This window comes from Perissodus microlepis, chromosome 17 (assembly GCF_051167445.1).
Source record: "Perissodus microlepis isolate ML-2025 ecotype Zambia chromosome 17, ASM5116744v1, whole genome shotgun sequence".
Taxonomy (NCBI): domain Eukaryota; kingdom Metazoa; phylum Chordata; class Actinopteri; order Cichliformes; family Cichlidae; genus Perissodus; species Perissodus microlepis.
This window is the reverse complement of record NC_140477.1, coordinates 19,679,203-19,814,498: the sequence shown is the minus strand read 5'-3', so window position 1 is coordinate 19,814,498 and position 135,296 is coordinate 19,679,203. Positions and strand designations below refer to the sequence as shown.

Here is a 135,296-nt window from a genome sequence, read left to right as displayed (position 1 = left end):
GTCTTTGGAGCACAGCCAGTCAGAACGTGTGTGTGTTCGTGTATGTGTGTGTGTTCGTTCGCAGGTTTAAACGTTATTCGGTCATAAACTCATGCATGTAGCCTCTGGCATTTTGTAATCCTCATCAAGCAGTGCGTCCTGTTTGAAAGGTTTCCTCCTGCAGCCTGCTGTGGTTATTTTCAGGTCTTCTCTCAGATTCCCAGAACTGAAGTCAAATCGATTCCAACTTAATTACAGCCACTCAGCGGACGTGATGTGTTTACCTAATGATGGTGGCGAGGGTGGAGCAGGCCTCTTATTTTCTGTGGAGCTCGTTTAATGCTGGTTTTCATATTGTGCTCTGCTGAGAAACAACAAAGAAAGATCCTCTCTCACCACCTATCTGCTCAAACACGACTCTGCCTTGTCCTTCAAGGAACTTTTAAGGTCTGTCTGTAAAGCACTCAGCCACAGAAACCACTGCGGACCAGCCCTCAGGAAGCATTACTGCAGCACTCAGCACCGACCAGAGGCACAGAGCCGAGTGGCATTAGTGTTGAGCTTTATCAATGTTTTATGTATTTTTCATAACTCAAACAAAGAGGACGCTTGTATACATTATTATTAAAGCAGCTGTCAGTAAACCTGCTGCTAGAACTGAACATTTCAAAGGAAATCTAATAAGCCAGCCGTGGATAATGGTGAAGTGAGGCACAGATATGGTACCACAAAATGGGTGACCACTCTCCTTTGGGGTTTTTTTCCCCCCATCTTATAGATTGAATAAGGTAAAAAATGATTAGATGATGATGAGATTCAGAACATCCTGAATGACCACAGAGATGAACTAAAGGAAGATCCAAATGCAAAACGGCCACACAGCTGCCTCTCCCCTGGGTTCTGTGTCTGTGAGGCCTGTTTTGTGTCCTTCCTCTATTATCCTTGCCACAAATCCAGCTAATTCTCTGCGAGCACTTTCTGAATCTAATTTAATTGAGTTCAGAGACCCCATTTCTACAAATCAGTCCAAGTGTCACCTTTTGTTGGGATGTTTGAACAAGTAAAAAAGAGGAACTGGACTGTGTCATTTTAACATGTTGCTTCCTTTTTATGTGAAGAGCTTCATTATTTCCTGAATAATTTGGAAAAAAAAAAAAAAAAAACCTTAAATAACTGGAAGTTTGGGTGGGTTACCGTCGGATATGACTTGACAGTCCACTTGAAGCAGTGTCTCGGAGACCTCACTGAGGGAGGCGTTTACAGTTTCGGTGGTCACATGGCATTGCAAAGCTCTGTGGTTACTAGTAGCCACACTGCTGCGTGCGTGTGTGTGTGTGTGTGTGTGTGTGTGTGTGTGTGTGTGTGTGTGTGTGTGTGTGTGTGTGTGTGTTGTGAAATGACGATGAGTCTCCAACTGTGAATCTGTGCTAAGGAATTAACCACCCTCATTCCTTGCTTTTGGGAACATGCCCGATCATGACGTACTCACTGGTTTTACTCCTGATTTAACCATCTAAATTCTTTTAGTCCGAGTCGATTAAATACCAAACGATTACTGTAGACTAAATCTAAAGTGTAGAAGTCTGTCATGTTTTTACTGATGAATTGCTCCACACGGGTTTAGTCTTCTTGTCTTTGACATTGAGAAATGTGTTCACACGTCTCTCTTCTCTTCCTCCCACGCGTTGACATTTTGTCATGCTTTTATGAGAAACAACTTCTGATTGACGGACTTCCAAATTCCTCTGGATCTTGTTTGTCTAGAATATGTACTCGTTTTTCTTCACTGACAAAAATGTCAGTACATAGATCCAGCACGTATCAATTTGATATAATACTGACGTTTGTATCAGTTTTTTCTATAATATTCCAGCACTAATACTCTGAGGCCAAGATTAACCTGTGTGCATGCGCCCTGTCACTGGGATCTCTAATCTTAATCTTTGTTGGGTTTTTCTCGTTGTGGTGGAGTAATGGTAAATAATTAACAGGCAACGTTACCCTTGAAAGGCACTTAAAGGTTAAGTTGTGCATGTCGTGAAATTACTCATAAAAAGGACAAAACTGTGTGACGACAACAACACGTGAACAGACTTCAGTGGTTTCCCATTATATTAACAGAGCTGAGAGGGCCCCACGTGTCTGCCTCTGTGGGTTGTGGATAAAAAGGTTCTAAATCAGAATCGGAATACTTTATTAATCCCTGAGGAAATCGTGTGGTAAATGTGAGAAAGAATAAGTTGGGATGAATTCCTGACGTAGTTTATAGTTCATAAAGGCTTCGGCCTTTATTTCCGCTGCTCCCTGGGGCGGGTTCGTCTCTGATAGCATGTTGCTCTGCAAGTCTCTCTGCGTGTATGTGCTGTGATGATCCCCTGCAACCGTCGCCAACGCCTCCCAAAGAAAACAATGACTTTGTTTGGGTGTGGGGTTTTTTTTTTTTTTGTTTTGTTTTGTTTTTTTGGTTCCACTGATAAAGCAGGTGAAACACTCCTGTGCTGCACGCCCACTCACCTGACAAAGGACGGTTCCCAGTTCTCGGAACTGATTTGCACACACTCTCCTGGAAGTTGTGAGACCCAGAACCAAATGTCTGACTCTGCAGGTGGGACACGTCTGTGTTTTTGGCCTCTATTCGTCCTTTATTACATGAGGGCAGATGTCTCAACAGCAAACGTAGAGTCTAAAAACTGAGTTTTGTTTTGTTTCACCTCGGGCAGTATCGCCATCAGCAGAGTTTTGTTTGTTGTTAAACCAGACTGAACGTCACTTTGCTGTCATCTGCCCAAAAGATGTCTACGACTTGTTTGTGTGTGACATCGAGGACGATTTAAAGCATGGAAAATGACACAGAGCAGGTTTTTTTTGTTTTGTTTTTTTGCACCCAAAGATTTGAGGAGCTCCGACTTGTTTTAATTCTGCATATGTTATGAGTCTGTCATTTTTGTTAATCTCATAATGATCTGTACAGCTTTCCTCTGCGCACTTGGTCAAGACTTCTCCCGTCACAGATTTTCAAACAAAATGATTTTAAAAAGGGAAAGCAGCAGCCTAAATCTGACAAAACTGTAAACCTTCTCAAGCTTTCACTGCTTCTAATCACCAGTTTTACTTTTTAAGTGAATTAACTCACTTTGTGTGTCAATATGCAGGGGTTACAGCTAAAATGCTTTATGAGCAGGAATATGACAATATTTTAAATGCTCAAACACTTTTCAGTATAGAAAATGTTTGTGCAGGAAAGGTTTCCCCATAAAGAACTTGAAGTGCGCGTCCTTCCTGCTATTATGACCTTTTAATGACTTTGTTATTAGAAATGAGCACGTCCCTACCGACTTCATCTGAAAGTCCATCTTTTGTCTTTTAAATCTAATTGTAGCCACAAGGAGAAAACAACCTCAATGTGTTTTTCAGTGTACAAAATGTACTACAGGAAACAGGCGATCTAGGAAGTCAATACTATGCTGCTGCTTAACATTCCTGTGATTGACTAGGATCATTTATGACCCCTGCTGTGTATCTGTGACCTTTTTAATCACGGAAATCTACTTTTCCCGCAGCTGGGCATGTTTTCGAGGAACTGACCCAGAACACGTGTACAGGGAAAGAGCTGACTGTAACTTTCAATCACTAATTGTGACCTTTTAAAGTTAACCAGGGTTTTACTTTTAGAGATATTTGAGCAATGTTTGTTCCAGCCGCCTAAATCCTACACACAGTCCACACAGATCAGTACCAGGGAGATAACACTACCAGCTGTTATCTCAGGTGCAGTTTGAGGTGTTGCATCCTGAAAAAAGAAAAAACTAACTGTCTGTCTGACTGTCCGTCTGTCTGTCCGTCCGTAACATGTGGTTGGCGGCGAACGTTATCAAACTAACCAGACAGATATGGCTTAATTTGGTTCACAGCTGTGACAATCTCTGCTTACTTATGCACATGTGATCAGGACCTCACAAAAAAAAAACTCTGGAAACATGAGAAGTGTCAGATTTATTTGGGGGGGCAGCTCAAAGTAAGCTGGATGTGACAAAGGATCTTATGATAACTGGTAGATGTTTTGGCAACCCTAGTCACCAAACTACCAAACTAGGTGACTAGTTTGGTAACCTGTAAGTGTTCTCTTATGATTTTTATCAAATGTATTTTAAATGTATTAATCTTATTCTAATCAGTATGATTGATGTAAATAAAGGACAATGTTGTAATTTTTACTTTAACATGATGATGGCAGTGCTGTGTCATGTCTAAATGTGATGCTGCTGCATAGCTTTGACTCTCATTACTGGAGGACATTGATAATGGCAGAATCAGAAAATCAAAATTAAAACATTAAAAGGAAGATAAAAAAATCTCCGTCATTTGCACCAAAATAAGCAATTTCAGCAACACGACACAAACAATCTTGTACTTACAAGAAAGTCACCTTTGAGTAGACGTGTACATTTTATTCCTGCTGGTAATTGTCTGCCCCATGTTAAATATTATCATGTATATACCTGGAAATATTGCCATGCATTACAAATTCTGAAAACTTTTCTTTCCCCTGACTTAGATGTTAAAGGAAAGCTTTAGAGCTTTTTCCTCCAGGGAGGATTGTAGTGCTTGTTAAATGTCACGATGTCTATTTTGTTATTGCGCTGCTGCAGAGTTTCACCACCAGATGTCGCCAGATTCTGTGTAAAATTGGCTCATTCAGTTAATCTCAGTCTTCTTCTCCCTCCAGCTGAGCGGTTGCCTCATCCTGGCCGTCTCCATCTACCTGAGAGTCAGCAAGGGTGGAAACCAGGTGAGTTAGTGATAGACTTTAAAGAGACTGCAGTATTGCATAGATGAGCACAGAAGTGCATGTTCTAAGGCTTTGGGCAGGCGATGGTGTAGTATAGTGGTGTGACAGTGGGTCTCTTCAATGGATTCCAGATGATGTGTGGACCTCTCATACAAGAATAAGTCTTTACTGTGTTTATATCATCTGTGGTAACACTCAAAAGGTGACTTTGTTTCATTCTTCAGGGAGAATATGTGGTAAATAAAACTTACTGTGATTCCAGCTTTGCCTTCAGAGCTTTATGTATCGCATCAGAGCTACTCTCATGCTCAGCAACCAGGACCAGTCATCTGAAACTTGCACTCACTTCACATTGCCTTTATCCTTGTGTGTTTTTTCCATCTGTCACTAAGACATTCATCACATTTTCTCTGATCACACGTAAACTATTCCATAAAGACAAACCTCAACATCCTCTCTAACACATATAGGTGCTTTTAAAACTTTAGATCAACCTTTGACTTTGCCTTTGACTTCCACCTCATCTGTCCACAGATCACCGATCAGTACTTCCCTGCAGTCAACCTGATGATCGCCATCGGCACGATCATCATGGTTCTCGGCTTCCTGGGCTGCTGTGGAGCCTACAGAGAGAGCCGCTGCATGTTGCTGCTGGTGAGCATCACATTTTGATTATTTTGGGAATGTTTTTGGAGGGAGGCGAAGCAAAACACATTACTTAGTTAATGAAACCTACACTGAGGGATTGTACCGACACACATACCTGATGTTCAGTAACTGAAACTTTTGCCAACTGCTGGTGGGTTTCTATCTATGTTTGAGCTAAATTGTAAGATTAAAAAACTGAAATATATTGGTTTGTTACTATGACACAAATGTTTTTGTCGATTAAAAAGATGTGTGAACTTTAGGTGGACAGAAAACACATTTTGCTTAACTTTTCACCTCAGCAAGTCTTACAAAAATTGTTGATCTATATCATGTGTGTTCCCTCAGTTCTTCATCTTCCTTCTCATCATCTTCATCCTCCTGGTGGCAGCAGGCATCGCAGGAGCTGTGAGCCAGAATAAGGTAAAATAGCGACTATGTGACTACTTAATTTTATTTTTGATGAGGCTCAAACGTCATGTTGCGTTTCTGTTTGCAGATGGAAGACTGGGTGAACAAGCAGTTGAAAGCTATGTTGCCACTTGCAAACCAACCTGACACGGTGAAAAGTGACCTGAAGAATCTGCAGAAAGATGTAACTAACACACACACACACACACAGAGTTTTTCTTCAGTAATACAGAAAGACTTTCCTAGAAGCAGTCAATCAGATACACGAGTTAACCTAAATCTTGAAACACACTTGTGGTATTTGAATGTGCTGGTATTATACAGGGTATCTCATTGTATTTACATTTCCTGAAGCCCAACATGTAACCCAAAAACGAATAACCAGTTGCCTGCTGCTCACACATGACCAGGGGGCATAAACTAAAATGCTGGGACATCAAATTTAAGATAAACTGCGCCTGAATACAGATCTACACGTTATGAGATTGACTGTGCTTACTGCACACATCCACCAGAGGGCGACTGTGCGTTCAACTGCCTGCAAGTCTGTCAGTGGTATGATGCAATGTAAATACATGGTGACAAATGTCAGTTTCCCAACCCTGAGGCATCTCTATGAGGTCTTGAACATCCCACGGAGCACTGTTCAAGCGATCATTCAGAAATGGAAGGAGTATGGCACAACTGTAAACCTACCAAGACAAGGCCGTCCACCTAAACTCACAGGCCGAACAAGGAGAACGCTGATCAGAAATGCAGCCAAGAGGCCCATGGTGACTCTGGACGAGCTGCAGAGATCTACAGCTCAGGTGGGGGAATCTGTCAATAGGACAACTATTAGTCGTGCACTGCACAAAGTTGGCCTTTATGGAAGAGTGGCAAGAAGAAAGCCATTGTTAACAGAAAACCATAAGAAGTCCCGTTTGCAGTTTGCCACAAGCCATGTGGGGGACACAGCAAACATGTGGAAGAAGGTGCTCTGGTCAGATGAGACCAATATGGAACTTTTTGGCCAAAATGCAAAACGCTATGTGTGGCGGAAAACTAACACTGCACATCACTCTGAACACACCATCCCCACTGTCAAATATGGTGGTGGCAGCATCATGCTCTGGGGGTGCTTCTCTTCAACAGGGACAGGGAAGCTGGTCAGAGTTGATGGGAAGATGGATGGAGCCAAATACAGGGCAATCTTGGAAGAAAACCTCTTGGAGTCTGCAAAAGACTTGAGACTGGGGCGGAGGTTCACCTCCCAGCAGGACAACGGCCCTAAACATAAAGCCAGGGCAACAATGGAACGGTTTAAAACAAAACATATCCATGTGTTAGAATGGCCCAGTCAAAGTCCAGATCTAAATCCAATCGAGAATCTGTGGCAAGATCTGAAAACTGCTGTTCACAAACGCTGTCCATCTAATCTGACTGAGCTGGAGCTGTTTTGCAAAGAAGAATGGGCAAAGATTTCAGTCTCTAGATGTGCAAAGCTGGTAGAGACATACCCTAAAAGACTGGCAGCTGTAATTGCAGCAAAAGGTGGTTCTAGTATTGACTCAGGGGGCTGAATAATTACGCACACCCCACTTTTCAGTTATTTATTTGTAAAAAATGTTTGGAATCATGTATGATTTTTGTTCCACTTCTCACTTGTACACCACTTTGTGTTGATCTTTCACGTGGAATTCCAATAAAATTGATTGTTGTTTGTGGCTGTAATGTGACAAAATGTGGAAAAGTTCAAGGGGGCCGAATACTTTTGGAAAGCCACTGTATTGTGACAGGCTGAACAGCAATAAGGGGTTTACTAGAACTATTACACTAGTTCCAATCCTATTTGTATTTTCTTCCCAGCTCAAGTGTTGTGGTCTTGTGAACGGAAAGACAGACTGGTCCCCAGATCCATTCCCAGAATCCTGTCGCTGCAACGTCACCAAGAGTCCCACCCCTGTCCCCGGTGCTGAGTGTAGCTCAGAAGGTTACTACAGCACGGTAAGGCTGTGACTGCTGAACACTGGATTGAGCATCCCAGCAGGAATCTGATTTCACGTTATATCTGAACAAGAAAGCCACACTCTTACTTTACTCTCATCGCTGAGACACAGTTAAATGAACCATAATAACCCACGCTGCTCTGCTCTCACCCTGCAGCCCTGCTCAACCCAAATTGTCAACCTGATGAAGGAGAATATGGTGATAGTGCTGGGAATTGCCTTCGGCATCGCTGTCCTGCTGGTGAGCTGACACATACAGTCACCACATCACTTCAGGGGACATTTGAGTTCACTAGATAAAGTCATACTCTAATTTTTAAGGTTTTTTTTTTCTCTTGATAGAAAAATTGTAGAACATGCAAAAAGCAGATTAATTAATTAATTAATTGGCATTAAGTCAATTTTATTTATATAGCGGCAAATCACAAAAACAGTTGCCTGGGGGTGCCTGATTCCTCTTGTAGAACCAGGTTTAGGGAGCGGCAGCTGTCTGCTGCGACCAGCTGGGGGTGAGGGGAAGGGGATGGGGCAAAAGACCCGCCATGTGGAAGAGACCCAAAGATTAACAATTACCATTTTTATATTTTCTTTTGTCTTATTTTATTAAAGTTTTAATAATGAGTCATTTGTTGTTCCTGCAGATTTTCGGCTTGGCTTTCTCCATGGCTCTCTACTGTCAGATCAGCAAGAAGGACGGACCTACCACCAACGCCTGAGGCACCATCATCTCTGCCCAAATGTAACCGCAATATATCCTCTGTGCTAATCTAACTCATCCTGTGCTTTCACTGTGAAGAAGCACACTGAGATTAAAGCCTCTTATACACTAGTATGGAGTCCCAATGGTTACCAAAAAATACACTCTATATAATCTGTATTTTGTGTAAAAGGCATTATGTTACCTGAAATGATAAAATAGTTTGTGTCTGAGAAGCGGGCAGCTTTAAAAATTACCCAGTAAATGCAAAGTAAATAACTGTAATATAATTAAATTGTGTTGATTTAGAATTTCCCAAACCTTTAACTGTTATGAGTATGTTGGTTATGATTTGATTGTGTATTTGACAATGTACGGAAGCCAATTTAAGCCAAAAATATTCAGTCAATAGCCAAGTTGGTGCACAAAATAAAAATTAGTTTCTCATGTTCTCTTAAAAGTGACTTTTTGCTTGCTTGTCACGTTTCCCCTTTTTTTTTTTTTTTTTTTAACTTTTGAAAATGTCAATCTGGTTTATTTTTTTTAAAAGTCTGGATTTTTTCATTTTAGTTTTTGTTTGTTGTTTTTTATAATCATATTTCTGGTTGTAACTGGCTTCCATATTATTTATATTCTTTTGTGTGTGTGTGTGTGTGTGTGTGTGTGTGTGTGTGTGTGTTGTTTTTGTTTTGGAAAATTATTGCAAAGACAATCCTCAGGAAGTTGAAATTGTTCTAACATACCTCTCAGTAAATCTCGCACTCAATCATGGTTATTATTAATATAAAAGTTGTTTCTTCTTTCTCCTGTTTAAAAAAAACTTTCACTGTGTAATAAGGCATGGTGGGATTTAGGTTTGGGGTTTTTTTTTTTGCGTGGGGGGTGTCTTGTTTGTTTTTATATAAAATGTCAAGCTTCTCAAGTGTTCCAACATTTGCTTGTTTTGCTTCATTTATTTTTTAGTCCATTTTAGGAAAGACGTTTAAAAAAACAAAAACAAAACAAAAAACAAAAATAAATTCAGCCAACTAAATAAAACTTTCACGTATCCCATAATTATTAAGAAACACTGAATCCCGAGAATTTACAAGTTTGTTTTGTTTTGTTTTCCCATGGAAGCATGAACGTCAAACAAAAAAAAATGTGATTGAAACTTCTAATTTTTTTTTTTTTTTTTTTTTCTAACCAAAGATTAATGTCCTCAGGCCTGAGGATGCTCAGTGTTTGCCTGGATGAATCTGCTTTGTTCCTGATGCTGTTTAAAGTGGTTTTAATCACTATATCACCTGTCAAACACAATTTAAAATAAATAAATAACAATTTAAACAAATCAAGAAGGGAAATTCAGATTGAAGATAAATGTTCTTCTCATGGGCCATATACACTCTAACCAAAGGTAAGTTTTTTTGTTTGTTTTTTTAATTTTTTTCTCTTTGTCATGCGTTTGAGTTTTATGGTAGTACCAGCTGATTTGCTTTAATTGTATTCAAGAAATGCAGAACATTTTACTGTGACAGGAAGTGGCCTGTTTCCGCACACTGCTCACATTTCCTTCCTTCACTTCCTTCTCATTATAATTGCAAGGAACAGAAACCTTCCTAATGTGTTTTTACTTTTACTCACTCTAATCAACTATCAGATGGGGAGATCAAAGTGAGTTAATGATGGACTTGATTTGAGAAGGAAAATTCTAATATATTAAACCATTTTTATTAATATCATTATGGAGTTGTCACATTTTTGTGTTTAAATGGATAAAAAATGTAACAATAGAAATAACATTTAGAATTCCAAGTGGATATCACACAGATTCTGGTTACTCCCAATAATTCTGAAATCGGATAAAGCAAAATCTACCTTTGTACATGGACAGAAACAGGACTTTTAAACCCAAAAGAAATTAAGTTGTGGAATGCATTTCCAAAGCTTGATGCCTTAACAATTTACCCAATAAAGACAAAATCTGACAACCTTCCCTGTGCCTTCAATGAGTTCTGACACCTCAGTATATAGAAACATTTGTTTATTTAGCTGCATGTTCCATGTGAAATGATGTGATAGCTCTGCTTAGCTTAGCAATTCAGTTATACTTGTATAGTGGCAAATCACAACAGCAGTCGCTTCAATGTGCTTTGTTGTAAGTTAAAGACTAGGAATGGGAATCGACGAGAACCGTTCCTAGTAGTCAAATTCCTTGGAATCGTTAGTCTGTTTGCCTATTGGTTCTTGTACTTGCGCTGCTATCAGCTGATTTCAGTTATCGAGGGAGGAAAATAGCAGGATAGTTTATAGCATGGATGTGGACATTACGTTTATTTTTATTGCACAAAAGGACAAGAGCATAATGTTGAACTGCAAACTGCATCCAATGACAGAAACAACTGCATTATTCTGCTAACTAACACTTTCAACTATTTTTCTCCCTGGAGTAATTAAATAGCGTAGTGCATTACTTTTAATAAATGTGTTCTGTGTAATATCTGTAACCGGAAGGTCGCCGGTTCGATCCTTGGGCTCTCTGTCCTGGTCGTTGTGTCCTTGGGCAAGACACTTTACCCTACCGCCTACTGGTGTTGGCCAGAGGGGCCGATGGCGCGATATGGCAGCCTCGCTTCTGTCAGTCTGCCCCAGGGCAGCTGTGGCTACAACTGTAGCTTGCCTCCACCAGTGTGTGAATGTGAGAGTGAAAGAATAGTGGTATTGTAAAGCGCTTTGGGTGCCTTGAAAATCGCTATATAAATCCAATCCATTATTATTATTATTATTATTACATTACTTTTTTGAGTAATGACCCAACACTGAGGAAATGCATCCAAAATGCACAAACATTTGACCAACATGCAGCTAATTTGCACAAATGTAATGTTTGATATGCTGCTTAGTAATGGTGGTAACGCTCAAAGCGGAGCTGGCAAGAACCCAATGAGAATCAATAAGAGAACTGATAAGGAATCGAATCCTTAAGTGATATCGGTAAAAAGGTATCAGAGTCGTTAAATTCATCTAAATTCCCATCCCTAGTAAAGTAATAACAATAATACTTAGAAAATCCTGACAAATATGTGATGCCCTGTGAGCAAGTGCTTTTTGAGAATTAAAGTACTATCAAGAAGAAACCTCCAGCAGAACTAGGCACCCTAAATAACTTAACTCGTACCTCGGGAAGGATGGGGTTTGTGGGTGCCTTTTTAGGTGATGAAGTTTAAAGTTAAATATTGGATTAACTTCATACAGCATTTGGTTACTGTTTAAATTACGGAACTTACTTTTCAGACAGATCTTCAGTGGGATTATGTTAACATAACTTAAAGATAACGAGTTAAAATTTTGTTTTCATGGTACTTCAGCTCATTACTGTTTTCTGGAGACCTGTGAAGGTTTTACTTTAACTTAACTGTAGAGAGCAGAGGTGATGCTCGAGTCTGTTGGAAGCTCTGGACACATCACATATAGCAGAGCTGGACACACTGGCTTTATGCTAGCTAATTTAACTAATGTTAACCTTCAAAATATATGATGCTAGTGGACCGTTTAACGCTCATGCACCTCCTGAAGCTCCATTGTTCCACTGAAGGAAAAAGCACCCCAGATTAGTGATGTGCGAATCATGAAAAGTTAAGTGATTCTCAATAATCGAGAATCACTTTACTGACTCGTGAATCATGATTCACACCCCAACTGACTCACTGACTCATCCCTTTGCTGACTAATTTCATTAGTAGAAATATATCTAGCTTACCATTAAAATTGTGGGGAAAAAACAACAGCCAGTTTCTTAACAAAAACATTTCTGCTCTGAACTGGAAGAAAAAACCCTCCTTTCCTGAGCTAAATCGTAGCATAAACAAATAACTCACTTACTCACTCACTCACTCCCTCCCTTCTGCGATGAATCGTAGCATAAACAAATCACTCAGGACTCACTCAGCCCCTCCGTCCTGGCTCACAGCTTCTTCTTCTTCTTGGTTGGCAACCAATGTTAAGGCGCATTACTGCCCCCTGGCTCACAGCTCAGTGGACATTTAAATATATATATATATTTGACACATTTGAGGAAAATACAAATAAAATAAAATAAAAATAAATAAAATAAATGTTCCCTTTAGAAATCTTTTTTTTTCTGCTCTTTTTTACTCTATAAAAATAGTTGTTTTTCTTTTTCAATCACTCATCTTAGCAGTAGGATATACATGAAAAGAGAAATAAATTAAGTTTGAGTGAAAATGTACATTTTTTGCACTCTCTGGGCAACTGACTCAGTGACTCAAATGACTCAGAAGAACCCGATTCACTTTGGTGAGTGACTCATTGAAACTCAATTCAGTAAAAAGAATCAAATTTACCACCATTACCCCAGATCATTATGGCGCCCCTGTGCAGGGTGGTGCGTAGAAAACATCTCAGGTTGGATCTGCTTGTCTTGCCATGTTGGAAACCATCAGGACCATCAAGGTTACATTTTTTCTCATCAGAGAATAAAACTTTCTTCCACCTTTCAATGTCCCATGTTTGGTGCTTTCTTGCAAAGTCCAAACGGTCAGTTCTGTGGTGTTCAAGGAGACAAGGCCTTTGGCGTGTTTTGTTTTTGAAGCCCTTCAGTCTCAGATGCCATCTGATGTTATGGGGCTGCAGTCAGCACCAGTAACAACCTTAATTTGGGTCAAGGATTGCCCAGAGTCTTGACAGACAGCCAACTGGATCCTCCGACTCAGTGCTGTGGAAACTTTTTTGTCTTCCACTTGACTCTTATGTTCCATAACCCATTTAAAAAATTCCAAATGACTGTCTTACTGCTTTCCACCTCAGCTGCGATGGCATGCTGCCAGAGACACTGCTTATGCAGTGTCTCTGGCAGGGAAAATTAAGTTCCCTTCAAAAAGGGAACTTAATTTTGTTTTTGCCATCAGAACATCATAACAGTGTGACTATCAGACAGAAAATGAAAATGAATCCATATTTTTGCACAGATTTGTCGAAATGTCCTTTGTCGAAATGACAAATCTGTAATTGATGTTATATAAAAATGCTATCATTAGTCTCATTATATATGAGCTTATTAATCAAGGCTAAACCATTTAGATCTGTATCTATAAATTACATAATAATAAGGCATAATGCTTTATAAATGAAGTATTCACCATTATCTCACTAATGCTTAATACAGTGCGGTTATGTGTATGTTTCAGTGTATAACTACCATCGGGTTAGATATTTAGCGAGGGATTGCAGATGAAAAGAAATAACAGTGTTTATTAATCTACACTGTGCCTGTTAAAAATAAACAAATAAAAATCAAAATATGTAATGTAATATAACAAAGTAAGGAATTTTTTTTAAATATTCATTTTACACTTTACAGTTTCAATCTGAGTACTTCGGGTGTTTAAGTTGACAGTGAAGTTTTTATCTATTTCTTGACATCCATAATTAAAGAAAATAAGATAGCTGACTACCAAACACAAATGACAGGACAAGCAACACCACTGTTCTTAGTGAGTCAAAGCCAAACTGTGTGATGGCGTGAAATTTGGAAACTAAACCTGGCCCCTCCCCCTTCTGCATAAAATTTAAATTCCTCAGAAAGAAAACCACCTGCATTCAGCAAAAACAATCAGGAAGATGTTGCAGAAACAGCTTGGAACAGTCAGAATAACAAAGCAGCCAATCCTTATGGTATTAATTACTCATAGAACAAGAGTTACGTCTGGTATCTCACAGCCGCAATGGATGTTTACACTGCACACGTCATTACCACTGTTTTGGCTAATGTGGCTGATTCCAGAGATATTTTTATATTTCTGCCCAAATCTGTAAATGTCTGCTGGGAAACAACCAGGGACACTGTTTATGACTGTTTCTCTAACACACATAAGTTTGGTCATAAACACACTCTGCTGGTCCATCCCCTGCAGCTATTTTTAACCTAAAGTCAACACAGCACCCAGTTTAATGACTCTGCTGGATTCCAGTCTATTTTACTCCCGTCCTGGTACAGCACTTACTACAAAATAACACTGATATGAAATTGAAATATTATTTTGATAAGTCCAAGCAAATAACTTGATCACAAATATACAAATCAAACTGAAGCCAAATTAACATCTTATTGTAGCTGACTTTGTGCATCAAGATCATGGAATCCAGTTTTCCATAGCAAAACTGCATCAATCACAGCTAGAAGATGTTCCTGGTATCAAAACATAGGTAAAAATAATGGGAAATGTCCAATTTAACTACGGCTAAAACATCCTTCCAAAAAAATCCTGGAAACAGTGATCTAAATCAGTTCAAAAAGATAATCACTTTTGGAGGTCATATGTGCAATGGCCCATAACAGTATTTCTTAAAGACACAAACAAACTGATCCACTAATATAACAACCTTCTGGTGTGTGCTGAGAGTTTGTTATGTGTGAACACATAATGACAATAAAGGATACTTCTTCTTCTTCTGGGTAAAGATAATTGCAAGAAATTTAAGTTTGCAGCTCACCTCTCCAGGTAGAACGATGATTTATGCTCAGTTGAGATGCTTTTGGCCCATCACATGCTGTTCTGAACAGTGCTGAAAGGACAGAAGGAAAAGGTGAAGGAAGGAGTTGTGGAGCAGGATTGTTGGGTCTGCAGTTGCCATGCAACAATGAAGTTGGGCTGTTGCTGCTGTGTTTGTTTATGGTGTAAAAATAAACACGTTTTCACATTAGAAATGCTATTTGTCTTCCCTGTGTCCTTTCATCACACTTGTTACTTGTTTTCCTCCCTTTCCTCCTGTCACTTTCACTTTCTTTTTCATACTTCTTTGTCATTTACCTTCCTGTTTTCTTACTGACATTCATATCTCTATTTCAATCACCCTCCACGCTTAATTAGTTGTTATTGTTACCTGGAATAACCTCTCCTCTCCTCTTCTCCCCTTCTCTCTTTTGCTCTCAGCCAATCTTCCAAACTTGGTCATGTTATTCGTTCTGCCGCCAAACACGGAGCTTTAAACAACATCCATCACACAGGAGTGGGCTCTGGACTTTACTCTGTTTCTATTTTAACTGGACTCGCTCAGACAGCAGCCATGGCTCGCTGCAGGAGCTACTTGCGAGGACTTGCTATCTGTGTCACTGTGTTGCTACTGGTAAGCACACTGCTAATTGTTAACTGCATGTTTGTGTGGGCTGTCGGAGGTGATTGGATCTTTAAAAAAATGAAAATTTTAAAAAGGTAATCTTAAAAAATTCTAATTGTCTAAAATCTTAATCTACTATTTTTGAAATACACAGTGTGTTATTCAGGTGTTGATTACATGTGCTAATTAATGCATTTCAATGTAACTACAGTCTTGTAAATAGAAGGTGAAAAGCAGAAATAGTGTGTTTGTTTTTAACTTTTTTTCTTTTACTTATAATTTTGTAGACATGTAATTATTTTGCTTTGAGCACGTACAAAATTTAGTTTCACTCTGGGTTTAAATACATATTTGTGATAATTGTGGTAACTGTTTTCTGGTAGCAGGTGCAAGATTATATTTGTCTAATTTTTGGCAACTAAGTAATTATATGTTGTGTTTAAATCCAATCAATCTTTATTTATAAAGCACTTTAAAATACCCAGCACAGGACCAAAGTGCTGTACATTAAATGCGTTAAGAACAATAAAATAAAACAAAACAATAAAAATAAAACACATAATACATAAAAATTAAAGCAGCCCTATATTTAAAACGAGAGAAAACAGCATAGAATCAACTTTTTTTCTTGTTTTTTTGGGTGAAGTATTTGTTTTCATGTATTCTTAATACTTATCTAAACATTAAAATATTTTAGGTGCTGTGTTATGTTGCCACAATCTTGCAATGGGTGGTACTCAAAAAGATTTTCTTTTATTTAAAGTAAACATTTAGTCTTGATTTAATCTTTTTACTAATAAATCTCTCTTCACTACACTAAAACACTAAAATAATCTGGAGGTCTTTTAGCAACAATTTTAGAACCTTCACTTTTTAAGTTCATAAGAGGAAGGAAGGAGGCAGGGGACTAGGGAGTGTCATAACCACGGACTAGGACGAAACAACAAAGATCCATGAGTACATCAGGAAGATGGCCTCACAACTGATAGTGTGCTTAGTGAATACCTCAGGCAGCAGAAACCAGAGAAAGGAGAGGAGCAAGAAGAGGAACCATCATGGGAGGACAAGCCCCTGCATGGTATGTACCACCAGGAGATGGAAGAAGTGGCTGATATCAAGAAATCCAACCGGTGGTTAAACAAAGCTGGACTGAAAGATAGCACAGAGCCACTAACCATGGCAGCACAGGAAAAAGCACTAAGCACGAGATCCATACAGGCTGAGGTTTACCAAACCAGGGAAGATTCCAGGTGCAGGCTGTGTAAAGATGCCCCTGAGACAATCCAGCGAATAACAGCAGGGTGCAAGATGCTAGCAAGCAGAGAAACACTGAATGCCATAACCAAGCGGGTGCCATAGTATACAGGAACATCTATGCAGAGTATAGCCTGGACATCCCAAGGTCAAAATGGGATACACCCCTAGGGTGGTTGAGAATGACCAAGCTAAGATCCTGTGTGACTTCCAGATACAGACAGACAAACCAACCGGGCATAGCAGTGGTGGACAACCAAAAGAAGAAGGCCCTCAGTGAAAGATGTAGCTATGAAGCTGTGAAGTACCAACAGCTGAGAGGAGCTTGAGAAGATGTGTAGGGTGAAGCCAACAGTGGTCCCTGTGTTCATCCGAGCACTGGCTGCAACAAATACCAGGAACAACCTCTGAGATTTTTATCCAGATGAGCGCAGTCCTAAAAACAGCAAAGGTACTGTGGAGGACCCTCAAGCTCCCAGGCCTCTGGTAGAGGACCAAGATCGAAGCAATTTTTTATATATGTGAATACATTTGTGTTATTAACAGAAATTTCATTCCACAGCTAGGCTGATGATATACTGCTATATGTGGTCTTTGCTCCTGATAACACATGACCAATTGATGCCCTCCTTTTTAGATATAGTTTTAGATTTATTTAGGGAAAACAACTGCATCTTTAAAGGAAAATATTTTCAAAATGTTTCTTATAACTTTTAAGTAGCTCAATACTTTTATTGCTTATTTTAACTGTTATTTTATTTATGTCCATTTTTTATCAGTGTCTTTGTGCTTTCTTGTGTTTCAGTGAAGCACTTTTATTCTTACAAAACATTAGATAGAAGTAAAGTTGACCAATGCAAATCAAAACTTTGTAGAACAGACGTTGTCAAAGATTATCTTTGAGGCCCCAGCGTTGTTAATATAGCTCTTATCCATCAGAGAACAGTTTCACTTTCCATGTTACATTATAACTTCTTATACAGCAAGTTCATACACTTTTAAACCTAAAAGATTTAAAAAGTAAGTTTTAAATAAAATGTGGATAGAAAACTTGTTAGAGGTTCATTTTGTCCATTTTTAAAATCTCTTTTCCTTCATTTACTGTTGTTTATTCACTCATTTGTTCTTCATATATTACCTTCGTGTTTCCCCCCTTTGCCTTGAGTCAATGATTTTATCTGCTTTTTTATTCCTCCTGTTGTACTTCCCAACTTCTCTTCAACACCTGCAATCAAATTTAATGCTTAAAATGACAATCTGTGGTATGATAACAGCAGCTTTTGTTGCCAGTTTGCAATAAATACAGATTATTTCACAAACACTCCAACATGGGAATTTCTTTCCTGTTTCCTGTTGTGGCTGCTTCGTTAAGTGTATGTATGTATATATATATATATATATATATATATATATATATGTGTGTGTGTGTGTGTGTGTGTGTGTGTGTGTATATACATATATACATTTTGCATCTCTGTGGTTGTGAATGCTGGGGCTCAAACTCGGGAGCTTACCTGGTGCTCCACTAAGTTTAAGCAACATCTAGAAATAATAGAAATAAATGTGTGAGTGTTTTTATTGTTTTGTTCTGTTCATTTAAACTGCGTAAGACAAGTTGCAGAGAGAATATTCACTAAATAAGCCAACAGAGGCTGGGAATGTGGAAGTCAAAGAATGAGACAACCATGAGTGTTTAAGGTGTAGTTGGACTGCTTTGGAAAGTTTCAACTTGCTGACTGTGAGACAGATTACATTTGTGATATAAAGCTGTCAGAGTTCCCAGTCTCTCTGGGGAAGAGAAGGCATTTCACAGGAATGTTTCTGCTGTTAAAGACTTCCTGATCTGTGAACCCAACCAACAGCCACTTTTGTGTAAACCAGTTTGAGTCATTGCCTTTTACTATTTTTATTCTTTATTCATTTTTATTATGCAGGTGTCTGGGTTTGTGATGATTGGTGCTGCTTTTTCCCCCATTGATGATATACCTGTTGCAGAGGTAAAATGGGATTTTTTTCACCACACTTTTTCATACAAGAATCAACTATGTAGTGAAACAGCTCTAATTTCACATTATATTTCCTCAGACTCACAGTTGACATTTTATAACACAACTTCTACTTTCTTGTAAGATTCTGGTGCATACATTATCCACAATGCAACTGTGAGCCTGCCACTTGTAATGTAGCTTGGACTCTAGCACTGATAGGAAGCAGATAGATAGATAGATAGATAGATAGATAGATAGATAGATAGATAGATAGATAGATAGATACATACATACATACATACATACATACATACATACATACATACTAATCAACGTGTATGATTTCCAAAGTTCTTTCTATTTTTTGCTAAAAACAGACTATGGTTAAATAAAGGCATATTTGAATATATATAATAATTATAATAATATAATTGTGTATTGCTGTGCTGTTATTAGTTACTGCATTTAGTAGTTATTTTATACATTTTCATTCTTACATATTTTATCTTTTATATTATTGCTAAATAGTACCCATCACCCGTCATTTGGTTATAGTTTGCTTCCAAGTAGCCAGACCTTCTTGAAGTCTTTAGAGTGGTCTTTAATATAGTTTTCCAGAATTTCTGAGGGTCTTTCAAAGTTTTCTTTGGACACTGGCTGCTTTATCCTCACTTTCATTCCAGCCAGTATACTTAACAATTTTAGAGGATTGATTTCTTTTTTTAGCCACAGAAAACCAACTTAAGAATAATTCAAGCACAAAAAGGCACCTAACTCAAACAATGAATCAGTGTTATGTGACAATCAACTTCACCAATAAATTAATTTTCAGTAGCATCTTCAAGCACTTCATTACCGAAAGTGTGTCACAAACATGTCACTTTTTCCTATTTCTTTTGTTGAATCTATAAAAATGCCAAAGATGGCACAGTTTTACAGACATAAAATGGTATTTTTGCACCAACAAGGTGATTCCCAGAGAGCTATCAGCTGAAAACTTGGCATATCTCAACATGGTGTGCTATGTGTCCTTAAAATATCTGAGGAACCTGGACAAGGAGTGGACAAAAGAAGTGGCAGGCCTAAAGACTAACAACAGCAGATGAATGGTATCTCAAAGTCATGTCCTAAATAGGAAAAGGACTTGCAAGGACCTGGCACAAAATCTAAAAGATGCATCTGGACCTTCTGCTCCACACTGCATCACAAGTGTGTGAATATGTGTGAATGGGTGAATGACTCTATGTCGTGTAAAGCGCTTTGGGGTCCTTAGCGACTAAGTAAAGCGCTATACAAATACAGGCTATTTACCATTTACCATTTCTGCTGATCCTGTTCATTGCCTCATTAGAAATGGTCTCAGATACTGTTCTGAATATTCAATAGATATTATTATAAATATTTGTTATTTATTCCTTTTGTTTAGGTTGAAAAAAAAATATTTCTTATCTGACGTTCTCTCTTTCAGTTGTTTGACCAGCTGTCCATTAGTAATGGCTTACTGGTCCTGCAGGTGTTTGGTCCACTCACAATGGTTTTGTCTGTTCTGGGCATATCTGCTGCCTCTTTGGACTACAAATCTTTGCTGTTGGTGGTGAGTAACACAAATTCATACATGTGTTTGTTAAGATAAGATAAGATAAAATAAACTTTATTAGTTCCACGCGTGGGAAATTTGTTTTGTTAAAGCAGTAGGCAGTACAAAGTTGCATAGAAAAAATAGAGAACAAACACTGGAATAAGATATCCATAAGATACTGTACACAATAAAATAGAATAAAATAAAATACTATATGCAATCGAATAAAATAGAATACAAATGCTATATACAATTGAGTATAATACAACGATGCCAGAAAACGAGTAATGCACTTAGTGTTGTTGCTATTGCACATGTTTGGATGTGTGTGTTTGGTCAGTTGAAGTCTTTGTTGTGGAGTCTGACAGCAGTGGTGAGGAAAGACCTGCAAAATCTCTCCGTCCCACACCGTGGGTGCCGCAGCCTGCCACTGAAGGAGCTGCTCAGTGCTGTCAGAGTCTCCTGCATGGGGTGGGAGATGTTGTCCAACAGGGATGACAGCTTAGCCACCATTCTCCTGTCACTCTCCACCTCCACTGGGTCCAGAGGGCATCCTAGAACAGAGCTGGCCCTTCTGATCAGCCTGTTCAGTCTCTTCCTGTCCCCAGCAGAGATGTTGCCGCCCCAGCAGACCACACCGTAAAAGATAGCTGAGGCCACCACAGAGTCATAGAAGGTCTTCAGGAGTGGGCTCTTCACTCCAAAAGTTCAAATGTAGCATCTTTGTGAGGATCCTAGCTGATACAAGTATTCCCAACCCCTAATCCCTAATTGCATATATATGAAAACATAATTTTAACCCAAATTCTAAACCTAAGTTTGAAGCTGCTGTCCGTAAATGAGGCTGGCCCCCAAATGCCCCTGTGTTCCAAAAATGTCCTCACTACAAAGGTTATTGGTCCAAAGTGGTCCCCCAAAAAGTACACATACAAGTACAAACACACACACTAGAGTAGTGGCATTAACCTGTAATCTTTTTTCCAGTTTTCTGCTCTGACATTTGTGGAGTTTGTGGCACTAATGATCGTTGCCTCACCCCTGGTTCAGGTTCAAGCTCAGGTAACTACCTGTTCATTTCACTTACTGTATTTTTATACAGTCCTTGCTTTCTTGTCACCAGTGCCCCCTGGAGGTATGCAATGACTATGAAATATAAAACCGTTATCTTTGGGCTGTAAACTGACTAAATAAGAAAGTAATACAGATTAAAGTTAATTACTCTTAAAACTCTGCTTGTGTTTGTTTTTGTGTGTCACTCTTCAAACGTTTATATTATTTACTGTAGATGGACTTTGCCGTGGATGAATTGTTTCTCAATGTGACACCCCTACACAAAGCAGCAGCTGACATCCAGAAAGAATTAAATAAGCTTCAGACGTCGGTAAGTGAAACAAAGAAAAAAAAATAAGGATAAAGAAATGAAAAAGTGATATAACTTTTTAGTTTTTCCTGTTGTCCTGTTGTCATAGCAACAACTATGACCTAATTTTATAGACATATATGACCTGAATGAGTAATTCAACACCAAGACTAAGGATAACCTTGAGCTTTAACTGATGATAATATTTGTGTGATTTCAAGGACTCCTGTTGTGGTTTGAGGAAATTTGAAGACTGGGATAATCATCTTCCTTTTTCCTGTATCTGCACACCTCCTACAACCACCTATACCAGTGAGTCAAGGTATGTTAAGACTGGATTTTAGATAGATTAGCTCAATATTGAATTGTAGAGTCATTTTTTATCTAATTTTTTAAAATAATTTCTATTTCATACGTTTAGAAAATGTGTAATTTGCTTGAGTTTTTAGCTGTTTTTCAGAATAAGGTAAGGTACACCCTACAATATAGGGTCACAACAACAGAGGCGACTGTTGTTGTGATTTGCCACTGTATAAATAAAATTGAAATGAACTGAATATTTAAGTTTAATACATTTTTAAATTATTTAGCTGTCGATCAACGTCCCTACCCTTACCTATGGTAATGAGCTGTGGGTAGTGACCACTCCCCCTGCGGCCCGGCCCCAGCGGAAGAAGATGGATGGATGGGTTGTCTTGGCTCTTAAATTTTGGCTTTCTGTTTTTGCCCACAGATCTCAGCCTGGTAATTCCAGCTCATATGAGCCTTGTGTGATGGTGGGAAGTAACCAGCAGTTTGTGCACTCCAAGGTAAATATTTGCTTCAGGGTTTTCTTCTTCTTCTGCTATCATTAATTTTCACACAGTTCTACTATTTCCTCAGCATCTTTCTTTCTACAATTCTCCAGTGTTTTCTCCCTTTCTCTGGTTATTTTTTCTTTTTTCTTGCTCTCCTTTACTAGTTTTCCTGATTATCCTTTTTTCTTATGTTTTGTTCTATTTTACTATTTTCTATTATACTTTTAAATTTACATTTTCCATCTTCCCACTGTACATCTTCGATCCAGTGGCAGTCTGGTTTAGTCTTTCTATTCTTTAGTTCAGTTAATGTTTTATAATGTTGTTTAGTTATAAAGACAAACAGAAGCAAATAAACGCAAAGGGAAATTTGACTTATGTACGCCAAAAACAGACGTTTTTTTAATCATGTTGATTCTTCACCTTTATATTTTTGGCAGCCCTGTGGTCCCATCCTAAAGAGCTACCTGAGTTTCCCAGTCAAGCTCAGAATAGGAATCATTTCAGCTTTCGCCACCATTGCAGTAAGAAAAAAACCACTCAGCTTTTTTTTTAATCTTACTTTAAAACCAAGATCCATATCTTTTTTTCTTCAAAATATATAAAGAGTTGAAAAGAGAACAAACTCCAGCTGCTTGAAGAAACTAACAAATGCATGAATGCAAAAATTCTAAAATCTAAAAGTTACGATGATTGTAGATATGTTTGCATGATTGAGGAAGAGGCTATATGGTTGTTCTATACCCATATAAATGTGGTTTATATGGGTATAGAAGGATTAGAGGAGAAATTTAAGTTCATAGAAGTTCCCAAGACATGAATTTTAATTTCTGGAAATGTCTAGTTTATATATGTGCTTGTCTAGAATTTCTGGAAGAGTTTCTCTGATAGTGTCCATCCATTCTAAAACACTGGAAGTTTCAAGAAAAGTTTTTACTCTATGATTTCATTGCAAAATTGATTGTTTGGAAACAGGTTGACCCTAATGGTCCACCTGTGCAATCGCCTTGCAATCAAAATCGTTTTCCCAGATTCAGGGTGTTACACAGAAATTTGATTTCAGTCTCAAACAGCCAAAAGTGCAACAAGAAAAAGTCACCAGGCAACCACTGATTTTTCCCTTTTGCAAGGCAATTGCAGTGCAATTTTTACTGTGATGAATAATGATGTATAAAATATTATACACAGTGTGTGTGTGTGTGTGTGTGTGTGTGTGTGTGTGTGTGTGTGTTGCAGATAACAGCCATTGCTCTGTGTCTTGCTTTGGGTCTGGAGAAATACTGGAAGAAGCCTCCAGTTGAAACTATAGTCGACGACTACGACAGAGTGAAATACCAACCTAAACCTTCCCTCACCTGACCTCTGACCCCCTTTCACCCAAAATTAAGACAACGATACTAATGCGCTTCCACTCTCTGGGCTTCTGGTGCTGATGAGATGGTCCAGAATGAACACATGGTGCTTTATGGAGCTGTTGCCTGAAAATGCTAATTTGGTGTATATATAAAACATTTCCTTCTTGAAATGTTCATCTTGTGTTTGATGGAAGGGGATCAAAACAATAGATACTTAAACTTTTCATTGTAGCAAAATACCTTCATGTATTCAGTAGCAGAAGCAAATTTCTAACAGCAGCATCCTGATGGCATCAGCTTTAACCACTAGAGCTGCTTCCCATATCAACATGGAAATTTCTGTTACTGTTTAAACATGCTTCTGGTATCTAGTTAGCACAAAGCAGGTGCCATCATTAATCATTAATCTTTAGCAGCTAACTTGTGTTTTTGCAGAATGACAGTCTTTTATGGGCATAATCATTGTGTTTTGGAGGAAAATCTAAAGGATGTTAGTCTGTTTTAGACATTTTTTAAAAATAAATTGGCAATCGCTCTATTTGCAAAAACTAAAATAGAAAGTCTGGGTTTTTGGGTCTAGAATCAGTTCTAAATAATTATTTTAGTCTTTTAGCTCCATTCAGAGGACTGCTTTAGGACTGTTTTCCAAATGCCTCTGGACAAATTGCCACCATTTTCAGAACAATCACAGTAACAGAGGGTGTAACGGCTCTCCTGGATCTGCTCCATATTAATTCTGATTGGTTGTAAAACTACATTTTTTGGGGTAGGCAAATGTTATTACAGGAGCATATTTAAACAGTGGCTTATTTGTCTTGTCTCACAACTATTTAATGGAACTTGTGACCAGTGTTGGTCAAGTTACTTGAAAAAAGTAATCAGTAACTAATTACTGATTACTTCCCCAAAAAAGTAATCCCGTTACTTTACTGATTACTTATTTTCAAAAGTAATTAATTACTTAGATACTTAGTTACCTTTTAAAAACACGATTTACAACCTGAATAGGTAATAAAGTGATAGATCCCTGGTGCAGGTGTGCCGCAGCGGTCAGTGGAAGAATCCGCGAGTTTCTCTGTGAATTTCCCATTACGTGGTAGCGCACTCGGTGCTTGCTTGGAAGTTTAGGGTTTTTTTCGCTGTAAAAAGAAGTTTTCTTCCCACGCACAATGGACACTAATGTTTTTGTCACTTTTTACGGAATCAAACTCAAAGTAAGGTCAGTACTTCCACACTTTAAACGCTGCATGCTCATACTCCTGCACTCGATATATTATCCATTGTTGATCTGCACACAGCTGTTGTCACGAACGTCGCACTCGCTTACGTCATTGTCATGAGACATTCTCGCAAAAAAATCACGGTTTTAGTAACGCAGTAACGCAGCGTTCCTACAGGAAAGTAACGGTAATCTAATTACCGTTTTTGCGAGAGTAATCCCTTACTTTACTCGTTACTTTAAAAAAGTAACGGGTTACTGCCCATCTCTGCTTGTGACACATTAATAAGTCTCTAACAGACTATAATATTTTTACTTTCATTTAACGGTATGCGCTAGGTGTAAGTTTCTTTTCTCTGTATTTCAGCAGATGTTGGAAAACTTTCTCCACTTGTGGTATTTATGTGATGTTTGCAAAATCAGTGCCAGTAACACCATCAGCTGTACTGAAAGACTACTGGGGCACAAACATACCTCTAAATAAGGAGGCAGATGCTAAAAACTGCTTTTTTTTCAATATTTGAAGAGTGATTATTATTATTATTATTATTATTATTATTATTATTATTATTATTATTATTACCAGTATACATGAGTTCTCTCCTACTCGCCTGATAGCCTGCATCATCTGTGTTTGTTTGGCATTTCAAGCTGCAACCTGAAGATGGCAGCGATGGACATTTTGCAGCAAGTCAATGTGTGGGTGGTGTGCTTTGTAAAATTAAATTCTTAAATCTGAACTTGTTTCTAATCATTTTCAGTGACTAAAACCCTCAAGGAAAAAAGTTTGAAAGTAAAATGTTAATTTCACATGGAAACATTTCTTTATAAAGAACATTACCACAAACAGACATTTACTATTTTATCCAACTGGAAGCCTCTCCTTTTATATACAGGGCTCAAAAAAATAGGAACACTTTTTAATCAGAGTTCAGCATTGAGCCAATTAAACTTGTGGATTATTGACCTGGTTGGTTAGGTAGTAGAGGGGTTTTTTAATCTGTTTAAGCTGCTTTGGTGCAATAGAGAGACAACAGTGAGACAACCACCAGAACAGGAATGGTTTTACAGGCGGAGGCCACTGAGTCTTTTTTCCTCCTCATCTTTTCTGACTGCTTTTTGTTTTTACTAGTTTTGCATTTGGTTAGGCTCAATGTCACTGCTGGGGTTATGAGATGATACCTGGAGTTTATATAAGTAGTCCAACTCCTCCAGGATGGCACATCAACAATACTTGCCATTGCCAGAAGGTTTGCTGTGTCTCAGCACAGTCTTAAGAGCTTAGAGGAGATTCCAGGTGACAGGCAGTTAGTCTAGGAGAGCTGGATAGGGTTGTAGAAGGCCCTTAGACCATCAGCAGGATGGTATCTACTCCTTTGTGCAAGGAAGAATGGCATGAGCACTGCAAGAGCTAGAATATGACTTCCAAATCAGATACAAACTTCATAACAAGCAGTGTAGACTGGGCACAGTGCTCACTCTGGAGCCCAATTAGCATTTGACATAGAATACCAAATTTGAAAGGTCCAACACTGGCCACCCAGCGGTCATAGGAGTCATATCCATGGAGCCACACACAGACACCCTACAGACTAGGCAACAGGACTCTACTGTTAGGTATCAGGATGGACCTATTTTTAGATTCTACTCTCATGTAGTAGGTCCCGGGTTCCCCCTGGTGCACAACAATGCCTGGCCTTGTGGCGGCCTGTAAAAGACAGTTACAGTTCATGGCGGATGAAGGAATTGATATCACTGACTAGTGATGGGTATCGTGTAGGTTTTATCCGACACCGGTGCCAAACCGGTATTTTTGAAACGGTGCCGGTGCTTAAACAGTGCTCGAACCGGTGCTTAAAGAATGGAGAACACAAACTTTGTCCAAAAGCCTCTCATGTTTAGCTGTTTTTTGTAAAAAGATAACAATGTTAGCCTTTCCTGCAGCTATAGGGCATGTATGGTATCGTTCTTGGCTGGAAGCAGTGCTTAAACAATGGAAAAAACACAAACTTTGTCCAAAAACCTCTCATGTTTAGCTGTTTCCCACTTTTTCTTTGGTCATTTTAGCCTTTTTTGGCCAGGGTGAAGGGAGTATCTGCCATCAAACAAGAAGACAGCCACATGTAACTACAACGGTGTTTGCTAGTTCACCTTACATGCATTAATTTAATAATGTGGTTAGCCTACTCAACGTAAATTACACACGAACAACATTAAGCTACTCGCCCAGAGAAGAACAGCTGCTGCTGCCATCATCATTCATCATCATTTCTGCTAAACTGGCAGGGCTAGGGGCCAGGACTCTCCTCTTCGGGTTCTCGGGGGATGTTGCTAACTCCGGGTCCGATAACAGGCACCACACCCACAGTAGATGTGTTGGTGTGAGGTCTCGCAGCAAGCTATCAAATACGGTGCATTTCTCGGCTTTTAGCAAAACGTTATACGTCGCCAGGTTCATCATCAGATTCGAGGTGTTACCTCCTTTGCACAGTATCACAGTATCACCTTAAAGCACTTGTTGCAGGCTGCTGAGTTTGCATCTTTTGCTCTGAAGTACAGCCAGACTTTGACCGCTTCGCCTTGGGCATTTTTAATCTGTAGCTCTGCTCTAAAAGAACATACGTACCTGGGCTCGCCTACTATCCTTGCAAAGGTAAAATGATTGGCTAGAATCCAAAGTGTATGACATCTCAGCAAAAAAAGCCATAATGGCACCGGATACCAGTACCCATCCCTACCACTGACTGCTCCCTCACCTGACCTACATCCAATAGAACTCCTCTGGGACGTTATGTTCCGATCCATCCGATGGCACCAGGCTGCACCTCAGTCTGTCAAGGAGCTCAGTGATTCCCTGGTCCAGCTTGGGAGAAGATCCTTACAGCACTATACATCATCTGAGTAGGAGCATGCCCTGACATTATCAGGCATCATTTTGTTGCATCACTTTGATTTCAGGGGTCTTTTTGAAATTCAGCCCACTGACGGTTGATCTTCATACATCCTTTTGTTCCTAAGACATTACCCAGTCAACACCAGTGCAGATACCCTGGATGATTTTTTTCCCATTGAAATCATTGATTTGTTGTTGTTTTTTTAAACAAAGTATATAGAACCAGCTTTCCAAAGAAATGGAAGACTAAAAGTACAAAACAGACCTCTCTGCATTGAATCATACTTGTTATCAATCTCTGGCTCTCTTCCTTTCTTTAATCCTGTCTTCCTCCTCTCGCCCTAACCAGTTGAGGCAGATGGAAGCCCCACCCTGAGACTGGTTCTTCTGGAGGCTTCTTCCTGTTATAAGAGAGTGTTTCCTTCCCACTGTTGCCAAAATGCTTGCTCACAGGGGATCATATGGTTATTGGGGCTTTCTCCATATGTATTATTGTAGGGTCTACGTTACAATATAAAGCGCCTTGAGGCGACTGTTGTTGTAGTTCGGCACTGTATAAATCAAATAAAATTGAATTAAATTGAATTATTAACATCTTTATGTTCCATCAGGTAATGACAATAAAGAATATAATGCAAGCAAGAGCTACTGAAGGGGTAGCTTCCGCCACCACGGACGAAAATGATTGTGTCAGAATGCCATTTAAGCTGTCCGTTAGTGAAGACATATAATACAATAAACTCTTAATTGTTTTTAAATCTATCTGCCTATGTTAAAATAACCAACACATTGTTGTGGTTTGAAGTGTTGTAGTATCATGATAGATTTATTTATAGCACAGAACATAAAGCAAAAGCTGAATAACATTTAAAATGAAGTTAAACTGAAAGTACTTATTTGAAAAAAAAACTAAATAAAAAGAATAATATCTAATCATATGAGTATATACTTACACCAGTATTTACATTGTCCTTCATTAAAAGCATCAGTATTCATATTTTTTCATTTATACTTATATTTGTAAAATTGATCATTGGTTGTTATAGTACTACTACTACTACTACTAATAATAATAATAATAATAACTGTGTCCCTTTCCCCCTTAATAATAACTGCGTCCCTTTCCCCCTTGATGTGTTTTTTCTTCAGTGCAGCTGTTAGAAGAATACACTTAGCATACTCTTAGAAGAGTTCACGCTCCAGCACTAACAGTCATCTAGACTTCTTCTCTTTGGATGAAGCTTAACTCTCCATTTCACCTCCCAGTAACGCACACGTTGCTGCTGCTTCAGTCTCTCGGGATGATCAGGACACAGCTCATCCACTCACATACACTGTCACCATTGCCAAGGTCATCATTCCCAGCTGTAAATAAGAGAAGAAACGGAGATTAATATTCTGTTTACTGAAACTCAGTTTATTCGCTTTGTTGATGAAGCACCTCCAGTAAAACATGCAGCAGAGGAGCAAATGTGCGGTGTAACCGCTGTCCTCTCAGCTCTCATGTTAAGATGTTGGAGTGAATATATTGAACTTCACACAGAATTTCTGCATCAAGTTTGTTTCACTCAAATTCACAGTGGAAATGAACCGATGAGAATCTTTAATACTTCATTGCACTTTAATGATGAGATTCTTGCTGTTTAAATGAAACAAAGAGTTTCTGTGCATTAATGAACATCTCATCAGCTAATAAATAAACATGCAGGCTGTCACTGAATATATCTAGATGAAGCCACTGACGGAGAAAAAATGCAAATGCAACTCTGAACTTCAAAAGAACTTCTGCTCTGTATGAAGACTAGATGCAGATACTAGATTATTAAATGTAACAGTGGTTCTCTGAACAACAGTCCGCAGTTTTATGCTCCCACAGTCTGATGAAGATGAATGAGAACCTGTTTCTTTAAATCTTATAAGACTGTCAGCTAGAATCCAAGTTTATATCCTTAGACTTGAACACAACAACAGCAATCATCTTTACAACAACTCAAACACATGCTCACAACAAAAGCTACAGTAAGCTGCAAAACCAGCAGAGGGAGATATTTAATGTCAAGCCATCATCATCATCATTTTTATTTATAAAGAACCTTAAAACAAACATAGCTGATGCAAAGTGCTATAGATTGGAACTAAATAATAACATTTACATATAAGATATAAATAAAAGCCAAATAAAGGAAAAAAGTAAAATAATTAATTAGTTAGTTAATAACTAATTTAATTCAAAGCCAACACTTGGATGATACAGATTTACAAGAAAATTTTGATTATATATGTGTTGACCTTTCATAATAACAGTGTTTAGTACAATACCAATCAACCTTTACTGATCTTGGGGTATCCCGTTTATACTGTAGACTCCTCACAAGTTTAGAGAGTTGCTTAACGTTTGAATCCTGCAGGTTGTTGTCACTCAGGTTCAGAATTCTTAGATGTGAAGGACTGGACCTCAGAGCAGAAACCAGTGCAGCACAGCTGATCACTGACAAATTGCAGCTCCTCAGACTGGATAAACAATAAAACATCTACATATAATCAGTGATAATTATATCAAATGTGTTCAGGTTACTTCCCCAATTTTTGTCAGTATGTAAACTGTACTGCACGTGGGAAATGCTACTGAATAAAGTCTACTCCAACATTAAACGATAGCACCATAACAACACCCCACCTGCGCTAGTTGGACCAAATATCCTTGTTTATGTTACCAGCCTGCCTACCAGAAGGAGTACACCACATCTGTACTCTGCTATATCTAGTACTGCACAGACACCATCACCACGGCATCTGGGTGTATGCCAACCAAAGGTTTGGATGGCAAGTGCAGTTAGGACCCTGCTGAGGAACAGAAACACTGCCTTCAGGTCTGGTCATGTGGAACTGTACAGTTCAGCCAGAGTAAATCTAAAAGAGGGCATCAGACAGGCCAGGCTGGATTATAATAATAAAATTGAGGACTACCTCCACAGCAACAACTTGAGTCGGCTGTGGCTGACTTATTAACTACAAACCCAGACCCAATGCTGTTGATAGTGACGCTGTGCTTCAGGTTGTTGTCACTCAGGTTCAGAACATGAACCACTTCTTTTGAGAAACTGGCCAAAAGTTATATCATCCAAGGACTTCCACCCACATTCGACAACACCAGTTTGCATGCAGGGATAAGAGATCAACAGACGATGCCATAGCCACAGCTCTAAACAGAACCCTGACCCATCTGGAATACAAGGACATTTATGCCAGGCTTCTTTTCATCAATGTCAGCTTGGCATTCAACAAAATCATCCTTAAGAGACTGATAACAAAACTTATCAACGTTAGCCTCCCACACTTCATTTGCCTCTGCATTAGTGGCTTTCTCAGAAACTCACCCACAGAGAGTCACAGTACGGTCTCACCTCTCCCCAACACTCAGCCTCAACGTCAACTTAAAACAGGGATGTGTGCTAAGTCCCCTACTGTATACGCTACACCCATGATTGCACTCGCACCCACCCAAACAACTCTATCAGTTGTATGTTGTTAGGGTTGTATGTCCACTTCTCAAACTTGTGCAATCAATAATCAAGCACACACACATATCTACATATGTTAATATGTACATATTAACCTCCTAGGACCTGGCGTCCACATATGTGGACATCACCTTTTGGGTTATTTAGACCAAAATACTCAATTTTGCTCTACAAGGGCCTGATATCCACTTACGAGGAGATTATACTGCTACTGTTCTATCGAAATTTAAAACGAGTATCCTCATATGTGGCGCTCATTTTTCTTAGAAACAAAAGAGAAATCAAAAATCAAAGAGAGAAATCAAAAATGCATGCCATGGAAGATTTCAGGTCTTAGGAGGTTGAATATGTACATATTTAATCATGCTTATACTGTATTTATTTATTAGAAACTTTTATTTTCTATTTCTGTATTGTTATGAATAGATTGCTTTCTTTGCTTTCCTTGTTTTTCTTTGCATTGAATAGAACAGCATATAATATCAGTGTGTTTTTTGCATAATGACAATATAAAAAAAGATTCTAACGATTCTGATTTAGCTAAACATTACTTTGTCCTTATTAAATGAGCAATCCCTAATTTCTGATTTTCTTTGTGTCTGTGTGTATCCATAATATAATTATGTATTACAGAATTACAGAAAGTGAACCGACCTCAGAGTCTCCAGTCTACAGAGAGGAATCTCCAGAAAACCACAGAGATGCTTCACGCCTGAATCCTGCAGCTTATTTACACCCAAGTCCAGATATTTCAGATTGGAGGGGTTGGCCCTTAAAGCAGAGACCAGAGTAGCACAGCTGATCTCTGACAAACTGCAGCACCACAGACTGAACAAAGAAAATTAATGTGGATAAAATCAGATACAATTCAGCCACATATGGACAGTTTTTAAATTTGCACATAAACCATACTTTCCGTCATCAGTAAGAATTTCTTATTCATTAATCGTTATCATTTTTTTTTCAGTTTTGAAGGAGGAAATTAACTATACTATACACATAAATTATACGATTTTGTGATAGCAGACAGTAAGCAAACTGACATCAGAGTCTCCAATCTACATAGAGGAATCTCCAGAAAACCACACAGCTGCTTCACTCCTGAATCCTGAATCGCGTTTCCACCCAAGTCCAGATGTTTCAGATGGGAGGGATTGGACTTAAGAGCAGAAACCAGAGAAGCACAGCCAATCTCTGAAAAACTGCAGAGCTCCAATCTAAAGAGAGAATAAAACATGCAGATAACATATATTTTGGTCATTTATACATGGAACTCATGGAAGTCTATCAAATTTAGGTTTATCAGTAGTCACAGAATAGGTTAACTGACCTCAGAGTGTCCAGTCTACAGTTTGAACTCTCCAGAAAACCATATAGTTGTTTCACGCCTGAATCCTGCAGGTCATTAAAGGCCAGGTCCAATTTTTTCGAATGGGAGGGGTTAGACTTCAGTGCTGAGACCAGAGCAACACTGCTTTTCGGTGACAAACCGCTGAGCTCCAATCTAAGTAACGAATAAAACAATAATAAACAAATTAGATGTGGAAAGGTTGGTAATTTGAAGTTCAGGGAATCTTCTGTACACGGATGTGACTGTTTAGCAGGCATATGAAACATTTATTTAATTTAATAACTAACAGTGGCCATTCATTTCAATATCTGTGCCCAACACTAGTCTTTAGTGACCACAGACCAATTTATATTCCAATAAAACGTTGATTTTTAAATGGATGCTACACAATGGAAATGAATTAATAATGACATTTATAATAGTAACAGAGAGTAAGTGACCTAACCTCAGAGACTCCAGTCTACAGTGTGGACTTTCCAGAAAACAACACAGCTGTTTCAGTCCTGAATCATCCAGGTTGTTGTTGTAGCTCAGGTCCAGATCTTTCAGATGGTAGGGGTTTGATTTCAGAGCAGAGATGTCACGCACGCCGATGACATCGCCGCCTGCAGCATCGCCGCCTGCAGCATCGCCGCCTGCAGCATCGCCGCCTGCAGCATCGCCGCCGTCAGGTCCCGCAGCCGTCCTGCTGCCGTCAGGTCCGGCCTCCGTGTCTTCATCCACGCCTGGTCCGGCCTCCGTGTCTTCATCCACGCCTGGTCCGGCCTCCGTGTCTTCATCCACGCCTGGTCCGGCCTCCGTGTCTTCATCCACGCCTGGTCCGGCCTCCGTGTCTCCATCCACGCCTGGTCCGGCCTCGTCTGGTCCTGCCTCGTCTGGTCCTGCGGTTGCCACACCGCCGTCAGAGCCAGCTCGATCTGTTCCGCCTCGCCTCTGCCGGCCGTTTTCCAGGCCTCTAAGTTGGCATCATGGCCTTCGGGGACGGCCTCCGGAAAGAGTTCGTCGCTGCCGCTGGCATCGCGGCCGACCTCCGGACCTGCTCAGTGGCCGCCACTGCCTTCCAAGTGGTCGGCCTCCTGATTGGTTTTGCCTGCGCCGCCGCCATTGCTGTGTGCACGGTCGGCCCCCAGAACTGTTCGCCCGTCGCCGCCGTTGCTGTGTGCACGGTCGGCCCCCTGAACTTTTCATGGACTCTTGTTGAGCTCTGGTTTCATTTTGTTTTTGATGTGCTTTTCTGCGTTTTTGGACCGTGGTGCTCCTTGTTTTTTGTTTGGTCTCTGTCCCTCCGTCCTGGGCCCCCTCCGCCCGCCCTGGCCTGGTGCTTTGTGCTTTTTTGTTTGGGGCTGTCGGGAGCCAGCCCTTTGAGGGGGGGTACTGTCACGGTTCTGGGTCCGTTGGGCCCAGTGTTTTGAGTTTATTATGTTTTGGTTTATTTTTGCATTATGGATTGTTTTCTGATGTTCTGGTGCTTTGTTTATTATTATCATTATGGATCTGTTTCTGTTATTCTTGGTGAGGGATCAGTTCTTAGGTTTTGGGTTCTCATGTGTATTGCAGTTTCCGTTTCATTGTCTAGTCTGTCTCTCAGTGTCATGTCTGCATCTGGTTTAGTAATTCTTGTTTCCTGTCTTATTGTGAAAGTCTTTGTCTTATGTTAGTGTGTGCGGCTTAGCTCCCCCGTCTCGTTAGCCCTGATCTCCCCCAGCTGTGTCTCCCTTCTGTTGCCCATTCCCTCATTACTACCCTGTGTATTTAAGCCCTGTGTTTTCCCATGCTCGGTGTCGCGTCGTACCCTCAGAATTATGCCTGTGTGTTCAGTTCTCAGTGTCATTGTTCAGTTCACGTTTATCACCAGCAATAAAGCTAAGGTTCTCAGTTTCAATTCAGTCTCAGAGTCTCGCATTTGGATCCTCCTCTCCATCCGCCTGCACACAGAGCCCTGACAGAACGACGCGACCAGTAATGGATCCAGCAGACTCCGTATGGTATCGGCGACCCGCAGTTTCCACCTTCATCAAGGAGAGGGAGAGGCAGGGGGCTAGGTGTGCCTGGGAGCACGAGTCACCATTCGATGGGTCTCGTTTGGCTCTGGGTGGGCCCCGCAGCTTCCAAACTGCGATGGCTACCGCCGTTCCATCAGCTGTTCCGTCAGGGATGCGAGGGGCCAAGCGCTCTCCCTCGACGGCAGTAGCTCCTCAGTTTTCTGGTGTCACTCCACCGCTGCTCTCAGAATTCAGGCCCTGCAGGAGGGGCAAGCAGCGACGAAAGAAGGATTATGTGGTGGAAGACACTGGGCTTACTCCACTGCAATCCTTTGCTTTGTTTTTGGGACTTCCACGTTCAGAGCTACACAAACTTCCCGCCTCTTCGTCCCAGCCCGGCCCACCGAAAGACGTTCGGCCAGGTCTGCAGAAGGATTCGCAGTCTGGCTTACCTCCCTCTTCCCAGAGTGAGCGCCGCTCACGCAGCCGTCGCTCCGCTTCCTCTGGACAGTCAGCAGTGGTGAGCAACAAAGACTGTCTTTCTCATGCTCCTCCTGACCTCATGAACGTAACAAACAATAAATCCACCCCTAAGATTCTGAAGACTACCTGCCATGCAAGTGAATCTAAATCTACTAACTTAAAGGTAGTTGAGTCTGTGTTTGTTAACCCTGTGAACCCCTGCTCTGAGGATTTAAGAACCTGTTTTCATTCTGCACAATCTGAACCTAGTGTTAAAATGACTAAGACTACTCCACTTAAATCTGGGGGGAGAAATGTTCGAACTGCTGTGAAATTTCCGGAGGCTTCAAATTCTGTTTTCAAGTCAGCTGAAAGGGAGGTGGTTAATGTTTCTAAGCCAGCCTTTCAGCCATGTACTTTTCAGCAAGGGCACAGGCAGTTGGTAGGGACAGAAATTGCAGAAATTGCCCGAGTCGCCCGTCCAGCCTCAAGTGTCGTCAACCGGAGGGTCCGAGGGGCCCGTCCAGCCTCATGCCACGTCAGCTGGTGGGTCCGAGGAGCCCGTCCAGCTTCAAGCCAAGTCAGCTGGGGGTCCTGGAGGACCCAGCAAGCACATCCTCACGTCTGCTGACGGTCCGGGGAAGTCTGTTCAGCCGTCATCTGCTGAATCATCCCCCGCGACTTCTACATCGCCGCCTGCAGCATCGCCGCCTGCAGCATCGCCGCCTGCAGCATCGCCACCTGCAGCATCGCCGCCTGCAGCATCGCCGCCTGCAGCATCGCCGCCGTCAGGTCCCGCAGCCGTCCTGCTGCCGTCAGGTCCGGCCTCCGTGTCTTCATCCACGCCTGGTCCGGCCTCCGTGTCTTCATCCACGCCTGGTCCGGCCTCCGTGTCTTCATCCACGCCTGGTCCGGCCTCCGTGTCTCCATCCACGCCTGGTCCGGCCTCGTCTGGTCCTGCCTCGTCTGGTCCTGCGGTTGCCACACCGCCGTCAGAGCCAGCTCGATCTGTTCCGCCTCGCCTCTGCCGGCCGTTTTCCAGGCCTCTAAGTTGGCATCATGGCCTTCGGGGACGGCCTCCGGAAAGAGTTCATCGCTGCCGCTGGCATCGCGGCCGACCTCCGGACCTGCTCAGTGGCCGCCACTGCCTTCCAAGTGGTCGGCCTCCTGATTGGTTTTGCCTGCGCCGCCGCCGTTGCTGTGTGCACGGTCGGCCCCCAGAACTGTTCGCCCGTCGCCGCCGTTGCTGTGTGCACGGTCGGCCCCCTGAACTTTTCATGGACTCTTGTTGAGCTCTGGTTTCATTTTGTTTTTGATGTGCTTTTCTGCGTTTTTGGACCGTGGTGCTCCTTGTTTTTTGTTTGGTCTTGTTTGGACGCGACCAGTAATGGATCCAGCAGACTCCGTATGGTATCGGCGACCCGCAGTTTCCACCTTCATCAAGGAGAGGGAGAGGCAGGGGGCTAGGTGTGCCTGGGAGCACGAGTCACCATTCGATGGGTCTCGTTTGGCTCTGGGTGGGCCCCGCAGCTTCCAAACTGCGATGGCTACCGCCGTTCCATCAGCTGTTCCGTCAGGGATGCGAGGGGCCAAGCGCTCTCCCTCGACGGCAGTAGCTCCTCAGTTTTCTGGTGTCACTCCACCACTGCTCTCAGAATTCAGGCCCTGCAGGAGGGGCAAGCAGCGACGAAAGAAGGATTATGTGGTGGAAGACACTGGGCTTACTCCACTGCAATCCTTTGCTTTGTTTTTGGGACTTCCACGTTCAGAGCTACACAAACTTCCCGCCTCTTCGTCCCAGCCCGGCCCACCGAAAGACGTTCGGCCAGGTCTGCAGAAGGATTCGCAGTCTGGCTTACCTCCCTCTTCCCAGAGTGAGCGCCGCTCACGCAGCCGTCGCTCCGCTTCCTCTGGACAGTCAGCAGTGGTGAGCAACAAAGACTGTCTTTCTCATGCTCCTCCTGACCTCATGAACGTAACAAACAATAAATCCACCCCTAAGATTCTGAAGACTACCTGCCATGCAAGTGAATCTAAATCTACTAACTTAAAGGTAGTTGAGTCTGTGTTTGTTAACCCTGTGAACCCCTGCTCTGAGGATTTAAGAACCTGTTTTCATTCTGCACAATCTGAACCTAGTGTTAAAATGACTAAGACTACTCCACTTAAATCTGGGGGGAGAAATGTTCGAACTGCTGTGAAATTTCCGGAGGCTTCAAATTCTGTTTTCAAGTCAGCTGAAAGGGAGGTGGTTAATGTTTCTAAGCCAGCCTTTCAGCCATGTACTTTTCAGCAAGGGCACAGGCAGTTGGTAGGGACAGAAATTGCAGAAATTGCCCGAGTCGCCCGTCCAGCCTCAAGTGTCGTCAACCGGAGGGTCCGAGGGGCCCGTCCAGCCTCATGCCACGTCAGCTGGTGGGTCCGAGGAGCCCGTCCAGCTTCAAGCCAAGTCAGCTGGGGGTCCTGGAGGACCCAGCAAGCACATCCTCACGTCTGCTGACGGTCCGGGGAAGTCTGTTCAGCCGTCATCTGCTGAATCATCCCCCGCGACTTCTACATCGCCGCCTGCAGCATCGCCGCCTGCAGCATCGCCGCCTGCAGCATCGCCACCTGCAGCATCGCCGCCTGCAGCATCGCCGCCTGCAGCATCGCCGCCGTCAGGTCCCGCAGCCGTCCTGCTGCCGTCAGGTCCGGCCTCCGTGTCTTCATCCACGCCTGGTCCGGCCTCCGTGTCTTCATCCACGCCTGGTCCGGCCTCCGTGTCTTCATCCACGCCTGGTCCGGCCTCCGTGTCTCCATCCACGCCTGGTCCGGCCTCGTCTGGTCCTGCCTCGTCTGGTCCTGCGGTTGCCACACCGCCGTCAGAGCCAGCTCGATCTGTTCCGCCTCGCCTCTGCCGGCCGTTTTCCAGGCCTCTAAGTTGGCATCATGGCCTTCGGGGACGGCCTCCGGAAAGAGTTCGTCGCTGCCGCTGGCATCGCGGCCGACCTCCGGACCTGCTCAGTGGCCGCCACTGCCTTCCAAGTGGTCGGCCTCCTGATTGGTTTTGCCTGCGCCGCCGCCGTTGCTGTGTGCACGGTCGGCCCCCAGAACTGTTCGCCCGTCGCCGCCGTTGCTGTGTGCACGGTCGGCCCCCTGAACTTTTCATGGACTCTTGTTGAGCTCTGGTTTCATTTTGTTTTTGATGTGCTTTTCTGCGTTTTTGGACCGTGGTGCTCCTTGTTTTTTGTTTGGTCTCTTGTGAAAGTCTTTGTCTTATGTTAGTGTGTGCGGCTTAGCTCCCCCGTCTCGTTAGCCCTGATCTCCCCCAGCTGTGTCTCCCTTCTGTTGCCCATTCCCTCATTACTACCCTGTGTATTTAAGCCCTGTGTTTTCCCATGCTCGGTGTCGCGTCGTACCCTCAGAATTATGCCTGTGTGTTCAGTTCTCAGTGTCATTGTTCAGTTCACGTTTATCACCAGCAATAAAGCTAAGGTTCTCAGTTTCAATTCAGTCTCAGAGTCTCGCATTTGGATCCTCCTCTCCATCCGCCTGCACACAGAGCCCTGACAAGAGAATAGAGCAACATGGCTGATTGCTGACAAACTGCAGCTCTACAAACTGAATCGGGAATAAAACACGTTAATATAATGTTTTTACCTTCTCTCAATCAAATGAGTACTTAGTATCTGTCTTTCTTTCACTTTCACTTTTACACTCATGTTTGGTCAGAGCGTGAAAAGGTGTTTGGCCCCTTCCTGATTTATTTTTTTAATTGCATATTTGTCATACTTTAAAATTAAAGTGATTTTAAATGATTGTTTTAGTTTTAATATTACACTGACCTATTATTCAAACAATATTATGAACACCAACCTAGTCCTTTGTGAAAAAAATAATAGACATGGGTTTCATAGAGAATTGTGAAACTTTCTGTGGAAAAAATGGTCTTGTGGGGAAAGCTGGCATTCATCCTACTTTAGATATAAAGGACATCATTTCTATCACATCATTTCATCATTTGGTCAAATTAATAACAAAGTGATTATCCTGATTTGGTACCAGGAAAGAGAGTTGCAGTCTCACACACCTCTCTGAAGTTTCTCTCTTTATTTTATCCCCACAGAGACTGTGTCTGCTCCCAGATCATCATCAAACAAACCAAAAATGAGCATATTAAAAAATAATAATATAACACCCTAAACTGCTTCAAAAACGAAAACAATTAAAGGTGGACTATTAAACATTAGATCTCTCTAAGTTACTGTGAGTAAATGATTTAATAATTGTTCAACATATTGATTTATTCTGCCTTACAGAAACCTGGTTATGGTATGATGAAAATTTTAGTTTGGATAAATCAGTATACTGAGTTCAACTAACTTTCAGAATCCTCAAATTTAGTTCAGTTCAATTAGATTTTATTTATACAGAGCCAAACCACAAAAACAGTCGCCTCAAGGCAATTTATATTCTAAGGTAGACCCTAGAATAAAAAAGCACAGGCTGAGGAGGAGTGGCTGCAATTTTTCAATCCAGATTATTTATCAGCCATGTTTATGAAGCCAGTTTTAGTTGTTATCTGTTGCCCTCCTGGTGCATACTCATACATACAGAATACCTTTCAAAATATATTTTGGTTGGTCTGTCAATTTACTTTCTGGCCTTTATTTTGCACTCTAAAATTTGAGTTAATGATTAAACACGTATATCTTTAAAACTATTGACTGAGTTGAATATTTAACTGGTATGAGCATAGAAATTAATTTCAGAAATTTGTGATAGATACATTTAAAAAACATTTGAGTATTAAATTAAAAAATGTAAAAAAGATTCCAGCACCCCAGCAAATAAAATCACAAAACAAAATATCGTTGTTTTAAGTTTTGAGTACTCTGTGTCTGTCAGGTTTCCTCTTTCCTTTTGATAGTCCTTGTCTCTTGTGTATAACGTTCGGTTTGCTTCCCTTTCCTCTTATGTCTAATTTGTTCCACCGTGTTTCCCAGCTGTCTCCACTCCCTAATCTTCCCCTTGTGTATATACTTTCTCAGTCTCTGAGTATGGAGGTCTGTATGGGAGCTGTTAGTGCAGAACACCACATGAAGAAACTAAAGGCAAGACAGGGTGACACATGGCATTGCATCAGGTAATGTAGAGTGTAGGATCTAACCTATTAAACTATGTGCACAATCTGGTGCCGAAATTCGAGTCCTGGATACCCAAAACCAACATACCATAAAGGAACTGGAAAAAGATGGGTCACTCCATCTGACAGCACTAGAGTCAGGTTATAAGGGGAAAGCTTTACAGTTCAATTTATTGAAATATCTTCAGAAATAGTAATCAGTGAACTGACCTCAGAGTCTCCAGTCTGCAGTTTGGACTCTCCAGAGCAGCAAAAAGGTTTTTTGACTCTAAACCCTGCAGGTTGTTTCCATTCAGGTTCAGCTCTGTCAGATGGGAGGGGTTGGACATGAGAGTTGAGGCCACGATTTCATAGTGAGTCTCTGACAGTTTACAGCCAGAAAGTCTGTGATGACACATATTACAGAACAAGTTATTATAAAGAACTAGTGTTTTGTGTGGCATGTTCCAAAGTAAGATGTCATTGAACAAAAGAAAAAGAGCACAATGGTGCAAACTGAATCCAGACAGAGACAAATTAATATCAGCTCTTTCCACATATCTGCAGACAGAATGCTTACACAAACCTAGTGAAGTATACAGTCTGCAGCCAGAGGCGGAGTTCAACTAGTACCAATAAAATCGGAATTACACCTCTGAGCACAAATTGGATCACATCTTGGAGAAGCTCACTGCGGTCGTGAGTTCTCAGAATCGGCTTTTTGAGCACAAGAATGACAAGACCACGGAACGTAAGTTTGATAACATCATGGAGAAGCTCACGGCTCTCCAACGGGAGATTGAGAGACCAGTGTCGGACTGTTAGAACAGCTTTGAAATTCATATGAGTTGTTCACACTAAAGCAAAAAACACCATCACTTCATGCGGCTACCCCTTTGGCGCCAGCTGCAGTCTCAAGGCTGGAGCTGAACAAAAACACCCTGATAACGACTGTGTTTAGACTGTTCTTCCCATTCTATGCAAGGCCACCTGGGTTGGCTGGAAGTAGGGCTGGGCGATATGACCCAAAATTCATATCTCGATATTTTTTAGCTGGATGGCGATATAAGATATATATCTCGATATTTTTTTAAAGCCATAAAGTAAGAACAAAAAGAGAGTTCTTAGTCAAAGCGGTGTCCCAGATGTCACACAGGCACTTTTATTAACATACAGCATAGATGTACATGAAAAAATTACTCAAAAATAAATTATGAGCATTTATTAAATAATAATGCTCCATAAATAAAATAAAACAATGTTGTTTTTGTGCATAACAAAGAGCTCACAATTGTGCAGTCAAAATGTAAACTAAAAGACGCTGAGCATAATAACAAAGCCAGATTTCCCAGCTGCTCTGTTCCCAACTTCTACTGCGTGACTGACAGCCTGGAGTTTGAAATCCGCTTCGTAACCATGTCTCTGAACAGGTGCCATTTACACACACAATACGGTAATATTACGTTGAAGCACAGTACGTATCACTCCGCAAGGTTCCTCTGTAGCCGTAATGCTCCGACAATCCATCAAGTGGTGCAGCTCCGTAGCTTACCAAAGTCATACTAAAACATTTTTTGACAGATTGCTGCACGCCTTGTACCACTTCAAATCGGTTCGCGGTCATCAAGCACAACCAGAATTCATACATAAGGCACGCTGTCAACTTTTGAGAGAATGAAAGGATTTTAGGAGGGGCTGCATGGCGTTAGCGTGGTTAGCTCGTTAACACGTTAACGCCGTCCAGCCCCACCCACGGGGCGATGCGCAGTAACTCGTTAACGGAGATTTGCCGTGTCCATCTTGTCGCTGCCTGTAGGTGAAGCGATGGGGGAGGAGGGGGAGTTGTGTTCAGTGAAGGAGAGAGGCGAGGCGAAGTAACGTTGCGTAGAGACAAAAGTGGACGAAAGAGAGGCAAACTTGTGGCTCCACAAGTATAATTATAACGTAACATAGACTATATCGATATAAAGGATTTTGTCACATCTTATATCTCGTATAAAAATATATTTTATTTTTAAAAAACTCGATATATCGCCCAGCCCTAGCTGGAAGACTGTTTACTTAGCCTGGCAGGGTGAAGGACACTGTCTCAGCTGAACTCTGGACACATACACACACACACACACACAGACATATATACACATACAGATGTACACTCATCCCCCCTCCCGCTCCAAACGCCTTCGACACTTATTCCCCTCCGATGCTGACGGTGGATCAAGGAGACCAGCGCATAGGCTGCAGGCCCGGATGTACTGTCTACATTGGCTATCTCTCACCCTTTACCCACCCCTGTTGCTTGTCATGTGTTTCTTTGGTGTATTAAGAGTTTTTTCATGCTATGTGCAGAGGTGTTTTTTTCTGTTCTCAAACTGATCTCCCTATTGGAGCTCAGTCTGGGGGGAGTTATTTTTTTCTCCTTATCGTTCCTCATGTTGTGCTTTTTCCATGTTATACCCCTCTGACCTGTCTTCCCCATGTGATGTTTGTGTAATGTATGTATGGTTGGAAGGGTAAGATGACGCTGGCACAGCTGGCAGCCTTAACCCAATTTCCCTTGGGATGAATAAAGTATGATCAATCAATCAATCAATCAATCAATCAATCAATATTGATGAGCAGTTAGGCTTGTAGCACTGTAACCTCAATTTCTAGGTACAATCAATATGCCGATTTTAAGTCTCTTTGCACAAGATTTCATCTTTGGTTTTTGTTTTTGATGCTATGCTTAAACATTAACAACAAAAACACAGACACTAAAAAAAGTTGTTAACTGTGTCCTCATTAGGATCGAGCAGGGGTAGGGAACTCCAGGCCTCGAGTGCCAGTGTCCTGCAGGTTTTAGATGTGTCCTTGATCCAACACAGCTGATTTAAATGGCTAAATTAGCTCCTCAACATGCCTTGCAGTTCTCCAGAGGCCTGGTAATGAACTAATCATTTGATTCAGGTGTGGTGACCCAGGGTGAGATCTAAACCTGCAGGACACCGGCTCTCGAGGACTAACGTTCCCTACCCCTGGGATAGAGATTTGTGTTAACATGTGTAACATGAAACAATAATTCTCCTCAGTCTCTCTCAGACCTGAAGATTTTAGTGCAATTTCACATTTAGTCTATTTACTGTGGTCGTAATTAGTTAGAGTTTGTAAGCAAACAGTAATGCATCGTTACAATGCATTGTTACAGTAATTCTTTCTTAAAAAACAAACAACATTTTCAGAGCAGCTCAACAGCATCTGTGAAAATCTAACCAGTGTATTGTTTGCAATAGAAAAAAATGGAATTATAAGAAAGAACAATGAGAGCATTATAGTAAGAACTTTTGAACACCTTAGCTACAAATTTACATTGATTTACAATGTTAATCAGATATTTACTCACTGAGCCTTTCTACAGTTCCTCACAGCAGGAATCAGTCTCCTTCATCCCTCATCCGATGTGTTATACTTCTTCAGGACAAACTCATCCAAAACCTCTGACATCTGCAGCATGTAGGCCAGAGCTGAGCAGTGGATCTCAGAGAGCTCCTTCTCTGATCTGTTTTTGCACTTCAGAAACTCCAAGATCTCCTGATGTACCGTGAGTTCATTCATTTCCATCAGACAATGGAAGATGTTGATGCATCTGTCAGGAGAGGTATTCTCATTGGTTATCTTGCAAAGGTTGCTGATGATTCGCTGTATAATTTCTGGAGTGCTCTCTGTCTCGCCTAGCAGACCTCGTAAGAGTCTCTGATTGGACTCCAGAGAGAGACCATAAAGGAATCGGACCAACAGGTCCAGGTGTCCATTTTTAATTTGGAGGGATTTCTGCATGACTCTGCTCAGAAAGACATCTAAAGACGAGATGTCACCACAATAAACATGTTCACCATTCCCTAAAAAATGCTTCAGCACTTCTGTTTTTCTGTTAGTATGACAGTGAAACATGTAGACTGCAGCCAAAAACTCCTGAATACTCAGATGAACAAAGCAATAGACTGATTTCTGGAATATCACACAGTCTCGTTTGAAGATCTCTGTACAAACTCCTGAGTACACTGAGGCCTCTGTGACATCCAGACCACACTGCTCCAGGTCTTCTTGGTAGAACATGATGTTTCCTTTCTCAAGATTTTCAAAGGCCAGCTTCCCCAGCTTCAGAAGAACTTCACTGTCAGCCTCTGTCAGCTCTTGTGGACTCGTCTCATATCCCTCATGGTACTTGTGCTGTCTCTTTGTCTGAATGAGCAAGAAGTGTGAGTACATGTCAGTCAGGGTCTTGGGCAGCTCTCCTCTCTGCTCTGTAGTCAACATGTGCTCTAGGACTGTAGCAGTGATCCAGCAGAAGACTGGGATTCTACACATGACGTGAAGGCTCCTGGATGTCTTCATGTGGGAGATGAATCTGCTGGACACCTCTTCATCACTGAATCTCCTCCTGAAGTACTCCTCCTTCTGGGCGTCAGTGAAGCCTCGTACTTCTGTCACCCTGTCAACACATATAGGAGGGATCTGATTGGCTGCTGCAGGTCGGGAAGTTATCCAGATGAGAGCTGAGGGAAGCAGATTCCCTTTGATGAGGTTTGTCAGCAGTTCACTGACTGATGACTTCTGTGTGACATCAGACACAAGCTTCCCTTTAGTGAAATCCAAAGTCTGCTTTCATCCAGGCCATCAAAGATGAACAAAGGTTTGCAGACAGTGAGCTGCTCTGCTGTGACCTTCTGTAATGTTGGATGGAAAACATGGAGGAGGTCCAGAAGACTGTACCGGTCATCTCTGATCAGGTTTAGCTCCCTGAATGAAAGCAGAATCACCACACTGACACGTTGGTTCTCCAAACCTTCTGCCCAGTCCAGAGTGAACTTCTGCACTGAGAACGTTTTTCCAATGCCGGCAATGCCATTCGTCAGAACCACTCTGATGCATCTCTGTTGGTCAGGCAAGGCTTTAAAAATGTCATGACAGCTGACTGGAGTGTCATGGAGGGCCTTGTTCATGGAAACTGTCTCCAGCTGCCACACCTCATGTTGGGTATGAACCTCTTCACGCTGTCCTTCTGTGATGTAGAGCTCAGTGAAGATCCTGTTAAATAGGGTTCCACTTCCCGTTCCTTCAGTTAAACATTTACATCTCCTCTCCAGATTAGCCTTATGTTTGTCTAACAACTTCTGCAGCAGACGACTATCTGCTAAAAGAATGAAAATCAATGAACATAAAGCAAAATATATATTATAACTGGATGTTATAGAAAAATGGACAGGGGGGCGCCGGGCGGGGAGGCAGGGAAAAGGAAGTTTCTTCTCAACCAGACCAAGGGGGAGGGCTACACCTCAGATTTTTGGACCAAACCAGTCCCTCTAGGCTGGTTGGTGTAGTTGAATGCTGAATGACCTTCAAGGCCTAACGGATAAAGTCCATTGGTTTTCCTTACCATTTATGGATTTGGACCATTTCAACTGTGCATTTGTGAGTGAGCTTTAAGCAATGCACTAGAAGAAGACAAGCCACTATAGTTGCTGATGCACTTGAATTGTTGTTGTTTTTTTTTAGAATTCAATTTGTTAACAATAAAGGCCCTTTGGGTATATTTTGTGCTTTGTCCTTTGCTCATTTGGCAAGACACCACATTTTATTTTAGCTTTTAATACCTGAACAACACAAGAAGTCCAGCTTTCAGAAATGAAATAATCAGACAGAGCTTACTTTCATAGTTTCTCTGAATGCCTGAAGAGCCTTCTAATGAAGCAGACTGGTGCAAGGAGATGGACTGTCTGCATCCACAGCTGGTAGAGACCAGATCCTTTTTAAAATCCTGATAGGAAGTACAGCAGGACATCTGCTTCTCCACACTGTGAAAACCACGGAAAAATTATTCTGATCAAAACAAAGCACAGTAAAGCCAGAAGTGCTAAAATTTAATACTAGCACTGACAAATATATATCACGGTCATGATCAGTCTGTAGTTGGCTGTTGGAGCCAATCACAAAGCATGGAAAGGCTGCAGAGCCTAATTTAATTGAGAGGGGAAAAAATGCAAGCTTTCAAGAACAAGCCTGGAGCAATAATTAAGACCCAGAATGGATATGAGTATAGTTGGATGTGCTACATGGAAATGTGGTTAAACTCACACTTCCTGGAACATAACATTTCTAGCACATAGAGTAGGACACACCTACACACACCAGAGATGAAGGAAACCATCAGACTGAAGAAGAAGTCCTGTTGGGCTTCGGGAGCATGGAGTGTCTGACCCATTGCTAAGGGCCATTCGAAACTGAATTTTCCCCTTGTCGAGTTTTCTCCCGGTACTCTGGCTTCCTCCCACAGTCCAAAGACATGCAGTTAGTGGAGTTAGGTTAATTGGTGATTGTAAATTGCTCATAGGAGTCTGTCTCTTTGTGTTAGCTTTGCGATTAGACTGGAAACCTTCCCAGGGTGTACCCCACCTCTCACCCACGACAGCTGGGATAGGCTCCAGCTCTCCCATGGCCCTGAATGGGATAAGTGGAAGTGAATGGAAGGATATAATGGCCCATCTTAAGTTTGTCATTGAGCATCTTAATGATTCCAAGAAGGCTCAAGTAAAAGTCCTGTTTCAGGTGAAACCAAAATCAAGGTCTTTGGTGTCAACATGACCAACCATGTTTGGTGTAAGAGAAATGTTGAGTAGGACCCAAAGAACGGCATCCCCACAGAGGCAGAAACAATAAGCATTGGGGCTGTGTTTCTGCTAAGTGTACAAGACAGCTTCAAAAATGGCCAATGGGTGGGGCCATGTAGTGCAAAATTTTAGACAAGGACTTCCTTCCTTCAACCAGAACACTGAGGATGGGTCATGGTTGGGACTTCCATCATGACAGTGACTCAGAGCATACCTCCATGTCAACAAAGAAGTGACTAAAGAAGCACATTAAAACATGAAACTCAAGTCTTGGTTTGAAAAAAGTTTGCTCAACCAGTCTACATGTATTTTGTGCACTTTTTTGAAGGTATCAACTTCTTGGTTTGTCCACTGGAGGATCCTTCAGGAGAATGGAGTATATGGCCCATTACTATGGGCTCTGCAGCGTCTACATGTTGCTTATAGCAAGAGCTTGGTTTGCATTTCTGGGAATAAGTCAAATATTCTAATTTGTGAAGACTTAAAGTTTACTGTATTTTACTATACTGTACATACTATATTCACTATTTAGGATACAAAGTCTACTAAAAACAAAGGTTTATAATTATGTATTGCTTCATTTGTGTTTTTGTGCAGTTGTTTGTTTTGTTTTGTTTTGTTTTAACCATCATGCCTCTAAAGAGACTAAAGATTTGAGATCTTTATCATCCAAAATCTGATCTTTATGTCAGGATATCCTGCTTACTTATATTTAGCTGTGCATGTATACAGATTCATTAAAATAGAAGAACTCCTTGATGTGTTTATCAGTGAGCTTTTCACATCAGATACCCACATAGCAAAATTGGTATGGCCCGGATCTGGCCCACACGATGTGCTTACACATGGCCCACATACCGCAAAGAATGACGGCCCTTTGGGGGCCCAGATCTGGTTTGCCAGAGGTGGCCCACACATGGGCCAGCACAAGGCCAGTTGCAGACACACTGGTGGTCCTGTGCTGGCCCAGAACAGTTTCAGCTCTGGCCCAGAACAGTTTCAGGTCTGGCCCCAGATGTCAGCCTAATGTGTACCTTAATTAAGCCTTGTAATAACAACATGTGCATAATAGTGCAAAAGTAACATGACAAAACTCTGTTCAGACAGTGAACATACTGATTCTTAAATAACATTTTTCAACTCTCCCAGATTACTCAAAGTGCTCTATACAACATGCCACATTCACCCAACCACACACTTTCTCTTAACTGAGTGCTTCCTAACTACATTCATACACATTCACACTCACAACATGAAGACTAGAGGAGCCAGGGATTGAACCACTAAGCCACCTGAGCTACAGCCACCCACTGGCAAAGATGAGTAAACCCTCACTAGGTTTTGGATAAAGTGTACACTCACAAACCTGTCAAACATGGCATTTGGGTCTTCTAACTAAAATAGGAAAATACAAACATAAATAGTGCATCATTGCTAGACATACACCCTGCCATAACACCAGTCAGTCTGAAGTGCCGGCTTGATGCTGGATCCCAGCCAGAGCTGTTTTCTATGGGCCTGGGCCAAATTAACCAAACCATAATCGGGCCAGATATGGCATGCCATCGCATAGACAGGAGCGTCATTGCCACACCTGGCCCACATCTGGTTGACATATACCCTGCCATAACAACCGTCAGCCAGAAGTGCCAGCTTGATGCCGGATCCTGGCCAGAGCTGTTTTCTATGGGCCTGGGCCACATAAACCAAATCATAATCGGGCCAGATATGGCATGCCATCGCATAGACAGTGCCATCTATGCCAGGCCTGGCCCATATCTGGATGACATACGTCTTATCATACCAGAAGTCAGCCAGCAGTGTCGGCTTAATACCAGATCCGGGCCAGACCTGCTTGCTGTGGGTACGTTTTTTTTCGTGTGGGGAAATACACAGATTTTCAACATCCTCACAGAAGCTTTGCATTGTTAGAGTTGAGTGAAGGTGGTCTAACAGTTACTGTAAAACAACAGTGGTTCTCTTATCATGAATTGTCTTCAGCTTCATTTACAGAATAAACACTGCCTTACTTTGTGTTTGAGAGTCCAGGTTCTTTACTGAAGATTAGGTTTTCAACTTTGGACTGGTTAGTCTTCAAAGACACACAGCTGGATCTTGAAAGCTCTGCACTGTGTCTGTGTTGCTGACTGCTGGAAACACAAACAGAAAAAAATCATACATTTGTCTTGTGCATGTTCCTGTTGTTTGGTACTGAGCTTTTTCTCCCTCAGGGTTGGGTTTATGAGGCTAAAACATGTGATGTCTTCAGTAAATGTTTAATCTTTTCCTCTTCAATCCTAATCCTAAACTCTGATCATGACTGTGTAAGGACTGAGAAACAGTGAGAGGGTAGTGCTGAGAGAATAGTATTACACTCTGATTATTACCGTCCCCTGTGTAGTCTTTCTGATCAGACCCAAATCTTTGAAGCAGCAGCAGAAAGAGTTTCCACTGAGCAGCCTTTATATCATATAAAATCTGACGTTAATGCATGTTTTTATGTTATCCGGCTCAATTCTCCCACCGTACTTATGTGGTTGCTTGTGTATAGTTACAATACACAAGCAGTAAGTTTATGTTGTGCTTTTTAATCCAAATAATAGTATCTCCTGCCAAATGATTCATCTTCCCCTTAGTTTAAAAGAAGAATCAGTGTCCTACTTTATGTCTGAGGGTCCAGGTTCCTTCAGTTCACTCATCGTTAGTCTGAGAAAGAAAGCAGCGAAACAAAGAATGAGCACAGAACAATTATCATAATAAACATGTTTGTCAGCACAAGAATTACACACACCGACGCACGCACACACAGTAAGTCAATATTTTCCTTTGGGCAGACAATCAAACAAACATTTTTGCTGACTTTCTTAAGTTTTGTTCCGACTTGAGAACAGTCAGAAACTCAAAAAAACTTTTTTGATTATTCTGACAGAACATGCATTCACAGTTACACTCACCTTGCTTTATTTCTCCTGCTCTGTCAACTGATCTCACTTTTAGTTTCGTTCTCGGCTGAACGGAGCAGCCACTCCCCTCTACATTTAATCACCTGATTACCTGATCGCATAACAGGTGTGCGATGCAAAGATTAGCTTCTGTTCTTGCACTTTGGCATGAGGCCTTGGTCTGCATTACTGTGGCTTCTTACCCCCTTCATCAAGTATGTAAACAAAGGCACACACACAGGCCATTTACTCATTTGTGCAGTTCTAAAATTGTGATTGAACCGTTTTGCTTTTCTACTTGTGCTGTGTCTTCGTCTTCTTTCTTATTGTTATTTATTTCTTCTATTTTCTCCCATTTTCTTTTTCATTTGTGTCTTTTTTTCTGCCTGGCAGCACTGACATTGCTATATTCCACATGTACTGTGAATAATAGTAAAATAATAAAAATAGAAATCAATAAATTGGTAAAAACAAAACAACAAAAAAAGACAAACAAAAGGAGCCGATAAAGAGTTTTTATAGCGTTTGATGGAAAAGCAAATGTTTGCCAAGACCCCAGGTGCAGGCTGTGTAAAGTAGTGATGTGTCTTTGAAGTGAACGATGCGAGCTGGCTCCGTGGGTTTTTTCCTTTCTCTCACCCTCTCTCTCTCACACAGTGTTGCCAACTCCTCAGTAAGGAAAATCGCTATTGGTTGTCCTAAAAGTCGCTAGAAGTCGCTAAATGACGTCATCGCCTAATTTGCATAATTGGTCATGCTAATCTAATTGTAACCTATGTTGTTGGAGAGAGAAATAACATCGTGGAAGAGACATAAAGTGAGTAAAAAACGTCCTAAATGCATTTAGAGTTTATTTAGAACTACAAATTAAATTTCTTTTAGCAATTATTGTTTTTTTTAATGTCACAATTCCAACCCTGCTCCTTTACCCGGGCTTGGACCGGCAAAAGTGACCCGAAATAGGCACTCTGGTGGAGTTACTTTGTGTGTGTGTTTATAAGTAGTTTTAAACCTTGTGATCCACAAAACAGCATAAGAGTAAAAGAGTAAAAGAAGAACTGACTGCGTTACAGCACCCGCTGCTTGTTGAGAGTAAAAGCGATACGCGCTTTCACGTCTTTTTTTAGCGACTTTTTTTAGAAAAAAAGTCGCTAAGGGGTCTGAAAACTCGCTAAATATAGCGACAAAGTCGCTAAGTTGGCAACACTGCTCTCACACTTTTTTTCCGCTTCACTCTGCACACGAGCCTTGTGCTTTTCGCTGGGCAGAGGGGGGAGGGGCGGTAGCACAGGAACAGAGCGGGAGGGAGAGAGAGAGAGAGAAAGAGAGCCAGGGACAACAACGTCACATTAGACAGGTATAGTAATCATCCACAACTATTTTCAGTTGTGGATGATAAAGGATTCATTAAGTTTATTCATGCAGGTCCATACGACAGAGAATATGCATCTTCTTTTTGTTTTCATATTTTAATTTATATTTAATTGTGTTGTGGTTTGCAATGTTTTGTGTTGTTTCACTTTAAATTTGTAAAAGGAAAAAGCTGAAAATTTAAATAGTTAAAAGTTGAAATGTGAATAGTTGATTTTTGTATTATATGATTTATTTATTACATTTTATGTGGAGTGAATGAGTAAAAGTATATTTACGGTGGCCGCTATAGCCAAAGCATGTACAACTCCAAAACACGTAAAAACTCCAAAACACGTAAAAACTCCATAGCACATACAAACTCCAAAGCAAACTCCAACAGAAGTGCTCCAGGATGCTAGGGGCAGTGTTGAGCTTTTGTTACTTAATGGCTGCACAAGCCAGGAAGTACCAACGACCGGATTTGGTGTGTGGTAGTAACAGGTAAATGAAAACTTTCCCGAATTATTTGAATATATATGAATGCTTATGTATAAATACACAAACAATACACATATGCTTTCAGTTGTCTAATTTAAGTGATCTAGGTAGCTCTTTTGCTACCTGATTAGCAGTTTTGGAAGTTCAGTTAATGCTAGAAATGTGTTTTGGAGTTTGGACGTGCTTTGGAATTTGTACATGCTTTGGAGATTGTACGTGCTTTGTCTCTAGGGGCCACCGTATATATTTATATATAAACATATATAAGCAAAACCAAGTTTTTTTACATTAGTAATTCCTTTTGTGCATAATTTTCTGTTGTTGTTAATAATAAATTAATTAAAGCAACAAAATAACCTGAAGAGCCGGTTGGGAGCCGAAAGAGCCGGCTCTTTTTAGTGAGCCGAGCCAAAAGAGCTGGTTCTCTAAAAAGAGCCGGAGATCCCATCGCTAGTGTAAAGACGCCTCTGAGACAATCCAGCACATAACAGCAGGGTGCAAGATGCCAGCAGACAGGGCATACATGGAACGCCATAACCAAAGTCCCAAGGTCAAAATTGGAGATGCCCCCTACAGTGGTTGAGAATGACCGACCTAAGATCCTGTGGGACTTCCAGATACAGACAGACAAATCAATCGGACATAGTACTGGTGGACAAGCGGAGGAAGATAGTGGTATTGATAGACGTAGCTATACTGACTGACAGCAACATCAGGAAGAAGGAAGATAAGAAGCTTGATAAGTACCGAGGGATCAAGAAGATGTGTAGGGTAAAGGCAACAGTGGTCCCCATGGTATTCAGAGCACTCAAACCCTTAAGCGCCTATGATCAGGGCCACTTTCCTCTCCTTGTGGGCTCCATAATCTCCCACTATGGTGATCATCATAGTGACGGCGTAGAAGATGAAGAGTTTGATGGTGCAGCCCTCCAGCAGCAGACTGATGAAGGAAGTGTCATGAAGAGTTTACTTGGCTTTGTCAAAGAGCATGTTTGTCTTTTAGATACATCACTTTAGCATTTTTTACATTTATTTAAACTAAGGAATACCTGCAGCTCTAAAGAACCGACTCCAAAGCTTAATACTGAGCTCAAGTATGAGAGATCATGATTGTTATTGGCCTTATAAAAGTTTCTTGATTATGGTGGAAATGAGCTTGAGGCAGCTGTTGATCTGAACCATGTTTGCAGCTGGAAAATATAGTAAAAATAACAGCACTGCTCCCAGAGTGCAGAGGAGTTTTATTTCTCTGGGGAGAAGGATTTCCAGTAAACCAAAGAGAGGGGCACGTGTTTGTTGGATTTGAAAACTTCTGTGAATGTAGGGCCAGTCTGAACATGACCTTCTACGATCAAATCCAGATGTGGAAGGAGAGTGAATTTACTGGAACACTGTAAGCACATTTTATTTTTTAAAACAACACATTTACACATATAATTAAGCACAGTGATGTAGGTTATGTCATTTTTATGCTACTTATTTTCATGGAAAATGTCTGGTGTTCACATTAATTACATCTTCCATATCAATAGTACTGGTAATGGGTTTTGACTGTCTGTACAATTATGCATACAACCTGCTGCAGTTGTTTTTCGTTTGATTTGTGTTGGAAAAAGTTCCTTTACAGCAGTGAAACAGAAAAAAATTTCAGACCGACACGGTTTCTTTTTTCACCTTTTAAGCCTGTAACATGGTTAGATTTACAGTTTTAATCAGAAGAAAACACGACACATAGAGACGTCAAACATGCAAAGGTATACAAAAATATTTCCCTTTATAAACATTTTTACAAGCAGCTGCGTCAACACAGCACTCAGGTTTCAAACTGCAAGCTTGGAAGATTCTGTCCTACTAACAAACTTCACATGAGATCGCAAAGGAATGTGACTTTTCTTTTAAGTACATTTAATATTACCATGACAAATCGAATCAGTAACATTAACACTGCCTTCCACAAACACAGCAGGTTACACGAGTCCAGCTGTGAGTGGTCTCAGGGATCTCAAGATGGCTGATAGCTGGTGGAAGCTGCCAGCTCTGTTCAGAGATGGAATGCAGGAAATTCTGTGAAAGAGATTTTAATTTAGAGATTAAAGACTGTTTTTACAGTAATGGTAAGGTGAAGACTTTAGAGCCAAAAGTAGGTGAATTTTCTTCAGCAAAGAGTGAAGAAGCTGGAAACTAAAAGGGTGAAATTGTACAAATTTCATTTTGAATTTAAAAACTTTTTTTCAACACAAACACAGAAAAGTCCACGTGAAAAGAATTATTTCTATGCATCAGAAAAGCAATTTTGGCAGATAAGAAATTAAGAAATAAAACTGCCATTTTGGGTGATATGAGGGGGCATTCTTGAGCTTTGAGACATTAAAACAAAAATATGGACTAGATCAATAGACTCCAATTTGTGCATGTAAATGGAGAGTCCTCTTCATACACTGAGGTTAATTATGGAGTTCCACAGGGTTCAGTGCTAGGACCAATTCTGTTTACATTATACATGCTTCCCTTAGGCAGCATCATTAGAAGACATAGCATACATTTTCACTGCTATGCAGATGACACCCAGCTCTATCTGTCCATGAAGCCAGATAACACACACCAATTAGTTAAACTGCAGGAATGTCTTAAAGACATAAAGACCTGGATGGCCGCTAACTTTCTGCTTCTTAATTCAGATAAAACTGAGGTTATTGTACTCGGCCCTGAAAATCTTAGAAATATGGTATCTAACCAGATTCATACTCTGGATGGCATTACCTTGGCCTCCAGTAACGCTGTGAGGAACCTTGGAGTCATTTTTGACCAGGACATGTCCTTCAACGCACATATTAAACAAATATGTAAGACTGCTTTCTTCCATTTGCGCAACATCTCTAAAATTAGAAATATCCTGTCTCAGAGTGACGCTGAAAAACTAGTTCATGCATTTATTACTTCCAGGCTGGACTACTGTAATTCATTATTATCAGGATGTCCAAAAAACTCACTGAAAAGCCTTCAGCTAATCCAAAATGCTGCAGCAAGAGTACTGACAGGGACTAGAAGGAGAGAGCATATTTCTCCTGTTTTGGCTTCCCTTCATTGGCTTCCTGTTAAGTCCAGAATTGAATTCAAAATCCTGCTCCTCACATACAAGGTCTTAAATAATCAGGCCCCATCTTATCTTAATGACCTTGTAGTACCATATCACCCTATTAGAGCACTTCGCTCTCGCTCTGCAGGCCTACTTGTTGTTCCTAGAGTATTTAAAAGTAGAATGGGAGGCAGAGCCTTCAGTTTTCAGGCCCCTCTTCTGTGGAACCAGCTTCCAGTTTGGATTCGGGAGACAGAAACTATCTCTACTTTTAAGATTAGGCTTAAAACTTTCCTTTTTGCTAAAGCATATCGGTAGGGCTGGACCAGGTGACCCTGAATCCTCCCTTAGTTATGCTGCAATAGACATAGGCTGCCGGGGGATTCCCATGATGCATTGAGTATTTCCTTTTCAGTCACCTTTCTCACTCACTATGTATTAATAGACCTCTCTGCATTGAATCATATCTGTTATTAACCTCTGTCTCTCTTCCGCAGCATGTCTTTTATCCTGTCTTCCTTCTCTCACCCCAACCGGTCGCAGCAGATGGCCGCCCCTCCCTGAGCCTGGTTCTGCCGGAGGTTTCTTCCTGTTAAAAGGGAGTTTTTCCTTCCCACTGTCGCCAAAGTGCTTGCTCATAGGGGGTCATATGATTGTTGGGTTTTTCTCTGTATCTATGAAGCGCCTTGAGGCGACTTTTGTTGTGATTTGGCGCTATATAAATAAAATTGAATTGAATTGAATTGAATCAAGACCATTTTTACAGGTATTTACAAGTCAGGCATTACTTTGATGAAAACATTAAAATTATAATAGAAAACAGTGAATTGGGCTTTGTGGGCTTTGTGGAGCACTGTTGTTATCAAAAAATGAAAAACAAAACAAAACAGAAAAGCAGTGAAATTTTTCATGCTGCTTGAAAAATATTTCACTTTGAAATTCAAGAAGAAAAAAAACAGGACTCTATGAAAGAAAAAAAACAATGCATCGTACTTTGGCTAGTATGCCGGTGTGTTGTGCAGCTCCTCGTATTTTGGTGGCATCATGGAGACCACGATGGTGGGTCTGTTTGGGTAATACAGCTGGTGGATCATGATGGAGGACAGAATCATGCCAAGCAGCTGTCGGGGAACACAGGAAGCTGAGTTAAACATCTGCAGGTTGTGAAATGTTGATTCTGATTCTGTATTCATAATGAACTAATATTATAATGAACTTAGACTCAAACTGCTATGTATTTACTTACAAGATGATTTTTCACAAATTTAGATTTTAGTACTAGTTTACTTTTTGTTCCACTACAGATGCTGTAATTCTTCAACATTTGATGGAGAAGATGGAGAATTCAAACTTTGTAGAAAAAATATATTACATGTATACTATGACTTTCTCATTGTCACATAAATAATAGCAGGGACCAAATGCAGAGAATGCAGATGTGACATTTATGCTACCGAATCCTTGAATAATTGATATTACTCACAGCTAGAACAGCCAGAGTGAAGCTGACCACAAGCATGATGTTGTAATGAAACTGGATGTGGTCCGTGATGGTGGGAAAGCAGGTCTGAAAATAGAAGGAAAAATAAAAACTGTCAGGTTCTGATATAAACTGAGAGATGATTTAAGCTTTTTCAAAATGGTGCTGGGTCGCTCACCTTAGTGTAGACGGACTTTCTCTGCAGCATGAAAGTCTGGAAAATTTACAGAAATAAAGACGTTACAAACTGTGACACACCGTGACCAGTGAAGCAAGTGGGTGCATCAATACTCACGTTGTTTTCGACAGTCTGACACTTGCCCTCCTTCTCCTCCTCCTGGCTGCACACACAGGAGTCGGGGATGTTCTCCCAGTCTGTGTAGCTGAACAGACCACAGCAGTGAAACTACAAACAGCAGCAGGAGAAGAAAGAAAGAGGAGGGTTATTCATCTTCAGGAGGATCATCAGCTGGAAATAAACGTTAAAAAGTGTGTGAGGGTTTCTTTTTCCCCCTTTTGAAAATTTTTTTTAGAAAAAAAGTGATCAAATTACTTGTGGACAGTTTGCCTGATCTTATTGTGAAAGCTCACTTGCTGCCAATTATCAAGTGTATATAAATAATGGCACAGTGTATTATGTCATGTTTCAAAGCTCATCTGATGTTATTTTACATCATCACCAGTTTGCAAGTGCTAAATCTTTTATGTCCTGATTGAGGGGGTTTTTTCCCATGAATGTAACTTGTATGTAGCAACAACAAAAGAAAAACTCATTTTAAAAAGATTAAGAGGTTGCAGCGAGCGAGTTAGAATAGCTCACCTTCTCCTGAATGCCCTCAGCCATGTTCCTCACATCCTCTGAAGATTTGTCCAGAGGCACAAACCTCCTGAAAGTCTGCTCCACGATGCCTTTGAGCTGCAAAAAACAAATATTTTTATAGCATGTATTACATTTATATTTTAAAAATTAAAGCATTTTAATGGTTATGAAAGATAATATGGGTAAGGTAAAGTAATGAAAAAGTAACTGTATTTATATGTGTTGATTATTTTAAAAAAGCATGATTTAAAAAGTTTTTCCAGTTAAATCAAATAAATCTCTTCACATGACTTCGTCCAGCATCCTGCCTTTACCTGAGGATGAATGATGGCAGCAGGGATTCCAATTATGAGCATCAGCAAGCATCCAATGACCATAAACACCAGGAACTGCAGAGGAAAATTCATTCATTTTTTTAAACACTTGCATTATCAAAGCATGACTATTACATTTATCACAGATGGTCTTCATGAAGAAATACAAACAGCCCATAATGGAATGAGAAGAGGAAGCAAAACTAAACACAGCAAACAAGATGGGAGACCATCAAAATAAAACCGTTCTCTGCTGCCTGTTGGAGCGGGGAGGCTAGGAGGAGGAGTTGGCCGTCCGATTGGGGTCTGGAATGTGGGGCCTCCCTGCTGCTGCGGAGTCGGGGCGGTCTGCTTCTCTCCACCCGTAGAAAAAGGAAAACAATACCTGGGTCTGGGTGCAGTTTCCCCCTCCAGGGGCAAGGGTACCTAGACCTGGGGCCTAGAGTACGCTTGGGGAGTGTGATTGTGTGTACAGTGTCTCTTTGTGTCTGTCTCCACGTTGGGTGAGTGTTGAGTAATTGCATATGAGAGCATGAGAATGGATGTCTGTATCTGTGTGTGCCTGTTTGTCTGTGTCTATATGTCAGGTTGGGTATCAGACGCCACCTCTCTAGGGACATCTCAGGCCCTCTAAGGTATGGAGGCCTATCTCCCCCACCACTTCCCCTGCCAGTGGCAGACGCCCTCAGACATCGGTGCATTGGTGGTTCTTTGTGTCCGGGCATGGGCGTCCAGGTACACACCGGCTCACTCCTTGTCGGGGCCTGGAGCCTGGGGCTTGCTCGGGCCACTTCGGGGGTGGGGTGCCCTCAGCCTCTCGGCCTGGGGCCCGGTCACTCTGGCACAGCTGGCTGCCGGCGAAGCTCACGGGCACGTCACTGCAACCCCCCCCCCTGGCTTCTGTTCCACGGCTGCTGAGTGACCCCTCATCTGGGACGCTCCTCAGCTCTTTCTGGGATAGTGGCGCGGCTGCCCCTCTGTTGGTCTTCCTTGGTCTCTTGTGTTCTGAGGGCCTCTGGATGTCTGGAGTCTTGATCTCCTCCATACCTGCTTCATGCCCTGGAGGACGGGGCTGTGGCTCCCCACACCCTCTAGCAGATCATTACATGAAGGAACCTTCATGTAACCTTTTAAATACAAGCGCGCTCATGCTCACAGGTGTACACACGGGTGCTCACACACACAAACTACACCCTTTTTGGCTCCTACCTCAAAGCACACTGTGCGCTGTGGATCTGCACAATAATGTTTAATATTTAGTATTTACTGTTATATTCCCATAGATCATCGTGATGCTGTTTATTATATTGCTCTTTTTTTTCCTTCTGCTTGTTTTCTCTTTTTTCTTTCTCAACAGGTGATTGATATATGTATTCTTTGTCTGCTTATTTTGTTGGTTTTTGTTTTTTGCCCTTTATCCCCGTCCCTCTTCCCCGCTGTTTTTCTTTCCCTCTTTCTTTCTCCCCTTTCTTTTCCCTAGTCAAGTCTGTCCCATATTTAACAAGTGAAAATAAAATAAAATAAACAATAAAAGGCGAATCAAATAGACCATTACGGCAAGGCTGGGATGGTCCATTTGGTAAAGTAAATCCGTTGGGCATCTTTCTCCGCCTTTAGACAATAATTCTGATGGCAAAAGAGCCAAACGGGACGGGCAAAAAAAAAACGTAGCAAACACTGAGCCACTAGGAATATAGAACATAAAAAGACGACTTTGGACTTCAAACACAAAACTCCTCTTAACCTACAGTGAACATAAGGACCTGTAAAATCAGAGCACCATACTGTAATGCAAAGATAATAAAAATGAGAAAAATCCAAAACATACCCAAAACTTAAAACCAATGACAGTCTGAACTCACCATGATCAGGGCCACTTTGCTCTCCTTGTGGGCTCCGTAGGCTCCCAGAAAGGCGATCATCATGGCGATGCAGCCCACCACGTAGAGGATGAAGAGTTGGGTGGAGCGACCCTCCAGCTGTGGACAAAAGTGTCACGAAAGGTTAGTGGGCTTTGTCTGTTTGTTCCCACGTGTTACATTTATGTTTGAATGTGTCCTCACGTTGTATCCTCGAATGTCCATGAAGAACTGATACCACAGAGCGAGGGCGATGGCCACTCCACCAGCAACCTGAACAAACAGAAACAGTCTGGTTAGAGCTGCTGCATCCTTTAAACACAACCAGGATATGAAATGACTGCAGAGCCACACACGTGGACGAGCACAACAACAAACTCTGAAAGTAAAAACAAACACATTGAGTTGATGTCGGTTTATTTTACTCTTCTAAGCTTCGGTTTCATTTAATTGTAAAAAAGGAGGCAAATGTGGTTGTTTTTGACTGCTGCGTCTGCCTGCTGACTGGTTGAAGTTTTTAAGGAGATTCTGGATTAAAGTCTGCGATTATCATTTCCTAAATAATCTCTTTACTCACCATGAAGAATATGTTGAAGACAGTGAAGATGTGTTTGAGGCAGATGTTGATCTGAGCCATGTTTGCAGCTGGAAAATGCAGTCAAAATAACAGTACTGTTCCCAAAGTCCAGATGAGCTCCGACTGCAGCGAAGTGAAGTGAAGTGAGAGGAGAGCAGCTGAGTGAGCTGCTTTTAAGGGTTTCAGGGCTCTGCTGGGCTGGGCGGGAGTTCCGGTAAGTTAGAGGTGGAAACTTCTGTGGAATGCTTGTTTAACAAGGGGAAGTTCAAAGCAGGGTCTCCCTCCTTCCAGTAAATCCAGCGGAAATAGATGTTGCTGTGAGCAGGGACGGAAGCTGTTCTCAGACTGGCTAGAGTGGAGGAGAGGGCGGTGTTATGCCCCGTTTAAAATAATCCAGATGTGGAGACATGACTCATTTTACTTTTATGAGAATCTGTCATCAGCAGGAGGAGAGATAACTTACCGAAAGTCAGTTTATTCCTCTACAGCTCAAAGTAGTTTTTACTGCATCTGCACACAATGTACTCAGAGTTTTCTTTTAATAAATGAGATATGTTTATAAGGGTACTGCACTTATGCACAAAGATTTGTATATAACTTTTTATGTTGTATCATATCAGCAGTGGTTTCAAATGTAAAGCAGTATGAGTACTGCACTCAAATACAGATTACATCGTCTTTAACTTCCCTCCTTATTACTTTTATAGTTGCATCTTATTAAATAATACTTTTTGTTTTATGAAGTAGGTTTTGTAGTTTTTTTGTGTCTTTGTAGTTTTTTGTGCATATCACACTTGATTTTTTTTTTTTTTATTGATTCCTAATCAATTGTGGAATAATTCGACCCACAAAGACTTTGAGCGTCCACAGAGCACTTTTAATCCTCCGAGTGTGAACGAGCTGTCAGACAGAGCAAAGCAATGCAAACACTACCCTGAGTCCCACGTCACTGTTTTGGAATCTGCAGCTGTGAAAAAAACAGAAACTTGTGAGATGAAAAAATTATCACTGAATGTAAAATTTGGAATTGATGCCTACAACATGTTGCAGCGGTTGATTTGATTTGTGTTGGATTTTGTAGTTTGTGCCGTCTTGCAGTTGTTTTTAAATCCTTTCTGTCTTCTCATTTTTTTTCTAAAGTTGTAAAGTTTCATGTTACCCTTTTGCGACCCTTTCCTGTTCAGCAGTCAGCACTGGAGCAGGCCGAAATGACCAAAAATATTTATCACGATATACATTTGAAAATTTGCGATAACGATATAACTGACGATATAATTGACACTAGACAAAATACTTTACAACTCCACAACTTTATTCGTGCAAAAAAAAAAATCAACGTATTTTCACTTAAACAAGCAGCTTTTTTTATGTGCATTAAAGTTATATAAAAAATGTAAAAGTGCAAGTGCAAAATCCTTGCTGACAGTTTAACCAAAAGGAATTTCCAGTGGAAATTGGCCGACATATCCTCAGCATAACCATGTATAATATCCACAAAACTTAAAAAGAGGTTATACACACACAATACAGTAATATTATGTTGAAGCACAGTACGTATCACTCCGCGAGGCTCCTGCCTATGATAGCAGTAATGCTCCGACAATCCATCAAGCGGTGCGGATTCGTAGCTTAGCAAAGTCGTACTAAAACATTTGACAAATTTTCCAGCGCCGTGTACGACATAAAATCGTTTCGAGGTCAGTAAACACAACCAGAATTCATACATAAGGCACACAGGATTATAAGGGGCACTGTCGATTTTCAGAAAAATTTTTAGTGTGCTGTATTTTCCAAAAAACACGGTAATAACGACGGCCCGCTAGCATGCTCTACCAAAAATAGTGCTTTGTTGTGTATCTGACGGACGAAAGCTAAACTAGTTCCACACCACTGAAGTTGCAGCATTTTTACAAACCAATTCTGGTTCATCCGTTTCATTCAACGATCCACTTTCGCTCTTCTCATTCTCCGCCATGCTTTTTCCGCCATGTGCGTATGAAAACAAAGGTACGCATGTGCGTTTCACCCATATTCTATCGCGATATTTCATTTTCTTATCGTTGCCCGACATTATACCAGTATTACCGTGAACTGTATGATATGGCCCAGCCCTAGTCAGCACATTTAAAAACTGCAGTTGAGCCTAAAGTGCTGTTTTTCCTTTTCAGGACAAAGATATGTAGGAAGCTAAAGAGCAGTAGAGAAATGCCAGGAAAGAGAAATTGAGGGAAGGAGGGACGACTTTCCTTGGAAGTAGACATGTGGGAGGTACGAGATTAAGTTACTGTGACGCAGCTCAGAGGAACAACAATGAATGCTTTGTGGGGTTTAAAGGAGAAACGTTATTTGCAGGACAGGAAGAATTCATGAAACTGTTTAGTCGTCTTGTGTTAATCTTAAAATAATAATTACAAATATATTATTATTATAATATTCCACGATCAGCTGGAAGTGGTATTACTGCAAAGTGGGATCATTTAGTTTTAATTTGGGACAAATACATAAAGTCTCATGCTTTATACTGGATTGAACAAATATGATGAGTTGCACCAGAAAAACAAAATTAACAGTCTCACTTATAAATAATCCTGATGTTTTCAGATGTTACTCTAATTTAAACTTAAAATAATCCTGTTGACTATTTGCATGTTTGTTTAACTTTTGAGACCTGAGTAGTTTCTCTCACATCATCAAATTTTTTAAATAAGTATCTGCAATTTGCAATTTGACTTTTCTGTCCGTCCACCAATTTTAAGAAACCTTGTCCTTGCTGGTCAACTCGCCGTTCTCTTTCTCTCTCCCTCCCCTCTGTCATGTGTGTCTATCTGTTCTGGTTTTGGTGCAGAAGCAGGACTGTGTGAAGGCAAGGCAAGGCAAGTTTATTTAATAGCACAATTCAACAACAAGGTGATTCAAAGTGTGAGGTTTCCCATCTTCTGCCTTCACACGCCTGGATTAATCACGCACCTGTTCCTGATGCCCTCGTTGTGGCCTCTCCGTAAGGGAGCGGCAGCTCTTGAGTACTTGCTGGATCGTTGTCCTACTAAGTTAGTGTGACCCAAGTACAAGCCAAGCCTTGAGCTTGTGTTTCCACTTACCTGTGAGAGAGATACTTACAGTTGTACGTTCCTCTTCTGAAGTCTTGCAGTCATTTTCACATAATTTCAGTCTTCTCATTTTATTTCTAAAGTTGTGCCTTACCATTTTGTAACCCTTCTTGTACAGTAGTCCATACAGCATTTTAGAGTTGACCCTAAAGTGCCGTTTCTCCTTTTTAGAATGAAGAGATCTGGGAAGATGTGGAAGCTGAAAAGCTGCTGAGAAATAAACAGTATTCCATTTAAAACGATGCTCAGTTGGTGCTAAGGAGCCCAGTGTGCCAAGAATATATCCTGCACACAATTATCAGCAGCAGCGTGAACCACTGATAAAAGGCAGGATGGATCTTTTCATGTTGTTTATGTCAGATTTTTATTATTAGTCCTTTATTTATCCAGGTAAAAAATCTCATTGAGATTAAAAATCTCATTTCCAAGAGAGACCTGGCATCATGACAACAAAAGTCACATACCACATAGGTATATAACATTTAAAACAAATACAATACCCCATACCAACATGTGTAAAATATACAATATTCAGATTCTGACAACAACATCTGAATGTTCGCCTCTGCATCATGCTCAAACACTCCACACAGCATGCTCTGCAGACTGTGACAAAGCACAGCTGTTGCTGAATATAAAAGGCCCCTGTGGTTCACTTTTTATTGCCTGTAGTTTACAGTGTAATGACTAATACTATAATAATTAAGTAATTATTGACTATGACTAATTATAATAATGTAAGTTTAATCTGATCATCTGTGTAGACTCACAGGGTTATATTGAGTATATTGTGATTGAAAACATATATGTATGGAACTGAGTTAAAAGGCTTGTAAAGCAAGTCATGTGTGACCGACGTAATGAGAAATCACGTTGAAGTAAAATGTAGAGAAGAAGGACATGTAACCCTTGTGACTTAGCTCTAAATGAAGTATGCAAAAGGTTACTCAGGGGGAGAAACTACAGGGTGTGACTTAGTATGGGGTGATGTAGATATCATATTGTAGACATAAAGGAGCGGAGGAGAAAGAAGAAGATGATGAGAATGATTTAAAATGATTTAAAAACCCCTGCAGACCGAATAAGTTGTTCTTCCTCTTGATAAATTTCCACATTTTGAGGGTAAAGAGCCACAAATAGGTTAATGTAAGAAGTACTTTTATTCCTCACAAGTCCTAATTTTCTTCAGGAGTAGAGAAGAGTCACTTCCTTTCACACTTTTACATTTTCTTTTCTTAATTAGATTTTTCTTTTAAACATAATAAAAGGCTTCAATTAAAAAAAAACAAAAAAAACAAGAAACATTTTGGGTTTTTTTTGTTGTTGTTGGTGGTTTCTTTTTCTTTTTTTTCTTTTTTTCAAAGATAAATGACGAATTCCAAAGGATCAGCACTGTTAACTTGGAAACAACATTCATGGCAAAACTGGACCAGTATTCCACAACAATAATGTCACTGGCCTCTTCAAAAGGAGGTGCTGCAAAAATTAAGATTGAGCGCATCAGGAACATGCTGCAAGAGGTAAGAAAAAAGAAACTGAATATAACTGATAATCTTACACAACAAAAGTTATTATCTAATTCATTATCTTAGGAGATTGTTGCCTATCTTTTATTGAAGAGTGAATAAGTGAAAATTGGAGGTAGACAGTAAAAATTTGCTAAAATGCACATCACTCAAAACATGTTTTTTTGTTTTTGTTTTTTTTGTGTTGTCCAAGTCAAAATTATAGTGATGTACTTGTAACTTAATGAGTAACTGAGATTCAAGAGAAAAAATAAAACTTGCACCTCATAAGTGAAAGGCCATTAATGTAACTTTTGGTCACATTATTGCAAACTGAGGTTGGTAAATTTAAATAGGTACTTTCCATGTAAGGTAACTTGTTAACTTGAGAATACATTAATGTAAGTATTGGTCAAGTTGCAGATAACGTGAGGAGACTAACCTGAGTTAATAATTTGGAGTGTTACAAGTATCTTCATCAATTACACAATAAATGTTTATGAGGAAGACAATTTACACAAACACATTAAATGACATAATTGTAGCGTACTGGCTGTATTGCATTGAATACAAGTTTCCTGTAATTTCTGAGTAAAATTACAGTAAATCTGGATTAAACTTGGCCCAGAGGTACAGTAGGTGTTCCAGAGGAAGAATGTGTTGAAAGTTGGACATCAACTATCAAGAATGATTTTTAATGAATTTTTGAATATGCAACCAGACTGTCACGGTGGCTGTATTGGGCTGTCCCATTGCAATTTGTGTGCGCGCGTGCACGTGTGACTGTTCGCGCACGTGTGCGCGTGTCTAGGCTTTCGATCGGGATATAACGAAAAAAATGCGCTACCGCAAAGACTGGTGTAAAAGCGCAAGAAAATTAATGCGGCGGATAAGAAGCAGCAGGCTCGACCGCGGTTCACAAATGACGGCTCACTTGACCGCGGTGTGTTGAAGGTGTTTCTGGAGAACGTCATCCGTGATGCTGGCACCTACACTGAGCACACCAAGAGAAAGACCGTAACCGCCATGGATGTGGTATACGCTTAGAATAAGCAGGGCCGCACTCTGTACGGCTTTGGTGGTTTAATTTGCAGTACTGATCTATCTACGCAACACAAGGTTCTTTTCAGGACCACCCACCTCTTCGATCGAGTTGATTCTACCGTGTGTGTGTGTGTGTGTGTGTGTGTAATTGGCCAAATACAGTAAAAAAAATGTTCAAAACATAAAGCAGAATAATTCAGAATGTGTCATAAAAGTGAAGATGTTTTTCTTTATCTTCAAAAACGGACTCAGTACTGGTTTCCTTGGACTCCTTACACAAGTGCAGTATTCAAAGATGTCACTAGATGGTGCACAGCACTCAGGAGGAACCTCAAACTTGTCAGACAATGCTGAGATGAAAAGAGACTTTTTTGGCTCCAGTGTCTGATATTAAGGTGTTTTACAATGGAAATAAATATGGACGATTAGATTTTGTACTTTAGTATAAAACAATGTGTCAAAACCACATATTTCTACAAAAACTGTCAGGCCCATGATGATTTCCACACAATACATTTGGACTGCAGCTTCAGTCTCAGTCATTTTTATCTCCTGCTGGTCTGAAATAAGCAGAAAAGAAACATTTTATTTCCACAAACTATCAACTTCTCTGAAGACCGCTTCAGTTTTTGTGTAATAAAAATATTAAATTTGACAACAACACATAACTATAAGTGTTTTTCATTTCTGTCATTCTGAATATTTATGAAGTGACATTGATATTTCTGTAACTCAACATATGAAGGTTTCCTGATGCTGTTACTTCGCTCACCACCTGACATGATACTGTACCTTGATTCTCTTGTTTTAACCTCCTGATTTCCACTTTCCGTTCAGCCATCTGAGACTGCCATCTCTCTGAGCACAGCGTGGATGTCCTGTTGACAGGGTTGTTGGTTTGAAATCTGCTAGTGAAGAATTTCATTATCTGCCTCCATCTGATTTGTGGAAAAAGAACAGATCAGAAGCAACAGCAAGAAAAACATCATGATCTCGATTCTGTCAGTGAAAACTCAACAGTATCTGTGTCATCTGCAAACCTGACTGACTTTTACATTACACAGTAAAGAGGTGGGAATTACTTCTGTCTGAGAACACAAGTAATCCTCCTCAATTATTGACTATTGTAATCTTTATGATTATATGACAGATAGGAGACCGGTACTGATTGTCAACTGACATCAATCATTTGTAGCACAAAACTTAATGTCCCATGTAGAGATGGTGGCTGAGATTTGCCAGACACTTTAATGATGTGATGGGGACAGTTCAGGCTTATACAGTAGTGGTGTGTGATACTCCTGTAACAAAGCACCCACAAACACATGACTGGGTTGTGCTTGAACTATCTTTTATTGAAAAATAATGTTTTTCCCTCTGTGGTTTTTGGCACCCGCCTCGGACGCAGCCACTCCGACTCTCTCTCAGCTTCTGCTCCTTCTCACTGCGGAAACATAAGACAGGTCTCCCTCATTAAAACAGTCCTGTACACCTGTTCCCCCCCCCCCCCCGCCACCGTGCCGCCCTGAGAGCTCACTCTGTCACCCCTCCTCTGCAGCAGGCCAAAAGACCACGCCCCCGCCACAACTCCATATTTTGGTATCGATCCAATACCAAGTAAATACGGGCTTAATACAGATACTTTTCATTAAATAAGTTGGATGCGTCATTGAATTGCTAAATCCCAATTCATTTTCATATATAAGTCAAGTCAGTTATATAAGTCATTTTTGCATGTTGAATTTTGGTCCACTAAAGTGGTTGTTTTGTAAGGCTAGGCGACGTTGTGTTTTTTTAACGTGCAATGAATGTCTGGCGTTATCTTCCTCTCATTGTAGCAGAGGCTCTCAAACTGGTGTTCCCAATCCACAGATTGGGTATAAGCAAAAAACCTATGGTGGCACCTAAATACATGTGCATCATCCGGGGTTGAGTTAATTAGTGTTAGTGTTAATTAGTGCCTCAATCTTCCCAGAACAATAGGTGGGTGTGATATTTATACTTATGATGACCAGTAACTTGCGTCACCACCAGTGTTGGTCAAGTTACTTGAAAAAAGTAATCAGTAACTAATTACTGATTACTTACCCAAAAAAGTAATCCCGTTACTTTACTGATTACTTATTTTCAAAAGTAATTAATTACTTAGTTACTTAGTTACTTAGTTACTTTTTAAAAACACGATTTACAACCTGAATAGGTAATAAAGCGATAGATCTGTCAGGCTAATTCTACTTTTTCTGCATAATCCATCACAAAATGTAATCAAATGGAAAAGTCCCTTTTTAAAACTTGTTTTATTAGTTTTAATCTTTTAACTTTATGCATCAAGCAAAAATTTAATTATATGCAACATTCTCTGACTTGAATAAATTAGTTTAACATTTAAACCTATTTTCTGCACATTCCAGCACATAAAATATTTTTTTGTGTGTGTTTACACTCACTCTTTCAAATAGATGCAAGTAAAACACAGCAGAAAATAAATAAAGTCACAGACTAGCGGTCCTGTTGCTCTATTTTCACCTGTAAAACAGGAGCAGGGTAGGCGGAGGTTTACCCTGGTGCAGGTGTGCCGCAGCGGTCAGTGGAAGAATCCGCGAGTTTCTCTGTGAATTTCCCATTGTCATAGTGCACTCGGTGCTTGCTTGGAAGCTTAGGGGTTTTTTTCGCTGTAAAAAGAAGTTTTCTTCCCACGCACAACAGATGCTAATGTTTTTGTCACTTTTTATGGAATCAAACTCAAAATAAGGTCAGTACTTCCACGCTTTAAACGCTGCACGCTCATACTCTCTCCTGCACTCGATATATTATCCATTGTTGATCTGCACACAGCTGTTGTCACAAACGTCGCACTCACTTACGTCACTGTCATGAGACATTCTTGCAAAAAAATCACGGTTTTAGTAACGCAGTAACGCAGCGTTCCTACGGGAAAGTAACGGTAATCTAATTACCGTTTTTGCAATAGTAATCCCATACTTTACTCGTTACTTGAAAAAAGTAATCGGATTACAGTAACGCGTTACTTGTAACGCGTTACTGCCCATCTCTGGTCACCGCAGATGAAAAACAACATGCATGTTCCAGTAACTCCAGCAAGGACATATTCTAAAAAAGAACAGCTACTTCCTTTGTTCCTCCAGATGCTTCCTCTTATTCCACTCTTCTGCACTTCAGAACAGAACATGAGCATACCGTTTACAAGCAACACAAGTCCACTATGTATGTGTGCAGGCCGACTTATGTCTGTGTCTTGACCTCAGTACATGACCTCACTCAACAAACAAAGACATTTTAGAAGTATACTTCCTGACTCCGTTTGAGTCATCTGTTACCAGGCAAACTTCAATGCAGCAGGCTGCTGACTGCACCCACACACAAATGAAAGATTATTATGTGCTTATGCTAACACCTGAAATACAGACTTTAATATAACATCAACAGTTTCAATAAATGTGTCACTGAAATGATAATAATGATAAATCCTAAGTGATGCAACAGTAATAATAATGATTATGAATAGTAACACTAAAATAATATTTCACCCCGACATTAGCGCAATCGACAAATATTTAAGTCCATCTACTTCATCGAGTAATGCAAAAGCCAAACTAGCTAAAATTATAGAATATGACAACAATTAATTTGACTTTGGCTTTATCGAGAATGACAATGGCAGACCAAAGTGTGTTTGTGTCTTCAAGAAGTAAAAAAAAAATCAATGAAGCCAGCAAAGCTAAAGCAGCATCTCATCACAAAGCACCCTGAGTTTTATCAGCGTTAGGATTATAAGGGGCCCTTTAACACACTCACTTCCTCTTACAAAGCTCAATAAAACGGGATACTTGTAAAAATGAACCCTGGGGGTTTTTAAGCCCTGGGAATTTCAGGACAATATATCCTGTAACTTTGATGTTATGAGGGAAACATTGCATCTGTAAAATGCCATAAAATAGTAAAAACTAAGGTGATGTTCTCTAATTCATATGTAAATAATGAGATTCGTGGAATATTTCAAGTGCTTTTTTTCACTGTTGACTGTGTGCCTTTGTGTAAACCTGAGCAACAGCTCGGCCAATGACAGGCGAGGAACAGCACAGCCTTATTTGCATACAGCGGAAATAAAAGAGCCACTCTCAGCTGACGGGCACATTCTCCGCTGTGAGGAAGTGACGGAAGACGAATGCCTGAACCCGCCAAGTCAGCGCCCAAGAAGGGCTCCAAGAAAGCCGTGACCAAGACCGCCGGTAAGGGCGGCAAGAAGAAGAGAAAGACCAGGAAGGAGAGCTACGCCATCTACGTGTACAAGGTGCTGAAGCAGGTCCACCCCGACACCGGCATCTCGTCTAAGGCCATGAGCATCATGAACTCGTTCGTCAACGACATCTTCGAGCGTATCGCCGCTGAAGCCTCCCGCCTGGCCCACTACAACAAGCGCTCCACCATCACCTCCAGGGAGATCCAGACCGCAGTTCGCCTGCTTCTCCCCGGTGAGCTGGCCAAGCACGCCGTGTCTGAGGGCACAAAGGCCGTCACCAAGTACACGAGCTCCAAGTAAACTGCATCTTTACTTGATCCCAAACAACGGCTCTTTTCAGAGCCACACATCTCTTCTAAAGAGTACATGTCCTGACTTTATTTATTTAATTTGTAGCTGTCATGATGGTGAAAAATCAACTACAGCTTGTTACTGTTGCATGCTTTAAAGAAACAAAAATTTCACGGACTTAATGATGGACAACCTGACCAGAGCAGTCCTAACGCCACCACTATATCATTTAGCATTATAATTTTTTTTTTTTTTTTTTTTTTTTTTTTGGGGGGGGGTCGTGTTTTGCGGTCCCTTGTCTGTGAAAAGCACTAAATAAATACACTTGTGGGTTTCTCAGAAATAATGATATGTGAACAAGAGCTTATTGAGCTCATCCTGGTGAGGCAAATGTTTGGCTTCAAATCACAATTCTGATCGTAAAATCTGGACAGGATTACAAATACAATAAATGATTTGTTTCAGTTTCACATTTCAAACTACAGTGACATCCTCCCTGTGTGTGATCTATACATGTGTTAATCGTTATGATGTCAATAAGTTTTAATGTAGTTCAACACTTATGCTAGACTCTGGGTAAAACGTTGAGAGGGTGTGTGGTTTTTGTTACAAATACGGACACTTGGGTTTAGTTTGAAATAAAAATGTGAACTCCACTCAGACATTGTGTGTGATTTGGTTCTCCCTTCGGTTAGACTTAATTTGTCATTTAACAAAAGATAACATTTCCACATTTAGAAAATAGAAGAATGGGCGGAGCCACTGAGCTTCGAGTCGTCATCGCACCGTCTGTTTTCTCTTACGTCCGCCGAGCACACATAATAACACGGCTCCGTGGAGTTGAGCTTCATTCGACTTTACTCGTTCACAGAAGAGACTGTAACCATGAGTGGAAGCGGCAAGTAGTGATGGGATTTCCGGCTCTTTCGGTTCGGCTCACTAAAAAGAGCCGGCTCTTTCGCCTCCCAACCGGCTCTTCAGGTTGTTTTGTTGCTTTAATTAATTTATTATTAACAATAATATAAAATTATGCACAAAAGGAATTACTAACGTTTAAAAAAAAAGTGGTTTTATTTATATATGTTTATATATAAATATATGCAGTGGCCCCTGGAGACAAAACATGTACAAACTCCAAAACACATTTCTAGCATGAACTGAACTTCCAAAGCAGAGCTACTAGATCACTTAAATTACACAATTGAAAGCATGTGTGTATTGTTTGTGTATTTATACACAGGCACTCCATATATATTCAAATAATTTAAAAAAAAAGTTCATTTACCTGTTACTACCACACACCAAATCCGGTCGTTGGTACTTGCTGGCTTGTGTAGCCACAAGATAACAAAAGCTCAACACTGCGCCCAGCATCCTGGAGCACTTCTGTTGTCTTTTGTACGTGTTTTGAGTTTTTACGTGCTTCGGAGTTTGTACGTGTTTTTACGTGTTTTGGAGTTTGTACATGCTTCAGAGTTCGTACGTGATTTGAAGTTTGTATGTGCTTTGTCTCTAGGGGCCACCGTAAATATACTTTTATTTATTCACTCCACATAAAATGTAATAAATAAATCATAATACAAAAATCAACTATTCACATTTCAACTTTTAACTATTTAAATTTTCAGCTTTTTCCTTTTACAAATTTAAAGTGAAAACAACACAAAACACTGCAAACCACAACACAATTAAATATAAATTATAATATGAAAACAAAAAGAACATGCATATTCTCTGTCATATGGGCCTGCATGAATAAACTTTCTGAATCCTTTATCATCTGCAACCGAAAATAGTTGTGGATGATTACTATACCTTTCTAATGTGACGTTGTTGTCCCTGGCTCTCTTTCTCTCTCTCTCCCTCTGGCTCTGTTCGTGTGCTACTGAGTGTAACTACCGCCCCTCCCCCCTCTGCCCAGCGTAAAGCACAAGGCTCGCGTGCAGAGTGAAGCGGAAAAAAAGTGCGAGAGAGAGAGAGGGTGAGAGAAAGAAAAAAAAAAAAAACCCCACGTGACGGCTCGCGATAAGGAGCCAGCTCCCGTCGTTCACGTCAAAGAGCCGGCTCTAAGAGCCATTTCGTTCGCGACCGACCCATCACTAGAGGCAAGGGTGGCAATTGAAATTAGGAAACGACTTGCCGTGGGAGCTTTTATTATTGTAAAATGTAAAATAAGATGTGAATAATTTTGTGCATGGTTCTTGTATTATGTGTATTTGTAATTGTGAATTTTGATATTTAAATAAAGTGGTTTAAAAAAAAAAAAAAAAAAAAAAAAGCAAGGGTGGCAACGTCGCCTGAGTATATCCCTTCCCTTCTGCTTGTAGCCCTTGTGTGTTTAAACATGCCCCCTTATGTACCTTTACCCTATGCCTCTAAATTTGGCAACCTATGGGTAAGGTTGAAATATGGTGGAAGTAACGATCCACCTTCTCGCGATTATGTGGCGGAGGAACTCCTTTTCCAATCTTCTTGGGTAAACCCGCAGGACATCTATTCTTTCATTTCGTTACCCAATAGAAGAGAGTTTGAGTTGTGCTTCCTTCAAGAAGCCCCCTTACGACGGTTTTTGGAAATTCATCATACCAACTTAAATCACCCTAAGTGGAAGGAATGGTCTGTAGGTTCTCCAGTCCAGCTAGAAGTCACAACAATTGTGGTGAAATTTTGGACAGGAAGAGTTCCGGACCAAGACATTGAGCTCTACCTACAAAGGTACTGTGAAGTCTTACAACCTCCTGTTAAGCCGGTTGACAAATTCGGCCTATGGTACGGAGTAAGAAAATTCAAGGTACGAATGCGGAGAGATGAAGCAGGTCATATTGTTTCCATCCCTAACTCCATCTCTCTGGGCCCTTTTAATGGGCGTATCATATATCCTGGACAGGCAAACAGATGTTTCGTCTGCCGAGCTCTAGACCATCAAGTAAGAGACTGTCCTACCTTTAAGTGCTGGAAATGCGGGGAGTTGGGTCATAAAGCTAAAGAATGCCAAAATGACAGCGAGTGTTCCCTGTGCGGACTGAAGGGACACACCTTCTTTACTAATTTACTACATAATAAATTAATACTCCCGTGGTAAATGAAAGAAGCCTGTCATTGTAATAATTGTAATAAATGTATGTATAAAATTACAGACAAAGTTCTGTTAGCTCATTGCACAGACTACGGAAGAGGATTAGGGCCACCGGGGGGTGGAAGTGGGCAGAATTCTGACTCTTTTTTTTTCTCTCCAGAATTTTGACTGTTTTTCTCACAATTCTGACTTTTTTCTCACAATTCTGACTTTTTTTTCTCAGAATTTTGAATCTTTTTTCCAGAATTCTGACTTTAATCTCAGAATTCAGAATTTTTTTCTCTGAATTCTGACTTTTTTTCAGAATTCTGGAAAAGAAGGAAAAAAAGAGAAACGTGCCTATTTTTACAATTATTTTTTTTCCAGTGGCCCTGATCCACTTCCGTACACAGACTGCCTTGTAATTATAAAAAGGAAAATTTTTGTTAAATGACAGAATATTTCCTGTTCTTACTCTAAACACAAAAAAATTGCGGTGCCTTATGTAAATCACAAGTCACTCAGATAAATTTGCAGCAATTAACTTTTGGGGAATTTAGATCTTATGCACAAGTTATAAATGCAAAAGTTCATCTTTCAGTGAAGAAAAATGTGCAAAAGTGTGTTTTAAAAGTGTACTGACGTGCAGCTTTTCAACCTAAAAATCGACGGGCAAACGCTGCCTCATCTTTTTAAATGTCAGGCTGCCGCAAACTTTCAAAAGGCCGAGGGGTTACAGAAGTGAAAACCCTCTGGAGTTAAAATCTCTGCAGTAAAACGTCCAGCTCACCTTTACTGGAATATACTCAGTACAAGACTTTACTCCTGTTTTTGAATTGATATTTATATCACAGATGAGGGGATCATTGGTTTGCATTGCTTTTAACACATTTTGCATGTTTAGCAAGCACACAGTGAACATGCAGGTCTGAATACAGGTCACACGTGGCCGTCAGCTTCAAAACGAAGCGTGAGCACTGAAACAAAAGGTGGGAAATTAGTTCTTCTCCAATCAAGCCTGTCCTCTTTTATCATAGTTCTTATAATTATTCCTTTTTCTGAACAGATAGCATCTATGAGAGGGTAAGAGATGCACTAACAATGGGTGGAAGAGCAGCAAAGAGCTGTAACAGGCGAGGACTCCTTAAGATAAAGAACAAAGAGGGCTCATTACAGCAGCAAAAAGAGGGCTGAGAGAACAAGGAAGACCGTGATTATGCTTGTCATGTTTTACATTGTCAGGGCTGGTCTTTAACAGCAAGTGATAAAGAGGAAGAAAAACAAAAATACTCTCCACAACACTTCCTGTCACATGGTTAGAGTGGCTCCTAGAGGAATTATCAGCTGGAGGCTTCATCCTTGCATCTGCTCTTAAATTTCTCTTAAATATACATGTAGTCAGTCAAAGCCGGGGCTCGTTGCTTACGTCTGTTTACGTTATTTCAAGTAAATGTTCCTGCTCCATATGTGCATCTTAAAATCTTCTAAAAGAGCTGTGCATGATTAAGAGTTCAAAATATGAATTTTTATCTTGTGCCAAACCTTGGTGCAGACCCTTAGTGGATCCACAGACTGAAAGAAACCTCTTGGGCTACGGTTGGGCCATTTGTTTTGTTGGAGTAAACCTTGCACGGCCCTTCTGATGGCCTAAATGTGGAGTGATTGTCTGAGGTTAAAGTTCCTTTTTGAAGGTTGCTAACGATGACCTCCTGCTGTTTGTTTCCTTCCAGCTGCTCAGGAGGATCTACAAGGGAATCCCCCTGCAGCTCCGAGGGGAGGTGTGGTGTCTGCTGCTCGATATACCCAAAATAAAGGAGGAGAAGAAGGACTTCTATGAGGTATCACTCCAGGAACTCTCAGCTAAACACTGTCTCTCAGGCTCAAGTTTATAAAATGTCTGCAGCGTTCATCAAAACGCGAGCCTCATAAAGATTCATAAGCGAGCTGTCGAACACCTCGGCTTTATTTGATTTCACTGAGCTTCAGAGTTATTGTGGCCAAGCAGCAGCTTTGGAAGTTTAATCGTGTTTGTGAAAAGCTGCACGGCCTGCTCCGGCACACGGTAAAGATCTTTTTGGTTTTTTTCCCCACTCCTGCATAAAGTTTGGATCTCATTAGAAAGTTTAGCTAGCAAGATCAATATATCACTGCCTTCATTGGCTGGGAAGTGGTCTAATTATGAGTTAGGCCACATGCACTAAATGATGTGGAAAATATAAAGTGAAAAAGAGAAGATTTCTCCCCTGTGAGCAGGGCAGCTCTGTCCACAATAATCCATCAGATTTCAGGAGGTGTAATTTAGTCGTGTTTGGTTTGTTTTTTTTAAACATTTATTACCCAAACTTTGTGTCTGTAGTTAGCATTACATACTGTCAGTAAGAAAAAATGATATCAAGAAAAGTTGCAATAATCTATGCAAAAAAATCAACAGAATAAATATTTAAGATTAAGTTTAGAGGTTTTATTCAATTTACCAATTTAGATCATTTCATTCAAGATCGTGAAGGTAAAACATGCTTTAGAACAGGACAGGTCACCAATCTGTAGCAGGTCAAACACACAGAGACAGAACCATTCACACCTACACCGATTAACCAAACTCCACTAAAGCCTGGTGTTGCATAACATCTAAATCAGGTAATTATTCTAGAAGAAGAGCATTATTGAAAATAAGGCTACGTCCACACGTACACGGGTATTTTTGAAAACTGAGATTTTTCGTTTTTTTAAAAAAAATCCCGTCCACGCGTAAAAGCCAAAAACGAAGGAAAACGCTGCTAGGAACATGCCAAAGCAGCAGGTGGCGCTATATTCCTATCCGTGTAGAAATGTTGGCCAATCAGAAGTCAGCCTGGGTGGGAAAGCGTAAACAAAGATGGCGCATAGAAGCAGAACTTTTTTTTTTTTTTTTTTAAATGAACTTTATTTAGAATAATAACAATGACAATCTCAAAGAGACAAGCGACATATTAAATCAATCAGAACAGAATCACATCTCCTGTACACCACAATGAAATCGACAATAACTGAAAGTAAACATACATACACATACACATATATACATATATGCATATACACATGCATACATACACATCCATATACACACATCTACATAATAATAATATAAAAAGATGAATAACCAATACAAAAATAAATAACAATAAAAAAAGAATGAAAAACAAGGAACAGAAATAAAGAAGACAAGGGGGATCATAAAATCTCTAAAAGTGAGGTTCCATAAACAAGACACAAAACTTAAATAAGGGGCTAAGAAAAATCAAACTCTTCTAAAAATCTATGCAATTTGATTGCATAGAAGCAGAACTGAGTCCTATGTGTGGAGGGACAGTGACTGTGTGTGTATATGTAAGCATTTAAACACTGTAGAGAGTAAAATTAACAGTAATGGTATTTTGTGTAAGTCCGCCATTGTAGAAATTCATTTTACCGAAACAATAACCTGGCGCACAGTGTGACGTCAAAAAAGGCGCACACCTTTGACGCTGCGTTTTCTCCGTTTTTCTCGTCCACACGTAAATGCAAAAATTGAGTTTTCAAAAATATCCACCCTGGCAGGCGTTTTTAAAAATCTCCGTTTTCAGTGACCAAAAACGGCGTTTACGTGTGGACGAAAGGTGCAAACGCATAGAAAAATCTGCGTTTTCAAAAGTACCCGGGTACGTGTGGACGTAGCCTAAGGCAGCAGCCTCGCTCTCATCCACCGCTCACACCTCAGTCTGCTGCTTCACTTAACCCTGAAACAATATTGTCGTGTAAAAAAAGTGAAAAATATTTAGTACATGGGATGTTTTATCTGTTCTAGCTAGCTCTTTTAACCAGCTGCGTAGAGCCCTCCTTCATCACCCTGTAATCTTATCAGTAATTTCCATCCACTATTTGCTCTTCCTGTAACACAGAGTGCAACTATGGAGTGATTCAGCCACGCTCTGAGATGCTTGTTTTCCTTTAGGTCACACATTACCAGCTGCTAGCTTCTCCTCTGTTGTAGCCTGGTTCTACTTGACCATTTTGTTTGTTTGTTTGTTTGTTTGTTTGTTTGTTTGTTTGGGGGGGGGGTCACCTCAAGTGGGGAAACAAGTGAGTTTTTTCACCTTGAGCTGCCACAGTTTTCTTGCAAGACGTTTCTATAGCAGTGATATCACAATATGACCCTACTGTGCATTTCGAAGCCTCAGTGTTAGTGTTTATTATTTTTTTAAAGCCAGAAGTGAGCGTTGGGTGCCAAGTTATCAGCTGAGGCTTCGAAAGCTCGATCAGCTTTGTGGACCCACAAACTCTGTGGACATCGACGCCTGCTATTTAGTACTAAATGGCACTTCTGCTTGCATTCGTTCTTTGTTTTGTGGCTGTTTTCAGAAACTGAAGGCCAGAGCCAGAGGAATATCCCCTGACATCCGGCAGATCGACCTGGATGTGAACCGAACCTACAGGGACCACATCATGTTCATGCATCGCTATGATGTCAAGTGGGTACTTTCACATTTTACTACATCCAAGCAACCATCTGCAAGTTCATTGCACACAGCTGCAGTAATGTTGGTTGTGTTGCTTATTTAAAGCAGCTTTGCATTTTTGAGCTTAAAAGTTTCCTGTGTGCCTTTTAAGGACTTATATGAAAGCCTTTCAGTTCCTGAGTAATTCAATTTACATAACCTTGTACATAAATGTGCCTGCATGGGGGAAGATACAACGAGCCTTCACTTCACTGTCAGAAAGCCCAAGAACAATGACTGCTCTCGCTATTTGACACGTAATCTCAGTAAAAGTAACAAGAGCACAAACACAACGGGAGTCAGTAATCATCTGCAGATATGCATGCATTTTCACTCTCTGCGAGGAGAAGGCGGCTTCTCCAGTGTGGAAGTGAGAGATCTCACGTCCCCTTTCTGCTCTGCCTTCCGCTTTGTTGCGTGACTCTGAGGAAAGACCTGTACCTGTTAGCGCCGTTTTGCCTTTTCACACTGCTTTTCTGATATTTGGAAGTGAATTCAGGCTTTGCAGCGACACAACTCAGCATCAAGGCTGGTGTGCAGCTCCAGGCCACATGCATGCATCTTAACTTGAAGCCAAAGACGCCACTGAAGTGTGTTTATTAAAGTTTTTGTATGAACTGTGGTTTGTTTGTGCTTTCAGGCAGCAGGCGTCCTCACAGCCTACTCCATGTACAACACGGTGAGTCATCCAAGCTCGCAAGACTTTGAGTTGTAACATTTTCACTGAAGACAATAAAGGTGCACATGAAGGCACCAATCTAATATTTTGTTATTGTAGCAATATTGGTAACACTTTTTATTACAGCTAGGTAAAACCTGGTATGTCAGTGGGGCTCATATGAAGTACTTGCTGATATAACTGCATTTATATTGGCTGATATATAGAAATTGAAAAAGTAAACAAGAAATGAGAGAAACACCCTTCAGCCAGTGTTGCATAGTGTGTCCACCAGAGGGCGCTCTGCAACTTCCCCTGTTTGGAACGCCACAAATACAACAAGCAGCTAATCCGAGTAGACTCAGGGCGAGTGTGAGCGACAATGAAACGATTATTTTTAAACTGAAGGTTACAAATGTTTCAGGAGAAAATAAATGTATATCAGCTGATATATTTGATTTTTATATTACCAAGTTTCAGTGTCAGTCTTAAAAATCGGTCTGGCTCTAATAATAAAACTGTAATAGTCTATTAACAATGTGAAACACTAATTAAGTAAATAGCTTGATATTACCAAAAGAAGTAACAACAATCATTTCTTTTTTAATAAAAGTACTAAAAAGATAAAACCATTTAGTAACAGTAGGTAACCTACTAAACTACTAACCTAATAACAATAAATGGTAATACTTGTGTAGTACCTGGAGTAAAAACTGTAGTCTAGTGAGATTATTGGGGTAAAAACAATATTAAGTTAATAAAGTTTGATTGTGACATCGACATCGCCTTCAAAATTCACATTAAATTTACCCCACTGCAATGTTGAAATCATTTCCCTCTGATGTTTAAAATAAGTCTTTCTTTAAAAAGATAATTATTGATTATTATTCAACTTTATCAACTCACTGTCATCCCTGAAGTAGGGAAGAAGAAGTACAGTAACTTTTCCAGTTTTACCTTCGTGCTGTGAATTCTTTCAGTTACGACCTCCTGAAACACACAGAGGTGAACTAAGCTAAGAGTTTTTCTCCAACACTTTTGATCCCTCATATTTCAGAGGTAGAAGACATATAGATGTCAGATGTGAAATATATAATTGGGCAATGTTTAAAGGAAAAGTGAAAACCATTCCAAGTGTCCCAGTATCACAACATCACAGTGAACCCTGACACCTGCAGTTTGCCATTCGATTCAACATAATAAAATAATATATGTCTAATGGTGATAACAGTGGTGTTAGTTTGTGTGTAATAATAATGAAGCAGGGCTGAAAAATGCTGAACTACAGATTTATTGTTAGGTCACTGTATTGTTACCAAAGTATTGGTATGATGACTTATCTGCACTTACAGATATTACTTTATCAAAGATTATATATCCTTTAATAATTATCTCACTATAAGCTATCTCAGTGTTTCACCTCAAATAAAGGAACTGTATGTAAATTAAGTTAAGCCAAGTTTACAAAAGTAAAGCAAAGAATGGCTGCGTTGTTGTTTCCCCTCAGCTGATTGATGTGTGTTTGCAGGAGGTGGGCTACTGCCAGGGCATGAGTCAGATCACAGCTCTGCTGCTGATCTACATGAATGAAGAGGACGCCTTCTGGGCTCTCGTCAAACTGCTGTCTGGGCAGAAGCACGCCATGCACGGTAACGTGCGCACCTCACTAATGGTTAAACTAAACAAGAACTGTAACTGTAACTGAATGTGCAAAAAGAAAAAGAGGAAGTTTCTTGCACATGATGTGCAGACCGCTTGTACTGAATTCAGTGTGCACAGCTCCTGCAGCCTGAGTGTTGCATGCTGACTCCTTAAAGTGGAGTTCAGATGTCAAACTACAAAAATCCTCGGCATAGACAAACTTTGATTGTCCGTTGCACTTTGTGTAATCACCACGTTCGAATTTACTGGCCTAAAATTGCTGTCACAGAGGGTTCAGATCATCTGCCAAGTTCTTTTTTAAAAAAAACATGCCTGGCCTGTTCCTGTTTCCACAGAGCTGCTCAGAAGGTGACAAACCATCTGTTACGTCAGGTTAAGGCACGAATCTTCTGACCACAGCTGCCAGATTTGCATTTTTGACATTTAGAGTGTTTAACTGACTCTGGTCTCTGCACTGAAATGACCTTGAGCGACTCTGGACCTCCTCCAGTCTTATCAAGCGTTAAGCGATAAAATTATCAGCGAAAGGCATCATTGAGGAAGCACTCAGGACAAATTAGCAGCACGCATGCTGCTGCAGTGAGCTCATGAATCTAACTTTAAACATCTGGACACACAGATGTGTAAGTTTACAGACATAGTTTAAGGGATTATCATCATTACGGCTCTTTTCTCCACACCTTCAGGGTTTTTTGTCCCTGGTTTCCCGAAGCTAATGCATTTCCAGGAGCACTACGACCGCATCCTCAAGAAGATGATGCCCAAACTGAAACAGCACCTGGTGAGAAACACGAGACCTGTGTGACAATTAATAATGAAGCAAGTGCTGCATAACGTAGCAGCTAGACATAGTGCCAGAAATGAAACCTTTAATCCCTCAGAGGTGGCTGGTTAATCCTCACTCTGTCACCATTTTCTGTTTGCTGCAGGACAACCAAGAGGTGTTCACCAATCTCTACACCATGAAGTGGTTCTTCCAGTGCTTTCTGGACAGAGTGAGTGCAGTTACAAGCAAGATATGATCTCACAACCTTCAAAAGGATCTATGAAGACATGTAGAACAGCAGCAACGTAACTTGGTTAACTCATAAGCTGGGTATTTCCATCATAAGGTGGTTAGCACCTGTACGCGTGAAGGGTTTCATGACTCCCAGCCTCAGGGCTTTATAAGCTAGTGTGCTCCTGATGCCAAGCCTGGATAATTGTGAATCCATCCAAGGTGCTTTATGCTGCAGAAAGAAACCCAACAATCAGTAACTGAAGTTATTGAATAATTTTTTATTATTAACAACCAATGATGTGATTTCTCTACTTGGTTTCAGCCAATGAGCTGCTCCAATTCACCAACCAACCCAACACGTTTCTGACCTCACAGCCCGTAAACAGCTTTTAATCGCCAGGAATGTGAGAGGTTTAGGAGCCTGTCAGTTGTGGATTTTTACTTTATTTGTATTTATAAAGCACCTTTAAACCCAACACTTTCAAACAAAATTACAAAGCTCTGAACAGTAATGAAAGCAACAAATATGAAAAGTTACAAATGAATATATTGGATATTAAAGAGGATAAAAGGATCAGCATTCCCTTTGCTGTTCAACAGGCCCTCATGTTTGGTATGGTGATTGCCAAACGTCTGATTCTGGGGGAGTGGAAATCCGCCTCCCCTCCCTGCTTCAAGAGGTGGCTCGAGGAGATGGTCTCCTGTTTATACTTGGAAGAAATTCGGTTCTCTACGTCTGATTCCATGGAGAAGTTCAGGAAGATATGGGGGCCCTTTATAGACCACATTAAGAAGGACAGTTCACGCCCTGGGTCCTGACCATGTTGTTTAAACTGCTTTCATTCTGAGCTGTTGCCCATAACTGTTATTGCATAATTGTTATCGGCTCCTCCTAGCGATCTTTGGATTTGATGTTGTGGATTGGACTCACTGGATTGTGAGTTGTTTGACATGTATACCAGTTGCTTTTTTCTTCTTCTCTGCTGTTCTTAATAAGTGCTGGCTGTGTACCCTGTTGTGGGGTTTGTTGCTCTGTTTTTTTTGTTTGTTTGTTTGTTCCTGTGTTTTGTTTTTGATTTTTTTTTGTTGTTATTGTCTTTATTGTCTGTGTTCCTCTGTCCCGCTGTTTGTGAATGTGTAAAAATTTTGAAACTTGCATAAATAAATACATAAAAAAAAAGGATCAGCAGTCATGGCAAACCACAAGCTTTTGGAATGACTAACGAGACCATGCCAGGAGATTTTCCCACTCCTTTTCAACAAGAAAGCTGTGACGACTAATATCACTTCTCTTTTTCCTTTTGACTGGTAATCACAACAAAAAGCAGCACTGTACACTGACCCATCGCTGACTCAGAGTCTGCTGCATGTGCAAAGCTATGGCTGCTTTTGGAGGTCGTAGCATGCATGCAGTATTTAGGATTTTTAAAAGATTACGATTATGTTTTGTGTAAGTTAGAGTAATCAGCGCTCCTTTAAAATAATTCCCAGTAGAGGTTAAGTTCGTTTTTTTTTTTCACGGCAACTGCTGACAGTCACAAAAATATAGATAAATTGCCTTCTTCAGTAACTTATCGTCTAACTTTTCGTTCTGCTCATGGTCAGACTCCCTTCACACTGACCCTCAGGATCTGGGACATCTATATCTTGGAGGGTGAAAGAGTGCTGCCTGCCATGTCCTACACGCTCCTCAAACTGCACAAGAGTAAGACTGTTTCCTCCACAAACTGAAACCAGCTGATTTCACCCCTCACAACACTTCTCATCAGTGTGAGTGTGTGTGTGTCTGCAGAGCACCTGATGAAGCTGTCCATGGAGGAGCTGGTGGAGTTTCTGCAGGTGACTTTGTCCAAAGATTTCTTCTACGAGGACGACTTTGTGATCGAGCAGCTGCAGGCGTCCATGACAGAGCTCAGGAGGGCGAAGCTGGAGCTGCCCGCACCAGGTACTTCTGCACCAAACAATCCGTTTTCTATAAATTATCAAAAAGTCTGCTCTTCTCAAGTAAATCAATCTCCAGTTGGTTTTAAACTTGTGTTGGAGAGTGACAAAAGTTCCTCTATGCACAAACAACTCCAGAAACCTCACCTCCAAATGCTTTTTTAGTGCAAATGTGACAAACAAATCCAAGCCAAATGTCAGATTTTACGCTTTTATTCTTGAGGATATCGCTGTACACTCAATCTATGATCTACTTCATCTGTTGGTCAGGAGAAAAAGCAATTTAGTTTTATAAATTTGGAAATAGAAACATCTTCCAACATTTCTTAATTGTTCTATTTAATGGCAAAATGTAAGAAAATTGTTTGAGATGTTCACAATCAAGAGGCCAAAGGGAATCAAAGAATCAGCGTACGCCCAAGCTGGTACTAGCATGGCTCTATCCATACATGAAGATCCTCTGAGGGTCCACCTGAAGTCCACAAGATGAGTGAGCTACCACTAAGAAAGGGAAAAAAACAAAAACAACTACACAAAAATAGACACATTAGTCAGAGTTAGTCGGTGCCCTGACAAACAAACTAACTGGTGTCTATGTAGGTTCTCACTCAGCCTGGGCTCTGTACTACTAAGCAAGCTTAACATATCCAGGGTTTCTTTCCCTTATCTGGATTTACTTACACTATAACCCAACTTCAGCCAGGATAAGTGCTCACATTAAGGTTGTTCTAACCTAAGTTAACCCCTACACATGCAATGTAAGCTCAAACTGCACTATAAAATACGTAATTTATTAAATTAGAGTTAAAAGTTTTTATTCTCAGTTTAGTTTTTATTCTACTCAAAAAGCTTTTGTGGTTTTAATTTGGTCATTCATCAGTGCTTTACCCTACCACACCTGCAGGGGTAAATACCTCAAAAACACTGGTACAGTCAGTTGCAGTCAGCCAGCTCTTTTATTGTGATCATGTGACCAACAGCCAGCTCCCCTACTGTAGGTAGAGGGCGTTGTGACCAGCCAGGTCTGCCCCAGCTCAACTTCGGTCCCGCCTGGCTGCAGTGTGAACATCAAACATATTTGTTCACAACAAAGTCAAACACCGGTCCAGATGTGCCAGCTGACTGTGCTTTTCGAATCCTGCTCTGTCTCCTCATTAATCTGCCTTCTCTCCCCTCTTCTTTCAAACAATGTAAGCCAACAACAACAAAAGTGTGGCTGTGAGCGGCGGCCACATTCCCTCCTACAACAGCAACCGGTGGGCTATCCTGACTGGTCCTTCGTTCTCCATGTCTCTGTCCATCTGTCCCACAGTCAGTCCGTCCTGTCTGTCGCCTGTCTGTCCCGCAGCACTCGGTTTATTTTTCTTTGTTTCTGTCACAAACTGATCTTCCAGCATAATATTTCAGACTTGCTTTGCTGCTTATTTGGAGTCCTTCAATGGTTAGCTCATCTCTTACCTTTAGTTTTTGATCCCCTACTCCTTTTTGTTTTGACTACAATGTGGCTGCAGATGTAAAATTGATGATATAAGGCGCCCTCTGGTGGGAAACTAAAAGTATTGCATGACTCTGTGTGGAGAACTTTAGTTTTTAGAGACAAAATTCCTCATCTTCTAAATTAACCTTGCATTTGTGCTAATGTTACTTAAAGGCACAGCCGTAAATTTAGATAAAGGTCCTTAATGCATCTACACCTGTCTTCACAGTCTTTTCCAGGTTCCTGTGTGGTTGTTTTCCTCCTGCGTTACACTATATAAACCTCTATAACAGCAGCTGTAGCTGAAGGAGGAAGGGCTTTCCTTTCTTCCAGAGCCCACACAACTTTAATAGTAGTCTGTTCGCTTTCCTGCCTGCTGACAAGATAATGGGCCTTTTTTTGAACACTGGAGGCTTTTGTTAAACTTATGTTTTAACAGCTATCTGCTGCCACATGTGCTGCTGTGCAGCAGGGCTATTTTAATCTGCATCCTTGTGTCTGAATAGGCTGAACTGTGAGATTTGACAGTTTTATGATTCTGAGTGTTTACTTGGCTTAATTTAAGTTTTTTTTAATCACCACAGCATGTAATTTACTCAGTACTCTGAGTTCTTTATTGTTTCCAACAACTGCAGAAATGGCATTTAATACAGGGGTGTTGACTTCAAAGAGCAATTTTATTTGCCTCTGACCTGTCAGCAGGTGAGGTGAAAAGACTCTACAGCAACATTTCTACAGTCATGCTGGAAAAACAATCGCTCACTACACTGGCATCACTTTTCTGTTTGCATCACACAAGTTAAAGGACACTTAAAACAAAATCTGAACAACTGCAGGCCTTACTTACCTCAGTTAAGATTCAAAACCCTGAAGAAGAATCTCCAGCCATCAGTTTGTGTCCTGAAGCACTTTGGACCTGGAGCAGGACAGTGATTGAATGGCTCAAAAAAAACTAAATGAAGGCTTTGGAGTGGCCGGGTCAAAGCTTAAACGCAAATCTGATTGATGTGCTTTGACCTTAAACAAGCTGTTTGTGCTGGAAAACCCTCCAGTGTGGCTGAATTAAAACAATTCTGGGCCCAAATTCCTCCACAGCAATGTGAAACACACGTAGTCAGTAATTGCAAAAGTTTGATTGCAGTTGCTACCAAGGGTGGCACAAGCAGTTATTAGGGTTAAGGGCTTATAACGTCTTTACTCCTTAACAAATGAAAAACTGCGTTTCATATTCTTCCCTTATCTTTGTTTTATATTGATATTTGTTCCAATATCAGAAATATGTAAGTGTGATAAATATGCAAAAAACTACAAAATTAATAAGGGGCAAACACTTTTTCACAGCACTGTATAAACCTCTTGATTGAGGGCTGTAGTCTTGCAGTAGCAGAAGAAACAAGTTTGATTTGTATTTTGTTATCTAATAAAACGCACGAATGAAAAAGATGATTGTGTTTTGGCTCGTCTAATAAACGTGAATGGAAATGAACGAAGAAAACAAAACAGAAAAGTTGGTTAGGAAAAAAATTTAATCAGTTGAAATTTGTAGAAAATCCCAAGTTTCTATTTTTTTAAATTAAAACAATAAATTCAATAAGTGAAAGACGTTAACTTTGTCCCCCGGTGGGTTTTAAGCAGTTTGTGGTGGAACAAAAGTGACCGAGGTCAGTGGGTAATTTCGTCACGCACACGCTCTTTAGTCTGTGGATGCAGGTCCAGTAAGTCGACTTCCTGGATAACTCCCACAGCGCTTCCTCTTCTTCCAGCTGCTGTCGTCCTGACCTCACTCTGGTCATCACTTTTTCCCTTAAAACACCCACATAACCCACACCGTGTGTTCCTGTCAGCTCTGCTCATTTCTTTCAGATGTAAAGCAGCAAGTTTGAGTACTAATGTCAAACCTTGTACTGGTTGTAGAAGCTGAGTACTCTCTCTCTTTTTTTATAGTTGTACTTATAAGTCTCAGTGCATTTAAGAAGGTTCATTAATCAAGAAATATTTCTGTATGACCTTTCAAGCCTGGAGCTACTACTGCAGCCGAATACTGTTTAATGAAATGTAGAAAGACTAATAATTTCAGAGCACACTCAGTAGAGTGTCTCTTCCTAATTGAGTCTCCCATGATGGGAATTTATATCAAACATTATTTCTGATGTTTTTTTCCCTATCCTCCTCCCACTCTTTGCCTGTGGATATGTGATTATGTGTCTTCATGAGTGTATTCTCCTTTATTTTGTACTCTCTATGGCAGTGTTGTTGCATGAATCCATGTGCCCGTTTGTGACACGTCATCAGATGTGAACCAGCGCCACACAGTGTGTTCAGTCATCACCGCTCACCTTTGTTTCCTGATGGCGTTCTAATGCGTTTACACCTTTTTTTCCCCCCTCCGATCTTTTACAGGTAAAGAGGACGAGTTTCCCAAGAAGCCTCTAGGGCAGCTTCCTCCTGAGATAGCCGTAGCAAACCACGTGGTCAACGGTCAAAGCCACGCGGAGCCAGCTGAGCCCCCCAGGGAGCCAAGTCCTCTACCAGACCCCCAGCGGGACGGACGGCCCCCGAGCCGAGCCCACCGGGAATCGCTGCAGAAACGGATCCGTCACCACAAGGGGGACAAAAGGGAAACCCACTCCAGGGGGTCAGGTGAAATCTCAAATGAGACACAAAAGCAATCCACCTCCACCACACCAGAGAGGGGGGCGACACCGCTGTCAGCCCCCACCCCAACACCACAGATGACCGCTGTGGATGGAGGAAAGGCTCACGCCATCGCCAACCACAACTCCAACGCAGCCTCTAGCTCCCGCAGAGACATGCCTGGGCCCCGGTGGGTCAAACCCTCCGAGACAAAGCTAGAAGCTTTGTGGGAAATTCAGATGAGCTGAGGGCCATCGCCGGCTCCTTCCAGCCCAGATGACACCGCTCAGCCTCACCGCCAGCCACGCTCCAAGGGCTTCGCCCCCGGCACCGACCGAGGCTCCAATGCCTCCCAGTATGATAATGTACCAGGGCTGCCGGAGCAGGACTTCGAGATCCTGGAGCTTGAGAAGCCTCCGTCCAGATTGAGGCCCTTTCATAATGAGATGCCCTACAATGTGTCAGCCCTGCATCAGGGCAGCCCGAGCCACGGGTCCAGCCTGTCCGGGAGTGTCGTCTCCGTGGCACCCGGGCCCAGAATGGCCAGACAGCCTCTTCCTCCTTGTTTTCCTCACAACAGTCCTGTAAATGTTCCGACTGGCTACCCTGACCCAAAGAACCAGTTCCATACCCCGCCTCATCAGCACTCCCCAGGCAGGACTACTACTGAGGTCCCCATTCCACATCCCACCCAAAGCGTGGACAACAGACTCTATGTTCTGCCCTCCCGATATCCTGTACCGCCCAGTGCATTGTATGGAGAACGAGCGTATGCCACCACCCAGCGACAGCCCAACAGCTTCTCCCCAGACAAGACCCTCATGAATAACACCTTCGCCACCTACCGCAGGCAGCCGACGCACAGCTCCGCCCGCAATCCTCGGAAACCCAGGCCTCCCCCGGAGCTGGACAACCAAGGGAGCTCCACCCCCATCTATCTGCAACAGCTCACCTCCACAGCACAGGTCTACAGGTTCGAAGGACACCAGCGGGGTGAGCCAAACCCGCACTACCTGCCAGCTCAGCAGGGTGTAGATGGGCTCCAGTGGGAGCCAACGGAGGAGTTGCCCCCTACATCCCCAGGTGGGATGCCCCAGCTTCCAGAAAGCGCAGATGTCACCCCTCGCAGAGTTCACCTTCCCCGACAACCCGGACGCCCTGCGTCAGTACCGACCGCAACTCCAAGAGCAGCAGCAGCACCAGCGGCCTGTGTTACGGCAACAGCTTCCCCAGCTGTTTGGAGGACCACACTACAGGCACGCACAGGAGGCGTTTGCCATGCAGGAGTCCATGCTGCTGTGAAAGGACGATATGACGAGACACTGTAAAAACTAAAAGAAAAGAAAACTGAGGCGTAGTCACCAACACTGTGGTAAAGACGACCAGTAGTCCTAGCTTTGTTAGGAACTGGCTTCTACTTTGGTCCTGTTGTCGTTCATGTGTGAAGTACTGACCTCCTGACTGTCACGCTGCATCGTAACGTTGCAGGACCCACCAGCCGCTGTTTTTACTGATCACTTTTAAAAAAAGATTAAAAAGACTGACTGAAGATTTCATTTTATTTTTGGATGTAAATCATTAACAAGAGGTGACAAAATATAAATATATCTTTTAGAGTCTGATATGTACAGAAGATTTATTTTTTTTTGAGTTATCGGTAACAGGGGAATTTTCTCCTGAGCACCGATTTATTTTCCATCTTTATTTTTTTATATCTTACTCTCCAGATATGTACCGTAGAGATCAATTAACTCGATATGCTTGTGAATGTTATTTTTAAAGAAATATGACCAATGGTAGAATTAGCAAACAGTGCTACACGGGTTACCGTATGTCTTGATTTCCATTTAAATTTTTTTAAGCAGGTTTTGTTAAAAAATGTTTAGGACCATGCTTTCTTTAGTTTTTGTCCATTACTAATAGTTTGTTTTTGCATTACTTCAGGCCAGTCTTGTTTTTAATTAATTTCAACTGGGCGGCTCAACATATAGACAGCTGATTTTTGAGGGCTAATATATACTTTTTTTAAAAAAAAAATATGGCTTTAAGTTATCTTGATTGTTATGTAACCATTGATAACACATTTTTTAAATTGCTGTGACATAGTTATCACATCTCGAGCACATGGAGTCTGAGATGGTTTTAAACTACTTTCAGTACAAGGTTGCTTAACTTCATTATGTTTTACTACTCTCAACAATGTCACATCCACTGGCATACAGTCATCTGGCGCGCGCACACACGCACGTCACAAATGTGAGTCGCATTTTTACCCACCTACTTTTCATACTCTGATGTAGATGCAAGTACTTTAAAACAGTACTAAAATGTTCTTTACATCCCCTCAGTCATCTTTGGGTTTTGTTTTAGTTGTGAAACAGCTAATTGCAGTCCATTCTGATACTTTGCTTAATAAAAAGAGGCGGGGTGAAAATGAACCTTTAAATTTGTTTGTGGTTTTTTAAAATCAGCTCAATAAAAAAAAAAAGGGGGGGGGGGGGTGATATCGGGTATTTTTATATATATTAGGATGCAGTGCATGGAGAAACACTGATGTCACACTTATTGTAAAATATTATATTGTAAATGAGTTTCCAGTGTTGCGAAAGCTTCCAAACCACCACAATTCCTGGATAATGGAATTTCTTGTGCACTCCAAAGGGGCCACGGGTTTTACTTGTAGGACTTTAATGAATATTTTTGTTTAGCAATCAGCAGTAAAAGGAAAATGCACAGGCTTCTGTCACGTAACGGCAGAGGTGGAAAGTAACGAATTACATTTACTTGCGTTACTGTAATTGAGTAGTTTTTTTTGTGTATTTGTACTTTTTAAAGTCATTTTTCAAATATGTAATTTTACTTTTACTTAAGTATATTTTTTAAAAAGTATTGTAGTTCGCTACGTTTTCAATCACACTCGTTACTGAGTAAATTAAAAAAAAAAAAACATTGCGCTTCAGAAATACTGCACGGAATGATGGGTAGTAGAACAAATTGGCACTAAGGTCACGTTAAAGATGGAGTCTGACGTCGGTGTTACGGATCCAGCGAAAAAAGAAACCCCATCGAATTCTGCTGACCCTGAATTCGAAGAAACGGATGTGAACCCCTGACCGTATTTAAGGGACTATTTCGGCTTCAAGTGCAAGAAAGGCAACAGCTTTATTATGCAGTGTAAGCTGTGTTTGCCCGGAGAGGCCGAGTTAGCAGCTTTTAAAAATTCCACATCAAACCTGCGCAAGCATGTAGAGGTAAGTTAAATACAACTCGTACCTTATGGTAGCAAAGAGGCTGTGTTCAAATTAATCACATTACCTTAAGACATCTTGTGAAGAACACAGATAACGTTGGTTGGTACTAGCAACTTGCTGTAATCGGGCACGTTGTTGTCCACGCAACTTGCATTTTTTTTACTGGGTTGGTAAATTGCCAAAAGAAAATGTGTTTGCCTACGTTTTTCCTGTTTGTTAATAATAATAATTTATTTAAAAAATAGTTAAATTAAAGACAGAAGCGGCTACTTTCTTACTTAACCCACATATGTTCACACTGCAGGCAAAAGAATAACAGAGCGCTCACTTACCTTAGATTAGTCAAAGAGAGATGACTTCTGTTACTTGTTAATTAGCACTTGCAACCTCCCGTTAACTAGCCTGTTACTGTCCAATAAAAAAAAAAAACACGAGGTATATTGGTATAATTTACCAGCGGTAGCTATGTAATGCATTGATGTCTTATTAGGGACGTCAAAAAACTTTCTCTCAAACTTAACACTGGCCTGCCTGCCTCAGCTGCCTTCGAGCGTCTCTTTAGCTGTGCTGGACTACTGTTCACTGCAAAGTGAGCAAGGATGAACTCTACTAACTTTGAAAATCAACTGCTCCTCAAAATTAACAGGAAGTTCAGAGAGTAACACTCTAGGATGGATACAAAGGAACTTTATTCTAGAGGTACAGTAGGGCAGGGCCAAGTTTAAAAAATTAAAAAACATTTTTAAAGCAGCTGCCGTTCAGTTCAGTACTTGTTCTCTTATTTGACAGTTTAGAACACATTCTCATGTGAACGAATGATATGGTTTTGTATTGAAAACACTGTGATACCTGACAGTTTGGTTGATTGGTTTGGTGACCATTATCCATTTTCATGTATAGACTTGCAGTTTAACTGCCACTGCACTTTAATTTGTGAAGTTTTTCTTTTCACTAAAAAAGAACTACTTTGAGATTTATATCCCACTGTCTTTTTTTGCACTACTCGGCTGTCCTCCTGCTGACAGAAAAGTAACTATGTAACTTTTACTCTGAGTACATTTTAAATGAGCTACTTTTTACTTGAGTACATTTTTAGACAGGTAATTTTACTTGTACTTGAGTAAAATTTCAGCAAAGTAATAGTACTTTTACTTGAGTAAAATATTTTAGTACTCTTTCCACCTCTGCGTAACGGTCACATATTGTTGCCTTTATTGTATACAGCGTTCAATTAGCAAAAAGCCAAATGTGAGCAATGGCAAACCCTGAAAATGTAAACTGTAATTTTAATTCTGCAGTCACTTCAATGCTCTCTCAAGTGCATCTATAAACAATTAAATACAACATGCAGTGTCGGCACCTTTACGCACTTTGCTCTGCATATGCTCAGCCCTCAGTGACCCTAAAAACTTCCACTTTGGAGTAATCCCACTTACAGATGATCATGGAATATCTAGGAAGTGAAGCAGTCGGTGAAACCAAATGATCAACTGATTGTTTAAATGATATTTATTTCACAATTAGCATAATTGACTAATTTCAGCCTCTTACTTTTAAAGATTTTCTGGCCCTTATGAGCCATTACATTTTTTATTACTGGAAAGACGGGTGGTGGTGTATGTCTCCTGACATTTTATAAACTGTTTAGTCAAGACTGACTCAGGAAGAATGGAAGTAGTTTATTGCGTCCCTGCTCTAATCAAAGCCAACAAGAAAGTGAACATCAAATACAGAAATAAATAACATGTTGCTGAAGACTTTGTAATAAGAGCTGGTAGGCTGCCTAACATCGGCATTCAGCAGCTTGCTTCCACGCTGTTATTGTGCATCTTTCTGGATAAATTAGCAGGAGACAGCTTCTGAGCTTTGCTGGATAAGCAAAGGATGCTTGGCAGGGCTGTGAAGGTTTGTGCAAACGGTTAACAAATCCGTGGTAGGAGAAGCTGAAAGAGACACCTGTGATGCACCGGGATGTTGCTTTGAATCCAGAACATCTTTAAGCTCAGTCATGTTATTTCAATCCGTGGTTGGAAGCAGATAAATCTGTGATGAGAGCTCAGAATATTTTATGGAAAATTCTGGATTGATCCAAGAAAACCTTAGAATGTGGGGCATGTTTGGTATGTGATATATTTTATACTTTAACATAGCGCTCTGTGCACATGCTCACTCTGCACCACTACAGAGCTTAGATTCTATCTGATTACATGCGTCCCGGAAGGCTTAATGGATTAGTCGACCACAGGAAATTATGCCTTTTTTTTTGGTTGTTTGTTTTTTCATGTCATATTGCAAGTAATTCATCAAGCAAATAAGCAACAATATTCAAGTACACAATGCATTCAAAGTAGCTTCAATGTGATGCTTCTTTTGCTGAAAGGTGTACGAAACACAGAGATTAATAGGTTAGGGAAGCATGACGAAGGTAGCTCTGCTCACCTGGCTGGAACACAGTTGTGATGAAAACATAATCCGTTCTGATTTTTGGTTTAAAACACGCTGGAAGTGATACATTGTTGCGTGTGGTTTGGGGTTTTTTGTTTGTTTTTTGCCTCATGGAGTGAACCTGTATACCATTTTTTCCATTTTGCACCAAATACAGAAAAAGGAAACCATCACCTGAGTGGGTCATTTATCAGCAGAAGTTGGCTAAATCCTAAGCTGAAGAAGCACTCGCAAACCAAACATCTCTTCTGAGAGAAGCCTGGCCTACATCCAGGTAGCAGTACCATTGCTAAAAGTCAACTTTGTTTAGGAAGGTTCCTGAATGAGTGAAGACACCCTAAAGTATCTGCATGTCAGTCATAATCAAAGCTGGTCAAACCGTCAAACCACCTTTAATGAAACGCACTTGAATTCTTCGTTTATTCCATCTGCAATACCATCTGGAAATTGGTCATCTTAATGACAATGGCCTCATTTTTCAGCATGACAACAATCCCAAAGACACAGCAAATGTAGGAAAAGCATAGCTAGATAGAATAGAATAGAATAGAATGCCATTATTTAGAAAAACACAATGTTTCAGTAACGACTGGACCTAAACATTACTGGAGCAGTGTGTTGTGCCTCCACGTATTTTTATACACGTTTCAGTAAATTACTGCATAAATTTTCCGTTTTTCTAGCAAAATGTGAAAAGGAAACAAGGGATTGATGAACACTTTTTCACACTGTTATGTCTTTATGAAACCAGGCTTTGCTCGTTTAGAGCTGCCTGGGTCAAGTCGCCTAAGCATCACAATTTGGATTAAAGTCACTCAGATGCTCACCCTCGCCCATTTCCCCTGCTTCCTCCTTTTTATGTGCTTTTTTTAAAAAATATATGAGGCTAAGAAAATACCAGAAAAATACACTTCCCATAAAAATTCTCAGATAGCTGAAGAAGAACCACGTAGACAGGTTGGTGTTGTGTATGAGGCCCCAGGTTGAAAGTCACACGGCTGTATCCTTTCATTACTCCACGTTAATAGTGTGGTTCTCATTTGCCGCTGGAGCTTCACCTCTAAGATGAACACAATCACACCATCTCATGGCCGTCTGGCAAAAATACACACTGACACATTATTGTCAAAGAGACTGCCAGATAAACCCTCGAGTAAGAGAGATTTATGACTTCTTTAACAGAAATTGACCCAAATGTATAAAGGCTCTCTCTCTGCAGAAGCCTTTTGAAAAGAAAAAACATGCTTCACTATATCTGTGGACAAATCTGAAGGTTCCGCTTTTCATTGCAACACATAATCTTTAAACTATTGTCTCATATCCAAAATATTTTTGCAATTATCCTAAGAATCCAAGACTTTCCAAAGTAGTTTGTTTTTAAAAATGTATTTGTTGCTGTTCATCCAATTAAAAAAAAAAAAAGGCTGTAACAAGAGGTAGATTTAAAATCTTACATTTGAGAAGCCAGAGCTATCTTTTTTGTATAGTAGCATTATAGTATGAAACATACTATAATGCCCATAGCATGTGCGTGTGTGTGTCTTCCTTATCTTCACCAATTCTGATCAACCATTGGATACAGCACTGTAAGTACCACCACTAAATGAATGTTTTAAAAAAAATCAAGAAAAGAATTTTTTAACATTATGAAATTCTATTATTCCAACATTAACCAACTTATTTACTGGTGCTTGGGTCAATTTATTTTTATTGCTCCAATTTTAAATGTTCTAGTTCAACTAGATTCAGCAGGTTTTGGCCAGCTAAAGTGCTACAAATGTTTAATTCAACAGCGTTGAGCCAAATTCTTTGATAGTACTATGATGATATTAGAAATCAAGTTAGTCCAAAAATCCTGCTTAAATCTAATAGATAGCAATTTAATCACGTGGAAATTCTTTCCACGATCATTTTAAGTTCATTCAAAGTTATTTTCTTGAGTGTTCAACAAAGTCTACAATGTAAAGATTTACTACATGAAATGAAACTAGTCATGCACATAGCTACTGATACTGACCAATCGTACCACTCAGCCTCATAATAGATACACCTATGGTATCAATTTCAAAATTCTACATCATCTTGTTCTAAAGTTATCACATTTACAAGATTTTCAGACAACTTGACCTCTGACCCCTACACATTCATAAGGCTCGCAGAATGACTGTCCAACAGGGGGGAAGAACTTGGACTGCATATGGATTGTTGTGATTCTCCTAAATTCTGCACTCACCGACATATTGCACCTACTTGAATTCTACAATACATACATACATACATACTCATATGCAGTACAGGGGCCCCACAGGGAACTGTGCTGGCATGCACCCTGGATCCAGTGCAGGTGGTGGGAGACAGAAGGACTCTGGCCAAAATAACTTCTCTGATGGACAGAGTCTCCCACCCCGTGCATGTAAATGTTGCTGGACTGCAGAGCTCCTTCAGTGACAGACTGCTGCATCCTAGATGCTTGAAGGAGCGTTTCTGCAGGTCCTTCCTCTCTACAGCTGTCAGACTGCACAATCAAAACTGCTCCCAACAAACATAGAGGTTTACATCAGTGCTGTAACAACTTCTGCTGTTATAACTTGCACATTACTTCTCTCAGTCTATATATACACTAACTTATTGGAAGTTACATGTCTACTTTTTAATGCACAGGTACAATACACAACCTGCACTTTTCAAAATATTCTAAATATGTAAACATCTTTCAGTATCTTGCTCTGTTTGCACACTACAACCTGGGTTTGTATGTAAAATATGTAAAAATTGTCTTTCTGTTCTGTGTGTATTTTTGTTTCTTTTTGCCGCTGATACAACCAAATTTCCCCTTGTGGGACATTTAAAGCATTATTCTATTCTATTTGTACGTATTGGATGTTCAAAGGACAGAAAAATATTCAAGTTTTTTGTCAGATTCAGTCGCTTATGTCACACACATGGAAGAGAGCTGGCCACCTCATTTTGAAGTTTCAGACTAACTCCTACCTCCTGAGAGCAAAGCTGGGTTCTGAAAGAGATCAGATCCTACAAATTTAAATAAATCTTGTATGTGTGGGAGGAGGGAGGGGTGGTTAAGTCAGCCTCTTCCTACTTCCTAGTAGCTCAGAACTCAATAGTGTCTATACAAACATGCTGTAGTAAACAACTACCTCGCACCCCGAATTCAGCTCGAATACATTAAAAATGAAAAAACAAAAAATGCTAATGACCAGAATGCACACACTCAACTTGTTACATATTTGACAACATAGAAAAACAAGACAACAGTCTGAATGTTTTTATTTGATATTATTGTTTTATTTGAATTATTTTGATATATATGATATTTTGTATATGATATATATCTTAAATAAAGCGCCAAATCACAAGTTTCCTCCCTGTTTGTACTGTAAGGTAAAAACAATACAGTACTACAGAGAAACCCAACAATCAAATGATCCCCCTTTGAGCAAGCACAAGGCGACAGTGGGGAAGAAAAACTCCGGTCTGACAGGAAGAAACTTCCAACGGAACCAGGCTCAGAAAGGGGCAGCCATCCGCTGCGACTGGTGGGGGGTGATGGAAATGGATTTGGTGCTAAAATTCTGCTTCAAGATTTTAAAAGAAGCAAGGCAGCAGGAAAAAGCCAAAAATGTCATGTAATCATTGCTGCCCTTTAAAGCAGCACGTAAAGGGTTTTAAAAAAGCTTTTAACACTGCTGAAAAAAACCTGGAAATTTTGGACTTTTCTGGAGGACTGGGGAGCCCGAATTTCAAATGACTTATCACAGCCTTGTCAAAAGATGAATCATTTGACATCGCAGCATTTAAGACATTGTCTGGGGAGCCAAACTCCTTGATGAGGGATTTGGCCATTTTCTTAATGAACTGATCCTTGTCATTTATCAGATTTATGGCGGACTCTGTGCTGCTGAGTTCAGGCTGTATCAACTCTGTCAGATGGTTGATGAGAGTGTGTATTTCTCTTGAAGTACTTGCGGTCTTAGCCACAGATTGCATGGTCTTAGACTTACATTTTACAAGAAGTGTCTTAAAGAGCAAAAAGGAGAGGTCAATGGACATTTTCTTAAAATCAGAAGACGACCCTGACACAACACCCATCTCTAATACTTCAAAGGAATCTTTAAGAGAGCCTGAAATGCTCGCAGAGCATTTTTCTGGAGAAACGCTCTTAGGTTTTGCTATTGGAGGTGAGTCAATGGATACCAGAGAGCATTTTTCTGGAGAAACGCTCTTAGGTTTTGCTATTGGAGGTGAGTCAATGGATACCAGAGAGCATTTTTCTGGAGAAATGCTTCCAGGTTTTGGTGTTGATGCTGCACATTCCTTTCCATTGTTATCTGACTCTGTTCTTATTTCCTGTGTTGGGGTCTGTGTTCTTTTAAGAATGTGCTGGATGTCCCCAGACACCCTCTCAGTTTTAATCATTTGATAATTTTCTTTTTTCTCCACCCACAGTAAAAGTTTTTGCAAAAACTTTTCTGCTGCGTCTTCTATGAGGACATAGAGGACTTCAGGAGAAAAGGGACGCTTTGAGCCATCTACTGTTTGTGGAGTCCTGGAGATGACTGTGTCTGAGAGGGATCTCCTGCTTTGAGCTACGGGAATTTGATGCACTCGACTCGTCATAAACAGATCGAACATTTTAGCTGTTACCTCCTTAGAAAAAGTTCTGATTTCCCCACTACTTTTAATGTTTTCCAATGTTTTTTCGAATATAGGGACTTCTTCTTTCTTTGTGAGTGTATCATATAATTGATTAATGTCTGATCTAATGGTGTCAAAGTCCATTGAAGAAGAACTTGGGTAACAAAGAAGCGTATTTCGGGAAGGGGCTCGATCAGAGTTTGCACTCTGGGGACGAGGAGTTTCAGGTACTGACCCTGGCAAAACTATGCTTTCATCAGAGGCCACTGTTTCATACTTTGGGTATTTGCAAAGGTTATTTAGACAAACAAAATATTTCCCGTTTGTCTTTATTGTGTGTTTTAGCTCTTTTTTTCATTGTTTCAAACTGTATTTTTGCAAACATGGAAAAGTGGTGTTTGCGTGCTTTTAGCCCAGTGCTTGAGGTGGATGGCACACATCTGGAGAAGAAGTCTCCTGAATTAAATAATTCTGAATTAGAGGCAGGTTTGTTTGAGCGATATTTCTCACAGGGCTCTACGCTACTTGAATCCATTTCACCAAGTATCTCATGGATGACGTCAACTACAGCCTGTTCTACAGGGGTTAGAGCTCGGATACTTTCGGTTTCAGCAGTTGGTTTTATTTCACCTTCTTTTGCTACACCTGATCCTTCTGGAAGCTCAATTTCTTCCCCCTCCTGATCTGAATTTTCATCCTCTATCATCTCTTCATTGAAGCTCCATGAGCGAGAGGGATTAAGAGAAATCTCAGTGATTGGTGTTTGCACTGAGATGTTTGCATCCGTACTTTCTGTATCAGAATCAAATGGACTGGTATCAGACCCGCTTGTCGGGCGCTGGCAGCGCAGCTTACCTACAAGCTCTTTAAGGCATGAGGCAGCGCGACGAACCATGCGGTGTAGTTTTTTTAATATTACTAAATGTACCGCTAACATAAATGGTGGGGTCTTCCGGGAAATCGGGGCTTTGTGCGAGCAGTGCAACTATTGAGCTGATCTTTTCGGAGATCTCTTCCTCAACCATGCGTGTCAGCTTTACAGCCCTCTTACATCGCTTTTTCGGGACATTAAGAGCGCTGGCGAAGACCGCTGAGATCGAGTCTCCGAGGGACGGCCTTATTTTCCCCTCATCTAAAAGCACCGGACATTCTTTCACGTTACGATCCTGAACATCAGGAAGGGCTATTTTTAGGATGCTGGCAGAGGCAGTCTGAATGATTTCAGAAAGCATGTCAGCAAGAATGCCTTGTATGTTGGCGTTGCATGTGCCACTTTGTATAAAGTACCACTCAATTTCCGAGAGCTTTTTGAAGTACTTATTGATTGGTGGCAAAATCTGGTCTGGCGTGACCATGATTGAATATTCATTTTCCTGTAGCATTGCCATTGGAGAGTCACAAATGTTATTTTCTTGGTTTGTGTTAAAAGCGTGAGACGTTTCCTGAGAGAGCGCCGACTGTTCAACATGTGCCAACAAATGAGCATAATGTCTAAACGTCACATAGGCAAGAGGTATTTAAGGCCTCTTGCCTATGTGACGTTGCAGCAGATCATAGCCAATCGAATTTCCTTTCATCTTTCCGTGACGTCACGAGCTACGCATGCGCGGCACATGAATAGGGCTTTGGAGTTGACGTCACGCCGCAATGCATTGTGGGAGCGCGGCACCATTTTCGGGGTCTACGAATCAAAACAAACACACTGTGTTGGAACGACGATTACAAGATGCTTAAAAGCAGCTCAACAGAGAATGGACTGTATAGAGACCGATTTCGTTCAGAGGGGAAGCAGCCGTACTTGCAGAAAATAGCTACATTGGAAATGTGGACCCGTATGAAATACGGCCGTGGAGTAGAAACCCTGAAGACCAACTGCTATTGACGTAGCCTGACATATTTTCGTACCTTATCTGTGGAATCAGCGCGTACAAGTCGTCATTCAAACAAAGGTAAGTCAGCTCGAGTACTGCGTGTGAAATGCGTTTGATTTCCCTGCAAACATTCACATTAGTGCAGCATAAATTCATTCATGAGGGGAAATTACAGTGAGAACATGTGGAGGCTGTTAGGTGGATAACATAGTGAGTTCAGTGCATTGCTGTGACATTGTCCTGAAGGATTTAGTTATTCTTTATGGTTAAAGAAATTGCAATGATTTATTCATATTTATTATAAATAATTCTAATTATACATCTTGCTTACATATTTGTATCTTGTGTCACTAAAAATACATTTTATTTAAATTTTATACATTGATTAATGACCTGCAGAATCTCCTTATCATATTAAGGGATTCATAATTGTCACTTTATCCTTTCTCCATCTCTAAAGTGATTACATTACACATGACATACTTTAGGTTCATTTTCTGCAGGCAGGTTTCTGACAGAGAACAGGCAGATTTACACTATAACTTGCAGCGATGGACACATAAAGAAATGAAAATTACATGTATGTGCTAACTTTCTAAACACTTTGTTACATTGATGATAAAGTAGATAAAACACATTTATGTCGGCCTTGGCTCATAGTTCTTGTCTTTAAATGAACTTTGTCTGTGTGTGTTTCAGGTCCTGCACTCAAAGACTGAATGAACCAGCATTGCAGCCATGGGTCACTGTGAGCATCACAGGGGAAGGTTGAAGACGCCCACTGCACCTGTAAGGCCGGAGTCGTGGAGACCTGCACCCATGTCACTGCTCTTCTGTTTAATGTAGAAGCAACAGTGTTGATCTGTGGCACAAGGACTGTTACAGATGAACCTGCATACTGGGTTTTGCTGGGTAATATGACCAAGATACAGCCAGAGGTTGGCCATAAGATAGACTTCTCCTCTTCAGCTGCCCAAAAAAAGGCTCTTGATCAAAACATAAACAGACCATCCGTATTGAAAGGTAAAAGGAGCCGTCCTCAAAAAAGAAAAATCCCACCTGCTACTGTGGAGGAGTTGTCAATGCTAATAATGCCATAATGTTTTATCTTGGGGTCTAGATTTATGCCTGTTGTGCACTGCCATGTAAATAATTTGCATTTACTGAATATGTACTGACTGAGTCCCACTGTTCAAAAATATAATAAAGAAACAAAATAATTTTTGCCTTTTTTTTTTTTTTTTTTTTTTTTTAAATTAAAACCACTTTATAGAACATCACATCCGTTACAATGTAGAATCCATATCATTTATAGTTTACAAATGACAAAATGTTTACATAAAATCACGAGTGTTTACATGATATCACCCACTACTAACATTACTTTATTTACTGTATCTTTTGAAAAAATACCGCTATTTATACAGCAAAAGACTTAAGAATATTTAACAGGAGCAGGTTTCATTTTTCCCTGGTTTTACTACCACACTGTTCACCAAACCTTCACCATCTTATCCAGGAGGGTCACCTCTTCACCCTGTCATGGAAGAAGTAATCTGATTGGCATGGTGGTATGTTTGAAGCAGGTCCTTTGTGTAGCACTGGAACCCAGTCATGATGTTTCATCCATTTCATAGGCTGGTTTGCTGCAATAATGCCAAATAATTAGCAACTCTATAAATAGAAGGTAGTTCTGCAAAATCACTCAGTAGGATGTTTGTTCTAATTTGCTATGACCTCAGAGTGCATCGAAAATCAAACTAATAGGCTATAAAGAGTGATATGAACATATTTACAACTTACCAGAATGAAAATGTCCGGAGCACCAACAGATATTTGGAGATGGAAGAGAACTGGATATCAGCTCGTCTCACAGCTGCTATCCAGGCCTTCGTTTGGTAACATCGATACACAAGCGGCCTCATGTTGCTTCCAGGTTGGGAAAGAATGAAAAGACAAACCCTTTTCAAGCTTATTCTCTTGCCGGTCGTGCGATCGAACATTGCAGCCGACCACACAGCAAGAACGAACCATGGCTGTCGTGTGTGCCTTCGCTCCTTTTTCGCTTGCGCTTTGTTTAGACCCCCAAAATGGCGGATCGGGCCAAAATCCTTTCCACGCTCACCCCCGTGACATCACGCTCCAAAGCCCTATAAAAGCCCATAACGGGCACTCACAGGCTGTATCCAAATTCAGGGTGTAATTCGTAAACACTTAAAGCTGAAATTCTGCACTGCACATCTTAATTAATCAAACCAAATTACTTATGGACCTGTGTACATGTGCACACATAGTCTGATGGGTGAGTGAAGTTGAACTCATACCAAAGCGACACTATACCTCGTGCTGAGTATGATCCAGGATAAGTGATTTATTCGTCTCCATAAATTTGTGTTTGTTGTGGAAAAACTGAATCTAGACGTTTAGAATTCATGGCGCTGCAGTGCAGTTCTCAGCTATGAACACAGAGGGGCAGTGATGTCACTTCTTTCATCAGTGGCTGATCTGTTCAGAGCAAGAGCCCCAAAAAGTGAGATTTGCTGCTGAGATTTCTTCCCTAACACACAAATAAAGGTCAAAGCAGAGAAACAGGAATAAAGGGAAAAGGACAAATACTCAGGCTGCACAGGCGGCTGCTGAACACATCAGCTGGGAGCTCTGTGGGAAAACAATGGGAGTAGGTTAAGCGCAAGTTTGTGCTTTCCTTTTTTTTTCCTTCAAGAATCTCACCAGGTTATCATGTGTTGAGTGTAGGAAAGCATGGTTTTCTTAAATTCCTGATTGCTCTAAATCTAAAAACAGATTATTCACTAATAATTTCTACATCTGTGCAGGGAGTATGAACGTGGCAGAGCCCAGTGTCTGTCAGGAGTTTGATGGCAGATGTGCTTCCAATTCCTGTGAATTGCAAACAGGAGGCTCCTCTGAGTAAAGCTCGCCGTGTCCTCGCTTCAGGCTGTTGGAGGTGTGTGTTTGTCAGTTAAACACAGATTTCTGCTGAGAAACACGCAGACAGGCCTTCCTGTGATGCCTGAATAAATTAGGACGAAAGCTGATTAATCCTCTGAAGCTCTTTTGTCTCTCAATATGAATGAACATCATTGCAGCTGTCTCTCACAAATGCTGGTTTATATTCAGAAAACAGAAAAAAATATATATAGTTCTTCACAAAGCTGCAGATTTCAAAACTTAAGTAGGACTCGTGTGTTTGCAGAGAATGGAAAGAAAATATCCAGCGAGCTTTAGATCTGAGAGTTTGACCTTGTTGAGGTCAGAGCGGCCCGACTGCTTCAAGCTTGTCACATCTCTGAATGCACAACGCGTTGAACCTCGAAGCTGACAGACTACAGCAGCACAAGAGCACACCAGGTGTCACTGTTAGCTAACAGGAAACTGACGCTACAACTCACACAGAATCATATTTGTGATTAAGTAGGACTGAGGATGCTAGAGGGAGTTTTAAGAGCCTTTTTGAGTTTTCAGGTGGAGTTGTGGGCTCCTCAGTTCTGCCTGTGGGTGGAGCCCTCCTGCTCAGGTTGCCCTTCTCATACCTGCTCTGAAAACCCTCATGAATTCTTTCACCACAATGGTTTTGTGTCCCATCCCTCACTAACCTGCTCTGTGCCGCTTCTTCTGACGTAATGTGTTCAAAACCAGCCAATGACCTTTGGACTTGTGTACCTGTAGGGAGAAGGACTCCACCTGTCTGCTCACTCACTTTTCCTGAAACTCGCCACCTAAGCCTTAGTCGCTTACACCTCAGAGTAAGCGTGTTAGACTTGATCTGAAGCTTTTACTGCAAAACTCATGTCCATCTTGGTCTCAAAGTCTGAATGTTAAGAATTGAATACTTTTCAATACATTTTTTAACCCTGTAAAGCCTGAATTATGAAAGACTTCATAGGAAAGTCAACTTTTTAAAATTGTTTATTTAACCTTCTGACAACATCCAAAAAAGGAAAAGGAAGGCTGACGTCTCGCAGGTATCTGTCCCACCATGAAATGGGAACGAAGCTCTGGCTTCAAAGATGCCTGGACGATCGTAATAACGACGATCTTTGGTTGGCTCGCCATCCAGTTAACTGGAACTGTGGAATCTCTGTTCTTCAATGGAGGCCTGCTTCGTTTCGTCTGTCAAACTGTTTACCAGATGGAAAAAACCCCTGACCTACAGACAGGTCACATGATCCATATGGTCACAGTTTCTCCATACACTGAGCATGTCATACACAGTCAGTGTAACCTTTATCTCAGTTCAACCAGCTAAGTGAACTTTAACCCCTTCAACTTGAAGTGCTCCCTTACAGTTCAAGATTTCAATCAATCAATATTTTATTTCTATAGCACATTTAAAAAGGACCGTGTCCATCAAAGTTCTTCACACAAGGTAGCAAAGCAGATTACAACAAAGGCAACAGTTATAGTTACAGTTACATAGCACAACTGCAGACCAGGTGGAAGTCCAAACTAATTTGCTTCAAAAGCTAGATGGAACAGGTGAGTTTTTAAGCGTGATTTAAACGATTGATTGAATGGAATCTGACATGCGGACATCGATAGGAAGATTATTCCAGAGTTTGGGTGCGGCAATTGCAAAAGCTCAGTCCCCTCTAGTCTTTCGTCAGGGCCTTTGTTGCACTAAGAGCAGTTGGTTAGAGGATCTGAGTGCTCTCTTGGGGCTATACACGTCGAGAAGTTCTGTTAGGTAACTGGGCGTCAGGTTATTTAAAATTTTAAAAGTATACAAAAGGATTTTAAAAACGATACAGTATTTAACAGGAAAGTAACAAGCAGGTTGGTCTAGTTGCCATAATTAGTGTAACACAGTGGAATGAGTGTTGAACAAAATGTGTATTAGTGATGTCCTCAACTTGGAAGATCTGAAAGGCACTCCAAGAGGCATTTAACCAATTTTTCATGAAGGATCAGAGGGTGTTAACAGAAGGTCCAAACAACATCTTCTAGGTATGTGAAACACTAAAAGATTAAAGTCAAAGATTGTATGTTGATTGTTCGTGTGATGGCACACTATGACAAAATGAAACACAACAACTTTCCTTATGTATAAATCTTTATTGGATATTTGGACTTCCTAGATCTGGATTTTTCTGCCCACTTCTCCACTTCCTAAGAAGAGTCACCGATTTGGGCTTCAGTCCAGTCCAGACCAGTTGTGGTTACTGGTAGTGCTGTTACTGTCCATTTTAATGCTTTTAAACTTGGTCCAGTTCTTCCAAACCAACTGTTTCCAACAACAATGGTACAAGGACAAACAATGGCAGCGCTGATGTACAAAGAAAAGGCTGTTGGTAAAAGCATCAGTACCAGTGGGCGGTTTTCTTTAACATCTAGAAACTCTCAAAACTGTTCACGTGTTCTTCGTAAAACGTAAATTTTTCAAATACACTTTAGTTGTACATCATTTAAAACACAAAACACTAAACCTCAAATAACAGACGAATAAACTGACTTCACATCCCTGTGCATTCCAACATTTTCTGCACCTTTACCCTGAAAGCCACTTCATTAAACCACAAACATCACACATTCACATCAAACTTCTGCACAGACCAGAAGAACTGCAGTTTACTGTGGGTGACATTTAACTCTGGTTGAATGAATATATGTTAACATATGTAGTCTTCATACATGGAACGAAATGTTGGGTGAACCAACCTTTGCCCCTGCACATTTGTGGCAGAGGAAAGTTTAAAAATGTGTTGATAAAGAAAAATTCAACAGTATATTTTTTTTCTTCTGCTTTTCCTTTTTTAAAATTGCCAGACCTTTGGGAGATGAAGAGCAATATGGTTGCCATAGTTTGATGATTTGTGGCTCAGTCACACTGGAGGACAGAAAATTGAACAGCAACCTTGCAACTAGGAAAAAAAGTGGTGGTTGGCCGATGATTGAATATATTTTTTATTTATTATTTTGCTGTCAGAGACACTCCTCCAAGCAGCCATTTCAAATGCAACGAGATTGCAAGTTCATTGCACACAGTTTAAATAATTTTGGTGGCACTGCGGTCTCTGACCACTCTAGAGTGACCGTAGCATTAAATTTGTGTTGTGTGCAAACTTTAAAAACTCTTATTTATTAGAGCTTTTGTTCCCCCCACCCCCCACTGTGATCTTGCGGTTATTAAACCTGCTATAAACATGAACATCTTTCTAGACACCTTTTCTTTTTGGCTTTTACTTTCTCTTCCAGTCTTTAAGGCACTCACTGGTGGCAAAAAGAAGGCAGAAACAAGCAAGAGTTGGTGAAAGATAGGAGACAGTGAATCCCGATTATAATGAGGTCTTATCATATAAATCTAAATTGAGCACAGGGTTAGTTCAGAAAAGCCACAAAGCCAAGCCAGCTCTGCTGCACATCCAGTTGGCTTGTCTTTCATATGCCAGTTTTTTAAGCTGCTGTAAGGTCCCAGAATGGGCAGGAGGCAGAAATTACTTTCTTTCACTGTGGTGACTGAAATGTATTTGTAAAATCAGACTGAGCTCTGACCTCAGTAACACAATGGGAAACAGAGCTCAAACATTTCTAGCTAAAGTGGCTTTTAAAAGCCGGTCAAATTTTGCTTCGTGTGTTCCATTTCTTAACATCTGAACTGAAAAGAAACCTTTAAAAGATTAGAAGTTCCCTATTTTACGCAAAACTGCAATAACAGTCCGAGAAAATTCCACACACAGCACTTTCTTGAGTGTTTTTGGTACCAAAGTGGTTCAAAGAAATCAAAGTGAAAACAAGCTAAGATGTATTTATATCTGGTGGTCATCTGGTGCCAGATTCTTATCAGAGCTTTGCAGTGTTTCCATCAAGTACCAGAGACACTGCACTGGTTGTATTGCTCCACAGATTAAAGTTGCAGTTTGCGAGGCTTGAAACACAAGAAATAAACATCTCCTGAAAGACGACCACACAACTTACAAACTGCACATTAAATCTTTGATAATAAGTCGAGCTCTCATCTCAAGATCATCGTCTGGGTTCAGGAAGAAAAGAATAATGCAGATGTATCATGATTTTGTGTTGGCAATGAATAATGTGCAGCAAAAGAAAAAATAAATGAGTTCATTTAAACTTCTGTGGTGTAACAGCACTTTTTTGATTTACGCAAACATATGAACAAACAGTGAATGGAAATATGCCGTTTTTGTTCCTCTGACACGCTGACACGTTTCCTCACTGCCCTGCAAACTATTTTTGAAAATACCGAATCTTTTAGGGAGTTGTTAGCATGTATATTCCTGCAATACTGGGATTGTACAACTTTGCAGACTCAAAGTAGAACATGAAGGTCAGAGAATATGGAAGATTTAAAATGCTTAGACAAAAAACACTCCAAAGTGTTTTGTTTTTGAAGGTGCATTGGGCTGCTCCATCATTTCCCAAGCGGTCGCCATAGTGGATGGATCCATGTTTGAGCTGGCACAGATTTTAATATCTGATCACATGTTTATTTTAGCATTAAATTAAATGTTTTTGTTATTGCTAATTATTTTTGAAGACTTTAGATGCAAAAGCCTCTAAGCACCAGAATGCTATGAAGCTACTATTGTGTAGTTGTCCTTTCAAACCCACACTCAACACAGTCTGTTGGTAAAATCAGGTCATGTGATTTTCCAACAGGACATTTCTTAGTTTGTTCATGTCAACTTCATGCACTTTTACATGCATGTCTCAAATTACTTGACATGCGGGATGTAGGAGTTTGCCCAACAGGTCTGTGTGTTTGTGGACTTTGAAAAAGCATTCGACAGCACTCCTGGGAGTGTCCTGTAGGGTCCTGAAGGTTATCAGGTCCATGTAAAACTGAAAAAGTTGTTAATTTTGATTAATTTTTTATACATCATTATTTGACAGGAATTTCATATTTATCTTTATTCTGAACAAAGTGTAGTGTATCTGTGTAGGTTCTCAGTCCTCTTTTATATATTAGTCCAACTCCCATGGTAGTATTCTTTCAGAATACCATGACCTCAACTTCAAGAAGTCCAGTCGCCTTTTTTCCAAACTCTTAAGTGTAAGGTGTAGTTATTGTTTGCTGTGATGGTTTTGACATTTTTATGGACTGGCTTCTAGCACATGTTGACATTTTTTGTTTTACCAGCCTTAGTTGTTGTTCTTTTAGTTGTTTTTACTGTCATACTGTGTGTGGTGGGGCGTGGTCTGCAGCGCAGCCGCGGGGGGAGGCAGATACACATGAGCGGCATCCACAATTATGCCTTGCCGGTTTAAAACGGATGAACGGCCTGTTGTTGTTGTGTGTTCGACTGGCGGCTGACAAGATACAGCAACCAGTAATAAAGTATGCTGAAAGGTGTTGTGGTCAGGTCTGTCGTGCATTGTTTGCATTGTGTTATTCTTTCTCTTTTGTATGTTATTCCATCATTGTTGTGTGTTTTTTCCTTATTTTAGTTGCATTTTAGTTTGTAAAGCACTTCATGGAGCATGAACTGTTGGAAATGTGCTATATAAATAAACTTGACCTTGATTTAGATTGTTGCATATCACTTTTCTTATCTTAAATTACATGTTATGGATTTTTTCCAGCTTCATCTTTAATGATTATTTTAAACGTTTCCTATTTTTTGTCCCAAGACGTGGAAAAAAAACGGCACAGTTGATCCAACTTTCATATTTACGAATAAGCCATTGCACTGCACTGATAAAACATTTAAAGCAAAACATATCAGGCAGAGGTTTGTGGACCTCAAGTTTTCAAGTTTTGTTTATATGTTTAAGAGATAACTGATAGTGCTTACATTTATTAAACACGTATTTTATTTTTATTTTTTTAAAGTGTTTCTTGGGTTTGTATGCTTTTTAAATCTTCCATACAATAAGGATGAAGGTGACAGACTGTTCAGAGGCACTTAGATTTTTAAAATCCATGTGCTGCCGGGTGTAATTGAACTGACTCCATGCATTATCCTTTACTCATCCTTTAACTCCGATAACAATATCAATTAATACAATCCAAAAAATAGAGGACATAACAAGCAGATTTATTTCATTTTAACACTTTACCACCTTAAATTTTTCAAAGATCCTGTGATACCCTGTCTTCAGAAAACATGAAAGTAAGCAGACCTTCTCTTGCATGTGGACTTGAACAGAAAAATGGAAAACAAAAGCAGCGTTATTTTTGCAAGGGGTACGGCAAAAGAAGCGAAACTGTACAGATTATAAAAGCAAAAATCAGGCACAAACATAACAATTTTGGCTGTTCACATGATTAGGCTGTTGTGATTTTTTTAGATTTTTTTTTGTTGTTGCAGTAAATAAAAAAGCCGCTTAGTTAAAAACAAACAAACAAAAACCAAATAAAAAACCCCACTTTTACACACACCCTCACAGACTGTTTGCAAAAGAATAAAACTAAATGGTACCATGTCAGTCCATTAAAAAGAAACATTTCATGTTGGATATGCAAAGCCTCTGCCTAAAGCCTGCACACAAACAAACAAACCTAAACAAACTAAATGAAATTATTCAGCTGTGAGTCACAAGCACAGTATCATCAGCATTGAAACACATACTGCTGCTAACTGTAGAGAAAAAACTACATTTGGCCATGATACAAGGGAAAAAAACCTGCTGCTTTCTGGGTTTATATAACTCCTCGTACCCCGAATTCACTGTCCTTTGTTCCTCCATTGAGACCCCTGATTGGTCAGTGGTGTGTACCGTAGAGGTTTCCCCATTTTATTCAAACTTAATCTTGTATACTTTAGGATGAAATTCACCCCACATCCACAGTTTCCAGACTTCAGAAAGTGGTCAGAAAAGGTGCCCAGAGCAGCTGCACTTCCAAAGAAGAGCAGAGTACCAAAAAGGACATATTTGGGAATGCCTCATTTCCATGCTCATTCTTCAAAAAAAATCCCAAAATCTGAAGCCTTCATTTCTTGTGCGGCACGTTTTTCCTTCAGTCCTTACATGATGAAATTAAAATTTGTGGCACATTGAAGCCAAATACAGAAACAACAAGGTCCGAGGAGTACACCAATGTACATCCCAGCTACAATTAAAAAAATAACTCTGATTTCACACAACTTTCATCTGTAATCACATTGCGCCATTTCACATCTCTCCTCGCAATTTTTTTTGAGATGCCAAGCAGAAGTACGCCATGTAGGTGTAGTAGATATCAACACTTTAGTTTCCACCACTCCGGGTGTACGTTAACACTTTCCTCACCCCTCCAGACGTCCCATAACTCCTCCCCCTTTAGTCCTTCCTTTGGATCCACCGACCAATCCCCTCACCCCTGCCAATTACTTCAGTCATTACATGATTAAACATTCAGTAGAGTCCGTGAGCTCGCCATCCTTTGAGTCCTTGTGTTGAAAACAAAATCCTGTATTTTAGCATCCATAAGCTCCTCCCCCCGAACCCTCCTCGAGGTCTGGCGTCAAAGGTCGGTGACCTTATTCTCTAGGGCGGCAGCGACCTGTTGAAGGCGAAGGGTGAGCTGTTTGTTCTGGGCTGCTGGGTCCTCGTCCAGCGACTGGATTATCTGAAAGAAAAAAAAATTAAAACTGAAGCATATTTAGGTCAATATGTGTAAAAGGTTTTATAGTTAATACAAAAAAATCCTCTGAGTAACTATAACCAGACGGAAAATCTTTCTTGTGCCGCCATCTAGTGGCTGTTTTATCCCAGCATTAAAAAAAAAATGCAACGCTATATTAGAGGCAGATATATTAGATTTACTGGTTTACGCCTAAACTTCAAATTGAAAGCACTCTGTGGTACTCTCTCTTCGAACAGAAATCGAACAGAAAAAACAATATTTGGCAAATATGAGAGAAAAATCTGTTGCTTTTTAGGCTTATTAAACTTAATGCATCTTGATCACTCACTGAAGTTTTACCAACACTGGAAAAGTTTATTATGAAAATCGTCGATATCAGTCCAGTGAAATAATAATCTGGATTTCTGTGCAACTTATTTTAAGCTTAAATAACAATGATAACAGCTCTCTTCCCCCTTGTAGCTCATGGATTCAGCACACACAACAGCACAAAGGTAGATAAATTGAAAACAGCAGCTCTCACCACATCGTAGTACTTGCTGGCGAACTGGTACAGTTGATTTAAGGCCACCTGGGTGTTCAGCTTGTCTGTGTGTTGCTACAAAGGAGAGAGTATGAGCACAGTTCAGACAGGTGCTGCATCTACTTTCAAGTCTTAAGAAACATTTTTGAAGCTTTGCACACTTTTGATACTCAGAGGTTAATTAAAATAAAAATAAATGGATCCAAATATCTAAGTCTTAACTGGATGGAGCTGCTCAGGATTCAACCCCTGTTCTTTTGTGTAGTTTAGCAAATAGTTGCTGCATTTTATATTCCATACTGATGCTCTACACCGAAAGCCACTTCATTAGGTACACCTGTTCAACTGCTCATTAAGGCAAGTATCTAAATCAGCCAATCACATGGGAGTATCTCAGAGCCTGTAGGCATGTGGATGTGGTCAAGATGACCTGCTGAAGTTCAAGCTGATTATCAGAATGAGGAAGGTGACTGAAGTGACTTTGAACATAGCCAGAAGAGTCTGAGTATTTCAGAAATTAATGATCTGATAGGACTTTGTCACACAATCATCTCTAGAGTTCACAGAAAAATAGTCAGAAAAAGAGAAAATGTCCAGGAAGTGGCAGTTCTCTTAGACAAAAATGCCCGTTGAGGTCAGAGGAGAATCACCAGAAGCCTTCCAGCTGATAGGAAGACAACAGTGACTCAAACAACCACTCGTTACAACCACAGTGTGCAGAAAAGCATCTCTTAACATGTTAATCCTTAAAGCAGATGGGCTACAGCAGCAGAAGACTGCTGTAGCCCAGGAGTGGTGCCGCTCCTCTCGGTAAAGAACAGGAAGCTGAAGCAGCCGACAAATCTGCAGCGGCTGTGTGATGCCATTGTGTCAACGTAGACGAGTATCTCTGAGGACAGTTTGCAGCACCTTGTCGAATCTGTGCCGCGAAGAATTAATGCAGATCGAAGGCAAATAGAAGATTCAACCCAGGACTGTCAAGGTATACTGTATAATCTTGTATAATCTTCACCTGTTAGTTAGTTACTACTTATAGTAACTACTTGCACATGCACTGCAGAGGGATGAAACATGCAACAAAGCACAAACAGAGGTTGGTTCATACCCTGGACACCTCAGCGAGGTGCGTGTTCATGTCCTGGTCACTGACTGGAACCATCTGCCTGATGCCCCTGTAGTAACTGTGGAAAGAGACACAGTCAAAACAAACTATCAGGTGATTTCTGTGAGTTCATTCAGAAAGAATCACGCAGTGGATCATCAGACGGCTGTCCTGATTAACCATTGAGGGTTTTAGTCCACTTTTCAAACAGCCTCCAAGCTCAGCAGCTGTGATTTCACCAAATATTAGAAAATCCAAGAGGACTGAAGCAAACATCTGTCAAACCACACCAACAAGAGCCATCAGTACAAAAGAAATGGTTAGTGATGCATGAAAAGACCTTTGAGAGCTCACATTTTCACAGAATACATTCAAACACGCTGCCATTTTTAAAATTTCACTCTGCTGTTCAGCCAAAACACCATTTCATATACACACGTTTCCTCTCTGAGGATATTTAGAGGTTTAAACTCACTCATCGACCATCTTCTTGTACGTGGAAATCTCTTTTGCATAGAGTAGCTTGTTGCTGGGAGACTCCTGCAGCCAGAGAGAGAAAATAGATGAGCATGTTTGTATGAACACGACAAAAAAGAAGGAGGTAAATCTGCCTCCTCGTCATCAAAAAGTGTGAAAATGTAGCTTTCAGTTCAAGAAAAACACTCAAATAACAGAAGATTTCCCTCTACCTCTCAAAACGTTCCTGTCACAACGTAAGTGTGCACAGAAAGCAGGTTTTTGTAAATACCAATCAAAATCTACGCTGCACTTAAAATGCCACCTCTGGCTGTAAACACAGAAGTCCCGCCCACCCGCAGTTCAAATCTTATGTTAACAAGGGGCAGCCAATCAAAAGAAAGCTAGTTAAAACGGAAAGTGGCTTTAAAAGTCTAAACAGTCTTTACTGCGATTACAAGAAAATCGTCCACAGGAGGGCGACAGAGAGCTGACAGCCTGTAGTGTGACTTTCACTTCAGCGTCCTCTCTGTTGTTGATTTGACAACCATAAATTGCCTCTGGTTGCTTCAGCAATCACAGAAATCCACCGAGCTGTCAGGGTGCATAACCAAATATCTACTTTAACACATTTTAAATGACGGCAAAAAGTGGACATCATCTGACTCTCTGGGGCCCAGATCGCTTCTCTCTCAGAGACATTCACAGGGTTACAAACATGGCGCTCTTTGAACGGACTGATGCTCACTCTGCTCAGCTTGTGCTCTGTCTTGGTGCAGGCGTCCATGAAGGTCTGTGCGATGACGTGCAGCGAAGCGTCCACCACCTCCGTCACGTGGACGTCGAAGATGAAGTGAGGGTTCCTCAGGATGTTCACCCAGAACCGCATAGGCAGGCTGAGGACACACAAAGACATCTGCTGCTTAAAGTCACGACTCTGGAATATTTTTTTTATTTGTTGTTGAGCTGTTCGTGGCAATCATGTTTCATTTCGGTCGTTTTGGATGTCAGTACTGTAATTTTGTTCGTCTTTAGTTTTGGATGTCTATTGCCATTTTGTGTCTCTTTTTAAGAATTTTGTGGTCAGTTTATTTGTCTTTAAGTTGGTTTTGACCTGTTCGTAGATGATACAAGTCTTATTTGGGTATTTTTGTGTCTCTTTGTGGTCCTTTGGTCCTCTGTTTTCTTGAGTCATTCTGGATGTGTTTGTGGTTAGTATGTGTTTTACTTTGGTTATTTTGGATTTCATGAAGGTAATTTTACTTTACATTGTTTTGGATCTCTGGAACCAATTCATGTTTCATTTAATACGTTAGTTTCTCTCTGTGTTTATCTTCAAACTTTTGTGTTTAATTTTAGTCATTTTGCATCTTTTTGTGGCCGTTCTTTATCTTTAAAGTCAGCATTTGGTTCCATTTTTGTGGTTTTTGCCACATTAATATTTTTCTTCTTTTCGAGACCAATTTGCATCTCATTTTTGTTGGGTCATGGTTCTTTGCAGCTCTTTCCGGATCACTTTGTAAGTCCATTCAGCAATAGTTGGCCAAAAAACAAGAATTTTGTTTTTGTGATAAACCAAAAAAGTAAAATTTGCCAGAGTACGAGCTGAAAATGTGAAGCAATGGATCCGAAAGCTCGGCAGGTGGAGCAATGCTTACTAGGGATGGGTATCGTTTAGGTTTTATCTGATACCAGTACCAAACCGGTACTTTTGAAACGGTGCCAGTGCTTAAACGGTGCTCGAACCAGTGCTTAAAGAATGGAGAACACACACTTTGTCCAAAAACCTCTCATGTTTAGCCGTTTCCCTCTTTTTCTTTGGTCATTTTAGCCTTTTTGGCCAGGGTGAAGGGAGTATCTGCCATCAAACAAGAAGACAGCCGCATGTAACTACGACGGTGTTTGCTAGTTCACCTTACATGCATTAATGTAATAACGTAGTTAGCTTACTCAACGTAAACTACACATGAACAGGATTAAGCTACTCACGCAGAGAAGAACGGCTGCTGCTGCCATCATCGTCCGTCATCATTTCTGCTACACTGGCAGGGCTAGGGGCCAGGACTCTCCTCTTCGGGTTCTTGGGGGATGTTGCTAACTCCGGGTCCGATAACAGGCACCACACCCGCAGTAGATGTGCACGGTGTGAGGTCTCGCAGCAAGCTATCAAATACGGTGCATTTCTCGGCTTTTAACAAAATGCTATACGTCGCCAGGTGTTTCATCAGATTCGAGGAGTTACCTCCTTTGCACAGTATCACCTTAAAGCACTTGTTGCCGGCTGCTGAGTTTGCATCTTTTGCTGTGAAGTACAGCCAGACTTTGACTTCGCTTTGGGCGTTTTTAATCTGTAGCTCTGCTCTAAAAGAACGTACGTACCTGGGCCCGCCTACTACGCTTGCAAAGGTAAAATGATTGGCTAGAATCCAAAGTGTATGACATCTCAGGAAAAAAAAAAAAGCACTGAAATAAAGCACCGAAATGTGCGCTGCTTTTCGGTCTGGTTACTACCGTTTATGTCAGAACCGGTGCCATTACCGGTACCCATCCCTAATGCTTACTGTAGTAGATGCTCAGTTTCAGACTTCAGGATGTAGCCGACGCTCCATTTCCCTTTACTCCTCCTTCTCTCCTTTCATCCCCCCACCCTCACTGCCTCCCCAGACCATAACCCCCATCAATAATTCACCAGAACTGATAAATATTTCATTTACCAACTTGTTCAGATGTGTGTGTATGTGTGCCTCTGATGATTGACAGGCTTAGCTCAAGGCCAGTTTGAAAACAGAGAAGTTTGGACTTAAAAAAAAAGAGGAAGAAAAAAAAAAGAGGAAGAAAAAAAAAAGAGGAAGAAAAAAAAAAAGCAATCTCCCCATCTCTCTCAGTTTCTCTATCCTTCTCCGTTGTCTCTGCTCCGTCATCGTTTATCTGCCCTGATAACAGCCTGTCAATTAAATCAGGCTTTTATGTGGTCCACGGCCCGGTTTAGAAGTGACGAGGACATAATTACTCCCTCCTTTGGCTGATGAAGTATCTCACACACAGACACACACAGAGCAGTGAAGCAACATAATTATTTCTCTTAGCTGGTTTTCTTTGCAGGTTGTATCTCACGCTGGGATTCACAGCAGCTTTGAAGATGAGCTGAATCAGCTCATCTTCTGAGGCCTTTACTGACAGCATGATCCACATGAAGCCGTTAGAACAGTTTCAGGCCCACAGATCACTCATTCAGACGTTTCTTGTTGCCAGCATTTAAATCTCACAGTAAATGATATCATCCTAGACCCAAAACAGCGGTGTCAGACTCAAAATCTGATCAAGTGGGCCAAGTTGACAAACAAACAAACACCTCTCTAAATGTTAACCTTTATGTTACCATCATATGAGGGAAAACAGAGGTCGGAGACTGCAGCAAGACCAAATGATGGTCCCTCTGTGCATTGAAGTCGGGAACCAGGTCTGTGACCTCTAAGTTATCGTCTTCAAAGCATCAAAATGGCAATAAACGCAAATACCAGTCAGCGAAGATGCAATAACACTGCTCGGCAACCTTATATAGGAATAACACCAGAATACAATCAGCTGGCAACCAGTTGAGTCGAGTTCCCTTTTGCACAGAGCTGTTTCACAGATGAGTTTTAGGTTATCTGGATAGCATACTTGGTGTTTTTGGTGAGTCTTTGTACCTGTTGGTCTTCCAGATGTGCAGCGTCTCCTCGTCTACATTGTCGTGTCTCTGCGCCTGCTCGTCCAAGAAATCGAAGAAGTATTTGACGGCCGGAGGGACGACGGAACTTGAGCATAGCACGCTGCGGAAGAAATTATCCACAAACTGCTGCAAAGTGCCCTGTAACACAAAGACACACAATGTTTTAAATGTATCTATTTAATATAGAAAAAAGGACCCTTCAGATTAAAAACATCTAAAAATTAAAATAAGAGTGTCCTGACAGTGCAATCAACAGAATTGCATCTGCCAATAACAAATACAAGCAGAAAAAACCCACAAATTAAGAAATATGAGAACTTCGTCATGTCTGCGAGTTTCAGCAGCAGAAACTCGCAGGCATGACGGAAACATCTGCAGTGAAACTGCACAGCTGTACCTTAACAGACAGAAGCCTGGTCAGGTAGATCTCTGTGATTGCTTTGGTCATCGCTTTGTCCTTCATGCTGCCTCGCTTCGACTTCACCTCGTCAATTTCATCTGGCTGTCTCACCAGGTGGAAAGTGTTATCGTCCTCCAGCAGGGCGTTTTCTGCAGGTGAGACAGGACTGCATGAAGTTGATGTGTTTTTTTCACTCATGTGCATTTAAAAGTTGCAGAAAAAGTGTGTGTGTGTGTGTGTGTGTGTGTGTGTGTGTGTGTGTGTACGTACTCTCTTCATGGCTGTCTTGGTGCTGATGGAAAGACTGTGTGTGCAAAACTCTGGACAGCACCAACGTGGCGTTGTCTCGAACCTGTAAGACAGGAAATCGGTTAGAAAATTGAGGGAAGTGATGATTTTCTGTCTCACCGCAGCGTTCTCAATAAACGAATTTTCCTTAAATGTCAGAAGGGAGAGTGGACTGGACTGGCGTTTTAATTCCTGCTGGTCTTCGTGCAGCACGAGTCTCGAGAGGCTCGCCATTTCTCTACGCTTCCACTTGTTGGTGATTTTGGTGCAGAAGTAAAGAGCTCAGCTCAACACAGAGAAACAGACATGATTAAAAACACCCAGAGAGCGCAGAGGGAACACCAACTTGCTCAGGACCCCAACATTCCTATGGAAGAGGTGAGGGTGTACTTAGTTTTTCACATGACTTTAGTTTACATGTGAAAAAGAAAATCAATAACTGCACTGGTGCTGAACGGCACTAATCTACATTAAAATTGCTGTGCAAAAACATTTTGACCAAAATAAAAACAGACAAGTCCAAGAAGGAAACAACAAAGGTAAATAAAATATGATACATTTAGGATAGATGAGGAAAAGTTAATTGATTGCATGTTCTCTCCTTCCACAGTCCACATGTGTATTAAAGTAACTGGTGATTCTACACTGTGCTGAATGTGAGTGTGAATGGTTGTGTTTCTCTGAGTTAGCCCTGGCGACCTATCCACGATGTAACTTGACTCTCACCCAGTGAAAGCTGAGTTGGGCTCCAGCCCCACCGGATAAGCGCTTAAGAAGACAGATGGATAAAACACGATAAAAGGTTAACGTCTGAACTGATTTAGGAGAAGATCCTTTTTCTGCGAGTCTCGTCTGCTCAGGCGTCCTGCATTGGATGGGCAGTAACACACTAATAATATTATTCATCTAATAATCTAAAAAAATGTTTTTAAATGATACCACATTAACACTTTTACCCAGTATTACCAAAGCATTCATGACCTCAGTGCATGTGATGAGTGTAAATCTTCATCCTGATGAGTAAAGACTTCAGTTCAGGGATTTTTGGGACAGTTTTCTCTTATTTGACGGCCTCATGAGACAAACAAGTAATTCTTGAGTGATGTTGGACTTTTTAAACCGCTCCACTGCATGTAGGAAAGTTTCAGTCCAAGGAGATGCATTTAACCTTGTTTGTACAGGATCACAGCAGCAGTGGTGGGAGGTGTGGCATTGCTTGCTTGCAATTGACCTCATCTTTAACAAACAGCAGTTTAACCATCAGGAAATGACAGGAAGTGTTTGGTAATAAGACACTCAGCAGGATGAAGGAAAAGGGGAAACGACACAGGGCAGAAATAGGCATGTGCAGCAGGTGGAACTCACGTTGTAATGAGCCAGTGTGTTGAGTCTCTTCCAGCGTCCTTCCTTCTGGGATGTGAGGTCGAGGTCAGAAAGGATCTGACCCGTGGAGCCGGGACGCCACTCTGCAGGGACAAGGAGAAGGAAATTAACATGTAATTTAGCATAAAAGTGATGGTGTGCCAACCTGATCCATGTGTGTGAATCATTGTAGGTACAGTGGGATATGCTCCTACCATCACTCCGCTCAACACTTATTGTGTTCAATAGGTTGCCCAGTATTTCTGATACGGGATGAGATAGGTCCAAAGTACCTGGGCTTAAATCTACACCTTGCAGATGGTTCAGATGGTTTCTTACACACAGCTAAGAAAAAGGAAGTTATGCCCATAAAAATCTTGATTGGATGATCCATCAGTCAGACTGATCGACAAACTAAAGTGACCACAGGGCAGCCTGGCCGTGATAGATTCCCATGTTAACAACATAAGACTAAATACTCCACAGAGAAAGAGGCAGACTGATGCCAGTTTATCTTGTTACCTTGGAAATGGTCACTTTGAAAATGGCTTTGGTCTCACAATCAGTCTTCAAAGCAACGTTGGCGCACCAAGATGGCGATAAAGTGGTATCAAGACTGAGGCAGTCTGCTAACAGTCTGCTATGGGTTTGTGAATGAATGCACTCAAATAGGCAATTACATGCAGTTCATTTGTGATAATAGAGTTATTTATTGTGATAAACTGGTACTTTTAACTAAAACGTTCAGAGTCAAATTATTCTACATATAGTCACGGTGACGAAGGATGGCCATCCAACTACAAAATGACACAGGCAACCAGTCCAGTTCCCTTTTGCAAAGAGACGTGTCCCCGACGAGTTGTGCTCATAGACCGATTCAGATAGTTTGCAACATGTCGGCAACCTGGATGGGTGAGGGTGAGGCACACTTAACCGCCAATCACCAGAATTACTTGTAATCACTCGCTAACAGCAAAAAAAAAAAAAAAAAAAAAAAACCAGCAACAAAAACACCCAAAACTTTAATCAACAGAAAGTAGAAGGCCCAAACACTAATGTACTAATGAAATCAAAGACCTGCTGAGTCGGTACAATCTTAATTCAGACATTTTTGTAAACATATTCAGGTTGCCTGTCAGCAGCAAACAAGCAATAAACAACAGAGTCCACAACCGACCCATTTAGCTCCCAAATGACCTTTTGAAAAGCCCACAGCGTCATCAATTACCTGACAGCAAAACAATCAATAAAAGCAGAATGCAGCGCCCATCAGGCCGACCCAATCTAGCACCAGCTTAGGAACAAGTCAGCGATAGTTAACATGTGGTTAGGCGATTTTTGCCATCTTTGAAAGTTTGTGGATGAAAAACTCTGGCAGGTACTCACATTCAGAAAAGCACTTAGCAGGAGATCAAATGATTATCATCAGTCTGTCATCACACCTCTATAGCAGCAGCATTACAACCTACTGAGGTCCGGGGAGAAGAAAATGGATTCTGTTTTGAATCTTGTGAGATTCCAGCTGTTTGCCTGATAAAAACTCTGCTGCAGTGGATGGAAATGCAGCTGTAGAAAGGACACATGCTGCTGAATATTACAAGAGCTTTACATCTTAAAACTTCCTGTTTGAAGTGGTGAATTATTCCTGTACTTTCATACCCAGCAATAACTGTTTGAAAGTTTACACGGCACACACTAGAATAGCTGTTATATGTGATTCAGCTGCAGTGGGAATTCTCTGTGGGATTAATGAAATTCTCTGTCTCAGGATGCTACGGGGTATTTAAGGTCAACCCTGAAATCCAGCTAATCCTTATTCACGGCACGTCTCACTTCCCTTATAGAAGCCTTGTAGTCTTTTAGTGGCCTGACAGACCTGTTTAAACATCACTGCAGCTTCATGCTTAATCTTTACAATCAAGTTAAAACATCTGGGTGTGTGGTATCTGGAGGGAGGGACTATTAAAGGGAAAGAAACACTTTTTTTTCAAAACCTGCATCTGTGTGAGGCTAATCTGATGTAGAGGATGACCTGTTTTCTCCTTGCAGTACTTAAACTGTCAGTGAAATGCAAATGTGAATCATTAACTGGCGATGAGTCTTTCACATTCTTTACAGAATTCTTTTATTTCTGCCACATTAGAGGGTTTTCCAGCATGAACGGCCTGCTGGACTTTGACTTGGCCACATCAGAACTCTAACATAGATTAGATTAGACCCTTTAAATTGTATTTATTTTTTAACCATTCAGAGATGCTCTTGCTGGTATGTTTCAGATCATAGCTCAGCAGGCCACAAACTGATGGCCAGAGATTCTCCTTCAGGATTTTCTGGTAGAGAGCAGGATTCATGTTTCCATCAACTACGGCAAGTCGTCCTGAAGCAGTGAAGAAGCCCCAGACCATCACACTACCACCACCATGTTTAGCTGCTGGTATGATGTTCTTTTTATGAAATGCTGTATTAGGTTTAATCCAGATGTAACGGGACTCAAATTTCATAAAGAAAGTTCAGCTTTTGTCTCGCCAATCCACAAAGTTTTTTTCCCCAAACTTTTGGGGATCATCCAGATGTTTTTTGGTAAATATGAGACGAGCCTTTCTGTTCTTTTTGGTCAGCAGTGCTTTTCTCCTTCAACTCTCCCATTGTTGCCATTTTGCACAGTTTCTTTCTTATTGTTGAATCCTGAACTCTGACCTTAACTGAGAGGCCTGCAGTTCTTTAGATGTTGTTCTGGGTTCATTTGTGACTTCTTGGATGAGTCATGGATGAGCTCTTGGAGTAATTTTGGTCGGCCAGTCACTCCCGGGACTTTTCTTCATTTGTGGATAATGGCGCCGTGGATAGACTTTCCCATCAGTTTCTTAACATTGTGGCATGATCATGTCACTTTTTGTTATGTTTTAGTCTACTTCACCTTGTAAAACAGGTTCTAGTTTAGTGATTACTGGATTCACTCATAGTAATCTGATCTGTAGACTGACAGCTGTTCCAGGTGTGCAGCTCAGGAAAGGACACACGTGAGGAAAACAGGACTTATTTAGGTGACATTATAGTTTTAAGGTCTATCTAAAGGTCAAAAAAGCTAAATATTCTTTATATACTCCACCCCCACCACCACAAATATTGTTGTAACCCAGGAGTTTAAGATGCTGAACGCTGGGTGTAATAATCAATAATTTGTATTTTTCCTAGCTGCTTAATGATTGTTTTTGTTTCTTACCCAGTGCAACACTCTCCACCTTTGGTCTCTGAGAATACGGCAGATTCCTGTACACCTGATCGATGATCTTCTCTTTCACCTGCACAAAATTACAAATTCACCTGCTATAATGTCAACCCAAAACACAGACAATGATATCTCATTCACATTTATTAGCTGCAGAATATCGACAGACAGAAGTTTTACAACTACCTCAAACTATTCTAGACATTCGATCAGTTTTAAGGACAAAGTGCAGGGTGGCAGGGAAAGATACGGCAAAGCTTCTCTTCGTTTTTAAACTCAGCCAGAGATCAAACAGTCCTGACGACAACGACCAAAAAAAATTAAACTCTGAAAATAGAAGAAGATTCTCACCTGGGAGATTGTGTCACAGTTCAACACCTTCACCGGAGTCACATCTGGTCCCTCCCCATGCACCAACACCTGCAAAGTCTGACAGCACAAACACACCGGGAAGATGCAAGAAGGTAAAAGTGGAGCCACAGTGAAGGCTTGTCTTCATTATGCAACCAACAACCCAAAGCATGACTCATTCTGGAGCTGGGGGTCTACTCTGATGGACACCTGACACACCTCCCTCTCCCTGGCTGCTGCTATCAAACCGCTGAGATACATAATCTCTCCAACTTAACCTACCCTCGCATGGTAGGCACCCATGAAGCATCCTTGTCAGGTGCTTAAACCAATTAAACTGACTCCCTTTGATGTGGAGGTTCAGCTGCTTGATTCAGAGCCCTTCCCAAAACATGGTGTTCCTCACCCTTATCTCTAAAGAAGAGCCCAGACAGCCTGGAGGAAGCCAATTTTCTATCATTTGTATCTGCAAACAAAGTTACTTTATGCTTTTGTTCATACTGACCAGCACAGAGTACTCGACGTCATCTCCCAGCAGTCCCGTGTCGTTCAGCGTGTATTTGGCCTTCTTCATCTTGGCATCCACGGGACCCTTCTCAATCTGGTGCTTCAAGGCCTTGAACAGTTTGTACAGAGGCTCTCCTGCCGTGTCCTGAAACAAAGACATCAACGTCTTAAAAAAAAGAGTTAAGGTCTCATAAAAATCAGTATCGTTCTTTTATAAATAAGCCATAACTCTCATCTGCGCTATTTACTATGGATTACCAAAGATTTCTAGTAGTAAAAACCAAGCAGTCCACTGACCCTAACATGACCATTGAATTTGTGTTTAAAATGTTTTTTGATTGATGTATACTAAGAACAATGGAAAAGTCCAATGAATCCAGTGAACATGAGAGAAAGACAATTGGCAGATTTACACAAATTCTGAAAATTTCTTGGAGCCATGTCTTAATAACTGCAGATTCCAAGATGATCAGTTAAAAACAACTTTCCGGAAGTACAAGTTACATAGATGTTTCACTACTTTGCCAAGGTCTCAAAGAAGATCCAAACTGCCACTCTCGGATGATACGAAACTGGTTAGGATGCTGAGAAATAGCCCTGCTGGACAACAGTGTCACTGCCCACAGGAAAAGAGTTTTACATTACCGTGCGCTGAGAGAAAAATCTGAGCTGCCCTGAAATCGACACCTTCAAGGTCGACTGAAATTTTGTAGCTGCACACACGGATGATCTAAATGTCTTTGAGAAAAGTTTTATGTTTCGCCACAATGATGAGAGGTATGTTTGAACACTGTTCCAACTGTCAAGGATGGTGGTGTAGCATCACGCTCTGGGTTGGTACACTGCACAAAGTCCAAAATCACCACTCATGCCCATGAGGAGTAGCTGTAAACTTCTGATCACAACTGTACGGGCCTTTAATTACTGATTCAATATTGACTGTTTGTGTTTCTCTGTGCTAGCCCTATGACAGACTGGGGAATTGACCACCCACTGACAGCTGGTAAAGGCTCCAGCGTTCCCAACAACCCTGAGTTGGATATCTGGTTAAGAAAATATATCTATGTATATTTATTAATAACAAGTATAACTGTTTACTAAAGTTAAATATCAATTTATACTGTATTTCTATTAACTGTGTTCACCATAATAGTAGAATTTAAGGTTTATTAAATATAAAAAGGAGACAAAGAAGGTTGTTTTCTCACTATTGAAATTATTAAAGTACTTATATTTTATAATTTGTCAGTTTTCTCTGACAAATTATGCCAAACTGCCCCCCCCTCCAAAAAAAAGAAAAACAAAACAAAAAAACCCATTACATACAGAATGAAAGACAAACAGAGTTTTGAAAAAGGACTGCAGACCCTTTTGTATTATGTGGAAGCTTTGGATCTGTCAGGGTGTCAGTCACAACAGACGTTTCTTTATTTTAGTTGTTAGTTGCAGGTTTTTTCTGCTTTTTGAACTGCTGAACAGATTTTTTTTCTTTATGTGAATTTTCACATTTTGTTTTCTTTGTGAAAAGTGAGAGGCAGTTTGTTATTCTTTTTTTGTCTTGTGGGTTTCCTGTTGTTCAGATTTAGTGTCCTGCTGTTTGAATTTGAACTCTCTGGATATGTTCAACTTTTTAGTTTGGGTCATAAATACATTCACAGCACAACTGCTGGTCTCTATGAAAACATAAAGCATGTCCGTAGTGTAAACTTTCTCTGGAGCTGAAACATGAACTGTGTTTATTATGAGTGTGTTAAATTATAGAAACTAATGTACAGCATATCTGCAGCTGCTGTCAGAATAAACAGCAAAAATCCCAAATTGGTCAAAACAAAACACACACCGAGCACAAAATACAGGTTTAAGATCTGCTTTCAGTAGGAAGGAAAGTTTCTTAGAGTCAATTATAACTGAGGAACAAAGAGGAGAGGCAGAAAAAAGCAGGAAAGAGAAACAGATCGAAGAGACAAGGACATAAAAACAAATCGAAGGAAAGGAATGTGTGACACGGAGTAAGTGAAAAAGAAAATCAGTGTTACCCTGAGGAACTGATAGAGGCAGATGGACATCCAATTACAAAGCATCCTCTCCACCACTGTCTCTGACCTAGATACACAAACAGAGGGAAACATTAGATCACTTTTCCATCACTAGGACATTCACAGAATAAACCACCGAGTCTCTGTCCTGTCCTCACCTCCTGAGCATGAGTTTGGGGTTTTTGTTCTGCACATGCTCGTCCATCAGCTCCAGCAGCAGCGTCCTCATGATGTCCGTGTAATACTCCAGTTTGCCGTGCAGCGCCACCGTCAACAGAGAGGCGAAATAACCCCGAGACCGGGCGTTAAAGTCTGGACGTCTCTCCAGCGTGTGGATAAACTACACATATGACAGTAAATTTAATGATAATAAATACATGAATAGAAATAGATACAAAGACAGAAAAATGAGCAGGAAAATTTAAAAAAACTGAGCTGGAAGAAGAATAAGAGAAAGAGGAAAATCCACTTCAAATCTTCAAACTCACATTTATGAGAAACGTTTTGCTGTTCAGCAGGTTGGAGAACTGGTTGAGCGCCTGAGCCACAGTGGCCCTGCGGGCTTCTGGGATTTGTAGTTTTCCCGTGATCATGGGGTCATTGGCACCGTCCTTGGAGGGCAGGAAGAAATTTCGGTTGGTGTAGGTTTTGTAATCCAGGAAGGGGATGCGACCTTCACTCAGGTCACTGGTGTGGTCTTCCATTTCAATCATGAGATCTGATAGAGACAAAAAGGAAAACCATCAGAAAATGTGTGAAAACATGTTAAAACAAGAAGTAGTGCAGGAAATAATGGATTAAAGCAGAAGGAATATTCTTTTCTTAATTTCTTCTTCTGCTGTATGTATATATTAATATATACTGCGACAATAATGTTTAGATCACACATTTCCAATAATCTGTTTATGTACTGCTCTAGTTACAGAGTTCCAGGCAGCTTTTCCACTCTTGGCTCTGTATGATGTCAATAAGAGTTGATATTGCTGACATCGCAGGTCAGAAGAAAACTGGCTTAAATAGAAAGGAGCCACCACAGACAATAAACTGAAGGCTTCACTGAGGGTCAGGACAAGATAAAGAAGCATTATTTTGAACTGAGGATCATGCTAACCTACTCTAGTGAAGTCCACACACTTGACTGTTTAAGAAGGGACCAGTGCATCTTGAATTTTTTCTCTTTATTTAAAATTTATTTGATTTACATTTTCAAAAACTTTTCATGAGGCGTTCAGAGAACTTTGGTAATGTAGGCCCATGTCTCCATGCTTTCATATCTTGTAAATATGCAGAGCATTCACTCCATTAGAATGAAATCATAATTTCATTTTATTTGAACCTCAAGATGCAATGGCACTCATGTAGAGACCTTGATTTCCAGCGTTGGTGCATCAAATGCAAACCGAATGGTAAATGGATTGGTGTTACAGTGTGTGGGTTTGGTCTTATTGGACACTCAAAGCACGTTACACAAATTCCAATGCATTTTTCCAGCAGTCCCAATTATAACTTCAAGGAAGTGACATCCTCAGACTACACAAATCGAGGTGGCTGCTATTTAAAATGTGTATAAAGTGGTCTTTAACTTGCTGTGGAGGACATGGCCGTGAAAATCTTTGGCTCAGAGACACAACAGGGCTTTTAAAACTATCAAAAGAACAGGGGCTTACATTTATGGGGAAACTACTGTTAAGTTTTATGACTGCTTGTTATTTGGAATTTAGAATGAGCGGATTTAATTGGATGGAGCAGAAACATCATTAGAAACATCATTAGAAAATCCCTGCCTGATAAATAAGGCCAGAGCTTAAGGACAAAAACAATCCTGATTATTCTCAGCTGCAGACGACTTTAGTCAGACTGTACTCACTTTTCCAGCTAAAGGAAAGGCGTTGAAAGACTGGAAGAGATCAATAAGTTAGAGGTTATAGTCATAGGCGAGAACTTGTAAGTGGTAAGGAAAATTCAGGAAAATTATAGGAAGATTTCCTCAGGAGCTGTTTATCCTCGCTATCATGGTAGGTAACAGTTACCCTGAGTGCTTTATGTTTGTTTTTTCGCTTTGTTATTTCACCTTTTGTCACCATGGAAATCATTAGTGCGTCTCTCACATCTCTGATGGTAAACCAATGTGAAGACTCCCATTAATCAGCATGAGCTAATTAAGCAGCTCTCACATATAAACAAGAAAAAACAAGCTGTAACTGTAATTAAGAAGCGTAACATAAACAAATGGAATAGCCAAACTTCTTTATAGTTTCCACGATTTTTACCTCACCACAGTAGATGTTCAAAATGCAGATATTTAGAAGTTAACAAACTCAAATGCCAGCAGATATGGTGTGTAGGGTTTACCAGTTCAAAGCTGCTAAACATCCATTGGTAACTGAATTATCCTTATCCACCAACACCACAGTGCTGTACCAAGAATGGGAAAAGTTTATCAGCGTATTCACACTGGAGAAACGCGTTGCCTCTGTACGTACTGGAAGAAGACTGAGCCACCCATGGGCTTCAAAGCTTCATCAGAGCACTCACATTTTTATGATTTTCTTGAACCAGTCCATTAATTAAAGTGTGTTTATTTGTTTCCATCTTTATAAATATGGACACCTGACTGAATATTCCTGCTTTCATGGCCTGCTGACCTAAACAGAGTTCCTTGTCAGGCATCAGATGAAGCCAAAAAAGCTCCACCAAAGGCCTGAAGGGAAAGATTCTGATGTTTGAGCCAAAGCGCTGCACGATCTGCTGACCTCCATTGGCAGAGGTTCACAGAGTGCCAAAGTGGTGATGTGCTCTAATCTGTGAACCCAACGGGTGACGAGATGCAGACAAAATTCAGCTTTGTACATGGAAGTACACCGAGTTTACAGCCGGGTTCAGTCTTCAAGAGAGTCGGGTGTCAATACTGTAAGTTAATTGATGAACGTCTTCTTTTAATGTTAATGCTTTTAGAATGTCCATTGCTTCTTTTAAACCTTTTAAAGCTCCACCGCCATCACTTCTTCCAGAGATAAGAACAGACTTGTGCAGTTCTGAAAATGCTGGATACTTGCAGAGACACTTCCATCAAAACCAAACAATAATTCATAACAGACATGTACACGGCTTCAATGATCGCTCTCGCCACACACACCAGGCCTGTGACTTCACAGCTTTCAGGTGAGGCTCAGTACCTGTGAACTCTTTCTTGCAGCGATCTCGAACACTCTCCTCCAGATTCTCCAGCTGGTGCTTCACCTTCTCGTATTCCCGTTCTGCCTGCTGACTCTTCCTCCTGTTGGTTTACAGACCCAAAAAGCAAAAGGGAGTGTGTTTATTGGCACACGCAACAATTAATTTGTCTGTTTGACCTCATATTCTTCTAACCTGTAGCAGTAGACTGACACGGCGATGAACAGCAGCATCGGTATGATCACCGCCGGGATGATTATAGCCAGAGGAATGTCGTCTTTTCTTGAGTAGTAGACCGAACCCACAACCCACTCGCCGTGGCCAAATTTCACCTGGAGACAGACAAACTTGGTCCTGTATCTGCTGCTGAACCTGAAAGCTCTCCTCTCTCTGTTTTATATCTTCATTGTTGTAAACATTTCCTTCCATATGAGACTCAGTGGATCTGCTTCTTAAACTCTGATGTATTCTTGTCCTACTGAAGGCTTAACACAAACCATATTCTTTCATTGCTAAGTGTTAACATGGAAAGTAAGTGAAAAGCTTGAGATAAAAAAAATCTCTTTTGCAAGCACGTCCTGTGCCAAGATCAGCAGGGTTAACCCAGCATGTTATTTGATATGAAGAGAACCCGCGTGGTAACATCACACCAAAGAGCCCGGTGTGGGTTTGCTGTGAAGCAACAGTGCTGTTCTTTTACAGGATCTGAAAGACTAGCGTAAGAAGCCCTGTACTTTCCCTATGTCCTTGAGTAGCATCATTCCTGGCTGCCAAAGTGCTTAAAACGTCACATGCTCACCACCAGCTCCAGCAGGTCGTTGACTGTGTCTCTGCGCTGACGTTTAGATCTGGCTCTGGGCTGGGATGAAGGCGCCTCCAGTATCAGCTTATCATCCTGTACCGGGCCCACAGGAGAGAATGAAGAGTCACACAGGTGAACTAAGCACATGTTTAGTGGTGCGTCACTAAATATTATAATAATAATAATAATAATGGATTGCATTTATATAGCGCTTTTCGGGACCCCTCAAAGTGCTTTACAATACCACTATTCATTCACTCTCACATTCATACACTGGTGGAGGCAGCTACAGTTGTAGCCACAGCTGCCCTGGGGCAGACTGACAGAGGCGAGGCTGCCATATCGCGCCATTGGCCCCTCTGGCCATCACCAGTAGGCGGTAGGTGAAGTGTCTTGCCCAAGGACACAACGACCGAGACTGTCTGAGCCGGGGCTCGAACCTTCCGACTACAAGACGAACACCCAACTCTTGAGCCACGATCGCCCTTGATTCTGATAAATGTACACAGATTCTGATAAATGTTCACAGTTTTTTGGAGTCACAATAACAAAACAGTTTGTTTGGAACATATTTCCCCTCTTTTTTCCTTACCTGATAATTTTGCAGCCCCTCAGATTGATCTTGGTATTCAAAAAACAAAATCTATAAACCAGCACGTTTCATTCACTTTATCAATTTAAAGTGCAAGAGAAGGGAACAGAAAGGGAGGTAGCAACAGCTGCAATTAGCACAATAATTTCTGTTGGTTTAATCGTTTTACACCCACTGCAGTCAATTAACTGCCTGTATGCTGCTTCTGTTCTCAACTACAAGAAGAAACACTTTCATAAAAATTAAAGGGGACCTATTAGTTTCACTTATCTTCTGTACTAATGCAAAAGTCTTGAGTCATCCTTCATTTCTTAGCAAACAAATACAAATAAAAGGCCAAAATTCAACTGTAGTGAGCCTGAAATTCTTTATTCTTCAACACGGCTTGAGTTTTCTAAAACCGACTGAAGTAAATGAAGTAGTCTTTAGGAATAGTTCTCCAGGCTTCTTGAAGGACATTCAAAGCTCTTCTTTGATGGTTCTGCCGTTTGTTCTATTCCCTCTCAAGATGATCCCACACTGCTTCAACAACGCTGTGGTCTGTGCTCTGGTATGCTTTTACTGCGTTAAGAGTGTGTTTGAGATCATTCTCATACTGAAGAATGGTACGTTTCCTTAAGAACGGCTTCTTGACAGCTGCCCTTCCACTGAGAACATTTCTGATGAGGCTTCAGTAAACAGCAGATGGATCATCTGAAGGTCAAGATGTTTCTCTCAGGTCCTGCGTCACGTGTTTGCTCATTTTTTTTCCTGTTTCTTAAGGACACAACTTTCAGATGTGGATCACATGCTGTAGATGTTTTTTTTTAAGGCTCACTATCTCTTCTTTTGTCAAATATATAAAGATACACTTGACACCATCTTGAAATGTGGCAGGTTTCCAGCCAAATAGTTCTTTGGGAATCACCTAGTTAGTGGAAGAATATTTTATGTCTGTCGAATGGTGTCAAATTGGGCATTTTTTAGTGATTTAACTGAAGAAATGGGAACAAATTATGTATTTTGCAACAACCTGCTAGTAACGATTTGATTCTTTGCTAACAACATTGCTTCATCCCACGAGTTAGGTGCCTTTTTATGCTTGAGTGATTCACAGGTCAGAGTTAAGGTGCTGTGACCAACAAGCATTCGTCTGAAAATGGGCAGGTACAAGAACTGGATTGAAAGTGAGTAAAAAAGCAGCCGATGCTCCGCCCAAAAAACAAAAAAAGGTGAAAGATCTTCAGAAAGTTTGGAGAACGAGAAAAACAGGACCATTTTAAAATAACAAGAAGTTCTGGCTCCTTGGAAGCAACATAAAGAAATAAGGGGTGACTCAAGGTTTTTGCTCAGTACCCAAATAGATATTTATAACAGAGTGGCCCAAATGTCAACCAATCAGATCAAAACATTCTTAGAAATATTGATTTCTGTTTTTGGAAGCCAGCAGAGGGGCAAGAGGGAGCCCACAGGGATGGCAGGTCTTAAAGAAAAACAGGCTAAAACGGCTTGTTTTAGATGAGTGAGGATTTTTTCTCTTTAATCTGTATGATGCAAAAACTTAAATCCAAGTAGAATCCAAAAATATAAGGAGCTGGAATGTGAGACAACACGCTGCATTAACTAAAAGGAAATTGTGGTGTTTGTTTTGCTCATACAACAAAAGCAGATAAACCAGGAGGAAATATGTTTTAGCTGTATTTTCACATGGTGCATCAGAACTAAAGCTTTGGAAGATGTTTTGTTTTTGTCATCGTAACATCTTTGCAGTCTACTCATCAAGAGACGGCGCCTTCACTGAATTGTTTCCAAAGGAGAGATCAAGCGTTGAGTGTGTCCTAATGCTGCATTTTTAGAAGCCTGTATGTCTGTGGGAAGACAGACGTGGCAGACTCATACTCGTACTCTCAGTTTAACCAACAGCCACGCAGTGTTAGACATGGATAACACGACCGTCTCATATCCCCACATTTCATAAAATGTGAACATCAGCTCCATGTTTACAGTGTAAACTTATTATAAAGCCATTATAAACTTTCCTCAAACAGACACTGTTTACCTGCAGTATGTTTACGTGACACGAGGCATCTCCAACAAACGCCTGGGCCTCTTTGGCTGTCATCGCCTTGGAGAAACCCCAACCCTGGCAAAAGTGAGAAAATGAGAGTGAGCTCCATTTACAGAAAAATAGTCAAAGAGGGGATTTAAGAGCATCTCTAGCAATCAGTGCTCACAGTCACGATGATAATGCCGGTCTCTGTGATGACGTTCCTGGCGAGCTCGTTGAAGGTGGGGTTGGGGTGATAGTTGAAGCTCTTCAGCTCCTCGATCACATTGTCCAGCTGGAGGTAAATCCTGAGAGACTGAGAGAGGGTTTCGTAGCTGGAGTTCACTATCGGGGAGTAAAACTGGAGGACTGTGTCGTTCTTGCTCAGAGCCTCCTGCACAAACTAGACAAATAAAAGAAAAAGAGTGAAATTATTCAGTGAGAACAGCTGAAGAATGAGCCAGGCGTGTGTAAAGCTCAAAGAAAAGATCGGCTTTCTGTGAAAATCTTCTACACCAGACCTAAAACTTTCCCTGGCTTTGGTTGCTTCAAAAACAAAAACACATCTGTCAGCTGATTTAAAAAAAAAAAAAAAGACTTTATAGTGATGTTTTTACTGTGGAGCATTTAGCTTCTATAAAGCCAAAAGTTCCCTGAGAAGGCAGTGGAGACCAAAAGAGGAGCTACAAGGATACAAGGAGATACCTAGTAGATAACAGGGCTGTCAGATCATTCCTGGCTGTGCAACCAAACAATCAGAGTCAGGTATATAGGTTGTTTCAACCTCCAAGTGTCACAGCGAGTAATGGCAGGTGTTCAATATATAACGTATTTAATTATTTTGTTTGTTTTCAGTAGCTGGTGAACACCGAGTGTGGTGGAGACCAAAAACAGAGCTTAAAAAAGTGAAAAGGAGGCTGCCCTCTCTGAGCTCTGTGCTTTTGTTGGATTGTTGGATTTCTATTCATTACAAGTCTTTAGCTTAGAGTTTAAAGTGTCAAGAGATGACTGCCGTACATGGACAAAAACAAGGAACCCAAAAAGAGTTTTTATTCTTCATTAAATATGAAGTCTAGCTTGCCAAAAACTACTTTAAGTAGATTCATTATTGAAATGGTGTCAGATTGACAGCAGAATGTCCAATAAAATCTACATATTCAAATACACAAAACCGACTCTTTTCTGCTGCCCTCAAGTGGACAAAAAATATCTATTATTGTCAGATTAAATTCAGCTTTTTCTATTTTAACCTGCAGACAGTTTGATGGCAGTGAATCACAGTGCAGGTTTAACTTTTTCTTCATATTTCCTCCTCCTCTGTCTCTTTCCCATACTCCTTCTTCTCCCCCCTCTCTGCCTCCCCACTGAGTCTCCCTCTCTTTCTTCCCGGTTCAGACAGCAGCTTTTGATGAAGTGACAATAAAACGACTTCACCTCCTCTCCCCTGCAGTGAATCTTTCCTAAGAGTCTCTGTCACTCAAAGCTATTCAGCAGTGAAATAGCAGCGTTGCTCTGTTCCCTCAGTCTCAGGCTTTTGGCTCGGCGAGAACAAGCGGCAGATGAGGCTGCAGACTGACGTACATCAAGCTGACACTCTGCATTTATTAAAAACATCCTCACAGTCACACTGACTGCACATTTTGCCCCAAGTAATTCTAAAGAAACGTGGTCTTACCGTCTCTCGCGATGGATGTTTTCTCACAAAGATCAAAATATAAGACGAAAACGGTGAATACTTGGCTATTTTTAGCAATTATTTGTTCATTTTAAATTGTAGAACACTGTGCTGTCAGTAAAACGGGCCACATATTGTAATGCCTTACTAGTTATAATAAAGACACAATCTATGTATGCCCCTGTTGAGTCAAAATTTACCCAGACACTACAGATCTAAATGAGCAGTTTTGCTGATGTCCACTAACATACAATGTTCCAGATTCACACAAATACAATGACACATGTATTTTAACCCATTCAATATGAAATTTTTAAATGAAAGCAAATACAATTTTCTAAAGAACACACGACAACAGCGTTAATTTTTACAGAAATTTAAAGAAAAGATGAATTAAGGGTAATTGGTCATTTATCTTTTCTTGTGGGAAATAAAGTTTAATCGATCTTTGCAAATTCTTATTCTTCGATTTGACACTCCTTTATTTCACTGTTAAGTGCTTAAGCTACTGTATTGTTATGCTTGTGTTGGTACACTGATACACTTCATCATGTTGACAAAAAAACAAACACAAGAAGCAGAATAATCAGATACCATTTAGCACTTTGCTAGGTGCTTATTAGGTATATTATTACTTATGAGAGCTTAATAATACATCACACATAATTCCACTGTAGTAGATATAAATCAGTTACACATTCAGGCAACTCGTCTTCAAACATCTGCAGGAATCACAGACATTTTTGCAAAGGTTTCTTAATAATTGCAGTGTCATTTATAAACCAACTGCAAACATGTTGCAATTAAATGAGTCTGTTTGTGCCAATGAGCACAGCTCGTCTGCAACAAGTCTCTTTGCAGAAAAGGGCTCTTTACTCAACTATAATACTGATTGTATGAAGCTATATTCCTATATGAAAGCAGGGTTTGCTGAGTGCCTTCGTCATTTGTCATAAATGTAACTATTTGTGGAGGATTTCTGAATTTCCGTTTCAAATTTTTGAGGTATTGGCTGTCTGGATGCAAGTAGTTAATGAGAAACTATCTGCATGCTGCTGATCTGTCAGTTAATGTCCATATTACTACAAATACACTGCCAATTTTACCCCATTTAATTGCAAACTGACTGCTTTCTAGCGATTTTATTGCCATTTTGATGCCTCAGTGACAGTAACTGACAGTGAGTGGCCACAGACCTGATCCCCGTCTTCAAAGCAACCATTTCAAAGGCAACAAGACTGCAAGTTCATTTAGGTTGCAAGGCTGTCTCCAACCACTGCTTTTTCGTAGTGTGATGACACCAGCTCTTACCTCTTCAGGCGGTGAATTGTGTGAAAACTCGTCAGGGGAGGGCTGGACTTTCATCATGGCTCTCTGGATGAGATCAAACCCGTTTCCAGACACCACAATCTTTCGACCACCGCTACACAAAAATAATAAAGAATAAGCTTATAAATAATTTTAAGGACTTGGATTTACATCTGGGGTAGGTTTTAGCTTCACTCCATCTCTTTATTTTCTCAAATGCTTAATAACAGCAAATTTAAATGTAAGTGAGAAAACTTTATTACATCCTTTAACCTCAACACAAAAATGCCTCACATGGAGTACTTTATGTTTCTGGCTTTGTTGTTTTCTTTTTACCATTACAGAGTTTTTATTCAAATAAGGCTGTAGACTGATGCTGTACCAGTCAAAGGTTTAGAGAACAGTTGGCGACCAGCTGGAAAACTCCCTGCAGTTAATGTTGCTAGGTGAAAATGTTCACAGAGGTATTGTTAAACCAAAAACCTCTGTGGCAGAATCCTGCAGCCACCCACAGTTTGCAAGATGCCGACTTGTATCCAAACACTCACTAGCTATTTACTAAAGGTTTGAGGCTAACTGGAAATAAAGACGATTCACCTTCAAAGTAAAAATGGTGCCTTTTAAATGTGTTGATTACGGTGGTAAGGCATAACTTTCTACTTTGAAGGTGAACAGTTTCCATCCTCCTGTTTGTATTGCTCTTTTTCAAGTTGCACTACCGATTGGTTATTAGTTAGCGAGTATTTGCAACATGGCGTGCTCCATGAAAACTATAGGTGACTGCGCCAATCTGCTGCTCTGGGTCACTTCCAGTGCTGCTTGTAGTTTTAGATCCATGTCTGGAATCCCAGATATAACCACTTACATGTGTCTGTAATTTGAATACGCGTCTCATACAACTTCCATTCCAAACTCAAAAACCCAAATTTTATTTTGAGAGACTGATTTCAAAGCAGCAGCGGTCAAGCAACGCACAAGGTGATGACCTTTAAAGATACACAGATCAAATTTACAATTTACAAGTTTACAATTTTCTTGAATTCATCATCTACATCTGTGTCAAGCGTCCTTTTGAGGGCTGTTACTCACACAAACAAGCAAAAATGTGCGTGTGATGTGTCCACACTCACCATATGAAGCTGGCTTTGGGGTTATATTCCGTGATCTTGGGGTTTTCCGAGTACTGATAGGCTCCGTGGATGTCTTTGGTGGTGTTCGTCCCGTATTTCACAGTCACTGTTAAGCGGTCCGATGGGACCTTCTGCCCACGATACCTGCCGGTCTTACAGGTAATCTCTGTGCCGAATGAAAGGCTGAAGAGGAGGAAGGAAGAGTAAGAACATAGGCTGACTCGAGAAACAAGAAAAGCAATAAGATCCCTAAATGGATGGAAAAAGTTCATGAACTCTGTGAAACAGTGCGACTGACTCATTTTCTATGTTGTATTTACTGATCTTGAAGAACCAAAAGAAAATATTTATGAATATAAATGAGTTTCAGGTCCATCTATTCTTTTTATTTTTTTGTTTCTGGTACTATTTGCATTTTCCTTTACCAGGTGCCACTTACACTTCACAGGGAACTCCTCCCACTGTCACGGCAACGTCCTCTTTAGTCGCCGTGTCCAGGTCTTTGCCTCCGATCGTGATCACCGTCCCTCCAGCTGCTGGACCCCTCTCTGGCATGACTGTTCTCGGTTCGGGGTCCTGCACAGAAAACAGGGAGAAAATGACCAAACTCAGTAACTTTAATGGGAATATGCTGCAATTTTCATACAAT

The 135,296-nt window shown here is 40.7% G+C and overlaps 5 protein-coding genes, 1 long non-coding RNA gene and 2 pseudogenes across 7 annotated transcripts in view; 5 read left to right on the top strand and 3 right to left on the bottom strand.

Moving 5' to 3' along the window:
* The window catches only part of LOC146369515 (tetraspanin-8-like), a 12,241-nt gene extending 3,282 nt beyond the window's left edge, over positions 1-8,959 (top strand). The window contains exons 3-9 of the mRNA XM_084909738.1: positions 4,706-4,768; positions 5,303-5,422; positions 5,765-5,839; positions 5,916-6,011; positions 7,676-7,813; positions 7,973-8,056; positions 8,457-8,959. Of these exons, the coding sequence (XP_084765864.1) occupies positions 4,706-4,768; positions 5,303-5,422; positions 5,765-5,839; positions 5,916-6,011; positions 7,676-7,813; positions 7,973-8,056; positions 8,457-8,531 (651 nt within the window). The 3' untranslated portion in view covers positions 8,532-8,959. The remainder of the gene's footprint in view (positions 1-4,705; positions 4,769-5,302; positions 5,423-5,764; positions 5,840-5,915; positions 6,012-7,675; positions 7,814-7,972; positions 8,057-8,456) is intronic.
* Positions 8,960-15,218: 6,259 nt separating this feature from the next.
* Positions 15,219-29,011, top strand: LOC146369514 (uncharacterized). Its single transcript, XM_084909737.1, has 9 exons — positions 15,219-15,637; positions 18,817-18,879; positions 20,339-20,464; positions 21,434-21,508; positions 21,735-21,830; positions 22,031-22,131; positions 22,543-22,618; positions 23,047-23,130; positions 23,843-29,011. Exons 1-9 carry the CDS (start codon positions 15,578-15,580, stop codon positions 23,963-23,965), a joined length of 804 nt encoding a protein of 267 aa, XP_084765863.1. The 5' UTR covers positions 15,219-15,577; the 3' UTR covers positions 23,966-29,011.
* A 417-nt stretch (positions 29,012-29,428) lies between these two features.
* Positions 29,429-48,880, bottom strand: LOC146369513 (NACHT, LRR and PYD domains-containing protein 14-like; annotated as a pseudogene).
* A 4,810-nt stretch (positions 48,881-53,690) lies between these two features.
* On the bottom strand, positions 53,691-60,228 carry LOC146369512 (tetraspanin-8-like). Its single transcript, XM_084910878.1, has 10 exons — positions 60,060-60,228; positions 59,687-59,755; positions 59,486-59,602; positions 57,624-57,698; positions 57,310-57,405; positions 56,785-56,895; positions 56,668-56,703; positions 56,493-56,576; positions 56,003-56,130; positions 53,691-53,997 (listed from the first exon to the last, which is right to left on the bottom strand). The coding sequence occupies exons 1-9, from the start codon at positions 60,117-60,119 to the stop codon at positions 56,008-56,010; spliced, it is 771 nt and encodes a 256-aa protein (XP_084767004.1). The 5' UTR covers positions 60,120-60,228; the 3' UTR covers positions 53,691-53,997; positions 56,003-56,007.
* Positions 60,229-69,889: 9,661 nt separating this feature from the next.
* Positions 69,890-72,241, top strand: LOC146369511 (histone H2B 1/2). The gene has a single exon (XM_084911019.1). The coding sequence runs from the start codon at positions 69,902-69,904 to the stop codon at positions 70,274-70,276; it is 375 nt and encodes a 124-aa protein (XP_084767145.1). The 5' UTR covers positions 69,890-69,901; the 3' UTR covers positions 70,277-72,241.
* A 792-nt stretch (positions 72,242-73,033) lies between these two features.
* Positions 73,034-89,646, top strand: LOC146369510 (USP6 N-terminal-like protein; annotated as a pseudogene). The gene is made up of 11 exons (XR_014797411.1): positions 73,034-73,058; positions 74,389-74,405; positions 75,014-75,160; positions 77,700-77,813; positions 78,477-78,515; positions 80,023-80,143; positions 80,843-80,937; positions 81,086-81,151; positions 82,762-82,861; positions 82,949-83,101; positions 86,975-89,646. The product of XR_014797411.1 is annotated as a USP6 N-terminal-like protein (transcript).
* Positions 89,647-99,232: 9,586 nt separating this feature from the next.
* LOC146369509 (uncharacterized) lies at positions 99,233-100,648 on the top strand. Its single transcript, XR_014797389.1, has 2 exons — positions 99,233-99,506; positions 100,128-100,648. It is a non-coding gene; the product is annotated as an uncharacterized LOC146369509 (long non-coding RNA).
* A 7,773-nt stretch (positions 100,649-108,421) lies between these two features.
* Positions 108,422-135,296, bottom strand: part of plxnb2a.1 (plexin b2a, tandem duplicate 1) — a 222,397-nt gene continuing 195,522 nt past the window's right edge. Inside the window, exons 21-43 of the mRNA XM_084910354.1 lie at positions 135,087-135,223; positions 134,648-134,830; positions 133,521-133,632; positions 130,722-130,937; positions 130,547-130,630; positions 127,914-128,009; positions 127,310-127,446; positions 127,117-127,217; positions 124,429-124,658; positions 124,099-124,280; positions 123,941-124,007; positions 121,903-122,049; positions 121,398-121,475; positions 121,041-121,119; positions 117,821-117,921; positions 116,438-116,519; positions 116,165-116,316; positions 115,745-115,905; positions 112,804-112,951; positions 112,075-112,139; positions 111,603-111,678; positions 110,498-110,572; positions 108,422-109,956 (exon numbers count right to left, since the gene is read on the bottom strand). Of these exons, the coding sequence (XP_084766480.1) occupies positions 109,852-109,956; positions 110,498-110,572; positions 111,603-111,678; positions 112,075-112,139; positions 112,804-112,951; positions 115,745-115,905; positions 116,165-116,316; positions 116,438-116,519; positions 117,821-117,921; positions 121,041-121,119; positions 121,398-121,475; positions 121,903-122,049; positions 123,941-124,007; positions 124,099-124,280; positions 124,429-124,658; positions 127,117-127,217; positions 127,310-127,446; positions 127,914-128,009; positions 130,547-130,630; positions 130,722-130,937; positions 133,521-133,632; positions 134,648-134,830; positions 135,087-135,223 (2,814 nt within the window). The 3' untranslated portion in view covers positions 108,422-109,851. The remainder of the gene's footprint in view (positions 109,957-110,497; positions 110,573-111,602; positions 111,679-112,074; positions 112,140-112,803; positions 112,952-115,744; positions 115,906-116,164; positions 116,317-116,437; positions 116,520-117,820; positions 117,922-121,040; positions 121,120-121,397; positions 121,476-121,902; positions 122,050-123,940; positions 124,008-124,098; positions 124,281-124,428; positions 124,659-127,116; positions 127,218-127,309; positions 127,447-127,913; positions 128,010-130,546; positions 130,631-130,721; positions 130,938-133,520; positions 133,633-134,647; positions 134,831-135,086; positions 135,224-135,296) is intronic.

Bases quoted from the DNA above. Each gene is read 5' to 3' on its own strand.
- LOC146369514 (XM_084909737.1), top strand. From the start codon at position 15,578: ATGGCTCGCTGCAGGAGCTACTTGCGAGGACTTGCTATCTGTGTCACT. The intron at 21,831-22,030 runs GTAAGTGAAACA...TGTGATTTCAAG, and splicing joins TAAATAAGCTTCAGACGTCG to GACTCCTGTTGTGGTTTGAG. The intron at 22,132-22,542 runs GTATGTTAAGAC...TTTTGCCCACAG, and splicing joins ACCTATACCAGTGAGTCAAG to ATCTCAGCCTGGTAATTCCA.
- LOC146369511 (XM_084911019.1), top strand. From the start codon at position 69,902: ATGCCTGAACCCGCCAAGTCAGCGCCCAAGAAGGGCTCCAAGAAAGCC.
- LOC146369512 (XM_084910878.1), bottom strand. From the start codon at position 60,119: ATGGCTCAGATCAACATCTGCCTCAAACACATCTTCACTGTCTTCAAC. The intron at 59,603-59,686 runs GTGAGGACACAT...TTTTGTCCACAG, and splicing joins TGGACATTCGAGGATACAAC to CTGGAGGGTCGCTCCACCCA. The intron at 56,577-56,667 runs GTGAGCGACCCA...TTCTATTTTCAG, and splicing joins GAAAGTCCGTCTACACTAAG to ACCTGCTTTCCCACCATCAC.